The sequence below is a fragment of the Schistocerca gregaria genome, chromosome 3 (assembly GCF_023897955.1).
Source record: "Schistocerca gregaria isolate iqSchGreg1 chromosome 3, iqSchGreg1.2, whole genome shotgun sequence".
NCBI classification, from domain to species: Eukaryota; Metazoa; Arthropoda; class Insecta; order Orthoptera; family Acrididae; genus Schistocerca; species Schistocerca gregaria.
The window spans coordinates 906,676,180-906,798,075 of NC_064922.1; the positions used below are offsets into that span (position 1 = coordinate 906,676,180).

Consider the following 121,896-nt stretch of genomic DNA (forward strand, 5'->3'; position numbering starts at 1 on the left):
TCGAACGATTGCCCCACGCTTCCGTTACGCAAGATTAAATTACAAGGTGCAGTCATTGGAAAAAGTGTAGATGTACGTCAACAAACCAACTTAGAATTCTTTTGTCAAAGCCACAGCTTCCCTATTCAGTATTTCAGTATTCTTTACATTCAGAAAGTCGCCTTTGAAAACTTCATCACCACATCTTTAAAGGACATTGCTCATGAACAAGATAAAGATCCGATTTGGAAAGACATCAAAAGTAAATGGCATGAAAAGACACACACACAGATTCGGCATTATTATCTGGTTAGGAACAACATACTGTTCAAATGCTGCACTGTTGATGACAAGCTATGGGTACTTTGCATTCCAGACGATTTCGTTAATAAGCTGATTTGGTACATTCATTTCAGCTATGCACATTTTGGTCCACGAAAATGTTATCATATTCTTCGAACGACTTGTCATTTTAACAATATGGAAAAGAGAATTCGAAGAGTCTTGTCTATTTGTAAACTTTGTCAAAAGGCGAAACCATCTACTGTCTCGCATCGTGCTCCATTGTTTCCTATCATTCCTACTAAATTAAAATAATTTGCTGCTGTTGATCTCTTGGGACCGCTTGTCAGAACATCGAATGGATTTCCGTACGTTCTAGTCGCTGTTGAACTTACTTCAAAATTTGTTTCTTTCACTCCGTTATGTAAAGCCACTGGACGGTCTATATCCAACGCCTTTGTTAAAAATTTCTTACGTGAAGTTGGACACGTTAGTAACGTAATTTCAGATAACGGACCGCAATTCAGATCTGCTGTTTGGTCACGCATGCTTCGTAACCATAAAATCAAATCTGTTTTTATTTCATTGTACTCACCACATTGTAACCCGTCTGAACGGATTATGAAAGAAATCAATAAGCTTTGCAGACATTATTGTCACAGAAAGCATCAGCATTGGGACAGATATTTACACTTATTTCAAAACGTGCTGAATGAAATGCCTCATGACTCCACTGCTTTACCACCTGTTCTTGTACTGAAGGATAAAGAACCACCGAACAGAATCAGAGAGCTTGTACCTTTTCCGAATACACATAAACTTCGATACAAAGACATAATTGATTTGGCTATTAAAAATATAAATTCTGCTGCAGATAAAAGAAGAAAACTGTTCGGTAAAGCAAATGCAAAAAAATTATATATTGGTCAGAAAGTTCTCATTAAAGCTCATTCATTGTCACATAAGAAGAAACACTTGAGTCACAAATTCTTTCTAGTTTACAATGGACCTTACAGAATTCGACGTATACCACACGATAATTGCGTTGAAGTTGAAACTCTGCGTACTAGAAAGAGTAAAGGTTTACACCACATTTCACATGTAAAACCGTTTATTGAAAGATAATCTGCTTTTTAACTTTGTCTTTGCCATAAAATTTTTCACTTCACGCTACTAGTACAATTTGTCAGACTTAGAATCTGTTAACATGCAACCATGTTTGAAGTTAAATATCCAGTCAAGAACCAAGAGAACTTATTTAAACAGAAATTACGAATGCATTGTTATAGTGAACAGACGTCACACTGTTATTGTGCATGTACATTCTTGCTTGTTAGTTGCACGATTACGTAACGACTATAAGGCTGACATATTTAGAACAGTTACCAGTACTGCTAATGAGATTTTAATGCAACGTTTTGGTTTACTTGAAAATACATTCTGGATTTAAAGTACTTTCTGTGAGATACCAGATGACACAGTGGTTAGTTTATGTGACAGCTACACGATTTTATCACGACGCTACTAATGAGTGACAATTTACAATGTTGCTTTTGCAGTTTATCTGTTTTATATCTGCACAGTTTTTCTGAATTTTTCTGGAAAGTAAAACATGTTATAGTAGTAACTTTGTGGTATAGCTACAATGAGACAGCCTTTTCTGTAGCACAACAATACATTACAGTACAGTACTTACTTCATCACGGCAATAAGCGTAGTAACTACGATATCTATACGCAAAGCATTTCACTTTTTTTTATCATGAGGTAAGTACATTGACTTCTGTAGAACTTAGCTTTCGGAGGACGATAAATACGACCGTTCCACAGAGATTATCTTACAACATGACGCACAGTTTAGCGCTACAGTAGACGTATTTGAGTGATTAATTTTGTACTTAAAACATTTATTTTTAAAGATATTTGAAATAAAATGATACAAAGGTTTTCCGTGATACATTTCATTCCATTGCTGTAATCTGTAACATCTGAGGATATAATTACATTAATCCTCAGGGGGGTACACGCTTACTTTATGTACCATGTGTATGACAAGCACAAGGAGCCCCAGCTAATAGGGTATTTGCTTATACAACTTTACACATCGGTACCAAATTTCTCTAACACATAAATTACACAGCTATCTGATCATTTAACTGAGAGAGACAAACATTTATTTTACTACATCAGTGACAGATGTTTACGTAATTACACCGTTGGATAACTTCACACTTACGAACTTGTATTTTGTCTGTACTTTGTGAACTGTTCATACTTTTTCGGAACCATTGTGATACTATGAGAGCTTTGAATGACATATTTGGTATGAAATTATGATTTTTAAAGTACATTTGAGGTAGATGACACTTTTGAAATGAGCAGAGAATTTTTTTTAGGTTTTGAAATTATTGGAGGAAGCTACGACGATTTTGAGAATTTGACTGAGGTGTTATGATGTTATTATTACAATGACTATGTGAATTATGCTGTTGCGGTATGTTTATGATCAATAAGCTGGTGCTGTATGAATCTGATTATGCTTCGTATCTGTTATGATGAAATATTGAAGAAATGTCGACGAATAAGGTAAGGAATAAAGAGTAGTGGTTAGGGACCCTGGTTTGTGAAAAAGGTTGTTGGAAACCAAGAATCGTACTTTAAGAGTTATGAAATGTATGTAAATGCGTGAATGTATTACAATGCCGACGAAAATTTTTTGGACACTGTTATATCAATAGGAGCTTGTTTCTACAGATGAATAACGCAAATTCTTGACCTGTGAAATTTTTTATATGAGACTGCCACTGTAGCGGAAACTGCTGTCATAAATATTTCAGTAAGAAATGCGTTGTGGGCACCCAGCTGCGCGACAGACGCCTTGAAAAAAGCCATTAGTGTGTGCCTTTCAGAGGCACAGGTAAAAAAAAGGCCATTACCCTCGCTATTGACATTTCTTTGTAGAAAGCGTCGCAAATACGACACGCTCATACTTCAAAACATATGATTACACTTTGGAGTTCTTAATTTATGATATTTACTGAAATGAAATGATGAGAAACATTTCATGTCTATTGTCTTGCTAGTTGGAAGATTGTTTACTGCATTATGAAATGACTTATGGCTAGCGGATGACGTTTCACGCCTTGCTTTGCCTATTTTGTATAATATCTAGTTTCTTGCTGCACTGCAGCATTGGTTAAAATAAAAATTAATACATGTACTAATATAACTATTTTCTGTCTACAGACCCAGTAAAGGATCATTTTATGATGTACTTTCTTAGAAAAGAGAGCAGAAATAGACATTTCCCTTCACAGGAATTGCAAAAATAATTTTTTTACGATTTGGTAACTTATCTCCTAGCGTATGTTCTCGTGATGCATCACTCTAGTGTTAAGATGTGACATAGGTATTAAACATTTTTACTGTAATATTTTTTCTGCTTCAGCTTTGTCATGTTTAGATATAAGTTATTTCATTTGCTGCTGCTGTTTGCCAGGCATAATGTTACTGAATTTGACTTTGTATTACTCTGTTAAGCCAGTTTTACTACGGATTTATTTTTCTTGTTTGCTGTGCATTGCCTTATATTAGTTTTAATATTGCTGCTTCTTTGACAACTTCCATTTTATTTCATTGTTGTTTGTATTAATCATTTTGTGCTGCTGCATTGCCTCGTCCCTTAGTTAAGCATCTGAGCTCAGTAGATTTCAGTTAGCTTAAGAGGGGTTAGCCTATATAAGAGAATGAGTTGCGATGGATTTGAAGAAATGCACTGAGAGGTTATATGAGAAAAGTACAGAAAGCAGGTATAGATAGGACTTTTTGGAAATAATGAAGAATGAAGGGAGATCTCCGAGAAGTAAAGAAAGTTTTGTTTGCAAAATACTGCAGTAAAACAAACCCTGCCGTTTCCTTGTGTTATCCCACTATGTGTTTGTGTACCCTTGTGTATTTATGTTCTTCCTGTCTTTATATGTTTATCTGATAAGACTTATGTTGCAGAATTTTTCTAGTACTAAGCTACATTCACTATGATGAGGAATACTGTTATCCTCAAATATAATTTACATCAATAATATGTTATTTACTTTGTAAAGATGTTTACACATTATTTATTCTGTTTTGTTCTAATGCTCATGTGTGAAGTTGATGTTTCAAAAGTTATTCTGATCTTTTATGTATGTACTTATGTCGTAATTTTTGTAACACTGATGTATTTGCTATTTCGATTCTTTTTTAAAGCCTGTACAACTACAAATGTTATCTGTATTGTTATTTTCTTTAATGATATATTTTGTACCTTTGTTATTGTATTCTTATGTTATAAAATTGTAATTGCCACCAGTTCATCAAATTAAGTAACTTGTAAATTACACTTCACTGCACACGTTTCTGTTGGTCATAGTATATGGACAATATGTGAGAAGTAGGGACTGATAGTGTTTGCACGTGTGTTAATAATTCAGTAAGGGACTGGATAACAGCATTGATGGTTGAAAGGACATTTCAAAAACAATTTTTGTGAGTGCACAAGTGGTGGTTATGGACTTGCTATATTATCCACAAGACTCTTCAATGGTGATTGTGCGCCTGCACAGTCAAACAGATTGCTGCTGGCCATCTCTACAAGGACTACAGTGGGTCTACACCTTTGATGACCCACCAATACCATTATTTCTACAAGGACTGCAGTGGGTCTGCACCTCTGGTGGCCCACCAATACCATGATCTCTACCAGGACTACAATGGGTCTACTCTGTGACGACCTACCTACCAATATTCTTTAAAACTTCGACTGACTCTGCTGTGGGTTTGCTCTGTTGTGGCCCATTACCTGTCTGCATGTCAAGAGTCAGCACTGTCTTTCCGTTGAAAGGACAACACTACTTCTTCAAGACTGCATGGAAATCCACTACTTCCGTGTGCATTTTCTTTTACTACTCAGACTTTGAGAAAAACACTGCAATTTTACTTTGATGAATGATCAGGACTGTCTTTATGGACTGTGAGAAAATTTTAGCTTTTGACCAATATTGTATCGATAAGTGTGTGCATTTCATTTCTTTGTCATTGTAATTACGAAAAAAAATTTCAAATCTGTATTGGCCACTGCCCAAAACAATTTGTAAACTTTTTTGTTGGGAGCATGAGGGCTATGTAAATAGGCTGTTTAGGTTTTTTTTTCTGGTAACGCCGCCGCCACGTAGCGCTCTGTATGAAAATCACTGGCTGTGCCGTGTGCAGTCTGCGGCTGGTTTGCATTGTTGTCTGCCATTGTAGTGTTGGTGTCACGAACTGATATATATATATTATGACTATTAAGGTAAATACATTGTTTGTTCTGTATTAAAATCTTTCATTTGCTAACTATGCCTATCAGTATATTGTGCCTTCAGTAGTTTGAATCTTTTATTTAGCTGGCAGTAGTGGCGCTCGCTGTATTGTAGTAGCTTGAGTAATGAAGATTTTTGTGAGGTAAGTGATTTGTGAAACGTATAGGTTAATGTTAATCAGGGCCATTCTTTCATAGGGATTTTTGGAAGTCAGATTTCGCTGCGCTAAAAGTATTGTGTGTCAGCTTAAACACAGTCGGGTACAATTGTTCAAAGTGGACGTTTCAATAGCTCTTCTCCATTTCCAGTCAGTGATTTAAAATCTTTCACATGATAACAGAGAAAATTTTCGTTGAAAGTGAGTCATTATGCCAAGTTAATTGTGTAATTTCGATTTTTTCGAGTATCTTCATGTAACTGGAGCTGAAGCCTTCATACTGTTACTCTAATGATGAAAGTACATATTTTGTCAGAATATTGACAAAAGTTTGCATGTTAACTATATAACTGATTAAGTAGTTATTCACACCCATTGCTTATTTCTATAATCTCATTTACAGCTCCCTATTCAGAATTCAGAATCCAGAGTTTATGCTTCCCATATTAAAAAGCATGTTTACTTTATGATATGATTGGTGAGAATTTCTTTAAAGACCTCTTTTGATTTCTGATCTAGTATCTGATATTTACCTAAAATGTGAAAACTGATTTCCAACTAAATGTAAAAGTTCTACAATTCTAACAATGGAAAGTCTAGAATGGAATAACAACTATATTAGGAAAAGAATAGAGTGCTACTCACCACATAGAGGAGATGTTGAGTCACACACAGGCACAACAAAAACACTGCATTACATTGGAATTTTTGGCCGAAAGGCCTTCTCCTGAAGGACACATTTGCACAAGCGCATCTCACACACGCTAGACTACTTATCTGGCTGCTGAGTCCAACGTCCATGGCAGTGGTCGTCGTCGGATGGATTCTCTACGTGCCAGCACCGCCGTCAGTTGTGCTTGCACTTATGCCACTCCTAGTAGGTGTCGACAGTAGAAGCTGATGACCCCTAGGAATCTTCTTAATTGAAGATAATCCATCAGTCATGGTATTTCTTTTATAACATTGACCCTGTTGTGCAGAGGGCAAATGACACTGAGTGGCCTAAAAACATTACTTGTTCCTACCACAGATTACATTTTGCCTTGTTGATCACTATCCCATATTTGCCAGTCTGGTCACATACTGCCTTTAGATGTTCCTCATACACCATCAGATTAGTTGATAATACCAATAAATCATCGAAGTACGCAATGCAGAAATCTAGGCCTCGGAGGACGTTATATATGAAACGCTGCTATGTTTGTGTGCCGTTTTTCAGCCTGAATGGCATTCGTAAATATTCGAATAACCCGAAAGGAGACATTACAACAGTCTTTGGTACATCTTCTTCTGCCACCGGTATTTGATTGTAAGCCTTCTTGCAATCCATGATGCTGAAGATCATGGCTCCTACTAGTATGTTGGTGAACTCTTTAATATTGGGCACTGGATACCAATCTGGAATTGTGCTTGGGTTTCACTTGCAGTATTCCCTGCAGGGCCTCCAGGTACCATTCATTTTCCTGACCTGTACACAACCCCAGCTTGCAGAATATTCTCGAATTCCACCTTCACCATGGTAAAGTGATTGGGTGTTAACCTTAGTGGCCACTGCTATACCATTTGACCAGATAAAGTCTGAATATGGTGGACTGTGTTATGCACCACACTCTTACTTCATCTTCCAGTATTTTGGTCCCCTATTTGTTTATCAATCTGCACCTTGGTTTCGTAGTGCTCAGAGCACTCTGTGCTTACAAACCTGTCATGACCTGTATTCATCTTAAGCTGCCCTGCACTGAGGTCTATCTCAAGCTACCAGTGACTGATCAAATCCAAGCCTAATGTGGGTTCTGTCATATCCACTAGCACAAACTTCCATCGGCACTTTCTACTAAGACCGAGATCCACTTTATTTCGCACTCTACATAAGTTGCTATAAAGCAACTGTTGGCTGCTGTGAGGTGGACGAGGCTGGATTGTGTTCCACTCTTTTCATGAGTAGCTGGCAATGTGCTTATGTCTGAACTGGTGTCCACCAGAAAACAACGACCTGTCCTATATACTCTGATGTACAACCTCTGATCGTTAGCAAGTTGGACTGGCTACTCACATGCTTGGTGTCCGAGGTATTCTTGATTCTCTGGTAGTGGCACTTCTGCTGGCTCCTGCGACCTGTCACGCCTATTTCTGCTGGGTAGGTACACAGGGACGTACATCTTGTGGCCCATTTTTCAAAACGTCGGTGGTACCAATAAATCGATTATTTTTGCTTCTTTTGTAACATCTTGTCACTGTTCTTAGTGTCCTGCTTAGGCATAGTCTTCTTATCCTGCACCAACATCTTTATCTCTTTCTGCAATGCATCTACCTGCTTTTTAAGACTGGTTAATTACTTAATGATATTTGTTTGTCGTTCTTTGTGGACTGATGCAATATCTTGGGTGTCGCCTTCTAAGGTCGTTTTCATCACACTTGACATGGTCGCTGAGCCCAGTTTCCATACATATAGTCTGCTACTGCAATCAAGGAGGTGATGCCGGTTCCTTATTATATGACCACAGCCACTTTGACCATTACTGGGAGTTGTGCTCCGCACACCTGCCACAACATTATGTCTGACAACTACTCTTCACTTACAGTTCCCCATAAGTGGCGCCAGAATTCTGTAGGTCTTTGTCCCCTATCTGCTTACTACATAGCACTTGCTGCAGCCATTGTTCCACCAGCTTGATAGAGCACTGTTTAGCGTTTTCGTAACATGGAAATATTGTTGGTCTGGTGCCAGCTTCATGCTGTAGTTTTCGCTCTAGTGTCTAGACTGTGGACCATCACCAAGAATTTCGTGTTCTCACTGGTCATGCTGATCTAATTTGGCAAAGCATATTTGTGGTTTACCTGGCAAAAGTGTGGGTCTTGCACCTTATCTATGGCGTGACCATTGCTGTGTGTTCCTCGGACCCTTCATTCATCAAATTTCTGTTTTCTCCCATTAATAGTGTAGCCGACTCCATTATCCTGCCTATATAATTCCCCTTGTAATCTTCTGTTTGCTTCTGTAATTCTTCTTGCATCTCTTGCAGCTCCTTTTCCATTCGACTTTGATTTGCATCTAATATGACAATAATGTATTACTTCATATAGTTTCTTCCGCTCATGTTATTTTGTTTGTTTGTGGGGTCACCAGTTGATAGCTATCTTGTGGTGTCATAAGCCACAAAATCTTACTAATGAAACTGGAATGTGTAGCTTTACTTTAGTTTAGTTTAGGTGTTAGGCATCCAGGCCATAAGTGACTAAATTCAAACATACATAATAAAGAGCAAATATTTGTACTCACATACCAAGCTGGGAATAAGATAAAAATCATGTTACTCATAAAACAATGTATTAAATATTGTGTGCCACGAGGCTTCATTCTGGAACACGTTTTATTTTTGCTCTTTGTGAATGAGCACACAACATAAGTACATTAAATTTGCCGATGATACAAATATGCTGATAAAAGTAATGAGTGAGTGAGACTTACGGAATGACATTAAAATACACACCTCAACATTAAACTTGGTTTTTGTAGACAAACTAAGAACTACGACACGAATAGAGTTATCACGAATCTGAAGATAATAAGCATCCTATCTATAAAGTTATTCCATGAAAATTGAAGCACTGCAAAGATTCCTGGGGTATGGATCCAGCAGTATCTGAGATGGATCAAATATACAAATTGTGTAAACAGTAAACTGACTTTCTTCTATTACTGTATAAAAGTTTTATATGGCCATAAATCAAAGCATAAACAAAAAATATGTACTTCAGCCTTCCTTTGCCTTGTTTTGCAAGCAAATATTCTCACTAGAAAAATATTAACCAGTCTATATTTGTAGTTAAAAATCAGGGTATTCATCCACTTAACATGAGCCAAGATATATTCATCCAATATTCAAACACAACACTGAAAGAAAAAGAACCACTCTAAAGAGGAAACAAATGGTACAGTAAACTATATAGTGACAACTTGAGCCAAGATATATGCATCCATATTCAAATTCAACACTAAAGCAAAAAGGATCACTCTAAAGAGGAAACAAACGCTACAGAAAATACATAGTGACTTAAAATGGCAACAGATATATCAGCATTTAAAACATCAGTTTTCCCCTAGCTTCTTCAGAAGTGTTACTATAGATTTTTTGAGTATCTAATAGGCTAAAAATCTAATTGTGTATATTATTATTATCAAAAAACTATAGTTTACATTCTGGGTAAATAGCGCAAGTAGAACAAATGCATGACCGCTATTGTAATGCTACAATGAAAATTGTGGGTGTGTGTGTTTAAGAAATTTACTTCTTAGGTGATGACTGTAATGTTAAGATATATACACTCCTGGAAATTGAAATAAGAACACCGTGAATTCATTGTCCCAGGAAGGGGAAACTTTATTGACACATTCCTGGGGTCAGATACATCACATGATCACACTGACAGAACCACAGACACATAGACACAGGCAACAGAGCATGCACAATATCGGCACTAGTACAGTGTATATCCACCTTTCGCAGCAATGCAGGCTGCTATTCTCCCATGGAGACGATCGTAGAGATGCTGGATGTAGTCCTGTGGAACGGCTTGCCATGCCATTTCCACCTGGCGCCTCAGTTGGACCAGCGTTCGTGCTGGACGTGCAGACCGCGTGAGACGACGCTTCATCCAGTCCCAAACATGCTCAATGGGGGACAGATCCGGAGATCTTGCTGGCCAGGGTACTTGACTTACACCTTCTAGAGCACGTTGGGTGGCACGGGATACATGCGGAAGTGCATTGTCCTGTTGGAACAGCAAGTTCCCTTGCCGGTCTAGGAATGGTAGAACGATGGGTTCGATGACGGTTTGGATGTACCGTGCACTATTCAGTGTCCCCTCGACGATCACCAGAGGTCTACGGCCTGTGTAGGAGATCGCTCCCCACACCATGATGCCGGGTGTTGGCCCTGTGTGCCTCGGTCGTATGCAGTCCTGATTGTGGCGCTCACCTGCACGGCGCCAAACACGCATACGACCATCATTGGTACCAAGGCAGAAGCGACTCTCATCGCTGAAGGCGACACGTCTCCATTCGTCCTTCCATTCACGCCTGTCGCGACACCACTGGAGGCGGGCTGCACAATGTTGGGGCGTGAGCGGAAGACGGCCTAACGGTGTGCGGGACCGTAGCCCAGCTTCATGGAGACGGTTGCGAATGGTCCTCGCCGATACCCCAGGAGCAACAGTGTCCCTAATTTGCTGGAAAGTGGCGGTGCGGTCTCCTACGGCACTGTGTAGGATCCTACGGTCTTGGCGTGCATCCGTGCGTCGCTGCGGTCCGGTCCCAGGTCGACGGGCACGTGCACCTTCCGCCGACCACTGGCGACAACACCGATATACTGTAGAGACCTCACGCCCCACGTGTTGATCAATTCGGCGGTACGTCCACCTGGCCTCCCGCATGCCCACTATACGCCCTCGCTCAAAGTCCGTCAGCTGCACATACGGTTCACGTCCACTCTGTCGCGGCATGCTACCAGTGTTGAAGTCTGCGATGGAGCTCCGTATGCCACGGCAAACTGGCTGACACTGACGGCGGCGGTGCACAAATGCTGCGCAGCTAGCGCCATTCGACGGCCAACACCGCGGTTCGTTGTGTGTCCGCTGTGCCGTGCGTGTGATCATTGCTTGTACAGCCCTCTCGCAGTGTCCAAAGCAAGTATGGTGGGTCTGACACACCGGTGTCAATGTGTTCTTTTTTCCATTTCCAGGTGTGTATATACAGCACATTTTTGGGGTTAAATTATTATAATAAGAGCATATATAACTATAGACTTATTGACCAATAATGCCAACTCCAGAGAGGTTCGCCTGTTTTAAGAATCCATGAGCCATCTAGAGAAGTTTGTAACACCAAAACAGTCTGGATAACATGATAATAAACGTAACCTGTCTTTCCTACAGTGCATCTGTTCTGCAACTATCCGTCAGCTTCAGTTAGAGATAAATGAAATGCTGTTTGCCACTAAAAAGGAACAAAGTGTAAACAAAAGAATTGTGTATAATGATAATATCAACAGGCTGAATTGCATGTTAACACACAGACCATGATTTTGGAATGATAGCTGTGTATTACCTTTCCATTTTTTCTCGCAATGTGAATGTTTTCTTTTCCTCATTAGTAATAGGAAATTGGTATATCGCTGCAGAAGATGGCAAAGATAGGCTTTTAAAATTATCTTTGGAAAAAAAGAGCAATGTCAGGAGAATATTCGATTTTTAAAACTTTTGTTTCAGTTTACATTTTAGATCTTACACAAAAAGGACATGTAATTTTTACTGGTGCATCAATATTGTAATAGTAAGTGATATGTGTGATACAAAAAATTCAAGAAAATGCAGATATTAAGAGCTGTCATAAATGCAAGAATATTTTCATTTATTACGCCAAGATTTACTCACAAGGTTGACTTTTGCCTTCAATAATAAGAAGAGGCATTAATTTCTTCCATCCTGCAAGACGTTTTAAAATGTATGTATGCTAATCATCAAGATTTAGTGGATGGACTGTACGGTCAGCAACAACAGAAAAGTAGAGGCAAAGTTACCACAACTTAACAGTGACTTCTATTAAATATATGTAATAATCGAACAATTGACATTTTGTTAAGCATCAAGCATGCTGCAAAATACAGTTTCTGTGACTTCAGCATTGGTACTGTAAGTAATCTGCTTAGGTATTTTTTTATTGGTAACGCCGCCGCCACGTAGCGCTCTGTATGAAAATCACTGGCTGTGCCATCTGCAGTCTGTGGCTGGTTTGCATTGTTGTCTGCCATTGTAGTGTTGGGCAGCGGCAGCTGGATGCTAACAGCGCGTATCGTTGTGCAGTTGGAGGTGAGCCGCCAGCAGTGGTGGACGTGGGGAGAGAGATGGCGGAGTTTTGAAATTTGTAAGAATTGGTGTCATGAACTGATATATATATTATGACTATAAAGGTAAAATCTTTCATTTGCTAACTGTGCCTATCAGTAGTTAGTGCCATCCGTAGTTTGAATCTTTTATTTAGCTGGCAGTAGTGGCGCTCGCTGTATGGCAGTAGCTTGAGTAACGAAGATTTTTGTGAGGTAAGTGATTTGTGAAACGTATAGATTAATGTTAGTCAGGGCCATTCTTTCGTAGGGATTTTTGGAAGTCAGATTGCGTTGCGCTAAAAACTATTGTGTGTCAGTTTAAGCACAGTCGTGTAAAATTGTTCAAAGAGGACGTTTCACATAGACCAGTCGTGTATAATTTGTTCTAAGGGGATGTTTCATAGGGAGGCCATTATCCTCGCTATTGACATTCCTTTGTAGAAAGCATCTCAAAAACGACACGCTCATTACTTGGAAAAGATACTTATTTACTTCTGCACACCTGATAATGGCAAGTGTCTTTCTACGAGACTTGAGAGAATTTGTACTAACTTATGACATGTCACATGACTATTGAATGATACTTTTATGCTTTGCCTTTCATAGTTGCTTATTTCATTTGATATCTGGTTTCCAGCTGTATTGCAGCATTGGTTTTATAAAATAAAATTAAATGCATTTGCTAATGTGAACACTTTCTGTCAACAGATCTATTAAATAATTATTTTATGATCCACATTCTTCAAAAAGGAGCTCTTGGAATGGAAAGAGCAATAAGAAGCGACTAATAACAGTAACTGTATATATAATTTTCTTTTCAAGTACTTGGTAATTTGTTGTAGCATTAGTTTTTGTGGTGCACCACTTTAATTACATAGACATTAAGATGTGATTATAACTTTCCCTTATCTGCATTGTTGTCTTTAGTATACTATTTTTTCTGCTTGTGGGTTTTTTCATATTTAGATATAAGTTATTACATTTACTGTTGCTTGCTTTGCAAATCTGCATTTTTTGGGTCATTGCTGTTTGTATTAATTGTTTTGTGTTGCTGCATTGCCTTTTCCCTTAGTTTAGCATCTGAGCTCAGTAGGTTTAAGTCAGCTTAAGAGGGGGTAGACTATATAAGAAACTAACTATGATGAATTGGAAGAAAAGCATTGAGAAGCTGTAAGAAAATGGTTTGGCCAAAAAAGTAGTGTACAGTGGAGGAAAACTATTTTTGAAAGAGGATGAGAACAGTATACAGAAAGCATGCTTGGATAGGATTTTTTTTGGCTGGAGCAAATGTTGAAATAAGAGGGGCGATCTATGGAATGAAGTTTTGGGTTGGACTCCAGTACCAAATGTTACCATGAAAACAAACCCTGTCCTTTCCTTTTGTGTTACCCCACTATGTGTTTGTGTACCCTTGTGTATTTATTTTCTTCCTGTCTCTGTGTACTGTTTCATAGAATTTTTTCTGTTCTAATACTAAGCTACATTCACTATGATGAGGAATACTGTTATCCTCAAATATAATTTACATCAATAATATGTTATTTACTTTGTAAAGATGTTTAGACATTATTTGTTCTATTTTGTTTTAATGCTCATGTGTGAAGTTGATGTTTTCGAAATTTATTCTGATTTTTTATGTACGTGCTTCTGTCACAATTCCTGTAACACTGATGTATATGTTATTTCGATCTTTTGTAAAGCCTGTATTAATGCAAATGTTATGTGTACTATTATGTTCTTCAATGATATATTTTGTACCTCTGTTATTGTATTCTCGTGTTATAAAATTGTAATTGACACCTGTTCATCAAATTAAGTAACTTCTAAGCTACATTTCACTGCACACATTTCTGTTGGTCATAGTATATGGACAATATGTGAGAAGTAGGGACTGATAGTGCTTGCACGTGTGTTAATAATTCAGTAAGGGACTGGATAACGGCATTGCTGGTTCTAAGGACATTTCAAAAACAATTTTTGTGAGTGCACAAGTGGTGGTTATGGACTTGCTATATTATCCGCAAGACTCTTCAATGGTGATTGTGCGCCTGCACAGTCAAACAGATGGCTGCTGGCCATCTCTACAAGGACTACAGTGGGTCTACACCTTTGATGACCCACCAATACCATTTCTTCTACAAGGACTGCAGTGGGTCTGCACCTCTGGTGGCCCACCAATAATGTAATCTCTACCAGGACTACAATGGGTCCACTCTGTGACGACCTACCTACCAATATTCTTTAAAACTTCGACTGACTCTGCTGTGGGTTTGCTCTGTTGTGGCCCATTACCTGTCTGCATGTCAAGAGTCAGCACTGTCTTTCCGTTGGAAGGACAACACTACTTCTTCAAGACTGCATGGAAATCCCCTACTTCCGTGCGCATTTTGTTTTACTACTCAGACTTTGAGAAAAACACTGCAATTTTACTGTGATGAACGATCAGGATTGTCTTTATGGGACTGTGAGAAAATTTAACCTTTTGACCAACATTGTATCAATAAGTGTGTGCATTTAATATCTTTCTTATTGTAATTATGAAATTTTTTTTCAAATCTGTATTGTCCACTGCCCAAAATAATTTGTAAAATTTTTGTGGGGAGCATGGGGGCTATGTAAGTAATCTGCTTAGGTATTTTTTTATTGGTAACGCCGCCGCCACGTAGCGCTCTGTATGAAAATCACTGGCTGTGCCATCTGCAGTCTGTGGCTGGTTTGCATTGTTGTCTGCCATTGTAGTGTTGGGCAGCGGCAGCTGGATGCTAACAGCGCGTATCGTTGTGCAGTTGGAGGTGAGCCGCCAGCAGTGGTGGACGTGGGGAGAGAGATGATGGAGTTTTGAAATTTGTAAGAATTGGTGTCATGAACTGATATATATATTATGACTATAAAGGTAAATACATTGTTTGTTCTCTATTAAAATCTTTCATTTGCTAACTGTGCCTATCAGTAGTTAGTGCCATCCGTAGTTTGAATCTTTTATTTAGCTGGCAGTAGTGGCGCTCACTGAATTGCAGTAGCTTGAGTAACGAAGATTTTTGTGAGGTAAGTGATTTGTGAAACGTATAGGTTAATGTTAGTCAGGGCCATTCTTTCGTAGGGATTTTTGGAAGTCAGATTGCGTTGCGCTAAAAACTATTGTGTGTCAGTTTAAGCACAGTCGTGTAAAATTGTTCAAAGAGGACGTTTCACATAGACCAGTCGTGTATAATTTGTTCTAAGGGGATGTTTCAGTACAATGCATTGTATTTTTCTTACACTGTGAGGAAGACTGTTGATGGCACCAATTTACTTACAACAAGGGTTCATGCCTTAATTTCAGTACTGCAAGTAGTAATTATCTCTCATTATGAAAATTTCATGCCAATTCATATTCTTTGTGTTAGCTGTTGGGCTGCTTCCCAGCATGGTTATTCCAAAATCAACTAACAGAAATGCCTCCCAGTATGGTTATTCCAAAATCAACCAACAGGACTAACATAAAGTTTTTCATGTGATAACCTTGCAGCTGATTTCTATTACTTTTTAAATGCCATATATCCAGTTGTGACTACAAAAGCTAAACACAAAAAAGTAAACGAAAGTATCTGGATAAATAGTGATGTCATTGAAGCAAAGGAAAAAATAAAATAACTCCATATTGCAATTTGAATAATAGACAAAATCTCAAGCTAAAGGAAGCCTCCAGAATTTATCAAGAATGCTATAAAGATTTGTTGATACAGGCCAGCAGCAACTATGTTGCAAAGAACTTCAGATTTCACACAATGTTACTACTGATACATGGGAGTGATAAACAGTTTTCGAATAGGCAGAGACAAATACTGCATGGGCATTATTATTGATCACAGTGGGATAGTCGTGAAAACAAAAAATGAAATTGCAAATATTTTCAATGAGTGGTTTTCTTCAGCAGGGGAACCTGTCAATGACAAACATAATAACCTGCAGTATAATTTTAAAGTCACTACATCTAAGCATAGCATATATCTAGCCCCCCCACAAATTGCAAAGAAATAATGTGCATCATTAGCTCTTGAAAATCTTCCAGTTCTGAAGGGCACGATGGCCTCAATATTAATATATTAACCCTTTGGAAGCTGAAGGTGCACCGTCTGCTTGGAGCGCTGAGGCACTGCAGCCTGTGGCGTCATCCAGTTAACTGCACTGAGCGCCTGCTCCTCATGTTTCCACTGTAGCTGGTGCGGCCTGTGCTGCCCCATCTGCTGAATATTCCTGAAGTGACTATGACTCTAGGTGAAGCACTGTGCCTTCTCATAGCTGATACAGAGTAAATACTCTCACTACATAGTTTCTCTGAGATGAACTACTGCAGAATCAAACTGAATCATCAAAACTATTTTCCATCATTAAGAATTATTTCTTGTGCCTAGTTTCTTTACACAATATGCTGAAAGCGATGTGATTTGTTAGATTTACCTCAATAGTTTACTATTTTTTCTTGCATACCCATTTATACTCCCCCCCACCATGAACCATGGACGTTGTCGTTGGTGGGGAGAATTGCAACGCCCAACGATGCAGATAGCTGTACTGTAGGTGCAACCACAATGGAGGGGTATCTGTTGAGAGGCCAGACAAATCTGTGGTTCCTGAAGAGGGGCAGCAGCCTTTACAGTAGTTGCAGGGGAAACAGTCTGGATGATTGACTGATCTGGCCTTGTAACACAAACGAAAATGGCCTTGCTGTGCTTGTACTGCGAACAGCTGAAAGCAAGGGGAAACTACAGCTGTACTTTTTCCCGAGGTCATGCAGCTTTACTGTATGGTTAAATGATGATGGCGTCCTCTTGGGTAAAATATTCCGGAGGTAAAATAGTCCCCCATTCGGATCTCCGGGTGGGGACTACTCAAGAGGACATCGTTATCAGAAGAAAGAAAACTGATGTTCTTCGGATCGGAGCATGGAATGTCAGATCCCTTAATTGGGCAGGTGGGTTAGAAAATACAAAAATGGAAATGGATAAGTTAAAGTTAGATATAGGGGTAATGCAGGAGTAAGTTTAATAATAAATAAAAGAATAGGAGTGCATGTAAGCTACTACAAACAGCATAGTGAACACATTATTGTGGCCAAGACAGACACGAAGCCCATGCCTACTACAGTAGTACAAGTTTGTATGACAACTAGCTCTGCAGATGATGAAGAAATTGATGAAATCTATGATGAGATAAAAGAAATTATTCAGGTAGTGAAGGGAGACGAAAATTTAATAGTCATGGGTGACTGGAATTCGACAGTACGAAAAGGAAGATAAGGAAACATAGTAGGTGAATATGGATTGCGGCTAAGAAATGCAAGAGGCAGCGGCCTGGTAGAGTTTTGCACAGAGCACAACTTAATCATAGCTAACACTTGGTTCAAGAATCATAAAAGAAGGATGTATACGTGGAAGAACCCTGGAGATACTAAAAGGTTTCAGATAGATTATATAAGGGTAAGACAGAGATTTAGGAACCAGATTTTAAATTGTAAGACATTTCCAGGGGCAGATGTGGACTCTGACCACAAACTATTGGTTATGAACTGCAGATTAAAACTGAAGAAACTGCAAAAAGATAGGAATTTAAGGAGATGGAACCTGGATAAACTGAAAGAACCAGAGGTCATACAGTGTTTCAGGGAGAGCATAAGGGAGCAATTGACTGGAATGGGGGAAAGAAATACAGTAGAAGAAGAATGGATAGCTTTGAGGAATGAAATAGTGAAGGCAGCACAGGATCAAGTAGGTAAAAAGACGAGGGCTAGTAGAAACCCTTGGGTAACAGAAGAGATACTGAATTTAACTGATGAAAGGAGAAAATACAAAAATGCTGTAAGTGAAGCAGGCAAAAAGGAATACAAACGTCTCAAATCTGAGATCGACAGGAAGTGCAAAATGGCTAAGCAGGGATGGCTAGAGGACAAATTTATGGATGTAGAGGCTTATTTCACGAGGGGTAGGATAGATACTGTCCACAGGAAAATTAAAGAGACCTTTGGAGAAAAGAGAACCACTTGCATGAATATCAAGAGCTCAGATGGAAACCCAGTTCTAAGCAAAGAAGGGAAAGCAGAAAGGTGGAAGGAGTATATCGAGGGTCGGTACAGGGGCGATGTTCTTGAGTACAATATTATGGAAATGGAAGAGGATGTAGATGAAGATGAAATGGGAGATGTGATGCTGCGTGAAGAAATGGGAGATGTGATACTGCGTGAAGAGTTTGACAGAGCACTGAGAGGCCTGAGTCGAAACAAGACCCTGGGAGTAGACAACATTCCATTAGAACTACTGACAGCCTTGGGAGAGCCAGTCCTGAAAAAACTCTACCATCTGGTGAGCAAGATGTATGAGACAGGCGAAATTCCCTCAGACTTCAAGAAGAATATAATAATTCCAATCACCGAACGAGTTGGCACAGTGGTTAGACACTGGACTCGCATTCGGCCATCCTGATTTAGGTTTTCCGGGATGGTTCCTATCAAAGGGCACGGCCGACTTCCTTCCCCACCCTTCCCTAATCCGGTGAGACCGATGACCTCGCTATCTGGTCTCCTTCCCCAAAAACAACAACCAATAATTCCAATCCCAAAGAAAGAGGGGGTTGACAGATGTGAAAATTACCGATCTATCAGTTTAATAAGTCACAGCTGCAAAATACTAACGCGAATTCTTCACAGACGAATGGTAAAACTGGTAGAAGCCGACCTCGGGGAAGATCAGTTTGTATTCCGTAGAAGTATAGGAACATATGAGGCAATACTGATCCTACGACTTATCTTAGAAGAAATATTAAGGAAAGGCAAACCTACATTTCTAGCATTTGTAGACTTAGAGAAAGCTTTTGACAATGTTGACTGGAATGCTCTCTTTCAAATTCTAAAGGTGGCAGAGGTAAAATACAGGGAGCGAAAGGCTATTTATAATTTGTATAGAAACCAGATGGCAGTTATAAGAGTTGAGGGACATGAAAGGGAAGCAGTGGTTGGGAAGAGAGTGAGACAGAGTTATAGCCTATCCCCGATGTTATTCAATCTGTATATTGAGCAATCAGTAAAGGAAACAAAAGAAAAATGCGGCATAGAAATTAAAATCAATGGAGAAGAAATAGAAACTTTGAGGTTCGCCGATGGCATTGTAATTCTGTCAGAGACAGCAAAGGACTTGGAAGAGCAGTTGAATGGAATGGACAGTGTCTTGAAAGGAGGGTATAAGATGAACATCAACAAAAACAAAACAAGGATAATGGAATGTAGTCGAATTAAGTCGGGTGATACTGGGGGAATTGGATTAGGAAATGATGCACTTAAAGTAGTAAAGGATTTTTGCTATTTGGGGAGCAAAATAACTGATGATGGTCGAAGTAGAGAGGATATAAAATGTATACTGTCAATGGCAACGAAAGCGTTTCTGAAGAAGAGAAATTTGTTAACATCGAGTATAGATTTAAGTGTCAGGAAGTCGTTTCTGAAAGTATTTGTATAGAGTGTAGCCATGTATGGAAGTGAAACATGGACGATAAATAGTTTAGACAAGAAGAGAATAGAAGCTTTCGAAATGTGGTGCTACAGAAGAATGCTGAAGATTAGATGGGTAGATCACATTACTGATGAGGAGGTATTGTATAGAATTGGGGAGAAGAGTAGTTTGTGGCACAACTTGACCAGAAGAAGGGATCGGTTGGTAGGACATGTTCTGAGGCTTCAAGGGATCACCAATTTGGTACTGGAGGGCAGCATGGAGGGTAAAAATCGTAGAGGGAGACCAAGAGATGAATACATTAAGCAGATTCAGAAGGATGTAGGTTGCAGTAGGTACTGGGAGATGAAGATGCTTGCACAGAATAGAGGAGCATGGAGAGCTGCATCTAACCAGTCTCAGGACTGAAGAACACAACAACAACAACAACCTGTTTATAACATCTGCGTTTCTCTATGGGTTTCTCATGGTACTAACTCAAAACCATAGATTACTGTACATTGTTTTTGTTTTTCAAAACGTCGCATTAGGTCGTTTACAGGAGAAAGCGACATACAGATCATCTTTCATGTCACACTACAACATTGGAATTTTCTGTGAGCAATCATAAGAACAATTTTACTTCACTTCGATAAATTCGTTTTGTGTCATGTTCGGAAATTTCATATGGTCTACTGTTTGTTTCTGAGAATATAACAAACCGAGTCCTTAGTCATTCGCAGTCAGATTCATTACCTGTTGTAGGTACACTGTGTAAAGTGATCCATCCAGGCAAAGATGCAGCCATCCTTTGCAGGTGGTAACCTATGCTGTTATAATTTGTAATCGCCAGAAATGATTCATTGTCTGCACAGTTATTTTTTCGCATGCTATACTTTTAACTGTTGCATGTGGGTACACAACAGATTTTCTAATATTTGAAAACTGTGAAGTCTCTGACTTTTTGTTAGTACACTAAATTCACCTATAGGGAAATTAAAAGTCAAGAACTGTAAATTTAGGAGTTCCTTTTACACTTTGTGAATATATTTTCCATCCTTCTTTTTGATCTGGGTTTGGGCATACACTGGCGAAGCTAAATATATATATATATATATATATATATATATATATATATATATATATATATATATATATATTAATTTTTTTACTTTTTATTGATTTTCTCTTATCATTGTTGTATTGGTCCCCATTCTGCGATTAGTAATTCGTTTTTGTGTGGTGATTTTTAGAACAGGGTACGACACCTTGCAAGTTTTATACGCGTACCTGCTTTCTCGAAGCACTTTCCATTTCCAGTGGACAATGCACCTGCATTTTAGCATTCCTTTCTTGGGATGCTCACTTGTTATAATGTTTGGAAAACGCCTTTCTCCAAACCTTAGAGGATTATCATCAGAACACCTTCCCCTGCCAGCTTTTCTTCGCTTTGATGTCGACTTTTTACAACGCATTAGTGACGCAAATAGGACATGAGCATTTAAAATGCACAGAACGAGAATGTGAAAAAAGAACTTCTTATACCACTTCATTGTTTTGCATACACATCTGACAGACCTAAGCAGCATATTAGAATGATCAGCTGCTCCCATATTCATGTTATAATTTACAATGCTTTTGGTTTCTTAATTTTCTCTCCAATATTCCTCAGTATTCCTGTTAGTCTTCTCATGTCAACAGTTTCTGTGATGCAACATGTGATCAATGTCTGCACTTCCCTTTGGTCACACCTCTTTAGAGCAAGCGCTGTATTCATAAACATAAACTGAAATGTCCTCATTTCACTTTCTTCTGAAGTTTAGGCATGTTGCATGTATTCTTATGGACAGTATCACATGCATTCTTCCCATGACTGTGAAGCCAGAAAAATTAGTCTGGGCTTGAGTACCAATCATCAAGGTAGAGGGTATGCCCACATTAGATAGGGCTTGATAAGTGTAGCCATGACGTCACCACTTTTCTCCAAATTGTTGAGCTCAGTTTCTGTTGATGTCCTTGTATAAACAATGAAAACTAAGATATAGTCATCTTACAGTCACATAACACAGATGTTTTTATTCCGAATCTACGCCGTCTGAAAGACAAGCATCCTTTAAATAATTAAAAACTTTCATCAGTGCAGAGTTTCTGATGTGGATTAAATGCACAATGGAAATATGTATGAACTTTATCGACGATGTTCCTAATTTTGAATAATCTGTCTCCTCCTGTCTCCAGCCATCCTAATTTAGGTTTTCCATGATTTCCCTAATCGCTTCAGGCAAATGCCGGGATGGATCCTTTGAAAGGGCATGGCCGATTTCCTTCCCCATCCTTCCCTATCCCGAGCTTGCACTCCGTCTCTAATGACCTCGTTGTGAACAAGACGTTAAACACTAAATCTCCTACTCCTCCAGTATTGGAAAAGTTGTCACTGAAATGTAACTTTCTCATAAGTAACAAAAAGCAGTCTCTCGACATAAGTTCACTAAAAATTGGAGTATTTAGGAGAACATCTCTGGTCTAGTATTCACTAATTTTCAGTTTTTTCTTGGAGACATCAGAAGGCAAACAGCTATGAAACAATACGTTTCTTCATTTTCAGTATCTTTCCACTTTGATATTCGTGAATGCACTGATTCTAAATCAGTCTCCTTGTTGAATAAATAAAATCGATTCGTTTCCTCAGCGACATAGTTAATCAATTCTTCTATGAAAAATAATATGAAAATTGACAGAATACTTGGCTCATTCGCTGTTTGACACACATGTCCCCATAATGTATCATCAAATGCGTGATTAACTGTCTGAAAATCATTTTCTTTCCAGACAAACTTATCGCTAAGACATTCATTCTTCGTAGGCGTTTCACTATCACTTTCTGATTCTTCAGATTCAGAACAACTAACAGCTGTTGTTGAAACATGGGACTTCACTGACACCCCTGCTGACATGGACGGTTTACGACTACAGCTTTCTGATTCTGTGGAAGAGATATCACTTTCATCAAAATCGAGTAGTTCAGCCTCACTGTCGCTCCTTGTAAGAATCTCCATGATTTCTTCCTCAGAGCAACCATGACATCTTGCCTTTTTTTTTATACAGAATGTGAAGAACACTGATGTTAATTCCAATGAACAGTGAACTGTGGTGGAAAGCCTAGGCTCAAAACAGACAAATAATTGTATGACAAGCTAGTTGCCAGAACTGCGAAAGGCTACTGAGATGCAGGGCGGGAATTCTACCATGCGACTTATCTCGTCATCAGTTCTCAGGTAGTGGCGCGTCTAACTCGTAATCAGCACTCAGGGGCCAGCAAATGGGTGTGACTTATCTACATCTACATCTACATCTACATTCATAATCCGCAAGCCACCCAACGGTGTGTGGCGGAGGGCACTTTACCTGCCACTGTCATTACCTCCCTTTTCTGTTCCAGTCGCGTATGGTTCGCGGGAAGTACGACTGTCTGAAAGCCTCCGTGCGCGCTCGAATCTCTCTAATTTTACATTCGTGATCTGCTCGGGAGATATAAGTAGGGGTAAGTAATATATTCGATACCTCATCAAGAAACGCACCCTCTCGAAACCTGGCGAGCAAGCTACACCGCGATGCAGAGCGCCTCTCTTCCAGAGTCTGCCACTTGAGTTTGTTAAACATCTCTGTAACGCTATTACGGTTACCAAAAAACCCTGTGACGAAACGCGCCGCTCTTTTTTGGAATCTCTCTATCTCCTCCGTCAACCCGATCTGGTACGGATCCCACACTGATGAGCAATACTCAAGTATAGATTGAACGAGTGTTTTGTAAGCCACCTCCTTTGTTGATGGACTACATTTTCTAAGGACTCTCCCAATGAATCTCAACCTGGTACCCACCTTACCAACAATTAATTTTATATGATCACTCCACTTCAAATCGTTCCGCACGCGTACTCCCAGATATTTTACAGAAGTAACTGCTACCAGTGTTTGTTCCATTATCATATAATCATACAATAAAGGATCCTTCTTTCTATGTATTCGCAATACATTAAATTTGTCTATGTTAAGGGTCAGTTGCCACTCCGTACACCAAGTGCCTATCCGCTGCAGATCATCCTGCATTTCGCTACAATTTTGTAATGTTGCAACTTCTCTTTATACTACAGCATCATCCGCGAAAAGTCACATGAACTTCCGACACTATCTACTAGGTCATTTATATATATTGTGAAAAGCAATGGTCCCATACACTCCCCTGTGGCACGCCAGAGGTTACTTTAACGTCTGTAGACGTCTCTTCATTGATAACAACATGCTGTGTTCTGTTTGCTAAAATCTCTTCAATCCAGCCACACAGCTGGTCTGATATTCCATAGGCTCTTACTTTGTTTATCAGGCGACAGTGCGGAACTGTATCGAACGCTTTCCGGAAGTCTAGGAAAATAGCATCTACCTGGGAGCCTGTATTTAATATTTTCTGGGTCTCATGAACAAATAAAGCGAGTTTGGTCTCACACGATCGCTGTTTCCAGAATCCATGTTGATTCCTACAGAGTAGATTATGGGTTTCCAAACACGACATGATACTCGAGCAAATAACATGTTCTAAAATTCTACAACAGATCGACGTCAGAGATATAGGTCTATAGTTTTGCGCATCTGCTCGACGACCCTTCTTGAAGACTGGGACTACCTGTGCTCTTTTCCAATAATTTGGAACCTTCCGTTCCTCTAGAGACTTGCAGTACACGGCTGTTAGAAGGGGGGCAAGTTCTTTCACGTACTCTGTGTAGAATCGAATTGGTATTCCGTCAGGTCGAGTGGACTTTCCTCTGTTGAGTGATTCCACTTGCTTATCTATTCCTTTCACACTTATTTCGATGTGAGCCATTTTTTTCGTTTGTGCGAGAATTTAGAGAAGGAACTGCAGCGCTGAGGAGATAAGCGGCTGCGACTAATCTCGTCATTAGCCAAGGAGCAGCAGGCAGCATGACGAGCAAACTCGTCAACAGCAGTCAAAGGGTTAAAAGTGTGTAGACAAAATGTCTCTGTACCTCTGTCTATAGCAGTAAATAATACAATAGAATCAGATTGACTAAAACTAGCCCAGGTAACACCGATTTTGAAAAAAGGTGACTAATACAAAATTGAAAACTTGAGACCAATGTCAGTATTTCCATCTTTCCCAAAATAGTTGAAAAAGTCATATATAAGATATTTATAACCTTTCTCAAAATGCGCAATCTAATGTTTGAAAATCAAAATGGATTCTTAAAATGTGAATGAACTAGCACAGCAGCTGCTCAGTTAATTGAAGAGGTAATAAGTGGCGTTGAGAAGAAGCAACATGTTGCAGGTATATACCGAGATCTTGAGAAAGCTTTTGACTGTGTGAATGTTACTACCCTATTAGTTGTGCTATGAAATATTGGCATCAGAGGCACAGCTTATGACCTAATAAAGTCTTGCATAGTTAACTGAAAACAGTTTGTGCAGCTTAAAACTGAAAGTGGTGTTCACAAATCCAAATCAATAAAATAAAATACGTAGCGCCACAGGGCTCAATATTAGGTCATCTTCTGTTTTTGATTTACATAAATAACATAAAAGACTGCACTCACAGTTCCAAAGTGGTTCTCTATGTGGATGATACGTGCGTTGTGTATAAAAAGGGATCATTGGAAAGCCACTTGAATGTAAGTACTGGTGAAATAAGTTTCATGAGATTTAACAACGGTAGTTTTAACGATGAAATTAATCTACATGTTGCTAATGAATTAGTAAAAAAAGGTTTACTGTAAAATTCTTTAGTCTAACAATTCAAAGTAATCTAAAGTGGAACACACATGTTGACATAATAGCATGTAAGTTGTCTAAGAATGTATTTACCATTAATATGATTAGTAGGTTCTACAAAGACTCTGTTGTCCTATAGACTGCATTCCATACGTTATTTTCCTCTCATCTGATTTATGGAATAGAACTCTGGGGAGTAACAACGAAAGCGAATCTAAATAAGCTACTGTTACTTTAAAAAGATCTGTAACAACCAGCTGTGGAGCAAAATATCAGGAATCATGACATGGCTTGCTTCCAAAATTGGTGTGCTGATTGTAGTAAACATGTACATTATAAAAGCCATATTACTTGTTAAAAGACTGCAGATCAACATTTGTGATGATTTGCATCAGCACAATACTAGAAATATAGAAAAATTTACCATCAGCAGCCACAGAACTCTATGAAAAGGGCCCACATCATGCAGATTTAAAATCAGCCAATGCATTGCCCAGTGTAGTTATGATCCTTCCCAAAATGAAGCTTAAATTTCAGCTAAAGAAATTCGTGTTACACATTAGAAGAATACCATCCCTTTTACACACTAGAAGAATACCATACTTACATGCCGAACAAGAGGTGTTTCGAAAAAATATGTAAACAGAGTTAAGCAACTGATTTTATTTGTAATCTAATAATTTTCTTAATCACTGGCATATTCAGAAGTATGCATTACTGTATATTAAGAACTGTAACCAGTTTTGTACATGTGTAATGAATCATTCAACATTGATATCATATTTTTGAACCTCTGAAGCATATTGTTAATCACTCCTTTTCCACAAATACCTTTCCAAATCTTCTAAAGATAGCAAAAGTAACCCCCCTTGCACGAAAAGGGAGCCACAGACAATGTTAACAATTACAGACCTGTAGCACAGCTTAGTGGCTTCTTAATTATCTTTGAGAAGCCCTTTTATAATTGGTTACTAGAATTTGTTAACAAAAACTCATTGCAGTCAAATCATCAGCATGGCTTCAGGCAATCTAGATCCACAACCACAGCAGTCTATGAATATTTTCACTCCATTCTAAAATCTGTAGATGAAAAGGAATTGGCTACTGGAATATTCTTGGACTTATCCAAAGCATTTGCCATTTTAGACCATGGTATCATACTATGTAAGTTGGAAAGAAAGGGAATTAGAGGTATTCCAAATGAATGGATTAGATCATATCTTACTGGCCAGCAACAAAAAGTTGTTATCAAACAAGACACAATAACTGGAAACATTTCAAGAAGAACAACATACACATCAGAAAAAGTACTATCAAATATGGTGTGCCACAAGGATCAACATTAGGTCCTATTCTCTTTCTTTTGTATATTGATGACCTGAATGACACTATCCATGCCAAACAGAAATCTTTATTTGCAAATGACGCCAGTATTTTGATTACAGGGCCAGACCAAAAGGAGCTTCAAGTAACTACACATGCATCATTGCTGGAGCTAACACAGTGGTTTGAAAAAAATTTATAATTAACACTGGGGAAACGGTGGCCATGAACTTTCAAATATCCCACCATAAACAACAAAATGAACATGCATTGAAAATAAACAACAACATTGTAAAATAAGTCGATGATATTAAGTTTTTAGGAATATATCTGCAAAGTGATCTCAAGTGGAATACACATATTAAAGCTCTTGCAACCAAGATATCATCAATTTGTTACATTGTATGGATACTCAGCAAAAGTTATAATGGAGAAATAGTAATACAGGAATATCACACACATTTCCAGTCAGCAATCCGTTATGGAATAATATTTTGGGGGAATGCATCCTGTAGTCAATCTGTTTTCAAAACGCAGAAATGGGCTATCAGAATCATCTGCAACATAAAGAGGCAAGGTTCATGCCGCTCACTTTTTGTTACTCTAAAGATACTGAACCTTTCATGCCTATATATTTGAAACAATAGTCTTTGTAAGAGAATATTTAAGAACTTCCAATGCCTATCAGCTGAACAGCTATGTGTGCAATTACACAACAAGAAATGGTAATAACATTCATATGCCAGAACATCAGCCTACCAGAAGACCGTCCTTCATAGAGGCACACAATAGTATAACCACCTTCCTAACAACATCAAGTTGGTAAAGGAAGACAACTTGTAAAAAATAAAAAAAAATAAAAAAATAAAACAAGAGGAAATCAGTTCTGATGGACCAGAGTTTCTACTCTGTAAATGAATACCACTCAGAATAAAACAGAATTTTAAAATGTTGAATTAATAAATAGGGCAACGGCCTTGCCGCAGTGGATACACCAGTTCCCGTGAGGTTTAGATTAGATTAGAAGTTAAGCACTGTCAGGCGTGGTTGGCACTTGTATAGGTGACCATCCAGGCCACCATGCACTGTTGCCATTTTTCGGGATGCACTCAGCCTTGTGATGCCAATTGAGGAGCTACTCGACTCAATAGTAGGCACTTCAGTCAAGAATACCATCTTACGACCGGGAGAGCGGTGTGCTGACCCCATGCCATTCCTATCCACATCCTCTACTGAGGATGACACTGCGGTCAGATGGTCCCGGTAGGCCACTCGTGGCCTGAAGACAGAGTGCTTTCAATTAATAAACAATTTATGGCAATTATTTATTTATTAAAGTGTACTAGCTGTACATGTAATGTTGTATTAATTTAGATATTTGTAGTCCACAGCATTGTGTATATACAGGGTGATTCAAAAATGCATGTAAATATTTTAAGGGTGTATTTGTGAGGTAAACATAAGACAAAAATGTTCTATACAATTTTTGCTATACTTGGCTTATTACAGAGTTATAAACAAAACATGATAATACATTCAATACAATGTAAAGTATTTACTTCCAAGAGTTCACAGTTTAATTACAGTGCATTTGGACTAAAAACGCAAACTGGTAAATAAACGTGACGTAACAAACTGCAACAATTCCTCGCGAATACTGTATTACTTTAGTTCCTGTTGATTGAACTAAATCAATGCAAAATAACTAAGGAAAATACGTGAAGAATTTACAGCCTGTACTGTACTGTATTTGCACAAATCTTAATGCAATGCATGTTCAAAATGCTGTCCCTGAACTTGCAGACAGACCCGTGCTCGTCGCCGCAATGATCTCTGCACATTACACAGTCCGTCCAACTCTCCACGAATAATTTCACAACCACCTTCAATTCTTTGTTGTGGCACTTCTCTGTTCGGTACTGCAGAAGAATACACCAATGTCTTTAGTCGACCCCATAAATAAAAGTCTAAAGGGTTCAGGTCAGGTGATCTGGCTGGCCAAGCAATTGGTCCTCCGCGACCTATCCATCGATGTGGATACGCATCATTGAGGTACGCCCTTATGTTGCGGCTGTAACGGGCAGGAGCACCATCGTGCATAAACCACAAGGTGGCTCGTGTTGCAAGAGGGACATCCTGTAACAATCCAGGCAATTACCCCTCCAAAAATTCGCGGTAAGCGTGCTCAGTCAGCCTTGGAGGTAGAACATGAGGTCCGAGTAAGTCATTCCCCACAATACCACACCAAATGTTTATGGAGAATTGATGTTGATATCCACGCTCAATTCTCGCGCCAGGATTCTCGACAGCCCACTGGTGCATATTATGCGAATTGATTACACCCGCACGAGTAAACATGGCCTCATCTGTGAATAATATCCGCCGAATGAACATTGGATCATTCAAATGACGCTCTTGTAACCACTGGCAGAATTGCTGACGGCGAGGATAATCTGCAGGTGTCAATTCGTGCACTTTGTGCAGGTGAAATGGATGCAACTGTTGTCTCCGAAGCCGCCGCCATACAGTAGATTGTGGAAGTCGTACAGCTGCACTAATTTGTCTCGTACTGATGGCTGGATCTTGGTCTACCAGGTCCAAAACATGTTCCTCGACGTTCACTGCATGCTCAAGTGGTCGACCTGAATGTGGCCCAGGACGAATGCCATACTCCTGCATACGTCTGTCCACAGATACAAACGTCTGATGACTTGGTAACCGTCATCTTGGAAACAGCTCACTGTACCTTCGTCTTGCTGCAAGTGCGTTTCCATCTGCTGCACCATACACAAGGTGCATATCAGCATACTCACTGTTTGAGTACATCATGTGCACGAAACCTGTAGCCTTCCGACGATTAATGAACGACAGGAAGTACGTTTCCGTTACCAACAACATCAGCGCCATCTTCTGTACAGTAGGAGTAAACAGCAATTGCAAACACAAACAAACACTATTCATGCAGTTTCGAATCAACTGTTGGGAGATACGTATGTGCATTACGTACCAGAATATGGCATCCTGCTGCTTGCACTGACGTCGTTTTGATACGGACATGACTTTCGTATTTTAACGAGAACTCTGCTCTGGAATTAAACGTTTAAGGAAAAACATTTATAGAACATTTTTGTCTTATATTTACCTCACAAATACACCCTTAAAATATTTACATGCATTTCTGAATCACCATATATATATATATATATATATATATATATATATATATATATATATCTGTGTGTGTGTAAATTTTAACTTTCTGTGTCATTTATTGACCTGTCCTATATCTTTATAAGATGTCATAGGACCAAAACTAAATAAATAACTATTATTATTATTATCATCATCGTTATTATTACTTTTGATTGTTATAGAATATGTACAGCATTTCATTAAAACATGATATGTCCAAACTCATGATGTACTTACCATACAGAAATGGCAAAGAAGTTAATACACAGTTTACTGCAGTTCGTGTATACTGACATTTCTGAAAAGCATATTATGACGTAGAAAATATCATTTTTCTTTGAAATGTCAGACTTTAGTAGAACTTTTTCTAACATTTTAGAGAAACCTGTTAACAAAGAGATTGGTCTATAATTCTTAACGTCTGTCTTATCTCCATTCTTGAACAACGGTCTCGTGATTTCCCTAAATCGCTACAGGCAAATGCCGGGATGGTTCCTTTGAAAGGGCACGGCCGATTTCCTTCCCCATCCTTCCCTCACCCGAGCTTGCGCTCCGTCTCTAATGACCTAGTTGTCGACGGGACGTTAAACACCAGGATCCTCCTCCTCCTCTTGAACAGCGGTCTCAACTTCAGCGCCTTCGGTTTTTCGCGAATATATTCTTGAAGGCATGTAAGAGTTTGACGTCACCGTCAGTCACAAAATACGCTTTTAAAAAAAGTTTCGTACTTTATTTTTTGTTTGTCTAGTTTTCGTTCAGCTGAAGATCTACGTGCATTCTCATTCTGATCTATCATAGATAACATTTATAGCAAGTAGAGATTACTGCCAAAAACGGAACGATTCGATACCAACGATTTGCAACGTCTGAGAAACCCGCCAATGGAATGTTGTGCTTGTGTGAGGGGTATTCTAATGTTTGTGACATAGGTTAAAATGTTTGTCAATATCCAGTGACAGTTATTTGTTTAAATTTTATGTAGCCGTGTTAATAGCCAAAGAAAGTAAGTCAACAGTTTGAATTTGGAATATATCTTTCTTCCTCATCGTTTCCAGTCGCACTAAATAAAAAATAGCATTTCACATACGAAGACAAGTAAGGTATTGGTTAGTAGCTCAAGCTACGAAAAGCTGCACCAAACTCGACGATTTAGTGCCGCCCGTCTTCAGGTTAAGACAATGATGCATACGAAGCCTAATAGTTATTTGAATACTGACACTATCCTTCAGTAGTTTTGTTTGCGTTACAGTAGAGATTTGCTCCAGTCTCTTTTGTAAAGCTCGCCCAATCCAATTTTAGCACAGATATTGTGAATGCTGTGGCAAAATGTCATGTTGTTAAAGTACCAGCGTTCACAGATGGAGAAAACGTAGAATAAGTTTTCCATAGCATGTGTGGTGTTATCGAGCAACTCGTTGAAAATTGTAAATCAGTAAATGTCTTTCAATATATGCCTTTACTTAAATGGTACGACAGAAATTGCCACTGTTTTGATTTACTCGTTCCATTTTCTGTTTTTCAAAATCCTTATGTTGGAAGGTAACTCAGGTGTCATATTAATAAGACAGGGTTGCTGTATGTTGTTAACCATAGGGACAAATAAGTTGTCTGTAGATATGGCAATTTGTATATGTTGACAATGTTGTAATGATACTTTTTCTTCCACAGACCATGTCCAAAGTGAAGATTTCAGCAGAATGGAAGAAACGTGTGAAATCGGAGTACATGAGATTGCGTCAGATGAAACGTTTCAAACGTGCAGATGAAGTTAAAGTTGCTTGGAATCAGAACCGAAAACAGATGAACGGTATGTAAACAGAGGAATACTATGTGTTTTGGTCAACTAGAAATTGATGTGTCTTCATTGGCAAAAGACAAGAATTTGTAGGTGCACAAGAGAAATAGCAGCTATATTTAACTGAGCTCTGCAGTGTACATCCACAGTAAACAGGATACTACTAAACACCAACTGTTTTGTTCACAGTGAGGACACTGGTGTATGTGGTATAGAGTGAGGTGGTTGGTGTGTATAAATTTTATTTAAAAGTTTTTGTTCGGCGTTTAGGTTAAAGTAATTTCCATAGAATAGTTCTGATTAATTTCCGTTGGAGAATCACTGCTATAATCAAACATTTTTACATTCTATAACTACTTACTTTCATGTTGGTGAATTCTTTTCCAAGTAGCTGAGAACCGCACAAGCGTATATCTAGAACTGGGGGGCTCAAGGAGGCAACAGCATGTCACGCCACAAAGGTGGCTGACGCAATCTTGGCAGCGCGCCTGGCTGGAATGATCATATAAAGTTGATCGTCGGTAAACCAGATGCCAGACTGAGATTCATTGGAAGAATCCTAAGGAAATGCAATCCGACAACAAAGGAAGTAGGTTACAGTACGCTTGTTCGCCCACTGCTTGAATACTGCTCAGCAGTGTGGGAATCTGCACCAGATAGGGTTGATAGAAGAGATAGAGAAGATCCAACGGAGAGCAGCGCGCTTCGTTACAGGATCATTTAGTAATCGTGAAAGCGTTACGGAGATGATAGATGAACTCCAGTGGAAGACTCTGCAGGAGAGACGCTCAGTAGCTCGGTACGGGCTTTTCTTAAAGTTTCGAGAACATACCTTCACCAAAGAGTCAAGCAGTATATTGCTCCCTCCTACGTATATCTCACGAAGAGACCATGAGGATAAAATCAGAGAGATTAGAGCCCACACAGAAGCATACCGACAATCCTTCTTTCCACGTACAATACGAGACTGGAATAGAAGGGAGAACCGATAGAGGTACTTAGGGTACCCTCCGCCACACACCATCAGGTGGCTTGCGGAGTATGGATGTAGATGTAGTTCACCCTTCAGGGCCTACAATATATGCAATTACTTGGAGGAAACAGTTAGTGTGTTGTATTCATTTAAGTGGATTTTCATCCTCTTGAAGTACTTTGTCACACCCGGTGATAGGATTGCAGGTATAAAAACAACACATTCCAGGTACCACTGTAACTTTGAAAACAGCTTCAGGAGACACTCATAGCCAAAGTATTAGACCACCTAGTTTTTCAAACATGTCAGAAGAGAAAAGAATAGACAGCCAACCACATCTTATGTTAAGTGAAAATAAGGCACTTTAAGAAGACTGCAAAACAGGTAATGATACCACAAAAAGCCATCAGGAAGAAAAAGGAGGAGCAGAGCAAGAATAGATAAATGAAAATAAACGATCTTGTCAACTTCAGAGTAATATGGCAGTTTATTCAACATAGGATTGTAAAGGCTGTAACTCATAACACCTTGAAATGCGATAGCAAAATTTATTGGAAGTAACAGAAACTTATAGATAAATCAGAGCAATTAAAACTGTGGAACAGTTAAATTATTGACTTGGTTATTGATAGATGACTATTGAACAGTGATGCTGATGATCACATGGAGGGTCCACTAATCTGAAGTCATATCATAAACTAGTTTATGAAACAGTTGATCAAACACTGCAATGGATTGTCAATAGGTGCACTTAGTGACTAGTAGAAAAATGTATAGGCCAGTGGGCGCACATATAAGCGACAGCTGCTGCAGCCGATGGTAATAATGTACTAGATACCAAGGAACCATCCTTTAATGTGATTTCTCATTAGCAGGATGTAGAGAGCTGTTTTGGATTTTGCCTGTATGTGGACTAATTCATTATAGGGCTGTGAATTTCGCTGTACAAGATTTTCAGCTACATGTGTGAATTTATTTGCAATTTTTCTATACTATGATAATACAGTTGTCGTTTCAGTGAGATTATTTTTGAATTCTGCTGTTTGTTGTTTCCCTCCTTAAAAAACACAGTTCTCTCTCTCTCTCTCTCTCTCTCTCTCTCTCTCTCTCTCTCTCTCTCTCTCTCACACACACACACACACACACACACACACACACACACACACACACACACATACACATTTGCTATCCTTTTTGTTCTGTTTTATAAGCCTGCTGATAATTTTCAGGTCATCCAAAGGTAGTAGCACCATGCTTTGACCATGTTGTACCTATGCAAGTTCTAACAGTTATTTAGACTGGTTGCGGATGATTTTGTTACATTTCAAATATTAGATATGTGAGTTTTAGTTTTTTTTTTACTGTGCGTAGATATTGTAAGTAAAGGTCCCTATAATGGATTTGATAACAATTTGGATGTGTGTTCGCTTTTGATACTGCAAGCTTCGAGATAGCAGGTCAACTGAAATGTACAGTATCAGGCTTTTGATACTGTTTCGGTTCCTAGTATTGAGAGCTTAGTTTGAGCTATATAGGTAAAGTAAAATTTGTGAAAATGGGTTTTTCTGATGTTGAGGACTTTGTTTTTAGCTGACTATGTAAGACCAATGGTTTTCATTTTTTGGTTGTGTTGAATGTTAAGAACTTTTGAATGGTGTTGATATTCTTGTCGTTTGTTTAGTTTCTTCCCATCCAGAACCGTCTACTTCCCACAGTTGACCTATTAGCTTCACTTTATTGCTGGTGTTAATTATTTCATGTGTTATTTATGATTGCTTGTGAGTGTAATGAGCGGCATTTTGGTCACCATGTAGTGCACCCTTGCCATCTTGAGGAAGTTATGGGTCAAAGCAGACAGGCGGAATTGCAATGTTTAGTAGTCCTAAATAACAAATAAATTTGCAACAATTAACAACATGGTGAACTAACAGTTTCAAAACTGAAAACAAATTAATAGCCAGAAACTAATGATGATGAAATAACTCACTTGACAAGCCAACAAAAACGAACTTCCAGAGCACATAGTAAAAGTAAGTCCAATGCCTCACTAACATCACTTACATACAACTCACAAACATAAACATTCTGACCTAGAGAGCACTATCATAGGTGACAAAATTCCATCAAACATGATGCATTCCAAATATGCTTCGCAAACATGACATCATGTAACACAACATAACTAAGTTAAGAGTCAAATTCTACAGGCGGTACTGCAAATTTGGTTTGTTTGTTATAGTTACGTATCACACAGTGAAATTGATGAGTGATATTATGTTGCTGTTATGGTCAAAGATATGGCCTCTACAATAAAATTTCTTCAATTAAATGGCCTTATGGTGGCATGGGTGAAGTGTTGCAGTGTGGTGAAGTAATGGAACTGACTGAAGTTGCTGAGTCTTGAACCAGCATAATAACTTGAGATTTTATTTCATATGTTTGAGGTTTAAAAAATGCCCATTGTTATTCTTAATTTCATTCATATTTTGTATTCAGGTTTCTATGTATGATGTTTATCATAATTACTTTGTAAATCTTGTATGTTTTGAAATGATCTTGACAAATCAAGTGTCAGTATCATGGCTATATGGGTGTTAAATACAAATATAACTACAAAGGGATTACAGCAAGTGTCCAGTATTTGATAACATACTGATCTGCTATCAAATAATTTGTAAAGCTGGGAATTTGTAGGGAAAATTTGTACTCTGTTTCTATATGTTATGTGATTGTGTACAATAATGACCAAATTAAAGTTCTTTACTATTTAGATATACTTATCGCTGAACAGAAACGCTGGCAAGAAAGCAAAGCCATATGGGTTGTTTTGGCTGAAGCACCACCTCATGCAAACTGTATGAAAAAAGCAGAAGTAGTTTGCTGTGATGGAGAAGTGCAAAATAGTCCTGTCAAGATTATAAATGCTGTTACCCCTATTCCAACTATGTACACATGGGCTCCTATACAGCAGAATTTCATGGTAAGTCACATCATAAACGTAATGGTCTAAAACTGTATATGCATTAGTGGCTGTAACTTTTTATGTTTCACTTCTCATTATTTTTAAGTAGATGTAACTGTTTTACTATATATGTGCTGTTTCTGTGTTGTTGGAAATGTCCGACACAACAGATACCATTGTTTTTGATAAAAACAGTGGCTGTAAACACCAGTATTTCAAGGGAGGTACTGACATCAGCCGCAATTAGACATTGAAATAATTTGGTGGCAAAGGTTGAAAATTCATGCTGCACCAGGACTCGAACCTGGATTTCCTGCTTTAAGCACGTGGTCACGTTAACCCCTTTGGCTATCTGAGCATGCTCTCCATCCAACGCAAATTCTCAACTTATCACGCGCTATGAAGTGGCTTTCCTATCTACTTACCTTATTTACTAAATTTTTCCTATATTCTCGCAAGAGGTTCAGATCCTTTCGCACAGTTGCACTGAGGGCACACACACACACACACACACACACACACACACACACACACACACACACACACACACACACACAGAAGTAACTCTCAGAGTTAAGTCTAGACATGTTCTTAGTTGAATACGAGGTAAATCAGTGATTCTTCGCCTCTTAGCTCTAGACAAATTCTTGGTTGAATAAGAGATAAACCAATGATTCTTCACCCCTTCAAATTTTTTACGATGCCACTTTCATGAAAATAATGTAGTGTAGGGCAGAGTATGAAAAATATGCTTGATTTTATGCCATCCTTTGAATGTTTTATGTTCCCAGACTCTTTCCCTCTGCAGAAAGAGTATCTTGGAGTGAAACTTCATAGGATGAGTCTGGATTTATTTATTTGTTATTGTGTACAATTTTGACACCAACCTCCCGGAATCTAATGCGAGTTGTATTTTCTGTAGCTACAGAAAGTTGTGTTTAACTTTTATTAACATTCGCTTCAAGATTTATGATTTAAACATTTTCAGTAGCTGGTAAAATTATTTATAAAGGAAATAGAAAATGTATAAAATGTTAAATGAAAAGTAAAAACACCAAAACCCCTAACCTGGGATACTACATTTGTTGATCATCTACACTACCACGACAACGGATGGCCTAGTGGCATTTCATAATCTTAACCACATGGGAAACATTAGGATTGCAGAAGATATTTTGTTCAGGAAGCACCTTTTCTGGAATTCTGTATCTGTGTGGTTTAGAGATTTGCAACATTGAGATTATCAGCACCCATACATTCTTGACCCATGCTACCTGTACTTACTTGTGTGCGAATGAGTCCATGATTGCTGGGGGTAGCATTGTAATCTCTAGAATCGGAATTCCAGGAAACCCAAACAGTCCCAAATCCATTGCATATCAACCTAGCCACAAATGAGTTTGTGCTGTCACCCGCAGCCCCAGTGGAGTCTGCTAGTGGAACCTAATGGATCAACTGCACCACCCTCCCGCTGCCTACTCTTTCTGTAAGCCCCATATTGAACACTTGCAGGTTCCTGTTCATTCCTCCGTAGTTCCTACATTGTTCGTTACATAGACACTGCTTCTGTTTGCCCTCTATGTAAAAATTAATTCTTGGGTCAGTGAATCCATGGTGATGTTCATTCACTCACTCACAGTCTTCACTTCAGCATTCACTCACTCACAGTCTTCACTTCAGCGTTATGATTTATAGTTGGTTTTTTCTTAGACTGTAAATATTTTTTCAGTTCTCTGCTAGGTATCTTTTGTGCTACCTCGTTCCATCAGATGCCAGTTGTCCTTGTCTATCAATTTTTTACTTATTGTACCCATGTCAGTTATTTGAGTCCAAAAATCTTTGTAGAGTGGACACTTTTATTCAGTATGGTCTGGTGTACCAGCGTCGCCACATGCACACCTATTTGTTGGACTTTTCTTTAACCTGTATAAACATTCAGGGTATGGTCCAAAGTGTTCCCGTAGTGCAGTAGTTGACGTGCAATACTGATGTGCAGAAGATTGTCAATGTGACTCTAATCATGTACCATATGCTTTTTTAAATCTTTATCAAGTAGACTGTTTATTATTGTTTTCAAATGATTGGCTTAAATGTAGAATCTTACTTTTAATGTTTTGTTGCATCATTTTCATCATCATATTGACTTTTTTACTAGCTCTTTTTTTTCCCCATTGTTCTGTTTTCATTTGGGATGAGATTGTGTCATATGTGACATACAACCAAGTGCCAACTAGAACTGCTCGTTGGTTGGTATCGTGTCAGCACATGTAGCCAGTGTGGGGGTAGTTACAGATAACTAATGAAAACAAGAAATTACACTTTGCTTTTAGTGCTGAAACTGTAATTTTTCTGTCTGTACTTAGCTCATAGATGTCAACTTTAATCACCGTGAACAAAGTGAGCATGCAGAATGAGATTTTGACTCTGTAGTGGGGTGTGGGCTGATACGAAACTTCCTGGCAGATTGAAACTGTGTGACAGACCGAGATTCGAACTCGAGACCTTTTGCCTTTTGCAGGCAAGTGCTCTACCAACTGATGTACCCAAGCACGACTCACACTCCGCCGTCACAGCCTTAATTCCTGTGAAGTTTCGAAGGTAGAAGATACTGGCGGAATTAAGGCTGTGAGGACGGGGCATGAGTCGTGCTTTGGTAGCTCAGTTGGTAGAGCACTTGCCCGGAGAGGTCCCGAATTCGAGTCTTGGTCCGGCACACAGTTTTAATCTGCAAGGAAGTTTCAAAGTGAGCATGATTAACTTGTCTGCTGCAGGTTGCTGACCATCATTTTCTCAGCTGCGTTGCTTATCATGAGGTTGCGGTTAGGTTAGGAAATTACAGTAAGTTCAGGACTACAGAAGCATCACCTGCCACAGTTCAGTCATTTGTCTCTTAAAACAAACTGATGTTTCTACCATACCTGATGGCAGTTGCTTCCAACACTGTTTCACATAACATGAACAGCACTTCAGTCCTTGTCAACTTTACCCAAGCTGCAGCCGATGTCAGCTGTCAAATAATTTTAATCAGGCTGTAGTTGCTTCGGAACATATTGTTCTCAATGCCTTCTTTGTGGTATCTATGATAGCTGTGTATTTGATTTTGACAGATCTATATAACAATAATCTAGCTTTTCTCTTCTCATGTCGTAAAGCTCTTTCATAAAATTTGCATAGTTGTACACCATTTTTTTCAAATTTGTAAGCTCTGCACTTCAAGGCAAGCCACAATGTCTTGTGATTTTCTGTACTGGAAAGGCCACATTTTGTGCATTTTGCAAGATCATTGTAAGTGTCTATGCCATGTAGTCTATGCTCTGGTTAGCATCTAGTATTTGAAGGTCAATTTCTGCACTTCATTTTTCTCAGTAAGTCTTTTACAATTATATCGAAAGTGATTGTGTTCCTGTCCCATATTCCTCCATTGTAAACCAGGATCTAACAAATGTGTCATCACAGTGTGGTCTCTTCCAGTAGCAACCGAGCAAGGTGGCACAGTGATTAGCACACTGGATTCGCATTCAGGAGAACAGTCCAAATCTGCGTCCAGCTATCCTGACTTACGTTTTCTGTTATGTTCTTAATTCGCTTCAGGCAAATGCCAGGATCTATGAAAGGGCATGCTCAATTTCCTTCCCCCTCCCCCTAATCTAGCTTGTGCTCCGTCTCTAATGACCGTGTTGTCAATGGGACATTTAACACTAATCTCCTCCTTTTCCTGTATCATGCTGAAAGATTCTCCAGAAGTTGATTTTTGTAGCTGTGTACTGATTTTGTTAGGAGTTCTGTCAATGTTGGCTGTGGTACCAGCACTGTTTTTAAATATGCCTAGACATCTACCCTATTCAGTACATAGAGGTTTAATGCATCAATTGCTTCCTCTATTTGTATGCCATGCTCATCTGTCACACAACAGTACCTCACACAATGGTGCCACTACAGAATTTATATTATCGTCTACCACTATTATATGTCGTGAATCATGAGCATAAGGAGCCGTATCTCTCAGCCTATTGATGTATGGTTCAGTGTGCTGTGTAAGTATTTCACATAAATGCTCATTAGTGTACAATGTGAAGACTTTCAAGTTATTGACACAGCATGTATGTCACAAAGCTGGAATATTTGTATTACTTGATCGGATTTCTGGAAAAGTACTATTGCTGCTTTTGCACGTGGATCACTTACAGTTGTCATTGCATTAACTCGAAACTGAAGAATCTTACTGTGCTTTATGTACCCCTCTTGTATTAAGGGGAGTTTGCTGGGCCTATGCGGGCAATGTTAAATTAGCCTGCGGGTAATGTTAAATTAGCCTACTTCATGTACCTTTATCTCTGGAACCGATAAAGATGATAACACTGTACAATTTTTACAGTTGTCTTATCCGTGTTATTTATATCTACTGAACCAGAATTAAGAGATGAGGTACAAAAGGAGAGATATATATGTATTTTCAGTTATGCATTTTTTTTTTTTTTTTAGAAATAATTGTACACATAATGCCCTAGATGGCCATCTATTCAAGTTATTGCTGTAGTTGTGCTTCAGTAGGTACAATATATTATACTGAAATAGGTGCCAAAGTTTCATATAGCTATCACAAATAGGTTTTGATATAAAGGAACATAAAGCATAAAAAATGTCATTTTGAGAAAATCACATTTAAAGTATAAAATGATAAAAATTTACTTGTAATTTTAAATTAAGTCTCAAAAACAGCCAACAGCATAGTCAGCATCACCATCTTTGCCAGCTTCCTTCTCCAAAAGCTCCTTTATCTGATTGATCTTGCTTCTTTGGTGGTGAACTGAGCTGCATGTTGTGCCCTGGCAAGTCTTATCTTCTCCAATAACTTCAAGCCCTGTAAAACATGGTAGCCTGGAGTGATGTTAAGATGTTTTAGAACTCTTTTTGTTTCCATATTTCCATCATTAATTGTTAATATAGCATCACTAATTCTCCATTTTAGAGTATCGAGGCATACAAAAACATTTTTGGGCACTCGTGTCCAGCTATTGTCATTGAATGATACATTAGGATTCTGTGTTCGCCCATGTAGGCACTTTCGGAGGAGGTCTGGGTGAGCTAGGTCCCTATAAATTGATTTTATTGCTTCCGTAACAGCTTCAGGAATAGAGTTCTTGTGTTCAAAAGACACTCCTGAAACTTCAGCCTTCTGGCCAGAATTTACACCACAATTCAGGTCCAGGGAGCAGAGTGCACGTGTCGGTTTTCTGTCATTTGAAAGTTTGTGGAAGAATGTGGCCCAGACTGCTTTTCTCATACTTTCTAAATCATTTCTGTTATTTCTGATGGCCAGTCCATGATACTTGTGGGGCTGATCTATTATTTTATCAGTCAGCTGACCTGTAAGTGGGTTGCCATGAGACAGTGTGGTGGTGCGAAGAGATTGTTTTAATTTTCTGAGATGTTTGCCCATCTTCTTTTGCACATGCCCATCACATTCTAATTTCTTTGTCACAATATTTTCATATGGATTTGCTTCAACAACACACTTATACACCTTAGAATTTCCATCCCCAAGGAACTGAGTGTAGCATACATCCCTTTCCTGCAGTGATCTGCTAAGCATTTTCATTGTGGCATCAGCTTCCGTTCCTCTGCTAGTTCCTTCATAATTTTTCTGGTAGTTTTCATGTTCATTTTTTCCATTTTTGTCACAGGAGCTATAGGAATGTTTTGTAAGTGCCTCAAAATCAATTACCTTGCCTGTGTCTACACTTGTGATTGTGGCAACTGAGTTTTTCAGTGTGGGACCAAGCTTTTGCCATGTCCCATCAGACGCAACTGGTATATCAATGTTCCCTTCGTTCACTTCAACAGCTTCATTTGCTGCAGCCTTCATTGGCAGGGAATGGACAGATTCTCCTATGACTTCAGTATAACTCTGAATTTTTGTAGGTGATGATGGTAGATTCATAACCGAACAGAAGCACTGAGTTGCACTAAGACCTTTTCTGATAGCTCTCATGGTATAGAAAAGTCTAACAAATACCTCATAAAGATTATTCTTGCATTCATTTGACATTACAAATGACTTTTTGCTGTCACAGCCAGTGCAAATAATTACTATTGTCATAGAGAGTCCTATTCTTGCAGAAAAATCTTCGTCAATAATTACTTTTCTGCCACAAATATTACAGCACAATGTATCACACAACATCTGAATTAAAATGTTCATATCACACAAAACGTAGCCCAGGCCAGAAGTACTATTTTCTAAATTGTCCTGCAGTAATCCTAGTCCCTCAAATTGTGTATGTAATTTAGTTTTACTTGCATTGGGTGAGGTCGCATCTCCCTCGTTCTCTGGTGGCACATGAAGGTTATTTGATTTTACACTGCTTGTGGGTTCCAACTCTTGAACAACACACAGTTTTACACATCTAGTGTGTTGGTTTCCACCCAACTTCAGTTTCTTGAGTAGACTAGCACTTCAAGGTATGTTTATATTACGTCAAACTGCACCAGATTACGTTGAAAGTCACTGTTTCAATCAAAACAAGCAAACAATTGCCAAGCGACTGCAAAATAGCAGTGTGACTAACATCAAGCGCCACATGTTTTCTGTCAGAGATGAAAATCACAGCCTTCTATAAAATGTAGTTTCCGAGATATTCATATAAAACAGATGCTGTCCGAAATTTGGTGGTCTCTCAGATATGCATGTAAGACTTCAAAATTAAAAATAAAATACTTCTAAACATCACACAAAGACAATTTATGCACTATTTTGTGCAGGAAAGAGTACATCATATTATAGGGCATGTTTTGTAAAATGTGAAAATTTTCCAATTTTTGCCTGCAAACTTCCCTTAATACAAACCATAGTTTGGAACATGACCTTTAGCCTACCTTTCACAAAAAATATTCTTGCCATCTGAATTATTTTTCCACTACTTCAGCTGATTGGTACCTCTTAAGAGAGAGAGGATGACAGAGAATTGCTTCAGTGCAGTGCTTCATTGGCCTAGTTCTAATTATAGGTTGTTTCTTCTAGGCATCTTCCAGCTTGAGATCCAGGTTACCCAGCCAGTTATAGCTTACCTACATATGGGGTGCAAATGTGAAAACATAATTAAACATCACAAAAATAGTCCTGAAACAATGAATGCACAAATAAAATGCATAAGGAGACAATCCATTAATTCAGTTGCTCTGAACAGTACCAGTATTGAGTGTTCAGAATTTGAGTGAGGAAAAAACAGGACTTAATTGTTACTAAAATTGATAACCATTTTCAAATGTTAATTTCAGTATGGGAAAAACCTTCACAACACAGAAATCGGAAGGTCGTTTTCTGATAGTTTTGTTCATTGTCATGAAGTATATTTATTTATTTATCCTTTTCCATTATACCTTTTAATTTTTATTGGGTTGTATCAGTATTTTGATGTATATAATATTCACATATTGAATTCTCACATCTTATGTTAAATTGCCAATTTCGATCTTTTGCAGGTGGAAGATGAAACTGTCTTGCATAATATTCCTTACATGGGAGATGAGATTTTGGATCAAGATGGGACATTTATTGAAGAGCTGATAAAAAACTATGATGGAAAAGTTCATGGCGATCGAGAATCAGGATTCATTGACGACACAATTTTTGTGGAGCTTGTTAATGCTTTAATGCAGTATCAGACCAAAGAGGTAAGATTTTTTCTTCTGCTAAGGCAAATCCCAATGTTACTTTCATGCGATAATTACATATTTTGTATTCGTGAAAAACAAGTATATGGTGCTCTCATATTTATGAGGGGTAACTTTCTAGGAAGCATTTTGTCTGGCTATGGTTTATGCTCTTTAGAGTGGCTATGGCTCCTAGTACTGACTCTCATATAATACTTCTTTGTTAAGTAGCTCTTTCTTCATTTAGTTCTAATTGAAATTATTTCATTTTGAGTTTTTTTTAAAATTATGATGTTAGTTTTCAACATTTGTTGGAAAGTTGTCTGCACTGACAGGCACGAAAAATACAACACTTTGATTTTTTTTAAATTTATTTTATATTTTTTAATTTAAATTTCAGTCATTTTATAGTACTAATTTAGTATTTTACAATAAAATATTGTGGTATGGTCCTATCTAAATGTCCAACAACGAAGAAAGACTATTATAAACAAATTAAGTCAGAGTTGCAAAAGTAACATGAATAAATTCACATTTCAAGCAAATTTTGAGGAAGCACATGGAAGTAACACACCTTTGTTTTGATTTTCTGTATTTCACACTTCACAAAATATTACCTCCTCTCATATCAATCACAGCATCCAATATTTCAGGTATGTTCGTGATTAATAGTGCAATGTGTCTTGAGGAATCATCTTCCATTCTTTAAGGAAGGCCCCCGACAGGCCTTTTCGCATCTGCTCCCTTACATGTTCAGTGGGTTTAAATCAAGGCTTTGAGCTGGCCAAGCCATAGTGTGAATCTCCACTTCATCCAAGAATCCATGCAAAATTCTGCTACATGTAGGCAAGCATTGTCGTGCATTTTTGTAAACCCAACTTCAGTAAATGGACTGGAAGGCACAACATGCTCCAAAATGTATCCAAATATCAATGTGTTGTAAGGCTCCCATGCTACATAATGAACAAATCGGTTCACACAGTCATGCTGATTCCTGCCCACACCATCATAGAACCATCATGAGAAGAAGTCCTGCATTATAATGTGTGAGGAGAATACCACCTGCAGGCCTTATCCATACCCTGTCTCTACCATCAGATGATTGTCGACCAACTACTGGCTCATCAATGAATATCCTCACCAGTGGCTGATATTGATTGCAGTTCAGAGGTGCTACACATTGTGGTGGATGATCACCACCAGGGGCATGCGAGGAACAAACAAACAATGTAATGTAATGTGGGCCAAGCAGCTCGCAGTAATGGGGCGAGACAGCTAGTGTGGTTAAGTCTTTTACAGTCCATTGCATAACCTGCTACCAGTCAACTGCTCTACTTACTGGATTAAATCCTGCTTTGTACTGGGATTTTCTTGTTCCCATTATTGGCTTTCATTCAGCACTCTACTTTTGAGGACTTGTCTTTGTTACATATTATGCATACATAACAGGAGTCGACAAAATAGTGGTGTGAGGTCTTACCCTATTGTATTTTCGGGGACACGTTTGCATCTAGTGCTGGTGTTACGTTTCTCAAGTTTTTGGAACTTTGACTCCAACGTTTCCAACAATAACAGCAACTGTTTGCAGCTCAAGAGGAAAAGATCAACAACAGCTGTTAGTGGAAGAGCACCACTGCCAGGGGCAATGGCAGTAACAACAAGAACTCCATGTTGCTTTCGGGCCTGTCTTGTTTTTGGCGCAGTTGGTAGTCACTCCTGCACCCCCACTGCCATTCTCTACCTTTAACGAGTCTATAGAGAGCAGGAAGTTTACTGTGTTCATTTTGATCTGCCCTGTTTTGCTAATAGCATTTTTGGTAGGCAGCAAAGTGCTTCCCTCTTATCTTCTAGCTGTGCAAAGTGGTACAGAAGTTGTAATCACTCTTGGACCCTACTGCTTTATCTTTCATTATCCCTGTGTCCTGTTAAATGGGTACTATGATCATCAGAGGTACCTTGTTGTTAGGCTGCAGTGTAGTTAGTGTCATAAACAACATGGACACTATTACGCAGAATGGTTGCTGGACAGGAGCCTTGACTCCCTTTTCAAACTGCTTCATGAAAATGGCTTCCACTGCCAGGTGAAAAAGTGCAGTTTCTTCACCCCTAATGTCAAATACCTGGGGCACATTCTTTGTCATTGCATAGGTGCAACAGTGTCAACATGATCACTGATATGACGATCTCTACTAATCTTAAACAGTTGCAATCATTCCTGGGTAAAATAACATACTATGCCAAGTTTTATTCTCCTAGTGGTGCAAATTGTATACTCCTTGAATCATCTGCACAAGAAGGACATCAAATTTTTGTGGTTGGTTACCTTAAGGACAGTGTCAAGATGAAACCAGGTCTACTGTTGACACTTCCAGTGCTCACAGTGAACGCATCCCAGTATGGCATTACTATGGTTTTGTCCTGTCAATTTAGGTTGGTTCTGAACGGCCAAATGCCTTCTCCTCCAAAATGTTGATTGCGATGCTGCTCAACTAGCCACAAACTGAGGAGGCGGCTTTAGCAATCATTTGTGGGGTCAAGAAATTCCTATTGTATTTGTATGGCAAAAATTTCACCTATTGACAGACCACCAACCCTTCAGTTTGTTATTTGGGCATTGTTCCATGCTCCTGAAAAGATGCCTAACACACCAATGCAGAGGCCCCCTCCTGCCTCCCTTTCACCCCAACAGAATTCAGTCACCAGGAAGCTGTCTGTTTAGCCCAAATTTTATCTGTGGTGCAGAATGAATGGCCAGACTATCTTTCCAGCTAGGCCGACCTGACCTTTCCAATTTATTTCGTGTTGCCCTATCAGCTCAGTGCCATGAAGGGCCTCTTAATGTTGACCACAAAGGACTTGAATGCCAGATTGTCATTCTGCCCTCACTTTGGCTGTGCATCCTCAAGCTCCTTCGTGCTTCACATTGGCATGTGACACATGAAGGCATTGGTCCTGCAGCATTGATATTGGTATGGCACCGATACTGACATTGAACATGTGTTCCACTCCTGTTGTATGTTGTGCCTGCTCCATCAATCGCGTGGTTCCTGTGTAATGTTTCTTGCCATGGCCATGCCCTGATGGCCCTCGAGGAAGGGCTACATTGATTTTGGTAGGCCTTTTGAGGTAACTAAGGGTTTGCTGGTGGTGGATGCCATCTCTAATTTCACTTATGCGGCAGGGATGCTATCTACTACCAGCCCTGCTACCAACTGAGCCCTCTTGATATTTGCCAGCGAGAGAGTGCCGTGCATCCTGGTGTCAGATAAAGAACTCTAAATTTATGTCATTGGAGTTCCAGGTGTTCTGCCACTGTAACGGTTTCAAACAGTTGACCACTATCCCCTTTCATCCCGCCTGTTCTGATGGAAAACACTGTAAGCAGGAAAAAAAGAAGAACAGTTCTTGTGGCAAATAAGACACTTGCAATAAACTGGATGGAATACTTATTACTCTGGTGGTAGTTGGTATGCTGCACATCATTTCAGAAATTTTTAATAGCAGGAACGAAAAATACCATAAGCATCAGATTACCACAGAGGCAGTGTTTGAGACTAGAATGGCTGGAAAGGAAGCATTCACGCACCAGTCCATTCTGGAAAAGGTATTATAATGTGCCACATTGGGAACGAAGATGGGCTAATGTGAAATGCTGGCTTATTTTTTATTGGGCGAAAGGTAGGTGTAAATTATCGTTCTGAGATGAATTCCAGGCACGTCAAAGAGTAGTTTGGGTGTGTTCTCACAAAATTACCTAACAGATCTGCAGTTGTTGTTATATATGGGGAATTTACTGAAGTGGGCTTGACTGAACACACTTCGACTGCATTTCAGGTCTCACGAAGACCTTTTGGAAAGTGTATTTAAACTTCAGATATTTCTTTTGTCACACTGCAAATTCAGCGCTATTAAAGTTATTTTGGCTTTTGTCAAGAACAAGTTAGAAAAGAGAATGACAATGTTAAGATAAATGATACTTTACAGTTGTGTCACTCTGTTCTGGAAAGTGTTCATGAAAGTATCTGGAGGAATTCAGTGAGCCATGTGCGCAAACTTAGTTGCTGATCCACATAGATGACTACAATAGCAGCAGTGAGAACTTGGCCAGCAGTGAAGGCGAGTTCATCGTTCTTTCCAGCAAAATTTATTCATGTTAATTGACTTTTGTTTTACTGTGAAGATGTGCATATCATTGTTCATTTATTAAGAGTTCATTTTTCATTTAAAGTTCATTTACAAACTCCCATGCTGTTATCCTTTACTCACAACAACATCTAAACTTGGAAATCTAATGGACAAATACTAAAAGCAATTAAAGAGAAGAGGACATTGTTTAATGTGATACAGAGAACAAAACTTAATTAATTGGATACCTGATCATATATCAGCTTTATGGAAACCATATTGCAAGGAAAAAAATCGTGGGGAACATATCAAGAGGCGGACTCAAAACACTCATTTTATAAAGTATTGTCAGTGGAATGAGTTGTAGCAATTACCATCAAATGATACAGATGGCGAGGGACATAGAAGGTTGGCTGCATCAACAAGGTGTTGCCTTTGGTGTCTGATGATGAGTGAACGGACCAAAAGTGTACATACTTCATCTGTCCCCTTGTACTTAACATGATAAGAGGAGATCTGTGACAGGTGGTTGCTCTTTCAACCACAAAATGCAAAAGGCTGCTATATGTTGTTGTTATTGTTGGTGGTAGTGGTAGTGGTCATCATCATCTTCAGTCTGAAGACTGGTTTGTTGCTTCTTTTCGTACTAGTTAATCCTGTGCAAGCCTCTTCATCTCAACATAACTACTACAATCTCCATTTCTTTGAACCTGCTCACTGTAGTCTAGATGTGGTCACTCTTTACAATTTTGACCTTCCACACTTCCTTCCATTACCAAATTGACAATGTGTGTGTTCTGTCACCCATCCCTTTCTTCTAGTCAAGTTGTGCCATACATTTATGTTTTCCATAACTTAATTCAGTACCTCTTCATTAGGTATGCCAACCCACCAATCCAATCTTCAACATTCTCCTGTAACACCACATTTTAAAAGATTGTTCTCTCTTCTTCTCATTGCCATTTATGTTGCCCAAACAGCAAAACTACTTCTTGTGCATCATTTTTCTATCTAATTTCCACAGCATCACCTGAGGTAATTAAACTACACTCCATTACCCCCCCCCCCCCCCCCCCCCCTACCGAGCGAGGTGCCGCAGTGGTAGCACACTGGACTCGCATTCGTGAGTACGACGGTTCAATCCCACGTCCGGACATCCTGATTTAGGTTTTCCGTGATTTTCCTAAATCAGTCCAGGCAAATGCTGGGATGGTTCCTCTGAAAGGGCACGGCCGACTTCCTTCCCAAATCCGATGAGACCGATGACCTCGCTGTTTGGTCTCTTCCCCCAAACAACCTTTCCCCCCCTCCCCCCCCCCACACATACACCTTTTTTTAACCTTATAACCTCCTTTAAAGACTATCCATTCAATTGAACTGTTCTTACAAGTCCAGTGCAGTCTCTGGCAGAATTACAATGTCATTGGTAGAACATAGTTTTTAGGTGATCAGAAAGTTTCCATTTAAGGGCCTTGGTGCTGTGTATATGCAACATAATTCAACACCGATGCAGGTATATAAACACCAATGTGTAGTCAAGGGATTAGTGTGGTATTCATGTCTTTCTGAGGTGTGCAGTAAATGTGGAAACATGAACTATGGTGACAGTATTACAAAATACGTCCGAACAGGAACAAAATACTATTATTCTTTTCTTGGCTGCCGAAGGACAAACACTGGTAGACATCCATTGGAGAGTGAAGAAAGTATATGGGGCAGCAAGTCTAAAATTAGGGAGAGATGTCCAGGAAAACTAAGACAGGGGATGCTGCTGCTGCTGCTTCATTATAATGCATGTCCCCATATTGCAAATATTGTAACACAAAAGTTATGCAAACTCAAATAGGAGACACTCAAGCACTCATCTTACAGTCCAAATCTCTAACCATGCAATTATCACATCTTCGGTCCCTTGAAATAAGGCTTTTAAGGGATGACAATTCTTGATGGACAAGGATGTGCTGCAGACAGTTATGGACTTCTTCATGCAGCAAGACACATTGTTTTACCAAATGGGTATCTTCAACCTGATGCATTTGTGGGATGATTGCCGCATTGCTCACAGCGATTTTGCCTGATTGGCATACTGACTCAGGACTGTACGGCCTTTGAATGGAAACTTTGATCACCCCTTATATTTCTTCTCTCTGAACTTCAATTCCCTTTCCAAAATTCTCTTTGGTGTCCTTTACTGCTTGCTCAGTGTAGCGAGTGAATAACTTGGGGGATAGGCTTCAAATCTTGTACAGTCCTTTGTCAACTACTGCCTCCCTTTGTGTCCATCAACTCATGTAATTGAAATCTAGTTCCTGTACTGTTGTCAGTACGGCCTGAAAACTGTAACACCATAGAACTATCACAGCACTGAGGTTTTGCCATAGAAGTGGAAACAAAATCACATTATGCAATTGGTCATGATAGTGAAGGGAGCATATTGTAAGGGACTGTAAAAAGGGAGCATTCTTTTAAGATGTGAATAAATTCCGTTTACTGCATATTAGTCACTTGTACCATGTAATAGCCGGATCCTTTTAAACTCTGCAAGACATAAGACGAGTGTAGAAGAGAATAATTTAGCTTTTTGGTATTAAGGCACTTCTGACTGGCAAACAATAGCCTATTACTCCTCACATAAACTAAAACTGATGACGGTGGGCAGTGGGAATATTGCATAGGATGAGTTTTTAATTGCTTTTCGTATGTAATCGTGAGATATTATGGCATTTCATTCGTGATACCTTGTACACTCTTTGGCTGAGTGGGGAGTGATTCTCAATTTTGTTTTGACCTTTCGTCTTGGAAAGAATTCTTTTTAGTTTTTGGTTTAAAGCTCTCTCTCTCTCTCTCTCTCTCTCTCTCTCTCTCTCTCTCTCTCTCTCTCTCTCTCTCTCTCTCTGTGTGTGTGTGTGTGTGTGTGTGTGTGTGTGTGTGTGTGTGTGTGTGTGTGTGTGAGAGAGTGAGAGAGAGTGAAGGCCCTTTTGAAACCTTCAGCATACCGGCTAAGGGAGTTCTCATCATTGCAGATATACCATCGATGGCTGGGAGGCTATGTGGGAGGAAAGACAGCTGTCAAAATGCAGATCCGGTAAGCGGTTAGTGAGTTTGGCATATTGAGTTGAAGAGGACTAGGTGACTTGGATCAGAGAGGAGGTGTTGAGGCAGTGGGGGAATGAGGATAGTGTGTCTTGGCCTTGATTCTTATCATGAAGGTATCATCTGTGAACCTGAACCAGACAGAGGTTGGGGTGGTTAGAATGGTATCCTCTAGGTAGCCCATAAAAAGCTTGGCAAACAGCAGCACCATGTGGGTGCTCATGGCTGTGTGGTGAATTTGGTTATATAATTTTCTCTCAAAGGAGAAGTTGTTGCATGTGAGGATACAATTGGTAAGTTGGGAGAGGTAGTATTTGGCAGTGACAAGGCCATGTGCATTATAGAGGATGGTGTATGGGGTGGTGGCATCAACAGTGAGATTAGGGATTTGGTAGGTAAAGTGATAGGTACGGCAGAGAGTTGCAGAAGGAACTGGTTAGTATCTTTGATTTGGGAGAGTAGGTTTCATGCAATTGGTTGGAGATGTTGCTCAACAAGAGCTGAAATTCTTTAAATAGGAGCACAATAACCAACTGCAATGGGGCATCTGGGATTGTTGGGTTTGTTGATTTTTGGAAACATGTAGGAGAGTTGGGGGGTGTCATCGAGGTGAGGACGGACATGGACTCAAGCGAGATGTTCTGGAATAGGCCTATTGATTTCAGTAGGGATTAGAGGTTATGTTGGACTTCTGGGATGGGATCTCTGTGGTAGAGCTTGTAGATAGAGGAGCCAGACAGTTGGCAGATGCTTTCCATCAGGTAGTCTCTGCGATTCATCACAACAGGATTGGAGCCTTTGTCCCCAGGGAGGATGATAAGGTCAGGGTCTGTTTTAAGGTTGTATGTGGATGAAAGTTTAGTGGTCATAGGAAGGGACCTAGGGAAGAATGGCGAGGCGAAGTTGGAGGTAAGGAATTTTTAAAAGGTGACAAGGGGATGGTTAGGTGGGAATGCGGTTTGGTCATGGTTTGATGGTGGTGTAAAGTGGGGGTTAAGTTGGCCTTGGTTGGAGGGACTGACGGCAAAAAAGTGTTTCCACTTTGGGGTCAGGAAAAGGAGAGTAGGTCTTTGATAAGTCCAAAATAGTTAATCTTGAGTCTGGAGCTGAACGAACGTGAGGCCTTTGGATAGATTTCAAACTTCTGTGGGATTGAAGTTTTTGGTGAAAAGGTTAACAACAGTGTTTTGGTTTCTGAATTGTGCAGAATGTTGGGAGGGAGCTTCGGAAGATGTTTAAATTGAATAGATCACTTAGGCAGGGTCTGTTCTCTGTGAAGTGTTACCAAGAGAGTCCACTGTGGTTAGGATAGATGTTGATGAATAGTGGTTGCCCAAGGCAGGAGTGCATGGAGGTGCTGTCTGGAATGCTCTTCCAAGTGTTGGTGGGCAAGATTTTCAATTTAGGAGATGAGCTATATAGTAGGATTACACAGAAGCATTATTTTACAGAGGAAACAGAGGTGATGCTAGGTGCCTGTGCCATGGAGTTGTGTTTCTGCAGTACCAGGTTTGTGAGATATAGGGTTTGGTGGAATTTAAGAAGGTGAAGAACATTGTGAAAGAAGTCGTGGAAACCAGAAAATGGAATATTTATGGTTATGTCATTCAGAGGGACTCCATGGCCAGGCAGCATTTGGGAAACAGGATGTGATACTTGGATTTAGCTAGAGAAAGGGATACTTTTCTGAACTGACATAGATAGATAGATAGAGCATGGTCCCTTTTGGATTGAGATGGTTATAGGAAAAATGAGAAATGCTCGAATGAAAGCTTTAGGTGGTTGTAAAAGGAACTGGAGGACAATTTGGCGAATGAAAAGGACTAAAGAAATTGTACTGAGGGTATTAGGATATATGATCATGCATAAGTTTTTGTTACAAATGGGAAACAAAAAGTAAACACGAATGGGAAAGAAAAAGTAAAAACATAAAATTCTGACGGGAGCTACGTGTGAGGAACGGTGGGTGGTTTTCTCGAATTATACAGGTCGGAGTTATCCTTGCAACACATCATTTGTTCCCGTAACCGTCCTGGCCTCAGTTTCTGTTAACCCACTGTCCCCACTCACTCCACCTGACAATTTATCTTCCCTCCATCCTATCACCACCTCCCAATTCACATTTCGATCTCACTTCATCATGCACCTCTCTCCTATGGCTCTCGCACCTGCACCTCACATGCATAACCCATGCAACTGCCACACCTCCCTCCCACATTCCTAGACACCCCCGTCCACCTGCCAAACTATGTACTAGCTCAAGAAAAAAATTATTTTCAAAGCTGTGTAAATGGGATGTCTGAGTCTTTTGACCACATGCCATGTTAAACAGCAAAATAAAGCAAACAGAAATTAGAAAAAAATGGAGAGGAATGTATGATTAGTCTTTTTCAGAATTATTTGTTTTTGTTTTCTTAATATATCTAGTATGATTGTCAGCATTGTCCCCATTTTCCAGGATGAAGCTGCTGGTGATAAACATGCAGAGAAAGAAACAAAGGACAAAGGCAGCCGTGCTTCGGTGAATGGCGGAAGTGCTCACAATAATAGCAGTGGGAACAACAACCGTCATAGTAGTGGATTCAACTCGTCAAATAGCAATGGCACAGGTCCCGAGCGACGTTCTGCAGATAAACAACCAAAGGCATTCCCAGCAATGGTTATCTTCCAGGCTATTTCTGCCATGTTTCCTGATAAAGGGCAGCCAGATGAACTCAGGGAAAAGTGAGTGACATTGGACCACATTTAAGTAAGAATGACTTACTTTTTAAGAAAGAAAACAGCAAAATTTCAGTGAAGCATCGGTGAGAAAAACCTGTAACACAGTGAACATGTATACTCAGGGGAGAATGACAGTTGGCAGGCTGCTGTCCCCTATCACTTGACTCTCTAAACATTAATCACAAAGTGATTTTAATTGCAGCATAGGTCACAACTGTATGTTAGTGTTGTCACCAACACAAGATAGAGCTTGAAAGACGAATAATTGTGGGCCTTTGTGTGGTCAGCTTGTCAAATTGGGCCTTTACGTGTGACGATTGCACAATCTATCATCTCTCACCAGACCTAGTACTATCTTTCAATGCATACTCTCACATCATACATGTGTCTACTATCATCATGCATGATATAGAGGCTTCTATTCCATTGTTCCATAATGTATTTCCTTGATGTAGGTTCAGGGTGGCCTCCTTATCTCTCCCTCTTTTTCCACCCTTCCTTCCCACATCCGACCATCCTCTTCCAACCAGCCCCTAATTAAAGAAAGAACTTTAAGGTATCAAAAGATAGGAGTGCTGTTAACTGTTTTAATGTTATTGTTGTCAACAGTACTGAGAGGTACCTCTAGAAGGTTAGCACTGGCCAGTTCATATTTCTGCTTGTGACTTTTAACATATTTTCGAAACAGAATTTTCACTTTTTTTGCTGATATTCAATCTCTCACACATCACTCACTCCATTTCTTTGTTTGATAGGCTTGCTTCAGCAGTCTGCTGTGTGCTTAAAGGTAACTGATGCAAAGGAAAAAAAAATCCACCGGCAGAAAAATTCTTATACACTACTGGCCATTAAAATTGCTACACCAAGAAGAAATGCAGATGATAAACGGGTATTCATTGGACAAATATATTATACTAGAACTGACATGTGATTACATCTTCAAGCAATTTGGGTGCATAGATCCTGAGAAATCAGTACCCAGAACAACCACCTGTGGCCGTAATAACGGCCTTGATATGCCTGGGCATTGAGTCAAACAGAGCTTGGATGGTGTGTACAGGTACAGCTGCTTCAACATGATACCCCAGTTCATCAAGAGTAGTGCCTGGTGTATTGTGACTAGCCAGTTGCTCGCCCACCATTGACCAGATGTTTTCAATTGGTGAGAGATCTGGAGAATGTGCTGGTCAGGGCAGCAGTACAACATTTTCTGTATCCAGAAAGGCCCGTACAGGACCTGCAACATGCGGTCGTGCATTATCCTGCTGAAAGGTAGGGTTTCGCAGGGATCGAATGAAGGGTAGAGCCACGGGTCATAACACATCTGAAATGTAACGTCCACTGTTCAAAGTGCCATCAATGCGAACAAGAGGTGACCGAGACGTGTAACCAATGGCATCCTGTACCATTACGCCGGGTGATACACCAGTATGGCGATGACAAATACACGCTTCCAATGTGCGTTCACCGCGATGTCACCAAACACGGATGCGACTATCATGATGCTGTAAACAGAACCTGGATTCACCCGAAAAAATGACGTTTTGTCATTCGTGCAGCCAGGTTCATCGTTGAGTATACCATTGCAGGCACTCCTGTGATGCAGCGTCAAGGGTAACTGCAGCCATGGTCTCCGAGCTGATAGTCCATGCTGCTGCAAACTTTGTCGAACTGTTCGCGCAGATGGTTGCTGTCTTGCAAACGTCCCCATCTGTCATCTCAGGGATTGAAACGTGGCTGCACGATCCATTACAGCCATGCGGATAAGATGCATGTCATCTCGACTGCTAGTGATACGAGGCCTTTGGGATCCAACATGGCGTTCCGTATTACCCTCCTGAACCCACCGATTCCATATGCTGCTAACAGTCATTGGATCTCGACCAATGTGAGCAGCAATGTCGTGATATGATAAACTGCAATCGTGATAGGCTACAATCCAAGCTTTATCTAAGTCGGAAATGTGATGGTACGCATTTCTCCTGCTTACACGAGGCACCACAACCATATTTCACCAGGCAATGCTGGTCAACTGCTGTTTGTGTATGAGAAATCGAATGGGAACTTTCCTCGTGTCAGCACATTGTAGGTGTCGCCACCGGTGCTAACCTTGTGTGAATACTCAGAAAAGTTAATCATTTGCATATCACAGCATCTTCTTCCTAAATTTCGCATCTGTAGCACGGCATCTTCGTGGTGTTTAATGGCCAGTAGTGTATAAAAACATAATTTGCACATTATACATATTGTTTGCATATTTACTTAAATTGCCAAATGTAATAATCTTTGGCAGATACAAGGTGTGATCAAAAAGTAATGGGAATTTTTTTAAATTTCGCTGGCAGTATACTGCCAATTTAAAAAAAAGAAAAGAAAAATGTTGGTACATGTGTTCCTGGTGTTATGTATGCATTGTCAGCTGTTTTGAATGTTTTATTCTTGTTGACAGTCAATATGGTTAAACATGTTTTTGAGTGCTTGGCAGATTTTTACTTTCAAAAAAGCTGGGTCAAACATTTGTATTAAATTTTGCTTGGAAAATGAAATGAAGTGCAGCACTGCATTCAAAATGTTGAGTGTGGCTCTAGGCAAATCTACTGTGATTAAGACAAGAGTTTACAAGAGGTATAAAAAGTTCAGAGAGGGTTGGGAAGACATTGAAAATGACAACCACCTTAGATGCCCTAGCACATCAGTTACTGACGATAATGTGTAAGAAGACAGAAAATGTTTCCAGAAAACTGCTGTATCACCATAAAAACAGAATCACTGAAGGAGCTGAGCACCATAACAAAAAGTGAGTTCCAGAAATGCTTCCAAGATGAGAGAGGTGCTGGCACAAGTGTATGTTATCTGGAGGGTGGAGGTTGGGGGTGGTTACTTTGAAGGGAACAAAGTTGATGTTCAATAAATAAAAATTCTTGAAGAACAATAAAAATTCCCGTTACTCTTCGATCACACCTTGTTTCTGTGCCTGATAATAATTTTCAAACAATGGAAAATCCACATAGGAATATCAACAATGTAGGGGGAGCTAGATTGTGACTTACCTTAAAGAAGACACATTAAGTTACAGATAGGTCCAATTGAAAGGCACTTACAAAAAAGTTTCGGCCACAGCCTTCATCAGCAAAAGAGAAACAGAAACACACTGTTCATACACACAAGCAGGCACACCTCACACACTTGACAGCCAACTCCAGCAGATCAGGCAAGAATGGTCTGTGTTTCTCTTTTTGCTGATGAAGACTCTAGCAAAATCTTTGTAGAAGTGTCTTTTAATTGTGCCTCTCTGCAACTTAACATTTCTTCCTTACAATAAGTAGTGATCTATCTTTTCCTACATTATTAACAACAAATTTCAATATGTAGTTTTTTATTAGTTTCTGGACTTGATATTGGTTATTATGCAGTGTTTTGTTGTTAACTGTGGTTATATGATGCTTCCAGGTACATTGAACTCACGGAACGACTTGATCCAAATGCCCTTCCTCCAGAGTGCACTCCAAATATTGATGGACCAAATGCGGAGTCTGTACCACGTGAACAGACAATGCACTCATTTCACACGCTGTTTTGCCGTCGCTGCTTCAAATATGATTGTTTCCTCCATCGTGAGTACAAAATTCTTTGTGATGACTCGGTTTCCGCGGGATTGCGTATGAGCGTGTGTGGAAGCTACTGCCCCATGCTGGAACTGCAAACTTTCTTTCATGAATCAACTTGAACTGAACATCTGATGAGTTGAGCGTTCTCAAACTGTTCAAAATTGAAATTGTTCGAACTGTTTGGAAATGGAAACTCATCACAGATGTGATAGTTTTGAATCCTTCACCAGCTGATGACATAACACAGTGCACACTTCAAATAAAACTTCCTTGTCTGTTTTTCCAGTATAAATGTATAGAGAATGTTAAATGGCATCATGCTGTTGATCTTGGAGAGAATTCGTGCTAGCTTGTTAGTACACCAAAAAATTTCTTTCTGGTTTCTAATATAGTTTGGGAACATAGAGATGTTTGTGTTCGAGTTTGGTTCTCGTTATTAAATTATTGTATAGTTTGTACGGTGTTAAGTCTTTCTAGTTCCATAACATGAAAATTGTGATCGCCGATAAAGTTTTAAACATTACTTTATAAAACAATTGCTAACAAAGTAAAATCTCAGGTGGTTTGATATTTTAATCATACATGTAAAGAGTGAGACGGAAGGAGCAGTGATCACAGGCTAGATATATTTTGTACTGGTTTACATATTTTATCAGAAGAGCTGAATTTGCAGCTCTTCCAATGGGTTTTTTCCACACACACTTCTAGCATGCGTAGTTCCTGGTGGAAACTGAGAACTTGGTGGTGGAAAAATTGCCTACTTTAGGCAGGGTGAGACTGAATTCAGACTTACTTTGTTGATTGAGAGTATTTTGTTTGTATGCAGCATGCAAAGTGGCAGGAAGTCCAGCCACAAGTCGAGGTAAGACTCCTTTATCCTCTTACCTCACTGTTAATAGATTATTCGAGAAGATTTCATCATTGTCTGTGCTCATTATTATTCCTACATAAAGTAGTGTATTATTTACTGAAATGCACACTGCATGTGAGAAGAATCAGTCTAACTATAAAGCAGAATTTCTGCACTTGAAGTAAGGTTTACAGATTTTTCTGACTGACTCTGAAAGGTGCCTTCTTTTTAGGTGTATACTTGTCTTTCACTGTTCATATGTAGGGAATCTAGGTAGAAATTTCTCAGAAATATCCTTTATTAGTAACAATAAGCAGTGCGCATTAGTTTTCTTAGATCCTTTTTTAAAGACATAGTTTTAGAAGTGAAAAAACTGGTTGCAGTTATTGTCATGATCTTATTTTTTGGAGGTGAAGTTATACCATTTTGGAAAAGCTGCCTCATACAAGAAGTTGTCGTATCAAAAGCTATAATCAATAATATGACAGCTATAGAAGAAAGTTGTTTCTAGTGTTTGAAGAAATTAGGACAATCGTGGAGTTGAAATACTATCAATGCACATGTTTACTTTAGCACATTTCTAAATAACTTTGTATTACTTTAATTTTATTCCCTCTCTGAAACTTGAATGATACTCCAACACTTGGCTTAATTTTATCGTATGATACATTTAGAATTTCGGGAATTGATTCAGTGTAATGTAGTATAATTTGCTTACACTGCAGTCATGATTTGTTATAACACCACGTTACTTAAAGCAAAATGTGTTGTACCATTTAATGTGTAAACTTCTAATTTTGTTATTCCTAATTTGAAGGAAGAAAAATAACTTCATTTTGAAAAAAAAAGCTGTTCTTATAAGAAGAGTACCCTGTTCTGTGATTTGTTGTTAACTTTATAATGAGTTGTTTTATTAAAATTAATTATTTTAATGTGATGAAGGTTTATTCGTTGTTGTTTTCTCTTTCATTTATCTATAAGTGAGAGAATTAAATATAACTGTTTTTCTTGTGACCATGAAACCAACATTTCACTGCATAAACTTCCAAAATGACTTTTAGTGACATTTTTGAGTAGACCTTTCAGGAATGAATAGGAAAAGGTTTTAAAAGTACCTATCTGTACTCTCTTACATCTGATGACTGTCTCATGATGATGGAAGGAACCTTTCCGTCTCTCGCCTTGTCCAGTTGTAATTTGAAGACATATTTTACTGTTTCCAATTAAGTTATTGAGCATGACTTGTTGCCCAAGTTCAACAGATAATATTTATATGCATGTGTTTATTAACCTTTCTGGCAAGAAGAGCTAAATTACTTGCCTTGAGTAAGTGCTGTTAGAAACAGACGATCTCAGGCTTTTGAACAGAGATTACATATATTTTTTAAAAAGATTTTACATAGCTCAAAGAAATAGCGTCTTATGCAGGTTGCAGTAAAATGTAGAAATTTAACATGCTTGTGTATGATCCGTCGCTAACTTTTTTCTGTGGTTTCCTCTTTTTAATAAACTATCCTGTGCAAGTCTGCTGTAACCTACATCAATTTGAGCATAATTACTATAGTCTGGCCTTGGCTTTGATCTCCCACTACAATTTTTACTCCCCACAATTGCGTAACATCTCAGGGTGTGTCCTATCAATTGATTCCCTCTTTTAGACAGGTTGTGCCATAAATTTCTTTTTTCACCAGTTTAATTCAGTGTCTTATTAAGTTTCAATCTGCTCATTTATTCTTCAGCATTATTCTTTAATACCATGTTTCAAAAGCTTCTAGTCTCTTATTGTCTGTAATGATTATTGCCATCATTTCACTTCTGTGTGAGGTTACATTCCCCACAAAAGCCTTCAGAAAAGATTTCTTGACACTTAAATTTACATTTGGTGGTAACTTCTTTATCTTCTTTAGAACTACTTTTCTTGCTATTACTCACATGCATGTTATGTCTTTTAGTTGTGTTTTCTCATACTGAGAAATTGGAAGGAGTGATCTGTTGTACTTGGTAAAAACTTTCTAAAGCCAAGATCACACAAATATTTCTTTATTTACAAACAACTGCTTTTGCAGACTTCGCTGCCATCTTCATGTCTTCAAAAATTTGTGTTATAAAACATGTTCATTTTGGGTTGGCATGAGGTCAGCTCAAAATGAACAGATTTTATGACATAAATTCTTGAAGACCTGAAGATGAGAGTAAAGTCTGTCGAAACTGGTTGTTCATAAATAGAGTAAATAAAGAAAATTTATGCAATCTTGGCTTTAGAAAGTTTTTATGTCTTATACTTAAGCCGTCACCGGTTATTTTCCTACTCAAATAGCAAAACCCATCCACTGCTTCTAGTGTCTCACTTCCTAATCCAATTTCCTCTGCATCACCTGATTTAATTCACCTACATTCCATTACACAAGTTTAATTTTGTTGATGTTCTTCTTGATAAACTCTTTTCAACTCTGTCCATTCCATTCAACTTCTCTTCAAAGTCCTTTGCTATCTCTGATACAATTACGGTGTCATTAGCAAACCTCAAGGTTTTTACTACTTCTCCCTAATCATTAATTTCCCTTCCAAACTTTTCCTTAGTTTCATTTACTGCTTGTTGGCTATAACCTTGTGTCCCTCCATTTGCAATCACTGTCTTTCTTTCATACTCTTAGACTCTTATAAATGCAGTCTGATTTCTGTGCAAGTTGTGAATAATCTTTTGCTTCCTGTATTTTAACCCTGCTACCTTCAGAATTTAAAAGAATGTTTTCCAGTCAGCATTGTTAATTCTTCACAAGATCTACAAATACTATAAACACAGCTCTCTCTCTCTCTCTCTCTCTCTCTCTCTCTCTCTCTCTCCCCCCCCCCCCCCCTCCCCTCTCTCTCATGCATGCTATCTCATGTATCTTACTCACTAAGTTGAACGGCTTTGTTGTGGCTGATTCCCAAGGATTTCAGTGATTTTGAGGGAATGTCGTTTACTCTAGGAGCCTTGTTTGGAATTAACTTTTTCAGTGCTCTGTCAATCTCAGTATTGTATTTTCTACCTCATCTTCATGTGCTTCCTCGTCTCCTTCTGTAATACTGTCCACAATGTTGTTTTCCTTTAGGGACCCTTTATGTATCCATTCCACGAGAGATCAGAAAGGGAGCAATTGCAAATGTAATGTCATGGGTTGGATACGCTAGAAATCAGGGCACCACTGTTATGTCAGTGGTATGTTGGCTTCTTTTCTTCCCACTGTAGTTCCACAAGTATGATTAATTTGAGAACAGTGGTGCTGCAGTAGCTGCCTACACATCAACTTGTTCTCTCTTACAAAAGCATGCTGGAGTGAGGCTGTTAGTGAATAAGGGAGCTGAGTGCACACTCATCCTGTTGTAAAGTAGCATTGACAGGGTGAAATGATCAATTGTTGGTTTCAGATGGCCTCTAATAAAGCTGTGTTTTGTGAGACTGTGAAGTGTGTGAGATGAAAATTAAGTGCTACAGTGTATACATTTGCAGATGTATGCCATTAGAAGAAGAGTGATGTCCAGAAACAGTTTGATGCTGTAGACCGCACTTCAACCAAAGAAAAAAAAAATCACCCAGTGCAATCAAAATTATTTTTTTCTTGTCTGTTCAATCTCCAACATGAGGAAACATAATGTGCTCCATCAAACGTAAACTGGGCACAGAGCGATGCACTGTTATGTTCCTGCTAGCAGAGAGCATGCTATTTCTTTATTCTTTTGGTAATGGTAACTTGGGTTTATGGGCTGATAGTCATTTGTGTAGATTATCCTTTATTTCTATAACCTTTTTGAGGACTGCTAATATGTCAAAAAGTGTGTGTATGTCAACATAATTGTTATATATTGTCTGAATTGAGAATACATATTAAAATAAATTTGCAGCAGTATCTGAAAAAGTTTTTTTTATATCTACATACATACAAACATATGTATGTACATGCATTAATATAGGTACCCATCCATGCATGCACATAGCCCCCCCCCCTCCCCCACACACACACATCAATGTATGTGTAGTTAAAAGCTAACTTATAAGTCATTGTATTGGCCTATAACAATCATCGTGCCCAAGTAGCAGCAATGCCACGAGTCCTCAGTTATGCCTGCAACCTTGTGTACTTGCTCTCCTGTCTATGCTAGTACAGTCCACTTCTATCCAACAACAGATTCAAGTGACAAGTTTTCAGTTACAGAGGCAGCAGCAGAGACTTGCTTTCCTTTCCTCCAAATGGGTCATTATGTTTCCTACATGCTGCATCTATGTTTCCCACAATCATTCATGCTTCCAGAGCCTTGCATTCCTCATCTAGCCATCCCTGCTCTGCCAGTTTGCACATCCTGTTCTCTTCATTCTTTAGATGTCTGTATTCCTTTTCACCTGCTACATTTGCTGCCTTTTTATATTTACTCCTATCATCGTTTCTCTCGTGTGTCATCCAAGGATAAGTGTTGGATGTAGTCTTTTTATCTCTGATCCTTTGCAGCCTCCACTACTTCATATCTCAGAGTTACCTGTCTGTTTTCTGTTGTATTCCTTTCCCCTTATGCCAGTCAATTATTGGCTAATTCTTCTATTGAAACTCTCAACAACCTCTAGTACTTTCAGTTTATCCAGACTCCATCTTAATGTCCTGCCTTTCTGTAATTTCTTCAGTTTAATCTGCAATTAATAGCCAATAAATTATACTCATAATCTGCATGTTTTGTACTTGAAAATCTGGTTTCGGAACCTCTCATACCATTATGTAACATATCTGAAACTTTTTGATGTCTCCAGTTCTGTTTCAAATGCACAGTCATCAGGTATGGTCAATTTCTTGATAGATTGAAATACTCGTTATTGAAACCACTTTATAAAAAGAATGAACGAGATAATGTAGACAGTTGCTGACCAGTTTCTTCGCTGTCAGTGTTTTCAGAAGTGGAGACAACAATGTATAGGAAAGAGGTGGCACGTCCCAGTACACATAGTATGTTATCAGACTCTCAATTTGGCTTTAGGAATGGAGTATCCACAGAAAATGCTATTAATTCTTTCGTGTGTAAGGCTGTTGGAACATTAAGGGATTAGGGAAAACATCATCAGGGGTTCACTTCATATCTGGAAAGTAGGGAGCAGCATGTTTTCCTTTGGTGTCAACGGAGAGGGAAGAGGTTTGAATCAAATTGGGGTCAAGCAAAGTGGGGGATATCACAGTGTTTTATCTTGAGACTATTCCCTTTTTTGGTGTATTTCAATGATCCGTCACTAAACATGACAGATGACAAAACATTGCTTGCTGATAACCAAAGTATTATTGTGAAAGATGTGGAATGTAATATAAGCGCTATAGCTAAAAGGATAGCCGGTAATATCAGCGCATCACTTTCAGAGAACAGATTAATGCTTAACTGTATCAAACACAATGTATACAGTTTCTGACACAAAGCTCTTGTAGAAGTGAAATTTTTATTGTCCTAATCTGTTCAGTCAGTCAGTGAAGTCGTCCCTTTAAATTCTTAGGACTGAGGGCAGACAGAAGGCTTTCTTGGAAGTATCATGTTCAAAAAAGTGAATGCTCCTTGTTCATTGTAAGGCCAATCCCCACTGTATCTGACACTAAAACATAAAGGTTTATCTACTTTGCTTACTTTCACTCTCCTTTATTTTGGGTAACTCTATGTGCTCACCAATAATATTCTTAGCCCAGAAATGTGCAGTCAAACTGATCTGCACTGTTAGTTTACAAAATTTGTGTAGGCCACTGTATACACAGGATCTTCCTCCCAGGGTGGTACATTAGAGTGTGGGTATATAGTGCAAGAGGACTCACTGTCCTCCCCTCCACTCACACCATATAATTTGTTCTGTCCAATTATTGTAAGTGTTTATTAGAATAAAGCTTACAATGTGCACAGGCAGCACGCAAACCGTGGCTCCTGGCTTAGCTGGGAGACATATACACCCGCCCGCTACAGGGTCTCGCGGCAAATTCTGTGTGCGCACACAAAGAACCTGGGAGATCCACTTCCGCATGAAGGTTGCAAGGTTCCCGACAGGGAGCAGACTATACTGGACAGTCTGACCTGCCCATCTTGGAAGCTGCCACTAGATGGCACTGGGAGTAAGTTACAGAGTCCAAACATACTCCCACTCCAAAATGAGTTTTCTCATTTTACAAATAACCAAAATTTTAACAAACAACAAAATCAAAACTTGGAAAACAACAAAAATATAACTAGACTCAGTATCAATGCACATAAAACAAGGATACACTAACATTTGGTATGCCAACAGTACTGTCACACTGCATGTGAAACTCGATGGGTACTAACATGTAGGACACAAAACAATAAAGTATTAATATCATAATACATAAAACATGAAAATTAGTAGTAACAGCAGTTAGTCCTCAAGAAACACCCACAGCCTCCCAAGCTTATCTTATGAATTAAGAGGTTGTTCCAGTAAATGGCAATTTGGCAGTGGCCGTGTATCATATACCACTACACAGATCTGAGGGAACACTTAATGATTCACTGCTTAGGCTGGGGACACAATTTTACTATGGGCCTCTTAATCTGCCCATTAGCAGTTTTTATCACCACACACACACACACACACACACACACACACACACACACACACACACACACACCAGGACCGGGAAACAGCTTGTCAGTGACACCTACCCTCCACACCAAGGGAGGAAAATTATCCTCTTTGACCAGCACATGATCTGGGGTTGCCATGCTGGCTCCAATGTCCATTTTCTGCGTTGTTGCAGATCATGTATATATTGTGTGTACCACCTCTTCCAAAACGACTGATGCAACTGCTATACAAGTTGCCATCTATGCAATATGTTGGCGGGGATCTCAAGGACAGAGGTTTCAGGATTAGCACAAAGGGGCTATCCACTTAGGACAGCAGCAGGAGAATCTAGGCCATGATGGCCCAGACCACCACTGAACAAGTGAACTCAAAGCAGCTGCATTAATACCACATGATAGGTGGTCAGGAGGATTATCCTCTTATTTGACATGTCTCCAGTTGGCAGCTGAACTCAGTTCCTGGATTTGAGAGACTCTGTTGGCAACAAAAATTTCCAATGACCAGAACTATGCTGCAGCCAGCAAAGAACTATAGTGGAGTCCGTCCACATATGATTGTCGCCACTATCTATGATGTCTAAAGCATTGGCCCCCTTGTGAATGAGTTGAGCAAGAAGCAGAGCACCACATAATTCCAGTCGTGGAAGAGACTTGTTTTACAGAGGCAACCCGAGATTTGGCTGCAGCCAATGAGACCAACACACTGTTATTGGGAAGAACAGATCTGACATATACACACGGACCATATGCCGACTGTGAAGCACCACAAAAACCAGGAATGTGTAATTTAACATACTGGGGGCAAGAAATTATCTTCCTGTTATTCAAAGTACCATTTAGGGAAGGCAGTTGCACACAAACAACATTCCATTCATCAGTGCGGTTGGTTGGAAGACTTTCATTCCAATCATGGCTTGGTTGCCACAAGTGCTGCAAGAACAAATCACATCTTATGACTGCTGGACCTAGAAGAACCCCAGTGGGTCATAGATTGATGTTATTGTAGACAGGACATTGCAATTGGTAACCTTTGAGAGCCGATGACTTCAGCTGCTCATGGCAGTGGAATGTGTCAGAGTCTGCGTGCCATAATATCCCTAATGTTTTTATGGCTTGTTCACCAGTAAGATGACAAGGCGAAGACATTTCTCTGTCCTGCACAGGAATTTTTTCAATGACCTTGTGACATTGGAACATCATTTCCTCAGTAGAAACCCCTCAGAAGCAAGTAGTTGAGTCAGCTGTGTTTGAAGTTCCTGAGCATCAGATTCCGTAGCTGATCCACCTAAGTCGTCGTACACATAAAAGTTAGACATCAACACTTGAAATGCCATTGGAAACCTGTTTGCTTTTCCAAAGCCAACTGTTAAATATATCTGGTAGCAAGAAAGGCAGCAGGAGCAGTTCCATAAGTGAGTGTACACAGCCTATACTCTTGCATCTGTTCAGATGGTGATTCCCACCACAGAATTCTCCGGAAGTTCTTATCATCAGGATGGAGAGAAACTTGGTGATTTTGCTATGTCGGCTGACAGAGCCACATTAAAGGAGCGAAATTTTATAATAATGGAAAATAAATCTGGCTGGATCATGGGACCAACCATCAAGATATCATTGAGAGATACTCCATTAGAAATGGCAACCCATCAAATACTACCCTCAACTTAGTAGTGAAGCTGCATTCTTTGAAGACAGCATGATGTGGAAGGAAACACCTTGGACCGATAATACCTTGAGAATTAGAGATCTCAATGTGTCACAGTTTGACATATTCATGCATGAATGCCGAATATTCCTTCTGCAGATTTGGTTGCCTTTTAAATCTCCTCTCATGATGCACCAGTTATGGAGAGGCTTGTTGTTGTGATTCACCTAAAGGTTAACAGTCAGGTTTCACTGGTAGTCAAACCACAAATCTCCCTTCTTCATCTCGTGCCGTGTGGTGCTGAAGTGAGCATCACATCACATTTATCCTGCATACTCATCGTTTTCGTAGACAGCTCCTCTAACTCCCAAAACCTTTGCAGTTTGGTATCTAAACTGTCACCTCTAACAAAGCACGAGGTCACTGTGGAACGAGGCATTTTGCATGCTGTTGAAGGTACCCTACCAGACAAAATCCAACCAAATTTTGTTTCGACCAGTGAAGGTTGACTTGGTTTCACCAGCCTTTCCTTACAAACAACATCAAAGAAAACCTCAGCACCAAGAATTAAATCTACTGTGGCAGGCTTGTTGCATTCTGGATCAGCGAGCAGAAGATTACACGGGACACTCCAGGACCTTGTGTCTGTCATGCTCACTGGTAGGTAACTGGTGACATGGTCTTCATTAGCACAAGTGGTTCTAACATGAAAGTCGTTGAGTCTAGACGACGGTTCAACATTACCGGTGTAAGACACTGAGGCTGCAAAGACATTGTTTATGCCTTTCACAGGGAACGAATGTTTACTTCATTTCAGTTTTAATTTTCTGCCATGCCCTTAGATATAAAGGATAGCTGACTCTCACTATCTAGCAGAACTCTGCAAACCTGCTGTCCTTAATGTTGACAACAGCTGTTGCCAACAAAACATTACAATGGATGTTTGCTTTCCTGTTTGTAGCTTGATAGGTCAAGGAATGGCCTCCTGATTTACTGTTCTGCCCATTCGTTGGTTCAGTAGACTTGTGGAGCAGTATGTTCTGGCTTCCTTTACAGGTCTTACAAGGAGAAATCTTCCATTTAGTCAAGAAATGACCAGAATGGATGCACAAAAAGCAAAGCTTATTTTTTGACACATATGCCCTCCGCTCATCAACATTTAGTGATTGAAACCCCTTGTTAGTGATAGTACGAGGTTCACTACAAAAATTACATGACTCCTCAATTTCAGAATTGGCCAGATGAGCCCTCTTCAGGTCTTGTTTCATTTGAATTATTGGCCTTTCCTTTTGGGTCCCTTGAGGTGTTATCCTTGAACATGATCAACTCATGGGCCTGACATTTTGTTTCCAGAAAATCTATCAGTTGATTTAATGTGATGAATGTCAACCCAGGCATCTTTACCTCCCACTCTTGACGATCCATGGGTCATAAACTAGACAGAGTGTCTTCTGAAAAAATAACTTCATGAAGTGGAACATCAGATTTGAGAGCTTATAAGGCCTCCAAATGGCTACATACGTGATTAATTAGTTGCCTCTAATCACTCGCTGCCCTATGGCTGACTAGGTAAGGCCAACAAAGACTTAGCATGTCTGTCGGCAATTATTTTTGTGTTATTATACCTTTGCGTAATAAGTCCCCAGGCTGTGGCAGGTATATGTTTCAATAGCTTCACCTCGCAAAGACAAATTAAGGTAATGAAGTTTTTGAACATCGTCAATTGAAATGTTATTCATAATGAGACTCAAAAATGTATCCCTATATGATGACCACGTAAGGCAGTCACCTTCAAAATTTGTCAGGTTAATAGCGGGTAGTTTCAAAGAACTAACACTGCCTGACAGATTCGAGCCCAAAGGCTGCTGCAAAAGCTGGGTGTACCTGTTCATTGAACCCTTGGTAGCGGATTCAGCAAAGTCCCACAAATCCTCGAATTCTGCCCTGTCTTTACTATGATCTGCTGATTCGTGTTCAGTGTCCTTCTATGTTTGAGACAACTCAAAATCAGACTGAATCCGAGTCAATCGACTTAATTTTGATTCCAGCATTTCGATGCTAGCACTGTCCGCAGACTGCACAAAGCTCGCGAAGTGCACAAGGGCGGCCTTTGTTACACCTCTCTGCTTGAATAATTTTGTTTTCTCTGAGGGCTCCATTTTAGGACCGGGAAAATGATAGCAGGAAGCCAACAGTTGCATGTAACAGGTTGCAGCGGCAATATGAGGCAGTAAGAACTGGAGCAGCGGCTGCATCACGGGCACTGGTAGCTGGCGTGGCAGGCATCACAGTCTCCGTCGGCACAAAGTTTCGGCGGGAGCAGGAGGTGACGTCACCTGGCTGCGACATGTTTCTGTGCTTCTCGTGTTTGAGTTTGAGACACATTTAACGTTCACAAATATGTTCCCAATCACCATTGTTAAGGCTTCGATGTCCCGAACAGGCCTTGGGACACTCGAAAGGAGATAACAGCAAAACCGATAACGTGCCCAGCTCTCACACAGTGTTTTAGAAGTTCACAAATACTGAAAAATAAATCCACATCAACGTAAATTCCGCATGGTCACTGTATCCGGCCCAGAGGACCAAAGAATGTATGCACAGGCTCTTCCTCCAATGGTGGTACATTGGAATGTGAGTGTATAATGTGAGAGGACCCACTGTCCTCCCCTTATTTTCCACTCACAATAATTGGATGGAACAAATTTTATGATACAAGTGTTTATTAGAATAAAGCTTACAATGTACACAGGCAGCGCACCAACTGTGGCTCCTGGCTTAGCTGGGAGACATACACACCCGTCCACTACAGGGTCCCGTGGCTAATCATACCTGCACGCACAAAAGACCTGGGAGATCCACTTCCATGTGTAGGTTGCAAGGTCTCCTGACAGGGAGCAGACTATACTGGGCAGTCTGACCTGCCCATTTTGGAAGCTGTTACTAGATGGCACTTGGAGTAAGTTGCAGAATTCAAACAGCCATTGTTAAAGTGTGTCTGAATTCTAACTCAGTGTCACTGTACATATGTTATATCATGGGATATGTTGACAATATTGACTCTTTCAGAAGAAACTTCAACATTCATTCAGTGAACATAAGATGGAAAAATGATAGAAACTTTGATAGTACTTCCTTAAGCACTGTACAAAAAAGTGTGCACTGTTCAGCAGATTTCATTCTCAATAGACTTCCAGCAGAACTGAAAGAATTAAGTGTTAAACCCCAAATATTCTAATCAAGTTGAAAGATTTGCTTAGTGCACACTCGTGTTCAGAACAGGAGTTCCTCGCAGTAGTTGAGAACTTCTCTCTGTAATGTGTTATTTATTCCTATACTTTCTTTTTTCATGTTTAATGAATTGACTGATTATTTGCTTATAAATTTTCTGATCAGTATTCTGTTGACTTGGTACTAGCTTATTCCACGACCAAGTAGCTTTGGCTCACATTGTCCCGTAGAAACTGATACATACATAAACAGAAAAAGTTATGGAATGTGCTAGCAAAATGTTAGTTGAGCACAGCAGTCATTTGCAAATTACAGGAGGAAGTGGAATTCATGTACTTTGGCCAAAGAAAAAGAAAGAAGGTCCACACACTAAATATTCCTTTGCCAATATGTTTAAATGTGTTCTTAGGTAGCAGATTCTGCAATATTATGGATAGTATAAAGAAATACCATCTTTACAAATATCACACACCTACTGTGGAGAAACAAATTAGCAAGAAAACATTCAGGAAAATTGTTCAGTCTGTCAGTTTTGGTTAAAAAGGGGGGACCGGAGGGGGGGGGGGGGGGGAGGGGGAGTCGGTAGATCAGAATAAACTGATCAGCACATGCGAATGAAAGAACATAATTTCAAAAATGTCATGGGTTTTTATAAAAGAATTAAACATTGAAATTAAAGTAACCAGTGGTTTATTTACATGAAACATAAATAAATGTTGGCAGAGTGACTGTGCATGATGAGTATTGTCGGAACAAAAGTGAGTGTTAAATTGTTGTGCATGCATGGGGTGACATGGATTTTGTTTAGGGCCAGCATCTCATATGTTACTCAAAAAGCAAAACTTTATACTGTTATTCAAAAATTGGCAGCAAAAATTTAAAAAAAATTGTGGAGTCCCAATTATTACAGGAATACATCCAAAAAGTGTTGTCATTTGATGATGGCATCACATTGCAAAAAACTCTAGTTGGCTAAAAAGTGAAATACAGTCCTTGATGGCCAGTAATAACTTACACTATAAGCCAGATCAAGTGAAATTTTGTCTGCCTTTCGTTAAGAAACACCAACCTTCTCCTGTTAATTGTATAAACAAGCTTCTGCAAGAAAATGGATTTGTTGTCCTCTGACTGCTATAATACTATTCAGGCATAAACCCGGTAAAAAGATTTGGAAGTTCTATAATATGTCAAGCTCCTTGCCCTTGGGAGTGGAGTGTGTGTGTGTGTGTGTGGGGGGGGGGGGGGGGGGGGGGTCAGTTGATGCTTATGCTGCTGTGACATTAGAAGATGAGAAAAGGATTAAGTCGCATAAAAAAAGGTCTTTCACTGCGATGACAGGAGAGATGCTCTGATGAACAAGTCAGCTGACTTGTATAATTATATGAGTTGGCATGGATTGAGGGAAGAGCCATCATTATCATCTGCCACTGTAATGACAGGCGAATAGAGAAGAAAAGCTGAAGATAGTGACATAAACATGGAAGGCATGCAGCAGGTCCCAGTGCCTCATCTCATTCGACCTGTTTATTCCATAAGCTGCGACACCATCGTGCTTCCATTGGTGCGCTCTCCTTATATTATTGCTAATGTTGTGTCCTATGTGGTGCTAACTTGGAAGCAGTTATCCCGGTTGGCCAGGTTATCATTGACTTGTATCTCCACTGCATCTTTAGTAATAAAGTCCCAGTTCAAATTGAACTGTGTACACTCTGAGGCTGTGCTCTGCTATCAAGGATTTTTCCGTTTGTCCAAGGTGAACCACTTCTCATGTGTTGAGAAAGACGTTATGTAATGCAACACTGTGTCTGATATATTGTTTTCCACATTCACAGGAAATGCTGTAGACATGCGGTGCTCTTAAACCGAAGTTGTCCTTCATTGATCCCAGAATATTCCTGATTCTTGCTGGACAGAAGATGGTTTCGATTTTGTTCTTCTCCAGTATCCTTGCAATCTATGCTGGGGGCGACCCTCTTACAGGAGGAATTCCATGCCCTTGTTGTCCTCTTCTTCCTGAAGGTCCTCCTCCTTCTTGCTTGTCTCGAGAGCGTATCTAATCTATGTTTCAGTGTAGCCATTCTTCTGGAAGGTTTTCTTCAGGTACTGCATCTCAGTAGGTAGACTGTCCTTGTTGCACGTCTTGCACTCTGCGGACAAAGGTAATGAGCACGGAGTTCCATTCTGCTTGGTCATATAAGCTGTTGCGGTTAAGGCACAGATCTGTATTGTCTTCTTTCAGTACACCAAGTGACCCAGTGTGCAGTCCATTTTCTTCTTTATTAGGATATCATGGAAGGGTAGGCACACATTTTTTTCTAATTCCATTATGCACTTGATGTCCACATGTATGTTCAGATGGTAGAGAAATTCTTTTAGGGTGCCGTCGCCGTGCGGTCAGACCACAAAAGTATCGTCCACATAATGATAAAAGACCTTGTGTTTTAGGCGGGCTGTTTCTAATGTGATTTCCTCAAAGTCTTCCATTTGCAGGCTGGTGATACGTGTTGTCAGTGAGGATATGCCCCCACACTGGAAATACGTCGTCGTGAGTGCATGGCAGAATAATTCCACTGCGTCTTTGCTGAAATGATCCTCAAGTAGTTTCAAGTAGTCCTTTATCAGTAACCTCATAAATAGGAATGTGAAGTCAAAGCTGACCATAATATCATTTTTGTCAAGATGATATTCCATGAGTGTCTTAACAAACTCCGTGGAATTCTTGATGTAGTGGGGAAATTTATCCATAAGAGGCTTGAGTAGTTGTGCCAGGTGTTTGAATATACCATAGGTAAGACACTTTATTGTGTCTTCTACCAGACATAGTGGTACCTCCCTCTTGAGTGTCTTGGGAGTCCGTATAACTGTGGTGGAACTGGAGCTCTGGGGTAAAACCTTTTTACCAGGTCAGTTCCCTGCTGCAGGCAAAGGCCTACAAACAAGTGGAGAAGGACAGCACAAGAGGTGTGACTAGAGAAACCATCGCTCTGGGCCTGGATCTGGTAAAAAGGCTTTACCCCAGAGCTCTGGTTCCACCATGGTTATACAGGCTCCCCAAGATAAACAAGAGGGAGGCACCACTACATCCGTTAGTAGACACGATAAATTCTCCCATCTATGGTATAGCCAAAGACCTGGCACAACCACTGAAGCCTCTCATTGGCAAGTGTCCCCATACATCAAGAATTCCACGGAGCTTGTTAAGACACTCAAGGAGTTGAATCTGGACAAAAATTATGTTATGGTCAGCTTTGATGTCACATCCCTCTTCACAAGGTTACTTACTGCTAGAGGACTCCTTGAAATTACTTGAGAACCATTTCAATGAAGACACTGTGGAATTATTCCACCATTCACTCACAACCCCGTATTTCCAGTGTGGGGGTGGATGGAGCCGCTATGGGATCCGTACTTGCACCCTGTATTGCTAAGTTGCACATGGAATACTTTGAGGGCATAACATCAGAAACAGCCCTCCTTAATCCCAATGTCTTTTATCGTTACATGGACGATACTTTCATGGTCTTGCTGCATGGCGAGGACACCCTAAAGAATTTCTCAACCATCTGAACAGCATACACGAGAACATAAAGTTCACAATGGAATTAGAAGCAAATGGGTGACTACCCTTCCTCGATATCCTAATAAAGAAGAAAATGGATGGCACACAGGAACACTCGGTCTACCGAAAGAAAACACATACAGATCTGTAGCTCAACTCCAACCGCTGCCATCACTTAGCACAATGGAATTCCGCACTCAGTACCCTTGTCCACAGAGCACACGACATATGGTACAAGGACAGTCCACCTACTGAGATGCAGCACCTGAAGAAAACCTTCCAGAAGAATGGCTAGACTGAAACACAGATTAGATGTGCTCTCAGGATGAGAAAGAAGAGGCAGCAGGAAGAGGACGACGATGATGGTGGCCACCACCACCACCTTCACGAAGAAGTGGACAACAAGGGCTCAGCGTTCCTCCCATACACAGGGCCACCCGCGGAAAAGATTGTCAGGATACTGGAGATGAACAAGATCTAAACCATCTTCTGTCTTCCAGAAAAAATGAGGAATACGCTGGGAGCAAAGAATAACAACTTGGGTTTAAGAACACCGGAGTTCTACAGCATTTCCTGTGAATGCGGAAAACAATATATCGGACACACACAGCTTTGCATCACAAAGTGCTTCTCTGAACACATGAGACGCCAGGACCTGCAGCGCTGCCTCTGCCTCGCCCTCCCCACCACCCTCAGACCACGTGCTGTTGTACCGATTCCATTTGCACCTGATTGGTCCCACCAGCACCAAAGGACGCAGAGAAGCCCATTGTTCAACACCTATAAAGACTCGGAAGAGACATGAATCCAACAGTTTGCCTGAAGATAGCATTCCTGGTGAATGACACATTGAATCGCCTGTCAACCTGAGATTTTATTAAAAATTATGAAGATACTGATGAACTAACTTCACTATTTTGACTGAATTGGAGCAGCTGATTTATGTACACCATTTGGAGCAGACACGTGACACTTGGGAAACTGATATTTAATTGAGTTAGCAAAATTGATTCAGGCTTAGCATCTAAACAAGACAGTGAACATCATATTAGGAGTTTTGTCTTCTGCAAGTTTTGCCACAGGTAAACAGTGATACACTTGTAGCAATTGTCAGCACTCCCATTTTAAGCATATTGGAGTGTATGCTATTACTACCCATTCTCCCTATTTCTTAGGTATAAACATGATGGTCTTCAGTTCACTTTGCTGATAATACAAACACAAATGAACAAAAAGAATATTGAGGGAGAGGGAGAGATGTTGCAATTAGTGTTATTTTTCATTAGAATACCTGTTAGTCTTTGGATGTGATTTAGTCCTCTGAAAGCCACATTGCCTTTGAGAAATTTTCCTGCCGGCCTAAAGATTTGTTGGTTCTGGACTCTTCCCTCACCAACAGTTTCTCACTCTCCTCTTAACTTGATGTCAGATAGGGGCAGAAAAAAATTGTAATTGCTAGATAACAGAAAGAAATGTACAACTCGAACAAAAAAATAGTCAGAAGAGTAGAACATGTTCAAGTAAATGATTTTAATTGGTAATTAAAAAGGCAAGTTATGAGGGTCTGCTGGTCAAGGGAAAGTAATTGATTAGGCTCATTACCTCCAATCCTTCCTGTATTTTGCCAGATTAATAAATCTGTTATTTCCTGAGGCTGCATCTGCTGCCACCGTGTTAGTAGGCATTTTTTCTGCTTTTGGGGCCCCTTTTGTAGATAGGTAATCTTATATTTACTATTTTATGATCTCAATTTAGATGTGATCAAATTGACAGATGAAAAATTAGGAATTTAGAAACAGTAATCTGATACTAATTGTTGTTTTAGGACTTCAAGCATACCATCCGGGTCCCAACTTGCAGAAAAGGAAAGGTCCTGATCTCAAACCATTCTCAGAGCCATGTGGACCAGATTGTTACATGCTCCTAGTAAGTAATTAGAAGAAGGAATTTAGTTTATTGTATGTGGAGGTTAACTCTTATTTCAGTGATTTTCCAGGTAGTAATGTGTTTTTTATCTTATTAATGTGTATCTGAAAAGATATCTGTTGAACTGTTAAGGTAATATGCTCTTGCTGCATCCAATTTGTACAGCCACAAGCTTTCAACGACTTTCTCCATCATTTACACCAGGAAATTTCTGTTAAGCCATTACTACATGATTTAGTTGGCCGAATTATGTCATGGAGATATCACAAGGCCATGGAACTTCCATATGTTACCAGAGATGATGTTGATATCTTATGATGAAAGATCATTGTTAACGATATTGATATCATTGGACGATGGATGACTCAATTTATTTTTCTGTTGCCTTTCGGCATTGAGTACTCATTTCCATGGACTGCTGAGGGTATAGCCACAGTCCTGGTTAAAGTTGTTGTTATATATTCTGATTCCAATGCTTTCTTTGATAACAAAATCCCACTAGGTAGATCCATTGGGATAGTATTTCCATGTCCATCAAACATAATTGTATGATGTAAATAAAATGGAAAGAAACTTCCACATGGGAAAAATATATTAAAAACAAAGATTCCAAGACTTACCAAGTGGGAAAGCGCAGGTAGATAGGCACAATAAACACAAACACACACACAGAATTTCTAGCTTTCGCAACCGACGGTTGCTTCTTCAGGAAAGGGATAAGGAGAGGGAAAGACGAAAGGATGTGGGTTTTAAGGGAGAGGGTAAGGAGTCATTCAAATCCCTAAGGTAAGTCTTTCCGCTCCCGGGATTGGAATGACTCCTTACCCTCTCCCTTAAAACCCACATCCTTTCGTCTTTTCCTCTCCTTCCCTCTTTCCTGAAGAAGCAACCGTCGGTTGCGAAAGCTAGAAATTCTGTGTATGTGTTTGTGTGTTTTATTTATTGTGCCTATCTACCGGCGCTTTCCCGCTTGGTAAGTCTTGGAATCTTTGTTTTTAATATATAAATATAATCGTATGTTTATTTATGAAACTGCGTTCAGCAATAGCAGATTTGTCAAAGGTGGAATATTCTATATGGTGCTCTATGCAGTGTTCTGAAATCGTTCGCATTGACTGATTAATGTAACTGCTACTACACTCGTAAGGAATTTTTTAAATTCCAGGTACAGTCAGATCAGGGCTGTCTTTTAGTGGACACACCATATGTCTAATTTTCTTGGGTGGTTGGAAAGTATTTAATATCATATCTATCCAAGACTCCCTATTTTATTTCTTGTAGCTCTGAAGAAAGGAAGGACTGCTATAAGCTTATCATCTTCTGATAATACGAGCATCTGTGTTTTTGTTTCATAGAGATGGCTACATTTACTATCTTGTTCCCAGATATCTGAGAAACATATTTCAGAAGAATGGCTATATTGAACGAGATAGTACATTGGCCATCTCTAAGAAACAAAAACACGCATACTCAGGCGTCAGAAGATGATTAGCCTGTAGCACCCCTGCCAAATAAATTAAGCATTCTTGAGCAGCACCCAATAATATATCTTGAGGATATCTTTGGCTTCCCTCTGACAACCATGCCTCCATCCTTGCTACCCTCCCTGTTTTCCTTTCCCTGTTGCTTCATAACCTGGGTTGTGAGTAACTAAATCCACTTTCCCTTCTTCCCTTTCTTTCCCCTCTCTCCTCCCTGATGAAGGAACATTTATTCCGAAAGCTAGGAACTTAAATTTTCAGTTGTTTTTTGTGTATCTATCGGCTGTACTGGTCAGCCCCTCTATCTCTTTGTTAGTATTTGTTTCACATCTTTATATGAAAATTCACATTTACTTTCTCGGCTTCCACCGGAAGATAATGAAAGTTTAACAGGAATGATGTAAACACGCTGAAAACGTGCAAAGTCGGGAAGTCTATTACTGATGGATAATCGTTGCAACTCGTAGACCTTATGATACTGAAATGACGTTCAAAACGATCATGATTAAATTTTGCTGTCGGGACATAGCTGAAACCTCTTTTCCACAAGTAAACAAATATTCCTAATGTACTTTCAATTGTTACTCTTTGGAGACTGAAGAGTTCTTTTGGAAGCAAAGCTGTTACTTCTGTCGACAAGAATGCTTTTCAGATCATTAAATTTTTGTGAACCTCCAAGTTTTTGTATTCCTTCGGAAATGAAGAGTTAACAGCGTCCATTAAGTTGTTGATACCTCTAGTGAATGATTTTGTTGATTCACTGCCTTCAAATCCTGCCATTTCAGTCTCCCTGAAGAATTTTATTTCATTTTCTACTGAGTTACTGAATAACTGCAGAGCTAATCTTACATTCATCAGTTGAAATGACGACAGGTCCAAGTGGGTGGAAGTTAACTTGTGGCAAACTTTTAATCTGGGGAATTATCTTGTTCATAAACTCTTCAATAAAAATTGTAGTTAGTGATCTCATTGTTGGAAAGTATCTCCAATTTATCACAAACATTATACCTTATGCATTTTATTACATGAATAGTGTCTGAAAATACCAAAATTCTTCTGGTTTCATTAACTGGATTTAATACAGAGCAAATAACTTCATTTTCACTGCCACTAATTCCTAGACATTGCCAGACCTTTTTATTCGGTTGACTGTCATTGGAAGTGAATGCAGTAATTTTTGTTCCGGTTTGCTCTTGCTGGATAATTACTTGATTCAATATGTGTGAGATGATGTTACCAGGAGTTACATTGCGACTAGCATACAAAATAACACGTTGGATCCAGTTACGCTGTAGAGGAACAAACATAAACACCAGAGCATAATATGAAAGTTTATTCTTATGGTTTTCTGGAGTGTATTCCCCCTAAATTGATAAAACCATCAACATTGAACGAAGTGCTGTTGAAATGCAATTCTTCTTGGAGCTTAACTTCATCAAAACTCAAACACACCTAAGTGTTTGTTTTAACACCATTCTTCTCAAAAATAATTCTTAATTGCTTCCACAGCATGCATATTGATTCCGTATGAGCATCTGAGACCCTTTACTAAATTTCGTAGATGTGTTTTGGAAGGAAGTGGCAACAGTCCATGCTTCAAACAATATCTGTATCCTTTGGACGATGTAATTTTTAAAAGCACACTGTCGAGAAGAAACTCTTTCTCATATCACATTCCCTTATTGTTTCTCAATTTCCATTCCTTATTATAGTGTCTACTAAATTTTTCAGTTTCTTACTGAGTTTAGAAATGATCTAAGAGATTTGACTGAGCCCTCATACTCTTTTTGTCTGAGAGCAACTTTTGCAGAAGTTTATTCTGGCATTCGCTGTTCTTAATTTATTACATAATCACACAACTTCCAGTTCTTACACTTTGCTGTTCTTCTTAATGAAATCAGTGCTGCGTGGTACCGTTTCATTCAACAAATTTACCTTGACAGATGAAGCACTGAGAGAGATTGTAACTTCTTGCTCAATATTTTCTTTGCCATGACTTCTCTCTTGCGAGTGTTTTACTGTCGATTTTCTGTTGTGTAATACTTTTGATGCATATCTTGGTGAACTGGGAAATAAATGAGAAACCACTTCTGGTTTTAGAGACCACCTTTGTCTTGGATTTCTAACTTGTTTTCCATTGATAAACAAGTCTGCTTTTGTGATAAGTTCTTCACAGAAATGTGAATCACACATAAAACAACTGTGAATCAGCACTCTTGTCTGTCTGAGGTATTGCTCTCATCTATTTGGAAAACCATACTTCATTTTTTGGAGATCTGAAAAAATGTTTACTTTTATTTTCTCTGTAGCTAGATCCACACACTGAAACAAAACATGCAGGCATTTTTTGTTCTTCTTCTTTTTTAATATAGGTAACCATAACTCTTAACACCACTTTATCACAGTAGCCTACAACTCTCCAACATTCACTTACAACCCTCAACGAACTCACAAAATAAGCGCAGATACTACAGTATGAACGCACACTTTCCGATATGGCATAATCGCTTCAACTTAAGTCGCAAGCAGTAGTGCTGGTTGTAGTTTGTGGGCATGCTGACTGTACTATGCTACCTGTCTTAATACACGAGTCAGCACAGTTTCTCTTCTACTTGCTATGGCCACAGTATCAATAAAAAGTCAACCTTTAATGTCTTGTATCTGCATGTGCCCATTCGTCAACATTGGGCACAGAAAAATGATGTACTACGTATACTTGTTCACAGAACACTCGTTCTTTTTGACCAGGAAAGTCCCCAGCATGAGTTGTAATGTATGAAAACTTTGTTAAATAGAAACAGGTATATTATCATCAGAAAGATATGCTTTCTGACCCAGACTGTGAAGGGAAACAAATCTTGCACCACAGCCTTCCTATTGAACATTTCTCATACATCAAGAAGAATCAGTTACATTCAAAATAAAAAAGAATTTTAAATGTGTATTCAGCTCTACCCTCTTTTTGCTGCCCCATACAAAACAAAGTGACCCTGGACACAAATATGACTGCCTCCTATTGGGAATTTGTTATTGAGGAGATAGTGAAAAATCTGCCTTTTTCACAACCTCATGGGCAAGGACATTGTGAACTTCATCAGTACAGTATGGGACCTAGCATTGAAACTGTTATGTATTTCATATCAGCACACTAGTGACTGCTGAGCAAGGAGATTAGTTGGGGCGTCTGAAGACATATGCTAACAGAGAGGACAACTGGAGTGGAGACAGTGCACACCAAATGATCTGACTATGGCATCTAAGTTTGACATCAAAATATTGTGCCACTTTAACCCTTGTATGTTATCTGAGAAGGCTCCCTTCAAGATACAGCCAAGAAAGACTCCAGTCTCACATCTGTTTGATTATTGCTGTTTTGTTCTTCTCATTTGGGTCACAGTGCCAGAACAGTATACCTATCTTACTGTGCACTCTGGAGAATGATATAAGGCCATATCCTAAGCTTGAATGTTGAGTTTCTTGTTAATGAGTGAATCCGTTCATTGCTTGTATTCCATTCAGGGTGCACGAATGTCGTAAATATATGTTAACTTTTATAATTTGCCAATGGTTCTTATAGGATTTTTGTAATTAAATTTTAAAGTTTATGATGTTGGAGATAGGATATTTTGCAGGGTAATGTATTGCCAGGCAAATTCTCATGGCTGTCTTTGTCTGGCAGTTGATAAGGGAGTACCATTTGCAAGTGCACATTACAAAATAATAATTACATTGTTTTGTACTTGTGCATATGGGTGACTGAAATGGTCATATCTACACTCTTGCTCATAAAACAAGGATAATGCTGATACATGGTGAAACAACACTCTGGTGGGCGGTTTGCTGGCTTAAATCACCTCGGGGTATGACCATGCAGTGCATTTGACCTGCAGTCGTCGCACAGTCGTGCTGGCAGCAGTCCACATACGTTGAGGTGTGTTGGTGCGTGTCAGAGAATGGTGCAGCGAGTAAGTGTGCAGATGTTTTCAGATGTGCTAATGGTGACTGTGTGTTGAAAATGGCTTAAAGAACACACGTGGATGACATTATGAGGGGTAGAGTACTAGGACGACTGGAGGCTGGTCAAACACCAGCAGGTCATAGCACGGGCCCTCCTTGTGCCACAAAGTGTGAGCTCAAGATAATGGCAACGATTCCAGCAGACAGGAAACGTGTCCAGGTGCTACAGTATGGGACGTCAACAGTGTATAACACCACAAGAAATCTGTATCTCACCGTCAGTGCCTGCAGACTGCCATGGAGTCCTGCAGGACCTTACAGTTGTCTCCAGGTGCACAGTCTACAGACGACTGAACAGACATGGTTTATTTGCCCGGAGATCTGCAAGGTGCAGTCCACTGACCCCTGATCACAGGAGAGCCCGTAAAGCATGGTGTCAAGAACACAGTATATTGTCATTGGAACAGTGGTCCCAGGTAAAGTTCATGGATGAGTCCAGGTATAGCCTGAACAGTGTTTCTTTCCAGGTTTTCATCTGGTGTGAACCAGGAACCAGATACCAAGCCCTTAATGTCCTTGAAAGGGACCTGTATGGAGGTCGTGATTTGACAGTGTGGGTGGGATTATGTTTGGTGCACTTACACTTGTGCTTGTCTTTGACAGAGAAACTGTAACAGGTTGGGTGTATCGAGACATCATTTTGCACCAGTATGTCCGCCTTTTCAGAGGTGCATTGGGTCCCACCTTCCTCCTGATGGATGATAATGCATGGCCCCACCAAGCTGCCATCATGGAGGAGTATCTTGAAACAGAAGATACCAGGCAAATGGAGTGGCCTGCCTGTTTTCCAGACCTAAACCCCATCAAGCATGTCTGGGATGCTCTCGGTCGATATATCGCTGCACATCTTCAAACCCCTACGACACCTCAGGAGCTCCGACAGGCACTGGTGCAAGAATGGCAGGCTATACCCCAGCAGCTGCTTGACCACCTGATTCAGAGTATGCTAACCCGTTGTGCGGCCTGTGTACGTGTGCATGGTGATTGTATACCATATTGATGTCAGGGTACATGTGCAGGAAACAGTGGTGTTTTGTATCACGTCTTTCAGGATGTTTTCTCAACTTATTACCAATAGCGTGGACTTACAAATCTGTGTCGTGTGTGTTCCCTATGCGCCTATGCTATTAGTGCCAGTTTTGTGTAGTGCCATGTTGTGTGGCAGCAGATTCTGCAGTTATCCTTAATTTATGAGCATGAGTGTAGTTACACATATTTTATAATTTGGGATTGAATTTCCATTTAATCTCTGTTTCTCTAATTCAGGAGGGCATGCGAGAGAAATTGGCAGCTATAGCAGAACGGAGCAAGGAAGAGAGTGACGTTGCTGCTGATGCACAAAATCCTAGTCAGCGTCCTCGTAAAGTACGCAAACAGGCGTCTGTTGATTCCGGAAATGAAGCAAGCTCTGAAGACAGCAATGACAGTAACAAATATGATAAAGGTATGAACAGCGATTCATATTTCACTGCTGAGTAAAGGCCTCATATAGACATAATTTATCCATGATGAATTCAGAACACTTGTTGTTTTTGAAATGTCAGTAAAGAAGTAAACTACAACCAGCCACACTACTTTTGAATGAACAATTTATTTCTTATTAAGTTGTTTTGGGCCTGGACTCATTCTTAGATGGCAACAAGGAATTTTAATGAAAATTTCACACATTTATATTAAGGAAAAATTTTCATTGCATGTGATATATGGGGCTATCAGCACTATTGTGGCCTAACCCACAGCACACTGGTTTGTGGGAACGGCCACTCAAAGATATTAATATTTGCAGAATTGATGTGTAAGGTAGTAATTGCGACATATAGCAGTGAGTGTGGTATACATAACGTGGTATGGTGTCCGGTAATTTGCTATACATGGAGTTAATCATAATAGTGTTTTTAGACCGTTTTTTGTGTGGGTTAGGCCACTGTTGTTTCGGTGCACTTGGCTGTAATACATGAACCAAGTGCGATAGGCCGTTATTACTTTACACACTGTAGTCAAATATTGGACTAGATACACATGAAGCATTAATGTTCATCATTCGTGCAGTCATTTACAGGGATGGTGTCTCCACACAGCTGTGCAGATGTCTTCAAGTTACGGTAATAACCACAGTACACCGGGGGTACGAATTGCAGCAAGGTCATGAAATCGGTCTTTTTCAACATGTTAATAGTGCGTCCATTGGGATATAATACGTCCAGAGTCTCGATTACTTTTGAATCTCATTTAGCAAAACTGACGTCAACAAATGGGACGTCTGGCTCATTGGAGTACTTATAAAACATGATATGGGAAGAGGATGCTTTATACTGAAGCCACTGAATATGGATCCATTTCATCCTGTTATTTTGTGTCTACACTTTATGATTACGTATGTTTCTTTCTAAACGTACTATGGACATGAAATCATTCCTTGTCATCATATAGCGGTGAAGGGTTGTTGTTTTCATGCAGCGATTATGACATTCATCCAGTCAGTGGGTGTGTGTATATGTTCGGGTGAAATTTCCTGTTCTTCCCGATGATACTGAAGTCCTGACCATGTGGTAGGTATGAATGTCCACTGATTAGGAATTTATGATGGATTACTTTTGGTGGAAGTCTTCATGCAGAACCATGAATTGACACATTAAGGCCATTTTTATATTCCTATTTTGCCTGCCACATCGATCCAAGTACATAATCAGTAGCTTTGTTTGGATGTTACGTTAAGTGTAATGCATGAGACATGGTCCAATTTCTTGTGGTCCTCTGGATGCTTTACCCTCACTCCATACATACACAGTAGATTTCATGGTACATAGGTCGTGCTTTCCAAGGCAATATGTCTACAGTTGCCACTTGTAGTAACAGATACCTGTCATAAGTACCGGTGTCAGTAAACCCCTCATCAAATCAAAGACAATCACAGTCATACCATTGTCCTGATGCCTCCCTTCTGCTGCACGCTCTTGGCCATTCGTTGATGTAACTCTCTTTCACATTCCCATTTGCCCTTCTCTTCCGCAGTGTCAGCTACAGCATGTTTGACATGTTTGATGTTATAGAGGTCACATTTACGGCAGGAATCACTTACAGGGGGATGATAGGACAGATTAAATCGTGTATTAAATATCTGACCAAACGTGTAGTATCAGATTGGATCATCATGCTCGGCTTTATATAAATGGTATAACTTCCCCATGCTCAGGTCTGGTGACTAATACTTCTGATCCACTGTTTCATTCATCTGTGCATAATGGCTACGATATGCTAGAAACCATTTTATGAAATTCTCTACCTCAACCGCCTTTGCTATTTGTGTTGTGTTTTTAACGGGGCATGCACCTTGCTTAAGAGTCAGGTGCTGCACTTTGTGTGAAAGAACCCTTGTCTGATATCTGCAAAATGTTCTTAAAGAACCTTTGATACACCTTCACATCCACTCCCACTTCATTCTGGAAATGTTATAGGAATCTTGTTCCTCGTCACGACTCTGTAGTATCAGAGGAATATGCACGTGCCATAGGGACTACCTTCACCATAGCAAAAACGTACGCCAAATACAAGTCGAAACTACCTAATGCATAGAACGAGTCCAATATTGTTGCTGGTGTTTAGGTGAAAGATGTCGACCACATTCCTTCTGACACACGCTTGCTCCAAGGGTGGGACATTTCTATGACACTACATTTCCCTTCACGCTAATGTATTCTTCCCCTGTTGATTGTTTTTCTTTTCAGATGTTCATGTCCACAGGTGTGCATTCCAGACCCATTTCCTTCCTTGTTGCAGTGCAATTACAGTACCAGTACTACGATCCTCCTCCAATACATCCACGGTTGATGTAGTGGGTGTGGTATCCTTCGATGTACCGGGTAGATTGGGCTGTGCTAACATAACACGTTACTCGTCCACTGTACCATTTGCAGGCTGGCTGAACCGGCCAGGTGCACAGCCCATTTTAATTATATTCAGTCCTTGGGGGAGGGGGGGGGGGGAAGCACTTTTTCATAAAGACCAGATTGCCCCACTGGTCTTTCTGCCATGCTGATTGGCCCTACGCTCCTCTCAGGTCGTGTTTACCCCCTCTTTTTTGTCATCAGTCTACTGACTGGTTTGATGCGGCCCGCCACGAATTCCTTTCCTGTGCCAACCTCTTCATCTCAGAGTAGCACTTGCAACCTACGTCCTCAGTTATTTGCATGACGTTTTCCAATCTCTGTCTTCCTCTACAGTTTTTGCCCTCTACAGCTCCCTCTAGTACCATGGAAGTCTTTCCCTCATGTCTTAGCAGATGTCCTGTCATCCTGTCCCTTCTCCTTATCAGTGTTTTCCACATATTCCTTTCCTCTCCGATTCTGCATAGAACCTCCTCATTCCTTACCTTATCAGTCCACATAATTTTCAACATTCATCTATAGCACCACATCTCAAATGCTTCGATTCTCTTCTGTTCCGGTTTTCCCACAGTTCATGTTTCACTACCATACAATGCTGTACTCCAGACGTACATCCTCAGAAATTTCTTCCTCAAATTAAAACCGGTATTTGATATTAATAGACTTCTCTTGGCCAGAAATGCCTTTTTTGCCATAGCGAGTCTGCTTTTGATGTCCTCCTTGCTCCGTCCGTCATTGGTTATTTTACTGCCTAGGTAGCAGAATTCCTTAACTTCATTGACTTCGTGACCATCAATCCTGATGTTAAGTTTCTCGCTGTTCTCATTTCTACTACTTCTCATTACCTTCGTCTTTCTCCGATTTACTCTCAAACCATACTGTGTACTCATTAGACTATTCATTCCGTTCAGCAGATCATTTAATTCTTCTTCACTTTCACTCAGGATAGCAATGTCATCAGCGAATTGTATCTTTGATATCCTTCCACCCTGTATTTTAATTCCACTCCTGAACCTTTATTTTATTTCCATCATTGCTTCCTCGATGTACAGATTGAAGAGTAGGGGCGAAAGGCTTCAGCCTTGTCTTACACCCTTCTTAATACGAGCACTTCGTTCTTGATCGTCCACTCTTATTATTCCCTCTTGGTTGTTTCATATTGTATATGACCCGTCTCTCCCTATAGATTACCCCTACTTTTTTCAGTATCTCGAACAGCTTGCACCCTTTTATTTTGTCGAACGCTTTTTCCAGGTCGACAAATCCTATGAACGTATCTTGATTTTTCTTTAGCCTTGCTTCAATTATTAGCCGTAACGTCAGAATTGCCTCTCTCGTGCCTTTACTTTTCCTAAAGCCAAACTGATCGTCACCTAGCGCATTCTCAATGTTCTTTTCCATTCTTCTGTATATTATTCTTGTAAGCAGCTTCGATGCATGAGCTGTTAAGCAGATTATGCGATAATTCTCGCACTTGTCAGCTCTTGCCATCTTCGGAATTGTGTGGATGATACTTTTCCGAAAGTCAGATGGTATGTCGCCAGACTCATATATTCTACACACCAACTAGAATAGTCGTTTTGTTGCCACTTCCCCTAATGATTTTAGAAATTATGATGGAATGTTATCTGTCCCTTCTGCCTTATTTGACCGTAGGTCCTCCAAAGCTGTTTTAAATTCCAATTCTAATACTGGATCCCCTATCTCTTCTAAATCGACTACTGTTTCTTCTTCTATCACATCAGACAAGTCTTCACCCTCATAGAGGCTTTCTATGTATTCTTTCCACCTATCTGCTCTCTCCTCTGCATTTCACAGTGGAATTCCCGTTGCACTCTTAATGTTACCACCGTTGCTTTTAACGTCACCAAAGGTTGTTTTGACTTTCCTGTATGCTGAGTCTGTCCTTCCGACAATCATATCTTTTTCGATGTCTTCACATTTTTCCTGCAGCCATTTCGTCTTAGCTTCCCTGCACTTCCTATTTATTTCATTCCTCAGCGAGTTGTATTTCTGTATTCCTGATTTTCCCGGAACATGTTTGTACTTCCTCCTTTCATCAATCAACTGAAGTATTTCTTCTGTTACCCATGGTTTCTTCGCAGCTACCTTCTTTGTACCTATGTTTTCCTTCCCAACTTCCGTGATGGCCTTTTTTAGAGATGTCCATACCTCTTCAACTGTGTTGCCTACTGCACTATTCCTTATTGCTGTATCTATAGCGTTAGAGAACTTCAAACGTATCTCGTCATTCCTTAGAACTTCCGTATCCCACTTCTTAGCATATTGATTCTTCCTGACTAATGTCTTGAACTTCAGCCTACTCTTCGTCACTACTATATTGTGATCTGAGGCTATATCTGCTCCTGGGTACGCCGTACAATCCAATATCTGATTTCGGAATCTCTGTCTGACCATGATGTAATCTAATTGAAATCTTCCCGTATCTCCCGGCCTTTTCCAAGTATACCTCCTCTTCTTGTGATTCTTGAACAGGGTATTCGCTATTACTAGCTGAAACTTGTTACAGAACTCAATTAGTCTTTCTCCTCTTTCATTCCTTGTCCCAAGCCCATATTCTCCTGTAACGTTTTCTTCTACTCCTTCCCCTACAACTGCATTCCAGTCGCCCATGACTATTAGATTTTCGTCCCCCTTTACATACTGCATTACCCTTTCAATATCCTCATACACTTTCTCTATCTGTTCATCTTCAGCTTGCGACGTCGGCATGTATACCTGAACTAGCGTTGTCGGTGTTGGTCTGCTGTCGATTCTGATTAGAACAACCTGGTCACTGAACTGTTCACAGTAACACACCCTCTGCCCTACCTTCCTATTCATAACGAATCCTACACCTGTTATACCATTTTCTGCTGCTGTTGATATTACCCGATACTCATCTGGCCAGAAATCCTTGTCTTCCTTCCACTTCACTTCACTGACCCCTACTGTCTAGATTGAGCCTTTGCATTTCCCTTTTCAGATTTTCTAGTTTCCCTACCATGTTCAAGCTTCTGACATTCTACACCCCCAACTCGTAGAACATTATCCTTTCGTTGATTATTCAATCTTTTTCTCATGGTAACCTCCCCCTTGGCAGTCTACATCTACATGACTACTCTGCAATTCACATTTAAGTGCTTGGCAGAGGGTTCATCGAACCACAATCATACTATCTCTCTACTATTCCACTCCCGAACAGCGAGCGGGAAAAACGAACACCTAAACCTTTCTGTTTGAGCTCTGATTTCTCTTATTTTATTTTGATGGTCATTCCTACCTATGTAGGTTGGGCTCAACAAAATATTTTCGCATTCGGAAGAGAAAGTTGGTGACTGAAATTTCGTAAAAAGGTATCGCCGCGACGAAAAACGTCTATGCTGTAATGACTTCCATCCCAACTCGTGTATCATATCTGCCACACTCTCTCCCCTATAACGTGATAATACAAAACAAGCTGCCCTTTTTTTGCACCCTTTCGATGTCCTCCGTCAATCCCACCTGGTAAGGATCCCACACCGCGCAGCAATATTCTAACAGAGAATGAACGAGTGTAGTGTATCTCCTCCCGGAGATCCGAATGGGGGACTATTCTGGAATCTTTTGCCAATGGGGAGTTCATCATGACACTTCTTCAACTACAGGCCACATGTCCTGCGGATACACGTTACGTGTCTTTAATGCAGTAGTTTCCATTGCCTTCTGCATCCTCATGTCGTTGATCATTGCTGATTCTTCCGCCTTTAGGGGCAATTTCCCACCCCTAGGACAAGAGAGTGCCCTGAACCTCTATCCGCTCCTCCGCCCTCTTTGACAAGGCCGTTGGCAGAATGAGTCTGACTTCTTATGCCGGAAGTCTTCGGCCGCCAATGCTGATTATTTATCAAAATTTAGGCAGTGGCGGGGATCGAACCTGAAGACATTTTTGATTATGAATCAAAGGCGCTACCCCTAGACCACGGGTGCACCCTCTCTTTATCAGGCTGTATTGATGCAATCGTCCATGACATGTCTGCTACAGTTATTTGTGCTGCAGCGACTCACGTCTCCCACTCCACAAGCCCCTTTTGCTGCTGGCTGGTCCCTTGGTGGAGCACAGTCATTTCCATCACCATCTGTGATCACTGTCAAGCCTTGCGATGCATTATGCTGCACCCATCCTGCACCGATCTTATTACCTTTAAACGCCTTCAAGCCAAAGCCCGTTACTTAATCAAACAGAGCAAGTGGGTGTGTTGGGAATACTTTGTCTCCTCCCTAAATTCTTTTGTCCCTTCCTCACAGGTGTCATCTACAAGTGGCACCCTTCAAGGTTGCCAACAGCTGTCTTCCATTTTGGACCTTGCCCTCCCGCATTGTTTTTGTACGGATCCATTGATTTCTTGCGGCTTCAACGTTAGTGCCGTGTCATCTGAACAAGACACAGCCAGGGAAAAAGCACCATAGGTGCAAAAAAGTGAGCTGGTGCCAGTGCCATAGAGACTCGCCACCCGCGCGGTTTCCACTAGTGCCACAATGCAGTGCTGAGGATGAAGATATCGACTTCGCCTCAGCCAATTGCCGCCCGAGTACAATCTGCCAATGACCGGACATCGGACAAAAGCCTACTCGGAAGATAGAAGAGCAGCTCTCACCCACGTAGTTATAGATGATCATCCAGTGCTGACTTAGACAGGATGTGTCGTTTAGTGAATTTGTAAAAGTGAACAGATAGTTGTTGTAAATTTTTGTAGTGTTGCAGACTTAGTCATTTAACAAAACACAAAGAGAAGTAACCCTTTTTGTGTGACTTTGATACTAATTTGTTACAAGTGTTGTAGAACCTTCATTCTCCTATTCTGTTATCTGACCCTGGGGCTAGCTGTGTAATAGTGACAGGGGGAGATTGTCTTAGTTGTGTACTGCACCAGAAGCCGTTTCACGAACTCGGCCTCCATGGCAGTAGCAACAAGGCCTATACAAAACTGGCGGTGAGGGTATACAACTGGTAGTGTCCTATCTGGCTGCCTCCCTCATCCGGGAACAGCGGATTGAAGATTCTCACTTATGTTTTACACTGAAGAGCCAAAGAAACTGGTACACCTGCCCAATACCGTGTAGGGCCCCCATGAGCACACAGTAGTGCTGCTGCTTGACGTGTCATGGACTTGACTAATGTCTGTAGTAGTACTGGAAGGAGTCAACACCATGAATCTCGCAGTGCTGTCCATAAATCCGTAAGAGTACGAGGTGGTGGAGATCTCTTCTGAACAGCACGTTGCAAAGCATTCCAGATATGCTCCACAATGTTCATGTGTGGGAATTTGGTTGCCAGCGGAAGTGTTTAAACTCAGAAGAGTGTTCCTGGAATAGCTCTAGCAATTCTGGACTAGTTGGCTGTTGCATTGTCCTGCTGGAATTGACCAAGTCTGTCGAAATGCACAATGGGCATGAATGGATGAAGGTGATTAGACAGGATGCTTATGTACGTGTTACCTGTCCGTCGTATGTACATCCATCAGGGCCCCATATCACTCCAACTGAACACGCCCCACATCATTACAGAGCCTCCACCAGCGTGAACAGTCCCCTGCTGACATGCAGGGTCCACGGATTCACTAGGCTGTCTCCATACCCGTACACTTCTATCTGCTCGATACAATTTGAAATGAGACTTGTCCGACCAGGCAACATGTTTCCAGTCATCAACAATCCAATGTTGGTGTTGATGGGCCCAGGTGGGGCATAAAGCTTTGTGTCATGCAGTCATCAAGGATGCGCCTTCGGCTCTGAAGGCTCATATCGATGATGTTTCGTTGAATGGTTTGCATGCTGACAGTTGTTAATGGCCCAGCGTTGAAATCTGCAGCAATTTGCAGAAGGGTTGCACTCCTGTCATGTTGAACAGTTCTCTTCAGCCGTCATTGATCCTGTTCTTGCAGGATCTTTTTCCAGCTGCAACGACGTATGAGATTTGAAGTTTTACTGGATTCCTGATATTCATTGTGCACTTGTGAAATGATCGTACGGAAAAATCCTCACTTTGTCACTACCTCAGAGATGCTGTGTCCCATCACTTATGTACTGACTAGAACACCACTTTCAAACTCACTTAAATCTTGATAACCTGTCATTGTAGCAGCAGTAACTGTTGTAACAACTGTCCTAGACACTAGTTGTCTTATATAGACGTTGCCAACCACAGTGACGTATTTTGCCTGTATACATATCTCTGCATTTGAATATGCGTGCCTGTACCAGTGTTTTTGACAATTCAGTGTATCTGTTGTCAGACAGAATCTTACTGTGCACCTTTTACTGAATGGAAACTACCTCTGGCCCTCTCTTCTTCCCACAATTCAGCCCCTGGCCCTGATTTCACCCATAACCAATTGCTTCAAAATGTCAATCTCCCACAACAAGACTGCATCTTCTAGATGTGTAACTGTAGTATTATGGTTTCTGTGCTTAAGCCTTGTAAGGATCTGTCATCACTCAGTAGTTACCGGCCATCTCTGTCCGTCAACCTCTGAACGTTGTTTGAACAGATGGTGACTCGTCGGTTCTTTTGGGTCCTCAAATAGCAGGAACTTTTGTCTCCTCTCCAGTGCAGCTTTCAGTGAAGAACAGTCTCCAATCAATCATCTACTTTTGTTACTGGCCGCTGTTCGGCAGTCCTTTTCTCAGCACCGTCATAGTTTTCTTCGATGTTCGTAAGGCATATGACATGGCTTGGCACCATCAATTATTAGTTACACTCCATGAATGAGATCTTTGGGGTCCTCTACTGATTTTTATTTTCCAGTTCCTGTCCAACTGGTGTTCGGAGTTTGCATTGGCACCGTTCTCATCTGCAGACCCAGGATAGAGGGTTCTGTATTGAATGTCCTCCTTTTCTTCATCACTATTAATGACTCGTAGCCTGTGTCAGACCATTGGTACCCCCTGGTCTGTATGTGGATGTTTTCTGTATCTGGGCTATTTCCCAATCAGTGGCCTCTACCGAGCGACGGCTCTAGGGTGCCATCTAGTGCCTTTCAGCATGGTCACTCTACACTTTTTCAATTCTCGCCCCTTAAATCATGGTTGATGCAATTCTGTTTCCGTACTATGGTCCATACAGATCCGCAGCATTACCTTGCCATGATTCGCAGCATTACCTTGGCACCCAGTGCCTGACTGTGGTCCTCCAGTTCCATTTCTCAGATCTTCTTTTTGACAATAAGTTTACTTGGTTGCCCCATCCACCTTCACAAGACTGGCTGTTTCTGTCAACTCATTGTCCTTTGCTTTCTTGTCAACATCGCTTGGAGTGCGGACCATTCGACTCTTCTCTGCCCTTATCTATCCATAGTTCTGTTCCGTATGGACTCTGGCTGTCAAGTTTATGGCTCAGCTGCCCCTTCCACACTGCTCCTCTCGAACCTGGTTCACCATCGTAGTATCCATTTGGTCCCTTGTGCCTTTCATACTGACCCTGTCAATGGTCTTCTGCTTGACCTGGAATCACACCATCTTTCAGTTTGGCAGTCCCAGCTCTTGGTTTCCTGTGCCATCATTATCTGTTTTTTGCTGTTCACTCCTCAATTCTTTTTGCAGCTTTGAGATGTCGCCTGCCTGCTGCCTGCCCTAGGGTGTTTCTCAGCTGCGATTTCCACCTTCCCTCGTCGTCCTGTTCCCAGCTTTCTCTCCCAAACACTCCCCAACTCATTTAGTTCCTCAGATCGGATTGATCTCTTCTGGGATCTTAAAGCCTCCGTTACTCCGATAGTGTTTTGTTGTTTGCTCCAGCTGCTCTTACAAGAGATTTGGGATGCTATTATTTTTGACACCAGTGGCTCTAAATCCACTGATCATGTGGGATATGCCTTCACATCTTCTGTTGGCTGAAGACACCATCTCTTCCATGCCACACATGGTATGTTACTGCAGAACTAACTGCCATTTGCTGGGCATTCTGCTTTATTAAACGGTCCTCTCTCACCGATTCAGTGAGTGGCCTGTCACCTGGTGTTTTACCCACCACCACTTGGTCTCTGCCATCCTTGACTTCTCACCAATCTTGACCTACTGTTTGTTCAATTGATTTCCCAGCCACGTGGGTATCCTCCAGGTAACAAGCCTGCTGATTGTCTGGCTAGGGAGGCAGCCACTTGACACCATTCTCCATGACTGCTCTGGGGGCATATTTGCGACATCACATCAAGTTCCTTTTTATTCAGTTGGGGGCCTACTTGTTGGGGCACTCTCGCCACATGACGTTCTTAGCTCTGCCTTTCCCAGCAGGAATCTACCCACCTCTGCTGTCTTCACATCAGTTTGACCTATGGTTTTTTATTTCGTAATGACCCCCTCCCCCCTTTTGTAGTTGTTGTGATCCGTATTTTACTGGACTGCCTCTACCTTGTGGCTCTTTGCATTAAATATGGCCTCCCACTTTCCTTGTCCTGATTGTTAGCAGACAACCCTCACATGGTCCTCAAGTTTCTTTGCGAAAGTGGTTTGTCCTCTCAAATCTAAGTACCTAATTTCCTTCTGAAATTACAGAGTCCATCAGTTAGTATTGGCATTGGTGTGCATTTGGGAGGCCTTCGACCTTGCCTCTACACGGGCAGTGGTGCCGGCACCCCATCGCGCATAGCTTCTCTGGAGCATTTCCTGCCCTCTTCCCTCTCCCTGCTAGCCCCTCTCCTGGTTTTTATTCTTCCTGCCATCCCGACTTTCCTTCTGCCTCTTTGTTTGCCCGTTTATCTTTCCCATTGACTAGACTGTGTTGTTGGTGTTGTTCCTCTCTTTGTTTTTGCCACCTTAGATCTTGTGTCTGATGACCTCACTCTTTGGTCCGCTTCAGCTACTCACAATCAGCAAATCGACCATTCTCTCTTTTTCCCTTCAGCAGGTACGGATGTGCGCTTCACGGTTTGTTCCTGTTATGGAAGCACTTTGGTATTTTCTGGTTGTACCTTGTTCCACATTTCCTTCAGTTTTCTAGCAAATCCTTGGACATACTTTCCACTTCTACCCTTCTACCTAATCATTTGGAATGGCAATGGCAGTGGCATTTTCTTCCCATACACAACCTGGAACGATGGCAGTTCTGTACTAGTGTGTACTTACGAGTGGCATGCATTCACTAAAGAGGATAAATGTGTGCATCAGTCTGAATTGCCAGGTGTAGAAGTATGAAACCAGAATTTGGTTGCAATAATTACACATTTTGTTTGAAACTGATAAACAATATTTTATTCAAAATAATTTCCATTGCTATTTATACATTTCTCCCACCTCTCGGGCAGGCTATGAGTGGCACACCAAGAAAACAGTTCTTCTTTCGAACAAACTAGTCAGCGAGCCATTTTCATGCAGAGCATGTCCCAATGATGCAAATAGATCATAACCGAATGTAGCCAAGTCTGGAGAATAAGCCGCATGCACTAGTATTTCCCTATTAAATTTCTGTATCGTTTACCTGACCTGTTTTGCTGTTTGTGATGGGGCGTTATCATGGAGCAATTTGACTTTTGTGTTGCCTTTTTCCATAGTACTGTTTTTTTTTCACATAATTCTCGATTTAAATGAATCGTTTTATGTTGGTAGCGATCAGTGTCCACAGTTTCACCAGGTATTATCAGCTCATAATAGAGGACACCCTTCTGATTCCACCAAACACGGAGCATTGTCTTCTTCTCAAAGCGATTTGATCTTGCAGTGGCTGTCGATGCTTTGCCTGGATTCACTGATGATTTACAATGCTTAGAATTTTCAAAATATATCCATCTTTCATCACCTGTCACTATTCGATGCAGAAACTACTTTCTTTTGTAGCTTTTCATAAGTGGTCTTTTGATTCGCTTGCTGTCTTTCATCAGTTCATGAGGAACCTATTTTCCCACTTGATGCACCTTTCCCATAGCTTTCAACCAGAGAGAAACAGCTTTCTGTGTCACATTCAATTGTTCCGCGAGTTCTTGCTAAGTTTGAGTATCAGCTTCATCCAATAAAGGCTGTTATTCATTGTCTTCGAACTGTCTCGTTGGTTTCCTGTCCTCGTCGTTTCTCATGTCAAAATCACCATTTTTAAATTTTTTGAACCACTTGAAACACTTTTCCCAAGAACAAGTTTGTCAAAAGCTTCAACAAGCATTCAATGCGATTCTGTAGCCGTTTTCTTCAAATGCTAACAGAAAACCACAAATCATAGTTCGCAGGCACAAAACTTACATGTTTACAGGTGTTTGAAACATTGTTGAAATTTGTCATCAGCCGTTGCAGGAAGCAGATGGCGCTGCCAATGCAGTCTCATGAGCCCTACACTGATGGCTAGCACCATCGTGAGGGAAATTCTGGTTTGATACTTATACACCTGGTATGTGTGCTCACATAATAGCTAAGCGTACCATCAATCATCCAGTGAACTAGCTCCATTCTTCTTCCATTAGTTTGAGGATGAACTGGACTCATTCTTAACTTTCTCTCTCTCGGTAATCAACACAATCCTCTTTATGTCTGACATGAAGCTTTTCCCTTGGTCTGTAATTATTGTCTTCACTAGTCCAAATATCAACATCCAGCTACTAACCAATTTTTGTGCTTGCTGATCAGGTATCAGCACCATCTTGATGTAAAGTGAAAAATGATCTATTATGATTAGTACATACCAATTACCTGTTGGTGTATGATTGAAAAGTCCTAACATGTGTATCCCATTCGAACTAAACAGTTCTTTTGCCTCTGGCAATCTTTGTAGCAGCACCTGTTTCCGATCAAAACCCGCATATTGAGCACACTTAATACAATTCCTCAAGTATTGATAGACATCATTTTTGCTTCTCACCAACCGTATTTTTCTGCCACTCTCCAATTCATCCCTCTATAACCTCCATGGCCCATCAACACTGGACTGTGCATTTCATGCAGTACTTCCTCCTTTAATTATGCTGGCACTACCATTCCTGCGCCAATTGCCACTCTCTACGTTAAAAACCATCATAATTGCTGAACTGTTGCTTTTTGCCAAGCTGTTTACATTCCTCATTAGTGTGTAGTGGTGCTACTTTTCTGCCCAGTCTGACTGCATTTCTGCTCTCTTCTCTGGTTTGTGAATACTTTGTGCTCTTGTACTCATTTGGTTGGGATGTTTTCAACTCCATCTCCCCCCTCCACTGTATTCCTCTGACTAGGTGCCTTCAGACGGTCATCTTTTCACCTCTCTGAAGGCACACACGAGTGGAATTAAATTTTCAGTTGATGAGCTGTTGCACAAAGAGGTTCTGAAGTGGGAGAAGGGTCTAGCGCCAGAGTTCTTCGAGGAGAGCATAAGAAACTTGCAGCACGGTTCACCAGATGCATTGAATGGGATGCTGATTATGTGGAAAAGCAGTCAACAAGTGTATCAACAATACCCTGATTTTTTTTCAAATACACAGTGTTTGGACAGCCTTAAGAAGAGTAGGGGGCAGTTGTTTGTTTGTGGAGTTCAGAACTAATTAATTTATGATGGGATTATAAATTTTTTTGGGGTTTCTTCACATTTTCTTTAAGTGCTAGGTTCTATGCTCATCTAACCATGAGAGACAGATCATCATTTATCTGAATAATGACAGTATTGATTATTGATACTTCTTGCATGTGTGGAACTTGTGTGAAGCTGCAGATCATTAACATAGACGTGTGTGTGGGTGTGTGTGTGTGTGTGTGTGTGTGTGTGTGTGTGTGTGTGTGTGTGTGTGTGTGTGTGTGTGTAATACATTTCTCGTAATTGAAACCCATTAAAATAAGCACACTGGACAAAAACCACCTGCAAAGTAAATCATGAGAATGTTGTGTAACACTGCTGCTTGCCCTAATAATAGCCTCAGTTTGGCAAGGAAGGGAGTCCACAAGTTGCTTCAGGTGTGCCATATCGAGCAGAAGCCACTCTTTGGTGAGTAGATCCATTAGTGCTGCCGAGTTACATGGATGTTGGTTATTGTGTTTCACCCACTGTTACAAATATTCTTATATGTTTTGTACGGGATTGAGAGCAGATGATTTAGCAGGCAAGCAGAAGTGTGGTAGTATGCTTCATTGTGGTCAAACCAAGATTGAGTGCATGCAGAAAATTGGTGTGTCCACAACATACTCACCATGGAGATGTGGAAGTAAGAGACAATGCCTGTGTACTGAGAATGTTAAAATAAACTTCGTGGCAAGCTGGATAAAAGGGCCCAAGTCAAAGCACCCATAAAAAATCTTAGAACCACACCAGCCGTGGACTACAACCCTCTACACACATTGTGGATTAAACAGCTCATTGAGTTCATAGTGCACTCAACACTTTGCGTCACTTGAAAATAACTGAAACCACGCCTCATCTGACCATGCTATGAGCCTCCAGTCAGCTACAGCTTGGCCTTATGCAAAAAGTAGGATTCAATGTGTCCATTGCATGGAGATCCCTTTGCAGTGCCTGCTTGGAAACTGATTGAGGTGGACCTGCCGGATTTGAAACCAGTCATCATACACAAGGTGTGACATTGTCTCCAGTCCCTGTTAGAACCTGTTTATGACCACTGTTCGTATGCCGTGTTGCCTGGCTGTGAGTAGTACAGCTTTCATGGTGTAATCATAGGTGTGTCTGAACACCTCAACACCTATTTCCACCAAATGGTGCGCGCGCGCACACACACACACACACACACACACACACACACACACACACACACACACACTGCCTGGCTTCTGTCACTAGTGGTATGTCAGAGCACCAACTGGTACCATTTCTGTGCCATCTGCAGTACTCAAAACTGGCCATTGTGCTCTTTTAAGAGAATAACTAATATTTTGTCCAGTGAGCTTATTTTGCTAGCATCTCACAGTTGCTTCAGTTGTTGATTTTTATAAAATTATTTTTTTATAAAATTACAATGATTATGTGACTTATATATTTTCAGATTTGATACACTTCATTAATTTTGTCAATGTTGTATTTTTCCTTAATCTAGACTGTATTGAGTGAGCTTCTTGTTACATTATGTTCCTTACTGCTAGGCAGGACATTTAGCCATGAGGGAAGTACTGAATTTGATTCTTAACTTTGCCACCTTTTCTGATGATTCTGTTGTTTTAATTTCACTTTCATGTGTTTCAGAATTTAAACGTGGCTCGAAGGATGGGAAGCCACCTCCAGCTGACACAGTCAGCCAACCCACCTCTACAAGGACCTCATTCTCACTTCTGGGTCTCATGGGTCCTGAGGAGACAGCAGAGTGGACAGGCGCAGACCAGTCTCTGTTCCGTGCTTTGCACAAAGTTTTCCTAAATAACTATTGCGCTATTGCACAGATCATGCTCACAAAAACATGTCAACAGGTGATGTTTCTATTTTGTGACTAGTAAAGTTTCTTGGAAGATATTTTTCTGTAGCATTGCGAAAAGCAATTCTTAAATGCTACGCTCTTCAACCTAATATCACCCTATATATTCTCCTTATTAAACATGTAAAAGCATATAACACAACAACTGTGAACCACTCACGTATGCAGAATCACTTGGTATTAAGTAAGCCTTTTATTTTCTATGTTTTTTGTTGTTTCCTGACAATTATTTGTATTGTAATCACCTGAAGCAATACTTTTGCAATGCGATTAATGATAATTTATGCCAGACAAAGCTTCTGATTTGGATTTCCTGATTTTCACAAGAAGTTGCATTAGCCATTAGAACATCTGGACTCCTTCCAGGTGCGAATCAAACTCTCATTGCCATTGATATGGCCTATAGTTATTTGAAACATTGCTACCTCTCCACCAAGAAATGTTGAGAATAGCACATGAGCAAGTGAAATTGGATGACCGTGCCTTGCCCTGCCGTTGATAACAGGTGCTGCAGTGGGACAGGTGATTTTCAAACCTCCACTAGCGATAAAAAATTATTCAGAGTGATATAAAAGAAGTACAACATGAATTTACAGTGCTTTCAATTTAAAATGCCCATACTTGAAAAAGGCATCTCGTAGGTGGCCGCCTTTGTCCTTCGCACACATTTTAGGTCTTTTACAGAAGTTAGACGTCAGATCTTACAAGACTGGCAGTGAAATATGTTTGACTTCTCCTAGATTTGATCCTTCAGTTTCTGCATGGTGTATGGTGAGTCACACCGGAAGATTTGAGATTTCAAATGACCCCAAAGGAAGCAGTCACACTCTGAAATATTTAGGGGATCTTGGAGGCCAGGAAATGTCATTGTTCTTAGAGGTGAGATGACCAGGAAAGATGTTCTGTTGCACGCTGATGGAATGTGTCGTCGCGTGTTGTTGGAAAATGATTGCATGTTGGAAGAACGTGTTTGCAGTAATACAAAGATTAGCAGGCTGTCGCACAACATGTGAACATAATATTCTGTATTCAGAGCAACAACATTGCCATGATCGTCTTAAGAAAAGACCTTATGATATACTGCACCACACCACCACTCCCTCATTGAGTGTTGTTCCATGTAGCATTTCAGGATTTTTATGTGACCAGTATCTAAAGTTTTTATTGCTAACAAAGCCTGACACACAAATATTGGCCTCTTGGCTCACAATCAGATTGGTGCAGAGGTGTGGGTGGTTGTTCATGAATTCCAATAGCTCCCACAAAAGCATAGTCTCTCTGGAAGGTCATCTGTGTTTAGTTTGCACTATCTGAATTTTGTAAGGGTGGTATAGCAGTTCCTTGTGCGATATTTGCTGTACGCTGCGATACGAATTGTTAGATTTCAGTGCAGGCTTTTTCCACCCCTCTTTCTCACTGTATCACCCATTTCCTCAAAATTCTTTACCACACTTTGATAGCATGTGCCGATGGGACTGGGGCACAGTGTGCGAGACAGTAATGAGCACTAAGTAAAACACTGTGCAGCCATGTGACTGTTGTTTTTGTGAAATGCTTTCACAGCTGAATATCGAAATTGTGATCAGATGCAAAGGTTAAAGTTGTCCAGATGGCACCACTCCCATTTTCTGATTCCTAATGTAACATACTAGTTCCATGGTTGCCAAATCGCCTGTTTCACTACCGTATCTTTTATATATACCAACTTAATTAAGTTCTTACTGATTTCATGTCCATTGACAGGGTAAGCCACAGTCCTGCACCAAAACCATTCACTCAGTCTTGCTGTTACCACATGCCCTGAACCCATCTCTGTAGAGTTTGGAAATATCACCAACAATAAGAATTTTGATGTGTGGTCAGATACTCCAGTGTCCCATGTAAATTAGTTAAAAAAAGGATTAGAATCCTGGTCTGGCACAAATTTTCAGTACCTACAACATATTCTTTGATTTCATCCTAGTCTTTTCATACATGTAATTTCAGTGAGTTTAATTCAATTAACTTTTGTATTTACTCATACGGATAACTAGGGGATCAGATGAGATCATATATTATGCAATGACAAGCATGTAATTGACTCTGATATACCTAAGCAACATACTTACAGATAACGATATTGAACTGTACATTCAGTACTTACAGTGGAACTCCATGTTTACACTTTTCAAGGGACTTCAAAAAAGTGTTGTAAAATGTGGGAAATAACTTTTTAAGCAGTAAAAGTTATGTGTAGCATCCTTGCATTTTAAGGAATGAAACATTGCACCAGTTTCATATTTTTCCATGCTTAGCATGAAACGTGTCGAGAATTTATTCTCACTTTCAAGTGCAAATATTTACATAGTTATTTTGTTTGGTGTTCTTCCTCTCTTGCACCATAGTCGTCTTTTGTAAGATTATAAGCTATACTGTGCCTCCTCCATTACGCAGAAAACCACACAATTGCAAACCATTACTGACTATGTTTTTGAAATATTCCAAAAACTACTTATGTAAATATTGACCCTTGGCAATGAGAAAAAATTCTCTAGACATGCCATGCTAAGCGTGAAAAATTTGTAACAGGTATAATATTCCATTATTATCCAAGCAAGAAACATTGGAGCAATGTCAAGGGAGCTAAGGTATCAACTAGTGCTACAAGGAGCCAAACAGCGATATATGCATTCAGGTAACACAAAGGTCATGACCATTGTGAAATTTCACATGCACCGTAGTGACAGTTTGAAATCAGTTGTAATCAGCCATGATAACTTATTCAAATGAACCTAATTACTCCTATCAGCAACCATGCTGAGTAGAGCTTGGCAGCAACAGGAGACAAAGCGTGAATTGCTCTGTCTTTTACTGTTTCAAACCTGCTGAGTACGGCACCCTGGTGTCAAGAAACTTAACTGCTCAACTTTGTGTTCAATGCTTGTAAATAATACTTGGAGGCCAACAACATTATGTCGTTTTCTCTCCACAAACATTGTTTCATTAAGCATAAATCATGAGAAAATTTTGAATATGCTAACACAAAATAAGTGCAAATAAAGGTTGTGAGCTTAGGAAACTTGATGGGTGCGATAAATGAAAGTGTTGTAAATGACAGGAAAACTTTAGTTGTGGGAATATAAAAATGGGTTATAGTGTATTATCTGTATGACTCAAAACATGAGGTTAGTTTTTGCACATGTGGTATAGCCCCAAGATATGAGATGGTGATTGACACAAACTGCTTGAATCTTTATATGATACAATAGGAGGGTTTTTATTTCGATGTACAAAGTTTAATTTTTTCCCTCATTTTTTACTTAACATTTTAAACTTAAGTTACACTTTTCCAATGAGGTGATGCATATTTACAAATGTGTTTTGTATGTTGTAGATCAATGCTACTTGAGATACTATCTGCCAGTAGGTGCTGAGATACATGTTGTGCTTGCTGTGTTAAGCTGAAAGTAAATGAGAAATATCTAATTTATGGTAACTGCAAAAAAGAATGCCAAGATTCCTGTAGCAAATGTCTTAGACCATGTTATGTCATTCAAAGGCTGCGGTTACAGTGGATTGGCACAGTCAGAGCAGTGCGTGGTGAGCAGAACAGCTACGACAAAACAAACCAGTGCTGCTGAGTACACATGTTTATAGTGACACTGCATGCAGGGCAGTGCAAAGCAGAGCAGCACAGAGCTGCACTGAGTGTGTCAAACATGTTTGCTTATGAGTGCGGCGACCAGAGCGTTCGAGTGTTTCCAGCTGCATTCGGGCAATGCCAGCAGCATTTGGATGTTGCTGTGGGTAGCAGAGTCAGTATTGTTCTGACACTTGTGTTTACTTTCTTGTACTGTTGAGAAAATAGCATCAGCATAAGCCTTGATAGCAGTTGTTTTCACACTGTGTCCTTTATGGAACCACTGAAACAAGCAACATCACAACTTATTCATTTTGGACAAGTTATGAGTAGCTGGCAGCAGAATTACAAACTTCAAGTACAGAATACATTTCTGTAATCTTTTATTTCTTTCCTTGCCTTAAAATTATAGGCTACAATAAAGTTGAAATAGCACAGCAAACAAATGTGTGAAAATCATGTTTTATCATACAAAAAATTAAAAAAGTTTTTGAAACAGTCTTATTTGAAGCTCTGTTTAAGTTTCATCTTGCCTGGTATGTGCCTTGTATAGAATGCTCAATATCTACTACATGTTGCTCGTTGAAACTTAGGAATCCTAGGTCAATGACAATGTTGTGGAGAACATGTACATTTCACAATAACTTCAGCAAAGTCTGCTGAAGTTTCTCTTGGCATCCAAAATATGCTTCACTTTGGCCTCATTATTCCTAAAGCACATTCAGTTATTTTTTGTGGTCTGCAAAAGCATTTGTATAAATTTTCTTTCCCTGGTTTTACAACTCATTGACTGTAAGAGCCGCTAAAATGCCTCAACAATGAATATGCCTCATCTCCAAAGAATGCAAAAGGTAACACACCTGACGTCTTTAATAGTGGAGAGTCTGACAGTATATTAACCTCCCCTTCTTGCATTAAGCGAAATACACTAGAAGAATGAAATCACCATATTCTCTTCCCATCCTGTGTCACCCAACATGGGTTATAATGAGTTTCCTGTGAGGATCTGCAACTACGTGTAGAATTATGCAAAGAAAATGTTTTAGAGTTATAAACATTTCACCAGAATTTTCTGAGTATTTTAGATGAATATGATTTCTGTCAAGATTACTGACTATATTTGGGAAGTTCTGATGTATAAATCATTTACAGTATTTAGAAAATCATCTTCAGAAGGCACTCATGTCTCATGGCTGGAGGCAGCCATACACACTTTGGTAGGTGAGTGCACAAGTCTTACTACAGTGGTTATGAATCTTGTGAATGTCAGAGCCATGTCTCGAAAACTCTGTCTGGTTTCTACAAACCTGTAACAATTCTTGTTTCAGGAGTTGTTGATGACCCATAAAAAAATTACATTATTCCATTGCAAAAAAAATCTGTAGTTACTTTTATGTCGCACTAGATAAGGAAGTTACGCATAGTAACAATATGCAACCTACACTCCTCTTTGCAGGTTATTGTGTACCAAAATCTTGTTTTGATGTCTCAGACTGTTTGAGATACTAGGGTGTTATGAATGGCAATCTACTCTCCTCTTTGCACGCTACCATTTGCCAAAATCTCATTATGATAGCTTAGACTGTTTACGAGACACAAGTATGTTATGAATATTGAGAATAGAGTGAGATATAGAGTCCATCCAAAGTTTAAAAATAGTGCAATATATTAACTATATTTGGTATGCAGCAGCAGATGACTTAACTTGCACCAGACATGCACCAAACACAAATGTATAGCAACCTCTGTTTTTCACTCCAAACTATTTGAGTTTCTTGCAGTAGCTCACTTAATTTTGAAATATCACAATAACTGTGATGATTCAGGAAATGATAAGCAGTTCATCACAGGCCTGCCTGCTGCCGCACCACTGCCTGGCCCCACTATACCTGGGCTCAAAGCTGTGCTGTGGTAATTGCCTGACGTGCAGCTCCAACCTGCTCTGTTGTTTCACAAGCTGCGACATTGTCGCAAAAAAACAGTGGCTTGTATATGTAATAAGCTTCCTTTAATTTACGTCTATGGCCGCAAACTTTTTGTTAACAGGTTACCGTTTTTGATCTTTAATGACCATCATCAGATCTGCAGCAAAAATGGGAAAAACATAAATACACTCACAAACTGTCTACAGCTTAAGAACAATACGTAGACCACAATGAAAAGTAGTACTGACAAAAAGATAGAATGAAAACCATTCCTATGAAATTTAACGGCAAAATGTACCTGCAAATAGAAAAATGTTTTAAAAAGTCTGATGATGTCAGATGCGGCTTTCAGGTTAATAACACCCTAAAACTGCGAATAAAACATAAACTGAAAGGGAGCTATCATAAATTTGATGGCTCTGCAGTATACATGATTGACTGCATTAGCTGTGACAAATATTATATCGGTCAAACAGGCCAATCTTTTAAATAAAGGTTTAAAGAACACTCACAGCCATGAAACAAAACGGCTTTGGGACAGAATTTATATGATACTGGTCATTCCATAGGGAGCATTGAGAATTGTACGCATATTCTTCACAGAGTGGAAAAAGGCCGTGCTCTTAATTTGTTAGAGGAGCTTTAAATTTATAAAGCAAAAAATAAAGAACCAACTAAACTGCTTAACTGGCAAAATGACTTTGTGCCCAATGCCTATTTTGCTTTATTTGACAATGTTTTACTCTAATCACTGCACGCCTCTGTTATATATAGTGTGTTGATAATTTCACCTAGTATTGAGTGCCTCACATATATATTTCATTTTCATACGTTTTACGCTTGACTCTAGTATGTTCTTATTCCTTTTCAATTCATTTCATAGACTGCATTAATCAGATAATGTGGATCATCCACTGTTACGGAATTTTATCATTCTTCTCTTGCAACGGAGTGCCGCAGGGTACGAGGGGCCCTCTGCCGGTCACGTTCCTCCAACCACTTCCCGCTTGTGCGGAATTCTAGAGTTAGCGCTAACAGAGGGCACAGATTATGTGCAGCACTAAGTTTTCTTTCATTTGTGGCTCCTTTAACGATTTGTTTTATGGTTGCTTAATATTACCCGGTGCACTATCAACGGTGTTTAATATTCATGTCATTAACTAGAATATTGCCACTAGAGCACATGTCAACCTCTGTTTCTTAACTCTTCCTCTTTTTGACAATCTTTCTTTTGTCGTGTTCTTCTTTTTATTGCTTTTTATTACTGTAATGCCTTTTATACATTATAAGCTTATTACAGACTTCAACTATTGTATCCCCCTTTATTTTCACTGTTTCAATTAATTATTGAAAACTAGTATATGCCGACATTAGCAACATCTGGTGAACTTACAACACCAACATCTTGTGGCTACTGTATGGCAGCTTGTTTTAAACAGTAGTACTACTGACAACATGACTCGTGCATATGATGTTATTTATATATTAAAAACAAAGATTCCAAGACTTACCAAGCGGGAAAGCGCCGGCAGACAGGCACATGAACAAAACACACACACAGAATTGCTAGCTTTCGCAACCGATGGTTGCTTCTTCAGGAAGGAGAGGGAAAGACGAAAGGATGTGGGTTTTAAGGGAGAGGGTAAGGAGTCATTCCAATCCCGGGAGCGGAAAGACTTCCCTTAGGGGAAAAAAAGGACAGATTTACACTCGTGCGCACACACACACACACACACACACACATATCCATCCGCACATACACAGACACAAGCAGACATGTTATTTATATGTATTTACAATGCTGGTGCTGATTCCACATTTAACAATTGACAATGCCACCAGTACATTAGGACTTTGTTTTTATGAAACAGGATGCCTCTTTATATTTAAAGCTCACAAATGTAAATTTTGTCAGTACTACTTTTCATTGTGGTCTGTGTATTGTTCTTAAGCTGTAGACAGTTTGCGAGTGTATTTATGTTTTTCCCATTTTTGCTGCAAATCTGATGGTCATTAAAGACTGAAACCGGTAACCTGTTACAAAAAGTTTGTGACCATAGACGTAAATTAAAGGAAACTTACTGCTCTGTTGTGCCGCTCCACTATAATTCAGGACTAAGAGGTGGTACTTTATGTAATTTTAAGACCACCTGTTTTGAGTTCGGTGGACAATACAAAGACAGAAACCGTGTACAGCATGATATTAACTTGTTCTGCTGGCACATTGCTCTGTGGTAATTTAAGTTATTTTATGCATCCTATCAATATGGTGTTTAATTTGTTAAAATATTTTTTAACAGAGTGCAAAAAATACTCCCGAGTGTTCATGAAGTTAATGTTAATTGGAATGATAAGAATATAATAATATTGTTAGAGAAATAGTGTTTACTGGCAAAGAGGAGAAGGTTTCTTGTAAATTTGAAACTTATTTCAAGCATATTGGTGGCTGTGAAGAAATATGCAGTGGCAGTTGCCTCTGTGGGAAGTTCTAATTTATAAAGTATCCATTGTCTTCTATCAGCTTCAGTAACTTCATAGCATTGCTCTTACTCAACCTTGCTTCTCACTCTTTATTAATACAATATTTTGTGAAAGCTTTACTTTGAGAAAAATTATGGGCAGAATTTGACTAAAACAGAAATTTGTGTGTTGTGGTGTTGACTTGTCTTGTTGTAGGTATATGAATTTGCTCAGAAGGAATCAGCTGATATAATTACAGAAGAATCGCTTAAAGATTTCACGCCACCACGCAAGAAGAAGAAGAAGCATAGATTGTGGTCAATGCATTGCCGGAAGATTCAGCTGAAGAAAGATTCCAGCTCAAACCATGTTTATAACTTCACACCCTGTGATCATCCCAATCAACCGTGTGACCAGTTGTGTCCCTGTATTGGTGCCCAGAACTTCTGTGAAAAGTTTTGCCAATGTAGCTCTGACTGTAAGTTTACTTTGTTTACATTAATTTGTTCTGTATTTGTCAATTGAGAGTAATTTGAATTCAAACTGGAAGCAATGACAATGTGCCTCAAATCCTTAATCTGTTGTAATTTATCCATTTCAGTATACTGGCATTTGTGAAAGGCATATTTTTTTGTTTGCAAACTAGCAAGTACAGTATCTGTTCAAAGTGTTTTGTCACAGGTATAAGAGTTGTTATTTTGAGTTTGGCTTTTACTGAAAAGGGTGGGAGAATTGTACAGGTTGCACTCAGCCTCATGATGCCAATTGAGGAACTACTTTACTGAATAGTAGCAGCTCTGCAGTCTGGATAGTCTGCAACATTCTGGGGTAATTCATCGTTGAGTAGAAAAGTATTCATTGCTCAAAAACGTGTAATCAGAATAATGGCTGGAGCCCACCCACGGTCATCTTGCAGACATCTATTTAAGGATCTAGGGATCCTCACAGTATATTTATTCACTTATGAAATTTGTTGTTAATAATCCAGCCCAGTTCAAAAGTAATAGCAGTGTGCATAGCTATAACACCAGGAGAAAGGATGATCTTCACTATGCAGGGTTAAATCTGACTTTGGCACAGAAGGGGGTAAATTATGGTGCCACAAAAGTCTTTGGTCACCTACCAAACAGCATCAAAAGCCTGACAGATAGTCAACCAACATTTAAAAATAAATTAAAAGAATTTCTAGATGACAACTCCTTCTACTCATTGGCTGAATTTTTAGATATAAATTGAGGGAAAAATACTAACTTAAGCATGAGTGTCATGCAATATTTTGTGTAATGTAATATCTTGTACAGACATCTTTCATTAACCTGACATATTCCACATCATTACGAAGTGTCGTATTCATGATATATGGAACAAGTATTAATCTAATCTAATCTAATCATGGCTGTGAGAGAAGTGTGCTGACCTCATGCATACCCATACTTCACCTGCATGATGCTGCAAGGCAGAGGATGTCACGGCAGCTGGTAGACATCCCTTGGGCCTTCATGGCTTGACAAGAACCTCACTTTTTATTGAAATGAAAAATATCATTCAGTGAACTACCATGTCATCAAAACACACATAGAATAGAATTTTAATACAGTCTTGTTAACAAAGTTAGAACCAAGACTTACAGTAAGATTCTAGTTTATACTTTATACCGTCCTTGGTGAACTGAGATTGTCATCATGAGCTGCAGAAAGAAGCTGCTCGAATTGATTCACAGGAATACTAATGAACAATCTTTTAGAAAATATGCCTGTTGCCTCTGATAACTTATGTTTTGTTGTTTAGCAGGGTACGAAAGTTTAATATCCTCACCAGTGGACATCATGATCGAGGCAGCTGAACTGGCATGGGTAGGGCAGCCAAATAATATGATAACTGTCCATGGAGAGCATATGCAATGTGTAGTAAGGGCAGACCTGCTGACAGAAGTGTTTACCTGTGGGTGACTGTAAGCCAAGTGGACCAGTGCCTACCCTGAGTTCAACCACCGCAGACCTCACATTGCACTTCATGCCAGTGTTGTTTCCGAGTGCTGAGCTGTTGGCTGGTTGTGCCAGCATTTGCTAAGTTTATTCTGATGTACTTTTGTATGTGGTTTCAGGCTCTCTGCTTCCTCTAGGTCGACTAGCAAAGCGAGTTTTGTTTCCTGTCATGAGGTTCTTTTCCGTGGTTATTATTGAGCTACCATTGGCCCATGAAGCACCCGTGCTGACAGTGTATGTAGCAGGATTGTCACATCTGTGCAAATAGTAAAGTGGCATCAAAGAATAGTGTCATACATGTGACACTTCTGATTTTTTGTTTCTCTTTGCCTAGTTTTAATTTTGGGCACCACAGACATGGCATTTCTGCATTGCTGACAAGGGGCAATACTCCATCCTCGCATGTTACAATAATGTGGAAAAGCACTTACATTGTCGGTAGTGATTTCACTGTAAGTGCAAAATATTTTTTGTCTAGACTTTTTTTTTTTTTTGCCTTCCAGATCACTGACAAAGTGCATTTAGTGCCTCAATCTGCTCCTTGTCATGAACTGTACTCACTTACTGTGGCCATACAGCCTGCTGCTTGAGAATACCTTGGACCAGGAAGAAAATTCTGAGGCAATTAAGCCATTGCAGTACCTAAATTTTGTCATGCCCTCCCCATTTCCTCCACCACTCACAACAAGGTAAAGGCTGAGTTGCGTCATTTGCAGGATCTGGGTATTGGTCCTCCTACTTTGTTGAGCCACTTGGCTACCTTTTTGATGGTAATTCAGAAGCCTGACACCATCATGTACCTTTGCAGAAATTTTAAACTAACACTTAACTGGCAGTGTGGCTGAGATTCATATCCAATAACTTGCTTTTTGGAAACTCGTTTCTGCCCGAATTTATCCATGGTATTTGGAGCAGTTGATTCAGGACATTTCCTGGTGTGGAACTTGCCTTGATGACATCTAGGTATTGGAGTCTACTCGAGAGGAGCATTTGCAAAACCTTCAGTCGGTTTTCCAATGCCTCCTGGAGAATGACCTAGCAAGCTGGAAAAGTGCAGTTTTTTGGGTTATGTGCTTAGTAAAGTTGGTCTTGTATCCGAGGACAAGATTTTGTGTACTGCTCATTTCATTCCCCAGTCAACGCACATGTGGCAGCTTCATAACTGGCATTGGTGTCATCCAATTCCATTAGAACCTGGATGGCAGTGAACACCCCATCGCTTGCGCATTGGAGATACTTTCCATTGTACAGTGTAATTATTCACAAGTGGAAAAGGTGCTAGCTATTATTTTCGGAGTTAAAAAGTTTCACATTTTCCCTTATGGGTGTGAGAGTCCTCGTTACTGACCACAAGCTGCTCGTTTCCTTATGTGCCCTCATTTCAAGCTGCTGGACAGGACTGCCCAAGGATTGCAGAGGTGGGCCCTCGTTCTTTTAGTAACTATTGCTATGGCATTTGTTACAATTTCACTGCCCACTGCTAATGCACTGTTGCGGCTACTGGTGGGGTCCAGTCCAGAGTTCGATCTGCAGGAGGCTTTTTGTTGATTATACCTTGCTGCAAACCCTGTCAGGTTTTCTGTTACAACACAAGACCCACGTTTCCAGAAATTTATTTCAGCTGTCCAGTTGGTTTGACATGCTTGACTCAACATTTTCCATAAGATCCTCATGCTTACCGTGGGGGAGCATTGCTGTCAAGTGATTGTCCCTCCAAAATTGCATCTTCACATACTCCAGTTGCAATGCGCATTGTCACACTGGGTATGTCTATTATGGAGGCATTGCTTTTACATCATGTCTACTGGCAGACAATCAGTTGCGGCATCAAACATCCAGTATGGGCTTGTGGGGCCCATGGACAAAACCTGATACACTACCGTTCCAGTTCTCTTGACCGATGCTGGAGCAACCTTTGGGAAGCGTACACGTTTGTTTTACTGCTCGAGTTTTGTGCAGCTTGTTGTTGGTGGTGAGCAGGCATTGTCCAGTTTCCTGTAGATAGCCAAGCTGCCACTATTCACACATTGTTGACTATTTTTGCCGTTGAGGAATCATTTAGGACCCTTGTGCCTGATAGCGGTAGGCAGTGTATGTCGAGGTAGTTTGAAGAATTTTGTATTTGCAGTGCTATCCAGCATCTGACTACTGCCCACCTTCACTCAGCTTCTAAATCGGAGATGGGGCACTTCATGCAGACATTCAAGAACCAAATCAAGAAGTCTTTGTCTGCCTTTCCCCGTGACTATGCATTGTCACGTTTTCTGGCTACATACTGGGCAATGCCAGTCAGGGGGTGCAGTCCAGCAGAACATTTGCACGAGCACCAGCCATGGGGTCTCCTAGATTTGTTACACCCTAAGTCACATGCCACAAACTACCTTGGCCCATCACATTTTTCTCCTGGAGATGTCGTTTGGGCCCAGTCCTTCAGCTGATGGCAGGGGTGGCTGCCAGGTGTCTTCATGGGCCAGAAATGTCAGCAGTTGTTTATGGATCTCGTTAGGCACCAGTGTATCCACCATCCAAATCATTCGTCCATGCCCTGTTGGGGCATTGCAGCCATAGTGTTCTGATCAACTGAGCAGCAGGTTGGTCTCGACGCTGTTCCAGGAGTGGGCTCTCATGTGAAGCAGCATAAGCAGCATGCCTAACATTGCCGTGCCTTCCCCCATGCTCCCTTTGCCTGCAGCCTTGAGTCCCGGTCAGGCTCATGATACACCTGCCGAAATAGAGCCCTTGAGTTTTGACACATCCTCTTTCCCTTCCATTTGTCCCCCCCCCCCCCTCCCCCCATTTCCCTTTGCCGGTGGAGGTGGCCTTGATATTGCCTCCCTCGGGGGTTGGTCTGCTGCCTGGCAGCCTCTCTGATTCTGTGTCAGCCTGGCTGTTTTTGGCCCTGCGTGGCCTTTTCAGGAGGGAAGCATTTAGCACTGGACACCACAATGGAGGCAGGTGAGCTGGTGTATGTAGTGTAGTGAAAGTGCTGAAATCAGCCATGGTTAGTTGAATTTTATTGATTTATCATGTAACAGAAGTTTAACAGATTCCTTTCAGCATGTGTGGATGACTTCACACGTTTCATTATTTAGGGTCAATTGCCAATTTTCTCACCGAACAGATATCTTATCTAAATTGTTTTGCAGCTCGTTTTGATCTTCTGATGACTATGAGATGATAAACAACAGCATCATCTGCAAACAACCTAAGACAGCTCCTCAGATTGTCTCCTAAATCATTTATATAGATAAGGAACAGCAGAGGGCCTACAACACTACCCTGGGAAACTCCAGAAATCTCTTCTGTTTTACTTGACAACTTTCCATCAGTTACTGCAAACTGTGACCTCTCTGACAGGAGACTGGGAATCCAGTCACATAACTGAGACGATATTCCATAAGCACGCAATTTGATTACAAGCTGCTTGTGCGGTACAGTGTCAGAAGCCTTCTGCAAATCAAGAAATATGGAATCAATTGGAAATGTCTTGTCAATATCACTTAACACTTCATGTGAGTAAAGAGCTAGTTGTGTTTCACAAGAATGATGTTTTCTGAATCCATGTTGACTGTGTGTCAATAAATCATTCTTTTTGAGTTACTTCATAATGTTTGAACACAATATCATTCCAGAATCCTACTGCATTTCAACATTGACAATACAGACCTGTAATTTAGTGGATTACTCCTATTGTCATTCTTGAATAATGGTATGACCTGTGCAACTTTCCAGTCTTTGAATATGGATCTTTCATCGAATGAGTGATTGTATATGATTGTTAATTATTGGGCTGTCGCATCAGCCTACTCTGAAGGGAATCTAATTGGTTTGCAGTCTGCTTTTATTAAGTCATCTAAGTTGCTTCATTACTCTGAGGTTATGTACTTCTAAGTTACTCATGTTGGCAGCTGTTCTTGCTTTGAATTCTGGAATATTTGCATCACCTTCTATGGAGAAGGAATTTCAGGAAGGCTGTGTCTAGTAATTGTGCTTTAGGAGCACTGTCATCGACAGTATTTCCATTGCTGTCATGCAGAGAAGGCATTCATTGTGCCTTGCCACTAGCATACTTTACATATGTTCAGAATCTCTTTGGATTTTCTGCAAGGTTTCAAGACAAAGTATCATTGTGGAAATTATTACAAGCATTGCACATTGAAGTCTGTGCTAAATTTTGAGCTTCTGTAAAAGAACATCAATCTTGGGGATTTTACGTTTGTTTAAATTTGGCATGCTTTTTTCGTTGATTCTTCAACAGTGTTCTGACCCATTTTGGCTACCAAGGGGATCAGCTCTGTCTATTGTTAATTTATTTGGTATAAATCTCTCAGTTGCTGTCAATAATATTTCTTTGAATTCAAGCCACGTCTGGTCTACATTTACATTTTTTTAATTTGGAACGAATGGAGATTGCCTCTGAAGAAGATGTCAGACGAATTTTTATCTGATTTCTGGAATAGGTATATTTTTGGTGGATTTGTTTCAGTATATAGTGATATGTTCACAAAATTAACTAGATAATATACCTAATACAAGCACCAAGGTAGGCAGCAAGGTGCACTCTCTGTTTACAAGGGTGGAGTTTGTGCCTCTGTTTCCAGCTTTGAGGCAACTCTCACTCGATGTGGCTTAGTTCTTCGGCAGAGAAAAAGCAATTTGATCTTTCCGTTGACATTTGTGTTTCAAATTTGCCTACATGTTTTTGAGAAAATTTCAGTAAAAACCATAACAAAAATTATATTGCTGAACTATATCTAAAACGTTTTGAGTGCTGTTGAAAAAAGTATGTCATTCTATTTAGAAAATATTTGGTCTTTTACATAACATTTGCTGGTAACACTGTTTCACTAGCTTGAACGATTTATTAAATATTCATACATTAAGACAGCCACTCACATACGACTGATTGAAGTTTGATGCATAGAAACAGGTAACAAAAAACTGTTAAATAGTAGCTTTTGAGCTCTTGCTCTTTCTCTAGTAGAAGCAGATACATTCATGTACACAACCCCCCCCCCCCCCCCCACACACACACACACAAACAAATGCACTTGCTGTGGCCATGGAATTTCCATTGTTGTTAAATAATTAAGTTATCAAAGATTGGTTCACCCTATATGTATCTTCTTGTTTCCACTAACTTCTCTTCCACATTTAGTGTTATATTGTTTCTTATTACTTAAAGTGCAGTTAAAGACTTAATCTGACACTTTACAAAGTATTTCATTTACAAGCATTGTGTCTGCTTAAGACTGGATTCTGAATTACTCTGTAACATTGAATTTTTAACAAATGTGATGAATTTCCATTTGTGAAGTTCATTTTAACCACCAAAACAAAATTTCTTATAAGACTAGCTGGAGATTGTATATATTAATAATTAATTGTATTAATTGATATTCATAATTACTCCTATTAAAGTATTCGTGATATTTGAGTCAAGTTTTGACTGATATCCAATTCACTACATCACATAAAATACTTACGTCATGTCTTCTGTCCCTATGAAATCCACATACACTTATATTACCTCCTGGCCAAACAGACGAGATAATTTCCGTCAAGTTAAACTAATGTGTTTTAGTATTAAATGCACATATTTAGTTTATTGTATCGTGTATCCGTTCACCCACTGTCCCTTTTATTCTTAGTTAACATACAAACAACATTCCCCCCCCCCCCCCCCCCCCCCATTGGTGACACATTTAACTTTTTCACATCTGATAATGCCATCTCTATTTTGTAGGGTTAAGTCAGTTGGAAAATTCGTGTTGTTGTTGTATGGTTTGAACTATTTCATGTCTCATAATATTGTCACGACAGTATTGTCATTAAGAATATACGTATTCCTGTCAGGGTAATCTCTAATTTTTTTACTTGTTTATGTTTCTAGGCCAGAACCGCTTCCCTGGTTGCCGTTGTAAGGCACAGTGTAACACAAAACAATGCCCATGTTACTTAGCTGTTCGCGAATGTGATCCAGATTTGTGTGTTACATGTGGAGCTGAGCAATTTGATATTTCCAAAATTTCTTGTAAAAATGTCAGTGTTCAGCGTGGATTACGTAAGTTTTTTTGAACGTGATTAATCACTGTTCTTCACTATATTCTCCTCTTGTAAATAATATTTGCGCAGATAATTGAAGAACTTATTAAATTTATGTTTACATGATAGAATGAAGTTGTTAGGCTTTCTCGGTCCCTTCTGTTATATTAAATGTTGGTATAGAAGTGTAATTTTGATTTTAACATAAAATTGCCCCACTTGTGATGATTCAAACTTTGGTCTTCCACATACCTTCAGGAGGACTGGACTGGTAAGTCAGTCTCTTGTGCTTAATTGGCAGCTTTATAGGCTTGTCAGGAAACTTTGACTTTAATAATGCCTGATTTTAATCCATATTCGTTTTATTTTGATTGTTTTGTATTAATGTTTGTCATGTATAACATGCAGTCACAACCTTATTACATATGTGTTACATCTATTTAAAAATGTTCTGTCAGCACATACAAAGATCATAATAGTTGATAAAATATTGCAGTAATGGCAACAAAAACAATTTTAGCTGATTGCGGGAAGGGGTAGAATAATAGAAGTGCCTTACAATGGTGTGTCCCACTAATTAGTTGGGGAGTCTCTGATGCCTATCATATGGAAGTCATGAAGGGAGTTTCTGTAACTGAAGCATGTCTTTCATTGTTGCCATTAGAAGTCATCTACTGCATATTGAATATATAAAGCACCATTTGCAGAAAGAAACATGGTCAGATTGTTGTACTGGCGTCTCTGCAACGCTATGTCTTCTCAATTTTACTTCCATGCATTATATGTCCTCCAGTTTAAGTTCAGAGATGTTGTCAGATGGACTGAATTGCTCATTGTATGTCACGTCCTCATTAGGGAGTCTACATGCTCATTTGTTGTGCTGGTATCCAGAGAAATTTCATCACTTGTAGCTCGATCATCATCTACCATACATTCATAAGATGAATATTGTTGTCTCCCTGTGTTTTTGAGATAGTGAGAACCAGTAGTATACTTTATGAATCAGACATGTGAATCTTGTTCAGACCAGTTGGCCTGATGTCTTGGAAAGTTTACTTACATGATGGATACTCACTTGACCTGATATAACGAATATGAGCGTTCCGTTCACAACTCAGGATAAAAGAAGTTGCTATGCATGTATGGTTGATCAGTTATTTTCGAGCTGTTAATGATTGTTTTAATTGCATGTGGTGAGTGCCTTTGCACTGTTGATTTTATTGGTGAAACTGAGATGTTGGATGACTGATGAACAGATGGCTTCAGTGAAAAACGGAACGGGCTACAAGTGTACACCATGATGTGAAGAAGTTGCTGATTTTGAGACTTTCATTTTTAGGGGATCACATGGATGATGGGTGAAAGTGTTAACTGATAAAAATGAATTCTGATCTGCTGGTTTGTCTGTGGGACTAGATTGTAGAGAAGCTATTCAACAGTGTGGTTTTTGTTTCAATACAGAGATAACATTAGTTCAAAGAAGCTTCTGTAGGTCAATTGCTGTCTGAAAAACTGGAGGCTCCAAAAGTTCAAATTTTCCGCAAGACAAAGTTATCTACCAGGATTTTGTGCCAGGTATAGAAGTATTTCCACAGCTTCCGAAGCATAGTATTTTGTGTTTTTTTGTAATGTTATCTTGATTTCATCTGCTTGGTGATCAGATAAAATTGGGCTACCAACCCTCTGTTGTTGATGTGTAATTGTATGATCATGTTATCAGAAACCATTGTTTAGAATCTACGATGACAAATCGTACCTTGCATATAACCTTGTGCACAAAGATGAGGAAATTTGTCTGGTTAACTATTACATCATTGAAATCAAGTAGAATGAGTGCATTATAATGACCACGGTTACTATATAGTGATCTATTGTGCAAGTAAAGCAGCAGTAATGAAACCTATGCAGATTGATTGAAACAGTTTGAAGTCAGCTGTGTTAAAACAAATATAATTGGAGAAAGTTAAAGTTTCAGTACCTGAAATTTAGCTTACATTTTTGTTAACATGCTATCATTTTGATTGTCAAAATATCTGATATATTTACAGATAAACATCTGCTTATGGCACCGTCTGATGTTGCTGGATGGGGGATATTTCTTAAAGACAGTGCGCAGAAAAATGAATTTATTTCGGAATATTGTGGCGAAATCATATCACAGGATGAAGCAGACCGGAGAGGAAAAGTTTATGACAAGTATATGTGTAGCTTCCTCTTTAATTTGAATAATGGTGAGTTTCTCTTTGCAGACCATTTAGCATATAATAGTCAACACTCATATTGTACCTTCATTATAATTTTATATATAATCTTTGGTTCCAGTTTTTGATAATTTTTCATTACTAATTCTTTTTATATTAGAAATAAATCGTCAGTAACATACAAGTACAGTTGAAAATAAATAGAGGAAATTTCTAACATACTAAGTTGGAATGGATTCAGTCACAAATGGGAAGTCATCAAAAGCTAGGATTCTCTCTTATTGTGTCTCATTTTCTCTCCTTTGTCCTGTATTACTTTTCATAATTCTGTGACTAATTTGTAGTTCTCTCTTGCCAACGGAAGGTTTCACCTCTTATGGACAGTGACATTTTTTAAATGTTATTTTTCTTTTAGTGCCTTTGTCTTCGTGTGACAAGAAATGGCAGCTCTAAGATATGAAGAAAGTGCTTCTGCAAGATTACTTTGTATGGTATGGCTTAAGAAAGATTTTGAGTAATTATCAATGTCTCACACAAAAGGTGACTCAGATCTGCAGTTCATGAAATTTCAGAGATAGCTAGTTATGTAGTAGATGGACATCTAAAATTTTACTCCTCACGTTGCTGTTCACAAGTGATGTATTTTTTGTATCTTATATAACATATTGTTTAACCTCTAGTTTGTCCATAGATAATCTAGTGGAAAATGTGTAACTTACAACAACTTCATTAAATATCATAGTTTTACTGGTTTTGTCATGTCTTACTCCAAGATGTGCGTACTGTCCACTGCTGAGAAGAATGCATGCAGCAATGAGTAGGGGTTCATTGTGATGTGCTCTAGAGCAGAATAATTTGCACTGTTAAAAAAAAAAAAAATACGTAAATTTCACCCCATTAAAATTGTATGTGTGACTCAGTAGATGAGGTTCAGGTGGCATAAACATCTCAGATGGTCTCACCTCGTAGTGCAATGATACTTCCACAATAACATTAGTTAGATTCTCCATTTTTGTTTAAAGGATTTCAGCAGTTGCTGTAGAAATAGTTTCATTAATATTGGCACTTCATATGCAACAATGGAAATGTGATTTTTCATCCTGATAATATATTCCATTTTATTCAGTTAAAACCCATTTGTTTCGGTCTTACAGTGGGATGTAAGCATCATGCACTTTTCATTAGGATTTTTCCCTTTGTCAGTCATGCTGCACATAAAAAAATAAATAAAAATAAAAATGAAAATGGTAAACCACAAACAGCATACATTGAAACACAACAGGGCTGACAATGAGGTGGTGTGCTTGTAAGGTAATATGTTTTGTGTGTTATAGCAAAGATCAATGGTAACTGCAGGGCAGAGGGAGTGAGAGTAAGGAGGATTGTTTTCCAGCATCACCCCTCACAGGTATTTGTGTCAGTTGCCACTGTAGATGTAAGTTTATTGGATCCCTTCAGAAACCAGAGTTTACGGTAACACATCTACAACATACTGAGCCTTATGTTCATGCCACATGAATAATATTTTTAAAATATTGGAATACATTTGTAGTTCAGGTTCAAAAGAGCTTGGTTCTCTAAGTAGCTGATAACTCAGAAATTTCTAATGGCATTTCTACAAGTATGTAGAAAAAGAATGTCGTACATGGTAGCAACTGAGGATTAGTGAAGTGTATTGCTAGGTCTGGCTCATGATTTTCTCTTGTTGGCTGCACCACTACATACAAAACAGCCACAGAAACATTCAGAAATAGCAAAGAATGTCAAGTGGACAAGTGGTCTTGGGTGGTTAGAAAAATGAAATGTTCTCATCTTTATGATGCTGTATTGGTGCCTGTAAATGAGAAACAGTGCTTGTTTCCCACTTTCATTTTTTTTTTTCAATATTCTGTAGCATTGTAAGGCTCCCTCGCTCTACATTTCATTGATACTTAATTGAAACAGTTTTCTTTGCAGCAGTGAGATGTGGGTTAGGAGAAATCGGTGTTGCCTGAAATAACAGCAGCTCTTTTTATTTATAAGGACAACAGTTCATATAATTTACTTAGTTAATTAAGATTGTAAGTAACACAGTTCCTAACAGTGGTTAGACCCCACCATTCTCATATTAGTAGTTAAATTTAGCCACACTGGAGTTTGCCATTATTGTATTGATTTTCCAAATTAAATTATCACTTTATAAAAATTTAGAGCTGTCCTAGTAATTGGTCAAGTAATAATATAACCCACCAACAAATGCTACTGGCATAGAATGACATACTGATTCTTACACTTTGTTCATGTGTAATAACACACATGCTTTGTGAATTAACCAATTATCATTCACTGTTGCGCCACCATTTCTCAGAAAATTTCCAGACTTGTATTCTGTCAACTTCTGCAAACTGTTCATATTTTTTGATGCAACTTGACTGCATGTGATTGTTCAACAAAAAACGTGTGTCAACTAACTTAATATCATTTAAAAGGCATGAATAGTAGGGCTTGTGCATTGTTGAACAAAACAAGAAGACAGTGCCTCCTGCTGGAAAACGCATTCTCAGCTTCAAATGTTGCAGAGAACCTGCGATTTGTAAAGGGTGGGCTGAGTATTGATAGAAGTGCCCCTTACAGACTCTCATATTTTTTGAGTCACTGAACTTGGTTGTGTTGATGTCATTTTCCCAATTTCATTAGCCTGAAATAATTTGACTGATTTTTGTTTCCATTTCTCAGCCATTATAATTTGTACACCTGTACAATCTTCTCAGATACCACAAAATAACTGCAAAGCAGGTCATCATACGAGGGAGAAATTTGTATTTCAGATATGTTTTCTATCATATGTGTGGCAGTGTTGTGAGATGTGAATTCCTTGGGGGTGGGGTGGGGGGAAGTTGAATTGTGATCAGCTACAGTTGTAAAGGTAGTAGTCTTCTGTATTAGTAAGTCATACAAACCTTGAATTGATTACTGCTTTATATACTTTTTAAATATCTTAATTGTGTATTGATTAGTTAGTTGAGCATAAAGCATAAATATTTCATGAAACTAATTTTTTATTCTCATGAATAAGCAGATTTTTAAAGAAATTGTAAGAGATGTTTTGAGTAGTAAAATAAACAGTTCTGTTGTGCAAATAAGTAAGTGTCTTTTGAGATCACCTGCTTCTACATTTGTTGATCACTGAAGAATATGCTGAAAGGGTTTTTGCCATTTGTGTGTAATTACTATGTCATGGTTTCTGCCTGTCATTTACAGAAAGTAACTTTCTTCTTGATCAGAACAGAACAAGGGTAATGGAAAGACATTTTGGCTTAGGAATAGCAAATTTAAATGAAGAGATTGAAAGTTACAGTTATGAGTAAGACTAGATTGTGAATATGATGTTCATTGCATTTCCTCTCAGTCTTTATTTTAATTTATTTTAGCGTAAACCTAATATGCTAATTTATTGGTTTCACATTCCCTAAAAGTAATATATGTACACTAATTTTGTTTCAGATTTTGTGGTTGATGCAACTCGCAAAGGAAATAAAATACGCTTTGCTAATCATTCTATAAACCCTAATTGTTATGCAAAAGTTATGATGGTGAATGGGGACCACAGAATTGGTATTTTTGCTAAACGTGCCATACAGCCTGGAGAAGAACTGTTCTTTGATTACAGGTTAGGAAAATGAATTGTTCAAAGTTATTAACTGTTTTGAGCAATCATCCTTTTATTTATTTATTTATGAATATAATAGAGGGAAATTTTCCACATGGGAAAAATATATCTAAAAATAAAGATGCTGTTACTTACCAAACGAAAGCGTTGGTATGTTGATACGAGACAATAAAACGCACACACACACACACACACACACACACACACACACACACACACACACACACATATACAGACACAAGCAGAATGATTTCTTACCCTCTCCCTTAAAACCCACATCCTTTCGTCTTTTCCACTCCGTCCCTCTTTCCTGACGAAGCAACCTTGGATTGTGAAAGCTTGAAATTTGTGTGTGTGATTTTTATTGTCTCCTATCAACATACCAATGCTTTCGTTTCGTAAGTAACAGCATCTTTATTGTTAGATATATTTATTTATTTATTTATTCATCATTTTATGCCATACTTAAGGTGAGCATGATGCACTGTTCTTGAGCAAAACACGATGTGCATAAAAGGCTTTTAGGGGCACTATTAATTTAATAATTCCAAGAGCTAAGTAATTCTTGCATGTCCACATTGCATTTTTTCACAAAATAGTAAATATTTCACAACTAATAGTAATAAATAAAGAGATTCGGATTTGGCCATTGACTTAGAAATCTATCCAAAATAATTGCTGTTAATAACATACTTGAAAATAATTGCATAATATAACAGAACATACATCAAGAAAAAAAGGAAACAGGAACAAGATTGAAACAGAGGTTACAAATTAGACATCAATCATAGAATGAATGTCCTCCAGTTTTAAACCATTATAATATCAAATGTAATGTGATTTGTCTTGACAGGGGCACTCATAGCAGTATTTTAAATTTCACCTACAATATTTTGTTGAAATTTCTGTTTTCTGAGTTTAAAGACAACTTATGACTTTTCCCCTTTACCATTTTTGCAGGTATGGACCAACTGAACAGTTGAAGTTTGTGGGAATTGAGCGAGAGATGGAATTCTTATAAAATATTGATCTTTTTTGACAGCTGCATTTAGTTTTGCAATTGAATTTGAATTGCTATGTATTCATATTTATTGTTGTGACCTTTTGAGAAGTGGACACCTTATATTTAGGCATTGAATTAATGAACAAATTGAATGTAAATAATGATTACATTGTTGGCAGTATATGTATAAGCCATAACAGAAATTTTTTATTGTTGTCATACCAAGTTGCAACCTGTGTTTGTTATATATTGTCAAAATGTATGTCGGAAGTTCCGTTCAAACTGTGTGTTGTTAAATGTTATAGCAATTTGTGTGAAGCTTCTGAAAAACCATCAGAGCAATTTTTTTTACTGCATTTATTTACTATGCTGTTGCTTTTATTTCTTTGGATTATTTAGGACTAGGCTCCTGAAGGTAGCATTTGTAGTAGTGAATCAGAAGTGTTACTGTTGCAGTTATAGAAACAGTAATGCTCTCTGGTATGTGCACATTTGGTTAGTTACTGTGCCATAGAGTACAAAGTCTGTATGAGATAACAAATTAGGACATGGAGTGTTATCATACAGTATAAAAATTCCTGCAGAATGCAGTTGATAGAAGTTGGTACATACTTATCACCAGCCTGAGAGTTCTTGATTGAAGTGTCAGTTTTTTTTTTTTTTTTTTTTTTTTTTTTGTACAAAATCATGACTTATGCATCCAATTTGTAAAACAGATGTGCTAAACTAAGTGAATATTAATAATCGGTGTTCATATTTATTTAATTTTTGGTTCTGTTCTTGTTTTTGGTCTACACAAAAAAATGTGGCCACAGCTGATAAACATGGAAATAAATACTAGGTTGAACAATTGTTAAATTATTAAGAATTAGCCTTTTTATGGGACTTGAAATGTGTGTGTACAAGTTCACTGCTGATTGATATTTAATTTTATATTTTTACAAGAAGTTTTTGCCAGTAAGAATACATAGTTACTTTTGTAAAGAAAATATTAATGTTGAATTGTAGTCATAATCCAAAGATGTCATTTTAGTGTACTTTCATGACCACAAATAAAATAAATGTTTTTCTAAAGTTGGTTTTCCTATTACACCTGTTTTGCCAACAGCTAAAAAGTCGCATACTGCATTGTAGTTTGTATAAACTTTAATTTCTAGTC

At 39.5% G+C, this 121,896-nt stretch overlaps 1 protein-coding gene across 4 annotated transcripts; it reads left to right on the forward strand.

The window, feature by feature from the left end:
* Window positions 1-30,968: 30,968 nt before the first annotated feature.
* Window positions 30,969-121,414, forward strand: LOC126355235 (histone-lysine N-methyltransferase E(z)). 4 transcript variants are annotated; one of them, XM_050005512.1, is made up of 14 exons: window positions 30,969-31,060; window positions 32,062-32,200; window positions 35,933-36,141; window positions 43,606-43,797; window positions 53,453-53,718; window positions 57,166-57,329; window positions 75,031-75,131; window positions 81,896-82,073; window positions 97,625-97,845; window positions 106,071-106,332; window positions 113,733-113,903; window positions 115,933-116,115; window positions 119,569-119,734; window positions 120,695-121,414. In XM_050005512.1, the coding sequence occupies exons 2-14, from the start codon at window positions 32,065-32,067 to the stop codon at window positions 120,753-120,755; spliced, it is 2,310 nt and encodes a 769-aa protein (XP_049861469.1). In that variant the 5' UTR covers window positions 30,969-31,060; window positions 32,062-32,064; the 3' UTR covers window positions 120,756-121,414. The 4 variants fall into 4 exon arrangements, with proteins under 4 accessions (XP_049861469.1, XP_049861468.1, XP_049861471.1 ...); XM_050005511.1 differs by lacking the exon at window positions 30,969-31,060 and adding an exon at window positions 31,228-31,292; XM_050005514.1 differs by lacking the exon at window positions 30,969-31,060 and adding an exon at window positions 31,238-31,396.
* The last annotated feature ends 482 nt before the right edge of the window (window positions 121,415-121,896 follow it).

Excerpts from the sequence above, each read along its gene's own strand:
- LOC126355235 (XM_050005511.1), top strand. Across the intron at positions 97,846-106,070 it reads TCACAAAAACATGTCAACAG|GTATATGAATTTGCTCAGAA; the intron begins GTGATGTTTCTA and ends GTCTTGTTGTAG. Across the intron at positions 119,735-120,694 it reads GAACTGTTCTTTGATTACAG|GTATGGACCAACTGAACAGT; the intron begins GTTAGGAAAATG and ends CCATTTTTGCAG.